The 143,390-nt window shown below is 34.9% G+C and overlaps 9 protein-coding genes and 1 long non-coding RNA gene across 16 annotated transcripts; 4 read left to right on the top strand and 6 right to left on the bottom strand.

Moving 5' to 3' along the window:
- Positions 1-16,164: 16,164 nt before the first annotated feature.
- On the top strand, positions 16,165-19,343 carry LOC149926512 (kelch-like protein 10). Of its 2 annotated transcripts, none has more exons than XM_090158540.1 (6): positions 16,165-16,495; positions 16,647-17,058; positions 17,596-17,955; positions 18,017-18,186; positions 18,247-18,691; positions 18,761-19,343. In XM_090158540.1, the coding sequence occupies exons 1-6, from the start codon at positions 16,299-16,301 to the stop codon at positions 19,055-19,057; spliced, it is 1,881 nt and encodes a 626-aa protein (XP_090014666.1). In that variant the 5' UTR covers positions 16,165-16,298; the 3' UTR covers positions 19,058-19,343. The 2 variants fall into 2 exon arrangements, with proteins under 2 accessions (XP_090014666.1, XP_090014667.1); XM_090158541.1 differs by having other exon boundaries at positions 18,754-18,843.
- Positions 19,344-29,992: 10,649 nt separating this feature from the next.
- Smu1 (Smu1 spliceosomal factor) lies at positions 29,993-32,562 on the top strand. The gene is made up of 11 exons (XM_090158798.1): positions 29,993-30,120; positions 30,183-30,249; positions 30,313-30,456; positions 30,526-30,678; positions 30,737-30,887; positions 30,950-31,179; positions 31,251-31,346; positions 31,402-31,529; positions 31,592-31,916; positions 31,974-32,126; positions 32,412-32,562. Exons 1-11 carry the CDS (start codon positions 30,095-30,097, stop codon positions 32,508-32,510), a joined length of 1,572 nt encoding a protein of 523 aa, XP_090014924.1. The 5' UTR covers positions 29,993-30,094; the 3' UTR covers positions 32,511-32,562.
- A 68-nt stretch (positions 32,563-32,630) lies between these two features.
- Positions 32,631-38,958, bottom strand: LOC149926510 (disintegrin and metalloproteinase domain-containing protein 10-like). The gene is made up of 12 exons (XM_090158111.1): positions 38,758-38,958; positions 37,900-38,035; positions 37,699-37,823; positions 37,345-37,628; positions 36,969-37,283; positions 36,521-36,901; positions 36,277-36,454; positions 35,940-36,213; positions 35,675-35,865; positions 35,036-35,250; positions 34,805-34,969; positions 32,631-34,743 (listed from the first exon to the last, which is right to left on the bottom strand). Exons 1-12 carry the CDS (start codon positions 38,816-38,818, stop codon positions 34,258-34,260), a joined length of 2,811 nt encoding a protein of 936 aa, XP_090014237.1. The 5' UTR covers positions 38,819-38,958; the 3' UTR covers positions 32,631-34,257.
- Positions 38,959-39,174: 216 nt separating this feature from the next.
- Positions 39,175-41,641, bottom strand: mts (protein phosphatase 2 catalytic subunit mts). Its single transcript, XM_090158436.1, has 6 exons — positions 41,390-41,641; positions 40,853-41,062; positions 40,616-40,789; positions 40,302-40,553; positions 40,122-40,240; positions 39,175-40,056 (listed from the first exon to the last, which is right to left on the bottom strand). The coding sequence occupies exons 1-6, from the start codon at positions 41,489-41,491 to the stop codon at positions 39,984-39,986; spliced, it is 930 nt and encodes a 309-aa protein (XP_090014562.1). The 5' UTR covers positions 41,492-41,641; the 3' UTR covers positions 39,175-39,983.
- A 459-nt stretch (positions 41,642-42,100) lies between these two features.
- Positions 42,101-43,861, bottom strand: Rack1 (Receptor of activated protein kinase C 1). The gene is made up of 7 exons (XM_090158037.1): positions 43,640-43,861; positions 43,385-43,556; positions 43,164-43,311; positions 43,005-43,100; positions 42,731-42,841; positions 42,527-42,667; positions 42,101-42,360 (listed from the first exon to the last, which is right to left on the bottom strand). The coding sequence occupies exons 1-7, from the start codon at positions 43,746-43,748 to the stop codon at positions 42,184-42,186; spliced, it is 954 nt and encodes a 317-aa protein (XP_090014163.1). The 5' UTR covers positions 43,749-43,861; the 3' UTR covers positions 42,101-42,183.
- Positions 43,862-44,797: 936 nt separating this feature from the next.
- On the bottom strand, positions 44,798-51,095 carry Ge-1 (Enhancer of mRNA-decapping protein 4 homolog Ge-1). 4 transcript variants are annotated; one of them, XM_090158554.1, is made up of 25 exons: positions 50,957-51,095; positions 50,575-50,709; positions 50,409-50,508; positions 50,238-50,343; positions 49,987-50,173; positions 49,749-49,914; positions 49,586-49,690; positions 49,405-49,523; positions 49,251-49,334; positions 48,301-48,490; positions 48,062-48,233; positions 47,910-48,000; positions 47,756-47,850; positions 47,531-47,692; positions 47,127-47,468; positions 46,896-47,079; positions 46,721-46,816; positions 46,440-46,657; positions 46,213-46,368; positions 46,030-46,145; positions 45,803-45,968; positions 45,588-45,741; positions 45,299-45,524; positions 45,074-45,237; positions 44,798-45,005 (listed from the first exon to the last, which is right to left on the bottom strand). In XM_090158554.1, the coding sequence occupies exons 1-25, from the start codon at positions 50,974-50,976 to the stop codon at positions 44,819-44,821; spliced, it is 3,741 nt and encodes a 1,246-aa protein (XP_090014680.1). In that variant the 5' UTR covers positions 50,977-51,095; the 3' UTR covers positions 44,798-44,818. The 4 variants fall into 4 exon arrangements, with proteins under 4 accessions (XP_090014680.1, XP_090014681.1, XP_090014678.1 ...); XM_090158555.1 differs by having other exon boundaries at positions 50,575-50,737; positions 50,957-51,092; XM_090158552.1 differs by lacking the exon at positions 50,957-51,095 and having other exon boundaries at positions 50,575-50,808.
- Positions 51,096-51,287: 192 nt separating this feature from the next.
- LOC149926506 (pseudouridylate synthase RPUSD2-like) lies at positions 51,288-53,470 on the bottom strand. The gene is made up of 10 exons (XM_090158200.1): positions 53,174-53,470; positions 53,014-53,104; positions 52,835-52,956; positions 52,675-52,775; positions 52,447-52,613; positions 52,236-52,377; positions 52,031-52,167; positions 51,827-51,972; positions 51,494-51,766; positions 51,288-51,404 (listed from the first exon to the last, which is right to left on the bottom strand). Exons 1-10 carry the CDS (start codon positions 53,453-53,455, stop codon positions 51,339-51,341), a joined length of 1,527 nt encoding a protein of 508 aa, XP_090014326.1. The 5' UTR covers positions 53,456-53,470; the 3' UTR covers positions 51,288-51,338.
- A 173-nt stretch (positions 53,471-53,643) lies between these two features.
- Positions 53,644-89,425, bottom strand: sowah (ankyrin repeat domain family member sosondowah). Of its 3 annotated transcripts, none has more exons than XM_090158036.1 (12): positions 89,299-89,425; positions 89,066-89,127; positions 88,526-88,999; positions 87,369-87,587; positions 87,274-87,303; positions 87,101-87,202; positions 69,793-69,882; positions 61,196-61,268; positions 58,898-59,005; positions 54,930-55,120; positions 54,773-54,867; positions 53,644-54,162 (listed from the first exon to the last, which is right to left on the bottom strand). In XM_090158036.1, the coding sequence occupies exons 1-12, from the start codon at positions 89,423-89,425 to the stop codon at positions 54,096-54,098; spliced, it is 1,638 nt and encodes a 545-aa protein (XP_090014162.1). In that variant the 3' UTR covers positions 53,644-54,095. The 3 variants fall into 3 exon arrangements, 2 of the variants coding, with proteins under 2 accessions (XP_090014162.1, XP_090014161.1); XM_090158035.1 differs by having other exon boundaries at positions 69,793-69,907; positions 87,108-87,202; XR_016473701.1 differs by lacking the exons at positions 53,644-54,162; positions 54,773-54,867 and having other exon boundaries at positions 55,040-55,120; positions 57,387-59,005; positions 69,793-69,907; positions 87,108-87,202.
- On the top strand, positions 87,922-90,253 carry LOC149926504 (uncharacterized). The gene is made up of 3 exons (XR_016473703.1): positions 87,922-88,081; positions 88,184-88,209; positions 88,615-90,253. It is a non-coding gene; the product is annotated as an uncharacterized LOC149926504 (long non-coding RNA).
- Positions 90,254-95,524: 5,271 nt separating this feature from the next.
- On the top strand, positions 95,525-112,324 carry LOC149926503 (uncharacterized). The gene is made up of 8 exons (XM_090159076.1): positions 95,525-96,706; positions 97,092-97,476; positions 97,570-98,040; positions 98,111-98,232; positions 102,810-103,074; positions 103,139-103,448; positions 103,534-104,520; positions 111,429-112,324. The coding sequence occupies exons 2-8, from the start codon at positions 97,423-97,425 to the stop codon at positions 111,692-111,694; spliced, it is 2,475 nt and encodes an 824-aa protein (XP_090015202.1). The 5' UTR covers positions 95,525-96,706; positions 97,092-97,422; the 3' UTR covers positions 111,695-112,324.
- Positions 112,325-143,390: the final 31,066 nt, after the last annotated feature.

Genomic DNA, 143,390 nt, shown 5'->3' with positions numbered 1-143,390 from the left:
GGTAAGATCACTCTGACGGCTTTGGCCCCGCCTACGAGAAAAAATCCCTTTTGCACGCTCTCCCTTCTCACGAAGTTGTTTGTTAAGTTAACATAGTGACGTCAAAAAAAACCGTCAGCCACATCGAGACGATATATGCCGCGATAAGCATTCCAAGTATAGGTATGGATTCCTGCCGGAAGTTAATAGGCCTGAGCTATCCCCGACGAGTTGCCATTCCTCTCCTATATTTTCTACGTAGTATACTTTATAAATTTTTAGTTACTAACAATATTTTGAGTCGTGATTGTTTGTCTGCTTCCACGCTGAGGCCCGAAATCTTCAAAGGGCCCCGAGCTCGAGATTCCTATTTAAAAAGTGCCACAACAAAAAAGAAACGAAAGATGCAATATTATTCACGTATTCTACGTTGTAAACGCTAAACCAAAATGATCTCGAAACCAAGGTCTCCAATCGGATTAATCCGCCTCTGCTTCCACGTAGCGGCCAACGTGAGAAGTTTATATGCTGCTTTATTTTCGTCTGCTAAAAGAACTATCTAATTAAAATTGTGCCGTTTAAATCATTTAGTTTGGAAAACAGTTAATTAAGAATAAGCTTCTCGATATAAAAGCTGAACGTTTCAGTTAAAGAACATTCGTATTCAAAAGTCGTCCGCTATTTCTTCACACATTTAGTTGACATTTATTAAAGTAGATGGCGCTATCTTTTCTAAGCTCGAAGCCTATAGGGGTTGTGAACAATACAATAATAACAAAACGACACGCTTTAAATCAATTACAATAAATAACTCGTTCCTTCAACCCAATTAAAGCACTCGTTTGGGAAATGAATTTCAAAGCTCACGTGATCTCCTTCGCAAGACGAAAGGCACTTTTGAATCTGGACTCCATGAAACGTGATCTTCTTCAAAACCTTCCTTCGAAAATCCACTTCTTTCTCGAAAGATTTGTCTCGGTGCCAGCTAGGAGCAACAAACACAAGGAGAACGCAGCTAGCCTTTAAACGCGCTAACTCAGTGTTGTGTACAAATTTTAGTGGACGAGCCTTATAAGCTGAACGTTTTCGGAAAGGGGGAAGACAATTACCGAATTTTCCCCTTCCGGCGGCAGCAGGCCCTGAAGTGGCTAACCAATGAAAAATGTACGCAATAAAATGCCCGACTTTTGACGGGTTGAGTCCTCCTTGTGAGGGGTGTTGTGTTTGTGGCTCCTAGGTGCCAGTGGGTTTCTCTGGACAATATCTTCAAACCTTCCCTGACCAAACGGAAGTGTTATGGAGTCGTCTTTGAAACATAGCGTCAAATATGCCAGCCAGATATCGCCGACGCTTTCTCGGTCTTGACCGTCTCTGAGACGACATGACAACCAGGTAATCTCTTCGGCCATAACTGCAATCCAACACTGAATTCGAGAGAGACATCCTTCTGTCTTCGAGACCGTTCACTTTACTTAAATTGCGAAGGATAGTTATATTTCTTTCTGGGATATAACATTTTTAACATCTTTGATTTACGAGGATGAGATATTCAATTCAATATGACTAAAAAAAAGTCAAATTTATTGCTTAAGAAAATATGGAAATTTTATTATTCTATATGTCAAATTTTTTAATACCATACACAATATACCATATTATAATTAAACAAAAACCAGTTCTGCGAACTGAAAAAACCGAGTTTATTCTTGTTAGTGTTACGGCTAAGAAGGGTCAGATATTACAATAGACTTAGAATTCGTGTCTTTACGAAACACCATGAAATCGTTGGCAAAAAAACTCAAAGCGTGAAGCGATTGTGTGAAAACTGAAAAGGGAAACGTGATTTTCGACCCGGAAACTCACCTTGTCTACGTCACTCTTAGGCTCTAACAATGTCAGTGGGAATGTTTTCTTACGACTTCCTTTCATCACCAATGACAAATCAGTAAAACGATTAGCAACGCTGTGACCCGGAAGTTCAACCCTCTTTGTGATTTGAATTTTTCTATTGGTCATCCAAAAGGAGTTCAAACTCGGCCAATCATAATGTATTCCAAAAAAATTTCGTCTGTTGCGTAACCATAGTGCGGCTATATACGCATTGAGCCTAAAAATGGTGGTATACAAAAATCGCGCCAAATTCCCGGAATATAACGTTAAAGGCCTACTACATAAATATTCGGTTTACTCTGTCTTTCACTGGAAGTCGGCTGACTGCAATACACGTGTGCCATGCAGTAAGCCGACTTCCAGTGAAAGACAGAGTAAACCGAAGATTTATGTAGTCGGCCTTTAACGGAGGTTGGGTTAGATAAGTTCATAGCGCCACTACCGAAGGGCGCTATTTAGAAAAATGTTTGGCGTCAGTGTTGGATAAAATACTTCGTTATCAGTATTCACAATAAAATACTAGATAGTTGCTAGAATCATAGACTAAGAAACCTTTCTTAGTCTATGCTAGAATTAGTATTTAAAATAAAATACTAGATAGTTGCTAGAATTAGTATTTAAAATAAAACACTAGATACTTGCTAGAATTAATATATAAATAAAATACTAGATATTTGCTAGAATTAGTATTTAAAATAAAATACTAGATACTTGCTAGAATTAGTATATAAAATAAAATACTAGATAGTTGCTAGAATTAGTATTTAAAATAAAATACTAGATAGTTGCTAGAATTAGTATTTAAAATAAAATACTAGATAGTTGCTAGAATTAGTATTTAAAATAAATTATTAGATAGTTGCTAGAATTAGTATTTAAAATAAATTACTAGATAGTTGCTAGAATTAGTATTTAAAATAAAATGCTAGATAGTTGCTAGACTTAGTATTTATATAAAATACAAGATAGTTGCTAGACTTAGTATTTATATAAAATACAAGATAATTGCTAGAATAAATATTTAAAATATAAAACTATATACTTGCTAGAATAAGATCCGGCTAACGGAGGAATCATAAAACCTCACTTCTAAATTTTGTGCATTTGAATGAAGAAAAATATCCTTTTGTTTAAAAAAACAATAACCATTTAAACCATTTATTACATTTACGTACAAAACTCTAAAAGTTATTGCCTCCTATGACGAGCTTGTTTATTTCATCACCTCGAATCTCCGTGAAAAATTGGTATTTTTCAATAAAACCAACTTTATTGTACATTTTCGATAATTATCTACAACTTTCTCATTGAAGGTATTCTTCTAGCATTTTCCCGCCAAAAAATAAATTTTTGAAAAACGTTAAAATATTTTCCGATTTTTCCGAAACTTTTAATGTAAAGCGTTCCCATAATAATAATAAGACCCTAAGCATTTCGCAACACTAACTCTTGTAGATTTCGAGAAAAATGCCGAGTCAGAGCCATTCCGGACACCCTTTATAGAGCTATTTTTGTTATGTTACAGCATAATGAATAATACCAAAAGTAAATATAGAGAGAAAGTCTATCACTGCATTCAGATTTTACCTTCCACCATGCTTGACACCCTTTTTGAAGAGCTAGTGATCACGTGATATTTCTAACCAATAAGGATAGCACATTACGCGCGAAGTAGTGCATTTGTGGTATTCCGGTCCGCGCTCAAGATGAAAATTTTGAATTTTATTCCCTGGCAACCATGTCACCGCCTCGTGATTTCAAATAGTCTCTCTGTCAAATGCTGATCATTATTTCCGTCGATAACGGTTGATTTTAATTAATAATTAGTATATCAATTGTAAAATAACAAAAAAAGCTCCTAGCTATAGCTATTATTTCAGTTAAACTTGCAAATTGTTAGGCCTTAACATCGTAGATTTACCAATTAGTCCCGATCTTTGCCCTTAGATGGCGCCACGCTCTCCACGATTTAAGTGACCGTTATTCTAGTTACGGTTTATTACTTTTCAAAAGTCGTATTATTATTTTTAAAATGTCGCGTTTTAGTTTCTATCATATATCTACTTTATTTAGGGACGAAATTAACCAAATTATCGAAAGCAAAAGTTTAATATTCACGTATTTTATAGAGAACTATTTTTCATCGTGGCGGAGTACAACCGATACCTTTGTGTCCCTGTAAAGAGGCGAGGGGTAAGTCATTTCCGAAGCCCAAAAATTTTACCCCTCAAATAAGACACAAGTGCGAGACTTTCTCCCCTTATTTACTTTTGATAATACTTTTTGAAATTATTCGAGTATAAAGGTTTTTGAACGAAATTACACGCGTAAGAACATGGTGGAGCAAGTACGTTGCAACTAGGGAATATATTTTACAAAAACTAAAAGTTTTATATTTTTTGAAAATATACTATTTAATCACTGTCCTCAAATTTAATATAACAGGCCATAAATTAGATTATGCTAGAAAATGTTTTGCCATTTGATCCTACCTCCTCCACACCGTAGAAATTTTCTTATACCTATATAAAATACTGAAATTCAAAATAACTTTTGATTTTTGTTAAAGGGAGTAAAACCTTTTCAGGAATTTGGGGCAATACATAATTCCCTCCCCTCATTTTTCTGTAAAATAACAAGGTTTTTGAGGAATTATCTCACTAAAAGTATCCCCGCTAAGGTAGTGCTTAAATTTCTTATATCTACTAGAACGCGTTTCGTGAATCTAAAACCACGTACCTCATTATTAAGAACTTATATTTGAATAAATATTCAAACTATAATAAAAATAGTTAATTTATAGCTCGGATATTATTGTTTATATGTTAATGAAGGGTTCATTTAAAAAATAAACACTGAATATGAAACAATAAAGATTTCAAGTGAGAAAACCACTTCAGGGCGGGCACGCTTCCTCTAATAGAAGAATTGGGTGTTTCTACTATTGTGGGACAATTCTGTTCGCTTGTACAACTGATTAATCACGGGTGAGATCTGTGTCAAGGCCACGCCAACGGGGGGATACTTAGGGCGGAAATAGAACAACTAAAAGTTGGGGAATTGAAAATAATGTATTGTTACTTATATAGTCTTTACCACAAGTAACATAATTACAATAAGTACGACAATTAACGAGATTTACAACCAAACTGATTTTCATAGTTATTGCGTAATCAAGATGTTTTCTCAGCACAGAACCCTCTAGTGTCTAAAATATGCGAGACTTCCGCTAAGCCTAAATATCTGGTTTCCGATAGATAGGCGGAATATTAGTCTAAATTGATAAAAATTAAAAAAGTTTTTCTCGGCGCCACGAGCTCATGTTTTTTTATCAAGCGTGATTCGCACGCGGGCTTCTCACCAAAGCCAAAGCCCCTCGCGACTCCAGAACGTGCTCCCCGATATTTGGCTTAAATTTTTATCAAAACGTAGTCATCCAAAACGGTATGTCGCGAGTCCAAGTCACAGCTTGAAGAGAGTATCAGTGCCGAAAAAAGGTTCGGTTAGAAAATTAGCATTAAAGCAATAGGAAGTTTCATACTTATTGTTATTATGTTACTTATGTCTTAACGAATTAAAATTTGCTGAATAAACGTTAATAGACTTTCGAAAGTGTCTTGAACGCATTCTTTAGACTGAAGCATTTTCTGCACTCAGTTTATATATACCCTGCTTATTATATAAATATAATCCTTTACATTGCAGTGCATAGGTGGCTCCTTTTAACTTAACATTACGTATATTCGATGTTTTGTTAGAATTGGTGGAGATTATTTCACAGAAGTCAAATAAGTGTTTTTATAAATTAACGTGGCTTTCTTGTTTGAATGTAGCTACTACGTCACAACTTTAACTTTGGTAATATTACGAGCGCGCGCTTACGGCGTGAGAAACCTCGGATTTTCTCGAGGGGCAGGTCACTTCCATTTTGGGTGCGTCTTAATCATAGTAAAATGATTAAATCAGGGTAATCGTGATTAAATCAAGGTAATCAAGATTAAAAAAATCTAATCACGATTTAAACGAGATTTAATCATTCTGATCATGATTTAATCTTTTTAATCAGGATTTAATCATTTAAACGAAATTTAATCATTCTAATCACGATCTAATCTTTTTAATTAGATTTAATCATTTTAACTAGATTTAATCATTTTAATTAGATTTAATCATTTTAATTAGATTTAATCATTTTAAATAGATTTAATCATTTTAATTAGATTTAATCATTTTAATTAGATTTAATCATTTTAATTAGATTTAATCATTTTAATTAGATTTAATCATTTTAATTAGATTTAATCATTTTAATTAGATTTAATCATTTTAATTAGATTTAATCATTTTAATTAGATTTAATCATTTTAATTAGATTTAATCATTTAATTAGATTTAATCATTTTAAGTAGATTTAATCATTTTAATTAGATTTAATCATTTTAATTAGATTTAATCATTTTAAAGGGGAACGGCCAAGCTTTTCCAAATATGGCCCTATTTCCGTATCAAAAGATTAACAAGACGTTCAATATACTAACACGTACCTTTTTGGTCTTGAAAAAATAGCTTTTGGCCCAGAAAGTTGAAACGAAAAATAACGCTAGGTGTTTGGGTTCGAATTTTCGCCGCCATCTTAGGGGCTGCCGCCAGCGCCCCTAACCCCGTATGAGCGATTTGCGAACTAGCGTAACTTTTAAAATCGCGCAATTTAGGCTTAGGTCTCTTATAACTGGAAAGCGCCGCGCGTGCAAATTAAAAAAAAAACTAAAATCTTTCGCATCTACAGCAGCGCGAGCTTTTTTTTTAATCAATTTTAATCGAGCCGGGAGTGTCTCACCGGTTTCTCACCAGGTGTCGCGGCGCACGCGCGCTTTTTAATTTCCCGAAATTTCTTTATTTTGTTAAAATTAACCACTCAATATTTTTTGATGCGGTTTTCACCATAAATTTTAGTTTTTAATGGGCTATAGGGCTATCTAACTGGTTAAAGCTTGACCGTTCCCCTTTAATTAGATTTAACCATTTTAATTAGATTTAATCATTTTAATTAAATTTAATCATTTTAATTAGATTTAATCATTTTAATTATATTTAATCATTTTAATTAGATTTAATCATTTTAATTAGATTTAATCATTTTAAGTAGATTTAATCATTTTAATTAGATTTAATCATTTCAATCACGATTTAATCAATATAATCGGCCGAATCGAGAATTTATCATTAAAATCAAACCTAAAGTACGATTTAATCATACTAATCACGATATATTTTTTAATCAGGAATTAATCATTTTAAACAGATTAAATCATTTTAATCAGATTAAATCATTTTAATCAGATTAAATCATTTTAATCAGATTAAATCATTTTAATCAGATTAAATCATTTTAATCAGATTAAATCATTTTAATCAGATTAAATCATTTTAATCAGATTTAATCATTTAATCATGATTAAATCAGATTTAAACATTATAATCATGATTAAACGTGATTTAATCAACTTAATCGTGATTAAATTGAATTTTATCAAAATAATCACGATTAAATCGTATTTAATTATTTGAGGGGTGCGTCGTTAATCAAGGAAGTGACCTGCCCCTCGGATTTTCTAGTGGGCGTGCAAACCGCGCGTGTCGAAACTATTCTAATAAAGCTATGACATCGTGACGTAAGAGCAACATAAAAACAAGTTCGGCAAGCGTAGCTGAAAATAGGCCCGTACATGGGGGGGGGGCGCCAGGGGATGCTCAGCGCCCCCAAATGAGTACTTGAGCATCCCCAATTTACTAATTTCATAGGAGGGGAGATAAAAATGATTCAAGGCATTGGCACCCCCAAAAAGAATTTGAGCGCCCCCGAGTTTTGGCGGCTGTGCAGGGCCGTCTTAAGACCTTTTGGGGCCATGGGCTAAATTATTTTATCAGACCTTTGCGATCCCCAACGGTCAGCCTTTGTATGTCCGTTGTCTAAATTCAACTACACAATAATCAAACCAAAGCTTTTAATTTCAAAAGTATAACATAGTCCTACTGAAAATAAGATTTTTACTGACAGTGACTGGCTGTTTGGTTTTAGAAATTGTTGGTACCGTATGATGCGCGATGTGGCGATGAGTCAAATTACTTTAGACGTAACTAAAAGATACATAATATTAAATGAGTATAAATAATATTTAATTAACTAATCCCTTATCCCTAGAGTAGAGGTGGTATGGTTGGCCTTTCCAGGGCCCCCAAACTGGCTGGAGGCCCTGGGCTGTAGCCCACTTAGCCCATGCCTTAAGACGGCCCTGCGGCTGTGTACGGGCCTGATCTGAATTTATAAAAAGAACTATTGTGTAGCTTCCAACCTCCAAAATTACTAACATAGGGCCAACTTCTAAATTTGCGCTACGATTTGGTAATCTGTCCGTTTTCAATATGTACGAAATTCCATTCGAACTGTTTGAGATTTTCACGTAGACTTTACATTGTGACCTCAAATTACTCGGATCACCGGCCGGTTAAGGATTAAAACTCGAGCTTTATTTTTGGATCAGTTTTCCTGCAGTTTCGTATACCCGAGGGGTCGGACATTTGCCTGTTTTGTGTACGGGATTTTGGATTTTTAAAAAATCCAGGATTTTTTATTGTGGATTTGTCATACAAAGTCTATGGGAGCAAAATTCTTGGATTTTGGATTTGTGGATTTTTTTCCAAATTTTGTACGGGATTTGGCCAAATGACCGACCCCTCGCGTATACCAGTTGGGTGTTTGAAATTGATCGATACAAGCGTTTTTCGACAAAACTATGTATTGTAGTAGTACGAAATTTTCAGGGGGTATTCAATGACTAGTAATCCTTTTAAATTACTAGGACGTCTCAAAACCCGGAGCCGGCATTCTCGACAAAGACTTGAGCGGAGCGTGGGTGCTACGATAATCGTGAATTATTATTTTATAATTTATAATTAGTCCACTCTTTATTAATAGTGAAAAAATAGAAAAATAATACGGTAAAGAATACGGGCGAAAAGCAAAACTCGCTAACTTTCAATACGCGAAAGAATACGGAAAAATAATACGGTAAAAAATATTTGTTGGCCCGAGACTAATTAGCGGCTGCGGGAGGGCGAAAACGAAGAGGGACAACCGGAACGGGTTCAAGAGAGAGCGAGAGACCGAGAGCGAGGGGGGGGGAGAAAACTGGGGGGCGGTCGTCTACCGCGAATTTCCCTCTCTCGTACAGAGTCCCTTTCTTTTCTCCCCCAAGTGCGACAGACACTCATACCCACACACACACAGCCAACTTTCCCATTGAAGTCACGACAGTGAGAGCTCCACTCACTCGCTTCGCTCGTTCGCTCCGCTCAAAAATCGGGGCATGTTTCATGGTTTTGAAAATTATTTTTCACCGGTAGGTTGCCGCTCGTTGGTTGCAGACAAAAAGTTTCAATGAGGAAGTGAAAGAGCAGACTGTAAAAGGTTATAATAAACTTGCTTTGGTTAAAATTCGCCTGTTTTTCTCTGAAATATAAGGTCGTGAAAAAAAAGTTGGTCGTAGGAGGCAATAGCTTTTTATTCCATTTATTTTAATCGAAAATTGGCCAAAATGTTTCTGTTGGAATTAAACCCTTAGAATTTCCAACAGGCTTCGTGCGTAGTTTAAATTTTGGTCATAAGTATCGCCGCCTACCGGCCGAGTTTTAAATTGAATATATGAAAGCTGTCTGCTCGTTCAAAATTATCTCTGCGCAACAGCTAAAAGTTCAACCGAAAAACCTAGAAATTCAAAGGTCGTCTGCTATTTCTTCACATATTTAGTTTACGGTTTTTAAATACAGATGGCGCTATATGTACTTAGCTCGAAGCCTATAAAAATAACATGTGAAATTTTTAAATGAAATGAAGAAGCTGTTTTTTTACTTATATTTAGTCTTAATAAAGTGGCCCACAAGGGGTCGGAGTGTTTAATAACTGGCGGCTTTACCGGGGAGTCGGGGTCCGGCTCTTGTACCCCATCACGGGCGGTGGCGCACTGGGAGATGTTAGCTCCGTCCAAATGGTCCTATCTCCACTTCCGACTTCGGTCCGGTGTGGGCTGGTAACTGGGCTTCGGCCCGGGTTAACGGAGAGGGTCCAGGCAAACCGGCCGCCTCGGCGGATTGGGTAGCCTGCTGTGGGGCTGCGGGCCTCCGTATGAGGGCACGGCGGTCCTGTTTCCCGGCCTTTTGGAATCACACCGGGATCTCCGGTGCCAGCTGTGCCGGGTTACTTGGACTGCTGTGTGCTCGTCGTTCCCCTTTAGGAGCTCTCTCCAAAGGGCTTGGCTCCTTACCTATGTAGGTAGGGTGTCAGCTGGAGTTGCTATAGCATCCATTCTAAATCCCACTGCTGTGTGCGAAGTGGTGATTGGGCCACCCATTGCTGCACCTTCTGCTGGGTTGAGTGGCTTGCGTCAAAGGTGAGACCATCAGTAGTAGGGTTCTGCTACCCATGCTGGATTTGTCACCTGTCCGGGCTAGGTGGACGCTGGCGTAGGGCACTATGATGATAGGCCTCCGGTGGTATGGTCTTTGTTACTAGGTACACCGGGCTATAAATTCTGACACACTGTTCCCATCATTGAATCTTGGGTTTTGCTTGGCACGACCATCCTTACGGATTTCTGGAATGCGTACGGAGCTCTAGATCCGGAGAGTTTTAACCATTTAAAGGTGGACATTCCTGACATTTTAAGGAGCCATACCAATAAGATGGAACGTGGCTGGTCCCACGTCAAAGCCGCCATGCCACGAGGTGGACGTAAAAAAACGTGGTATTCGGGATACTCGGCAATATATATGTTCCGGGCCTGGGTGAAAAGGTAGGGCAAGAACGTCCTCCTCCCTTTTTTGGATGGCCCCACAAAACACGACGTTCCGGAAAACGAGGGAGATGAGGCTCAAGCTGAAACATAAAAATCGTTATTTTTCACTCCCACTCCTGAAATTTGTAAATATACCGAAATTGGCTTAATTTTAGGGTTGTAAGTCGGAAAATTTTCCGGAAAATGACCGAGGCCTTTTTTCCGGAAAATTTCCGTATTTTTCCGCAACAAATAAAAAAAGGTTTCATTCCATGATTAGTCTAATATATTGTTTGCAAATTTAAATAAAGCGGCATTTTCGCCACATTTTTTCGAATCTTAAAGTAAAATTAAACCCCTAGATTAGTTTAAACTGATTAACAATGTAACGCTATTAATGTTTTGTAGTATGTTTACTGATATTAGACATTTTATATCGATAAAAAGTTAAAAACATTAAAAACCCTTAAAAAGTAATTTATGTTTAAATTTTTCTTTTCCGATTTGCGGAAAATTTTCCGCATTTTATTTTTCCGGAAAATTCACAAAACTACTTTATTTTGTTAGTTTTTAAATTATCAACTTCGACTTCTTGGAAAACAGAATATTTTACTTTAATATAGTAGGATACACGTCGATGAAATAGTAAACATGAACGGCTATCCTATCCTGGTGTAACCCAAAAATACCCATGCAATGTTATATCCGTCGAAACACTTTTGACTGGCTAAGTCGGTATTTCTTCAATTGAAATATTTTAACTTTTGGTGCAGTGAAACGCGCAAATACAATTTTTTTCAAAACCTTAGTAAAAACGTTTTAAATATTTACGGAAATTCAATAGGTTTTTCAATAAAGTAACATTGGCTTTCTTGTTTTGATGTTGCTGCTGACGATTTACTACGAAAAGCCCTGGACATGAGAATAAATTCGACGAGGCACCCTATTGTTAAGCATAAACCGAACTGAACTTCTACGTATTTCGTGACGAATGAGCTACACAAAAAGAAGTTTATAGAAAGGCATATTGTGACGTAGCTCTCTTTTATTAATAATATAGAAATATTTTAGATAATATCTTTTGGTAGTTGAGCAATCAATTTTTTTGGGGGGGGGGGGTCGGTCGGGTTGGGCATGCTCAAGTATTCATTTGGGGGCGATGAGCATCACCTGGCAACCCCCCCCCCCCCTTTACGAGCCGGTCCTGAAGAGTATAGGTAGATTTGATTGTCGACACCACACTTAAGGTGACTAAACACGTTGTAGCATCCACAATTACCTTGGTACCTTGAAGTGCACAAAGCTCAATCTGCGTCTCAATATTGTTTCCGTTGTGTCCAGACTTGGAATTAGCGGGAGTCTTGGGGCCAATGGCTCTTAATAAAAATCAGTGGGCTCTTAAAATAAATTATTCGAACGGGGGTTGCGGGCCACCGGGGCTCTCAATTTAATTAAAAAATATTTATTAAACATTTTACGGAAATTTCTGGAACATGATTTGTACGCCGTTTTTGAAACTCCTACCCTATACGAGAGCGGGATCTAGCGTTACAAATGATTACGTGTGATATTATAATATACTTGCTTGTTTTAAAGTTAATTAATGTTATGTAAGTAACGTAACCAATTTTTATTTTCCTATTTTCCCTACCTAATTTTAAATTTTCCCCCCAATTCCCCCCCGCTTGGGCCAGTGGCTCTCAATAAAAATAAACTTAAGGGGGGTCAGGAGCCCTGCGGGCCCCCGTAAAAAATATCACTATTTCCAAGTCTGGTTGTGTCAATTCCTGTTTCGCCTAGATTTCAGAAAGGTGTTCCGCACAGCACGTCACCAATTTATCATGGCTTAGCTACGGTGTCCTACTCTGTTGCGGATAGCTTCCTATCGCGATTTCGCGTGCTCTTGTCAGGTGCGGAGTCCGATTAGCGTACCCCAGCTAGGATTCTATCCTCGGTCGGCTCCAATGTACCCGTTACATCAATTGGTTCTGGGGTAGATTCTAGGGTCTCCGTTTAAGCAGATGATGTTGCTCTTTCCCGGCGCATTTGCTGCTTAATAGATCATGTCACTTTTCAGTCAGTAGTGTCCTGGAGTAACAGCTGGAAACGCAAACTGTAGAAATGCAAGTTCCTCAGCTTACATCGTCCGGAGTTCAAACCCAATATATATGGGCAGCAAGTTTTTGGGATAGCCCTTCTGTAGAAAAAATAAGTGATTCTGCAATATAATATTGACAAATTCTTGTATAAAATAGTTAATTATTTGGGGAAGTGCTCTTGATATATAAGTCGATTGTGGCTCGAGCGATTTCGCTCGCGTTGGAAATGAAAAAGGAGCAAACGCTCAAATAATTTCACCATACGACAGAAAGTACCCAAATCATGTGACCACCTATCTTTTTAAGAATCAACATAAGCCTATCATAAGGTCCCCATAAGCAAACCAAATTTTTGACGATCACATACCAGTTATTAAGATATAGGTATTCAAAATCTGCACCTCTCTGATTCCTAGATTCGGAATCTCGTACATGATTCCTCGAAGTGACGGACCCCTCGCGTCCGTCCCAATACTGAAGAGTGATTGTTGCTTATGATTTGAAGTTCATTAGGTATGACGCAAAATGATCAGAGCTGGAGTAAGATCTTTAGAGGCCTTAAGCACGTAAAAATGTGGTACCTCCATATATATCTGAGCATAATCTGAGCCTGATTTAGCGGAACCCAATAGTACCCACCCATGAATATAGTTCTTATCATGAAGACTTTTTTCACCAAAATCTTTTGGAGGCTCTTATTCTTCGGGGTACGTGCTTATTTTGCGTAATTGTTAATCCAGCTCTGAAAATACTAATGAAAGTTTCGCGTTTTAATTTTATTCTCGAAGGCCTATAAATTGGTTCGAGTTTCGCGTTTTAATTTTATTCTCGAAGGCCTATAAATTGGTTCGAGTTTCGCGTTTTAATTTTATTCTCGTAGACCTATAAATTGGTTCGAGTTTCGCGTTTTAATTTTATTCTCGTAGACCTATAAATTGGTTCGAGTTTCGCGTTTTAATTTTATTCTCGTAGACCTATAAATTGGTTCGAGTTTCGCGTTTTAATTTTATTCTCGTAGACCTATAAATTGGTTCGAGTATTTCGTTAGTTTTATCATTACTTTAAATTTATTAGTGTTTAGCTTTTTTTGCCGCCTTTTCATTATGGACTTTTCTTCCATTTCACGTAATTTAACTGCATTATAGTCCATAGATGGTTTTTACACACAGGATTTGTGTGTATTAGTCTCACGTACAGTGTAGCCGATGCCGATGCCGCCGTGTCGCGCATAACTCTTCAACGGTTAGGGCTAGAAGAGTCAATGATATCTCGTTCGAATGTACATACATCTCCATTGATAGCCTTTCATAAAGTTTTTAAATCGGAGCCCTAGAAGTTGGGCATTTGCTTAATTTACTATTTTCGGTGGTTTCGCTTTATGTGGTATTTAAAATTAAGTCCGATAACGTTAAAAAAATATTATTGGATAGGTTAGGATTCAGCAGACCTACAAATTCGGTTATATCAGTAAATTTTAAATTTAAGTATAGTTTTCAGGGTAATTTACGGGACCCCAATTTTCGTGGTTTTATATTTTGGCCTAAAAATGATAAAATGTTATATTTTTGAATAGCTGTACTTTACATATAACCTAGAGTTGCAAATACGTTCTTTAGTTTTAATTCTAAGTAAGGTTTTTTGTTCAGCCTATACGGACCCCCGCAATTTCCAATATTGTAAATCCGCGTGTTTATAGAGGTCTACGCGCCCGTTTCCCTCTTAGCGTTTTTACCTCTCCGAGGGTAGTTTGTACCCTGGAGGGGTTATACAATCACCGTGTGTGGGTGTGTGTGTCCTGCGAACGCGTACGCATTTTCGGGGCAAAGTGTAATCACTGCGTACGCTTTGTGTTGAAATCACCGCGTTCGCAGTTGCTAGGGCTCTTTGCGTTCGCAGTTGCTAGGAATTAGGGAGCGAAGTCTAACGGATGGCAAAACCACCATTTGACGGTGAGCGTTAACGGATTACAATGGTTTTACGCTCACCGTCGCGACAGTGTGGATGTAGTTTGATTGGATATTACGTTATTTTAATGTTTATGTGTACCAATTGTTCACGGTATTCGTCTTAGTGTCTATTTGCGATTTATTAGCGCCGGCCGGGAATCGAACCCGGGTCTGCTGCGTGGAGAGATTTACTCTAATACCTCAGCCACCAACGCTTGTTAATCTTAGGTGTTTTTCAAAAACAGCTAAGCGATAGTCCTTTACGCTGTTATAAAGTTATTGACGCCATTTTTTTTCAACAACATTTTACGCTTTTGTGAATTATATTGCATTTAAAATTAATCAATTATTTATAATTTGCTTCGTATTATATTTAACCGATAAACTTGTTCTGTAAATAGGGTTAAATTCAATTGTGCATTGTTTTAGTACGTCTAACTCGCTGTTGTAACTACTTAATTTATATTATTCTGAATAAATTAAACTCGGTTGTTTCGTCTCAATAATTAAAATTAAAATTAAAATTTTATACCGGGCGGGATTGAACCGGGATTACGCTTTTAGTAAATAACTCTGAATTGCGGAGATATATCTTTAAGGGTTATCTCGAGAGATTAATACCATTAGGACAATTCTTCCGAGGAGAGGTATATTTGGGCTTGCCAACTTGTTCAAGGCGTACAGAGTGCGCCGGGCTTTCAACGTATGACTAGAAGTAACAATTAAGTATGACACTGATCAACCTAGTTTTCGGCGTATGACCAGAAGTAATAAGTGTGACACTCAAAGTAACAAATAAGTGTGATCAGAAGTAACAAATAAGGATGAAACTTATTGAACTAGTCTTTGTCGTATAACCAGAAGAAATTAGTGTGACACTCAACGGCTGACTAGAAGTAACAAATAAGTGTAAATACAATTATGTGTGGCCGTGGATATATATGGGTTGTGATACCGGAGTTGTAGGTTGCTGTGAATAGCTCAAACCTAGGAGCAACAAACACAGCACCCCACACAAGGAGAACGCAACCCGTCAAAAGTCGTGGATTTTCTTGCGTACATTTTTCATTGGCTAGACGCTTTAGCGCCTGCTGCCGTCGGAAGGGGAAAATTCGGAAATTGTCTTCCCCCCGCCCGTAAAACGTTCAGCGTAAAGGCTCGTGACGCTCGTCCAATGAAATTCGTACACAACCCTTCGTTAGCGTGTTTAAAGGCTAGCTGCGTTCACCTTGTGTTTGTTGCTCCTAGCTCAAATAAACTTAACACATTAAAAGGATTGTGTGTATTCTGACCGTCGCGTCGTACGCCTTGTTATTATCTTGAAATCTCGTGTCTCGATTTAAACATCCGAATGACGAAGAAAAATGCACGCTCTAGCGTCGCGAGTCACGCGTTTTGAATATAAAACCTTTTACCATTTATTTGAAAAGCAGGACGATATCAAAATTGATAAAACTGATAATTAGGCTCTCGAATTTTTCGGAAACTAACTACACATCAACGAGAGATTTCTCAAAGTCTACGAAGTGTTCGGGTTACTCAAGATCACTAAAATGAATAATTCGTTAAAGAAAGTCCTGAATTACCTGCGAACAGACGGCGTACAAAGCGACACAGTTTTGAAATGCATCCCAGCGGACACCAACTTGGACTGTTCTGAGCAGGGAAAAGAGATGATCAGCCCGGACCTACACGAGTCAACAGATAAAGCCTCCAAAATAATACTGTATTCATGCAGTCCATTCTTCAAGTACGTGTGACTAGACGTACATGTAGCAACGGTTTCTTAACCTAAAATAATCTAACCTAATTCGCAGACAATTAAATCGGACACGCTAGTTAATCTAAGCCTAAGTTGATGTAGTGCTGTCGATATGATCTAACGCGACTAAACTACTTAGGTCCTTTCTTACCAACTGGCAAAACGGTCTGCAAGATCGTGACGAAATAGGCATCGGAGGTATACCCATCGAAGTCTTAGAATCAGTCGTGGAGTACGCCTACACCCGAGAATCTAAGATCGATGACGACAACGTCGAAAGGATCTTAAAGGGAGCTAATCAACTCTTGATTGACGGATTGGTTCGAGACTGCGAGCATTACATGATCAACGTCATTGGCTGTGAAAATTGCATCGGCTTTCTCAAATTCGGTTCGGCTCACTTCGCTCGCAAACTGGCCGACGAGGCCCAGTCGTTTCTTTTGTACAATTTCGAAGAAGTATCGACGGCTAGCGAAGAACTACTCGAATTGTCCCTGCAAGAAGCGCTGCAATTGTTTCAAAACGATCATCTGAACGTTCGGGACGAGAAGGTTGGACATTTGTAGAACCGTTTTAATGATCTTCACAGGTCAATGGTTGTTCGTAGAGATCGGCGTTTGAATAAGAAATTATCCATTTATTTATTTTTATTCCTAACCGCAAATTATCCAAAAAATATACCAAAAAACCGATTATTTTTTAATGTTAAATCGTTGTTTATTCGTATAAAATGTTCATAAAAACAGTTAACCAAACTTTTTATTGTTAATCGAAATTTTGCCGGTTAATTTATTCGTTCCGCCGACCTCTAGTTGTTACCGGGATTAGGTGCGTACTCCTGTAATCCCAAGCGTCTGGGAGGCAGAGTTTGTGTATGGCCGTGTGAGGACGATCACCAATCCACCAACGGGTGGTCGGGATACTTCCGCCGCGAGTGTCCCCACCCCTGTCCCCACGTATTCCTCCGTTGGCGTGGCCGTTACACATATCTCACCCTGATTAATCAGTTTTTGTGTGCTGGTGTCTAAGGCCTTGGGTCGACACCGATGTGTGGATGTCAAAAAAAAACCTCTAGTTGTTCGTTGTAGGTCGTCTGGAGAGCCGCGCTTCGCTGGTTAGAGTACGACCGACCACGTAGAGTTTCTCAAATGGCGTTGCTGCTAAGGACAGTGCGATTGGGACTTCTTGACGCGGAATACATCGAGCGCGAAATCATGAAGCACAGTTACGTTTCGTCAAACAAGCTCTGCGCGCCAGTCATTTCGGAAGCATTCTGTTTTTTCCACGAAATGGATCATTTGGAGAATCTGGGTCACGTAGCCATTACGCCGGAGTGCGCCATTCCCAGAATTCCTCAAGACCTTCTCTTCGTGATTGGGGGCTGGAGTGGCGGCGAGGCTACAAACACCATCGAAGTGTACGACACTAGAGCCGACCGCTTCACACAAGTAGGTGTTAATTATAGAAATGCCACCGTTGTAATTGTGTTTACGTAATTCGTGACCAAAGGTGCTGGACATTGACCCTTTCGGACCAAGGGCCTACCATGGTGGCGTCGTCATGGGGCTCGAAATTTACGTCATCGGTGGCTTCAACGGGTCTCGATATTTTCGAAGTTGCCGCTGCTACAACGTCGTCACTAGAACGTGGCGCGAAATCGCTCCCATGAACTGCAAACGGTGCTTAGTGTTTCGGAATAACTATTTGTACATTAATATAATTAACGGGCTCCTTTGTAGATGTTACGTCAGCGTGGCGCTAGTAGACGGATTCATCTACGCCATGGGCGGATATGACGGGCACCATCGTCAAAACTCGGTGGAAAAGTACGAGATTCGCTTCAATCAGTGGTCACTCGTCAGTCCGATGCACTTTCAACGGAGTGACGCCTGCGCGACCACTCTCAACGAGCTCATTTTCATCACTGGTGGTTTCAACGGGCAAACGGTTTTGGACAGCGTGGAGTACTACAGCCCGAGTCAAGACGAGTGGACGCTGATCCCGCCAAGAATGAATTCGCCAAGAAGCGGGTTGTCCTGCGTGACGTACGATGGGTGCCTCTACGTCATCGGTGGGTTTAACGGCGTCCACAGACTGAGCAGCGGGGAAAGGTTGTCGCCAGGATCGGAAGCGTGGGTGTCCATCCCCGATATGCGAACCCCGAGGAGTAATTTTGCAATGGAAGTAGGGAAGACTAGTTTTATTTTTAAACCAAATAAATTCGAATTTGGAGTGAAAATGAATAGTTTTAAGGTGATTGACGACACGATTTTTGTCGTGGGAGGCTTCAACGGACTCACCACCACCGAGGAGGTCGAGTATTTCGATATCAAGACTGGGCAGTGGTTCGACGCCACGGACATGAGTCTGCAGCGATCCGCCCTGGACGTGTGCTTGGTCCGCCAGGTTCCCAACGCCGGCTCTTACGCCTACTGCCACCGAGACCAACTGGCCGAAGAAAAGCGACAACGCTTGATAAGACGAATTAATCCCTCGACACCTCTAAATACCATAATTGAAGGCGATGCCGAAGATGATGACGATTTTTAAGATGCGCGGGTTAACTAGACCGAGGAAGCTTGTTTGGGACACCTTGAAATAACTAATTATGACGCAAAATTTTACCATTATTGAAAATGTATAAAGCCAACCCTTGAACACGTGTAGAGGAAACTTGTAGCTGAGTGTAGAAGTATCTTTATCGCGTACACTCTAATCTCAGCTACAAGTTTTCCCGTTCACGTTTTCAAGAGGGTGGCTTAACCACGGTCAATTATTTAAAATACACAAAAGTCGGAAGAATAAACATTTTAAGTGACGATACACCTGTTTGTCACTTATCACAAATCTATAGTGAGCGCTTAGTGAATGGTAAAACGAAATAACAGTTAATAGAAAACGTCGTGTAGGGGAACGTGTACGTTAAACAGTCTGCGCGCAGTAAAACTACGTCTACACTACAACACGTGACACCTAAGCGTTTCCTAACGCTACCTGATTCTCTCTATGAACCTTAAATAATGTAAAAAGTCAATACGATAAACGAATGCAACGGAAAACGATCTCATTTACATATCTTAATTATAAAACATTATAAAAATATATACAGGCAAAGTTAAAACCAGTTGGCAAGCTTGCCAAAATATTCCTCTCCTCGGAAGAATTGTCCTATAGTGGTATTAATTTCTCGAGATGACCCTTAAAGATATATCTCCGCAATTCAGAGTTATTTACTAAAAACCTAATCCCGGTTCTATCCCGCCCGGTATAAAATGTTAATCATAATTGAAATAAATGAGACGAAACAACCGATTTTAATTTATTCAAAATATTATAAATTAAGTAGTTAAAACAGTGAGTTAGACGTACTAAAACAATGCACAATTGAATTTAACCCTTTTTACAGTACAAAGTTCATCAGTTGAATATAATACGAAGCAAATTTTAATGAAATAAATATCTACAGAGGGTATTTGTATTTTTCTCGCTTACGACATACTTGCCGCATTTTTAACGCTCATTTTATTTCAACACTCGCCCTTGAAAAAGATACCGTAGAATAGCTATATTCGACATCTGGTAGTGGACGACTCGTAGACTTCCAGTTGACGTTGTGACACATACCGCATGAAAAATATTAATACCGTCCAATTTCCAATATCATATAATGACTCGCACACCCAGGAAATCAATGACTGCATTAGGAATCGTAGATATCCAAATATCCACACCAAATGTATTAACAAGAAGCAAAAACCTTACCATCAACAAAGCACAGAGAGCCACTTGACTAGACGACTGCTCGTATATCAATAAACGTTAAATAAACGCCTTTGCATTATTACAACTACATGTATATTTAAGACGATAATAAAACCCGTAAATAAATAACAAAAAACTAACAAAGTGGACCACCCACACGTTCTACCCTTTAACCCTCTTATCTCTGTTGACTGCGCTAAAACAAGATTTGACCTTTAAAATTTCATACGTAAAAAATGTAGACTTTAAAAACCATTAATATACTCTTCCGATAGGCTGAATTTATAATTTTCAAGGAAGAATAACAAATAATAACATGATTATAATTGGTGTTTTTTTTTACTGTAAATTATCTACATCATCAGCTTCATGCATTGGATCTAGTACCGAGTCTAGAACTTTACACGAAGGTTTATCTTCAATTAAATCTAATTTGGTAGATTGAAATTTTGCTGACTACAAATTTAAAATAACATTAATCCCAACATATTATAGTCTAAATAACCAAAAAAATGTATATTAATTATTATAGTTATTAATTAACTAGTTACCTACGTGTGTTCATCATCTGTTACTTCCAATCCAAGACAATAGAAGTGGCCATCTTGTAAGGCAGATGTTGATGGAAGCTGTAATATGTCTGGCATGGCTTCTGAAGTGTGCATCTTATTATATTTTCTATGGGTCCGCTTTCAAAACCGTTTATTTTATATACATCGATTTGTTTGAACCTGAAAATACAAAAATTTAAAAAACAAATTACAGATATTGCGGATTTTATCAAGTTGATTAATATTTCGAGGGCGATTTTGTACAATGTCGAGGATGAAAAGTGGTAGTACCAAAATTCATTTGTTTTCCAATGACTGCGAGATTGCCTTTAAGACCACTTTTGCCCTCATCGTGGAAAACCTTCTCACATTAAACCAGTCACGTTGAAATTGAACACTCCAACAGCATCTACTTTCGAGCTCAGTCAAAAACCAATTTTTTCTGAGTGAGTAAACATGTGTCTGTTTCTTTCTAACATAATGTCTCTCAACACTTTGTTCTTACATAGACCAAGATCAAGCGGCTTTAAAATTTAATTTAGTACACCGTATTTCACCAAATAAATCCAATTACAAATATTGTAATATTTATTTAAATATATAATTACCATTAATAATCAGCTAGGCTAATACCCAAGGCACCACCTTAGGCCTAAGTCATCATGCGACTTTTGAAGCCCTTAATTCAGGTGGCCGTGTTACAATGCGTAGGAGGGTGGTGGCAAGCCCTGCATGCCACGAGATCGAGCCAACAGCTCCCTACACTAACTATTACCGTTAACCTACACAAGTTTTTTATGGAAGGGGAAACCGAAGAACTCGGGGGAAAACCCCTTAAACCAGTGGGGAGAGAACTTGCAAACTCAACGCATTGTTTGTCCCTTTTTTACTTTTTGACCAAACAGTGTAATTGTGTTCTTGGAAAATTAAATTGAAATATAAAAACACGTGGCGTGCTCACAACTAGCAGATGAAAGTATTTTAAATTTAACTTCGGGAAGGGATAAACTGAAAAAACCTTATGTTCGTGAAAAAAGAGCGAGTGTTATCTACGGAATCTCGTCCTAATGTTTTAGCGTTAATTAGTTCCGTCAAGATAATTCACTAATAAAAAATATTTCTAGTTAACTTTGAGTAAGGTGTCTACGTTTTGAAGTGAAACAGAACAAAACGTGGTTTTGCTCTTTGATATCAGTTTAAGGCGGTCAACGAAAAGGTTCTTGCTGTGATAAAATCAAAGTGAAGGCGGTCACTATCAGACAGAGTGAATTTATTAAAGTGACGCTGTTCATTCATGATATTTTAGAGTTACCTAGATTAAGTTTTACAGTGATATGAATTCGTGAGAGTATAGCTGAAATTTCTCAAGTTAAGCAGTTAGTCTGAACTCTGATGAGTGGCCAATTCAATTTTTTATCATTTGAATTATGTCCAACACATGATCAATTGAAATTTTCTAAGAGTTAAATATAAAAGTATTAGTTTATTATGTCCATGTACATTCATAGTAAGATGAAATGCATAAAAATTACAATTGTACATTATATACTTGTCAATTCCAGAAATAATAAAGAATTTAACCCTTTTAAACGAAACAATATCTTTTGATTTCCGTTAATTTCAATTTAGTAGGTCAATTCCACGGCGATGGAAAGCAAAATCCCGCTAAGCCCGAGGGGCAGGTCACTTCCATTTTGGGTGCGTCTTAATCATAGTAAAATGATTAAATCAGGGTAATCGTGATTAAATCAGGGTAATCAAGATTAACAAATCTAATCAAGATTAGAAAATCTAATCACGATTTAAACGAGATTTAATCATTCTAATCATGATCTAATCTTTTTAATTAGATTTAATCATTTTAATTAGATTTAATCATTTTAATTAGATTTAATCATTTTAATTAGATTTAATCATTTTAATTAGATTTAATCATTTTAATTAGATTTAATCATTTTAATTAGATTTAATCATTTTAATTAGATTTAATCATTTTAATTAGATTTAATCATTTTAATTAGATTTAATCGTTTTAATTAGATTTAATCATTTTAATTAGATTTAATCATTTTAATTAGATTTAATCATTTTAATAAGATTAAATCATTTTAATTAGATTTAATCATTTTAATTAGATTTAATCATTTTAATTAGATTTAATCATTTTAATTAGATTTAATCATTTTAATTAGATTTAATCATTTTAATTAGATTTAATCATTTTAATTAGATTTAATCATTTTAATTAGATTTAATCATTTTAATTAGATTTAATCATTTTAATTAGATTTAATCATTTTAATTAGATTTAATCATTTTAATTAGATTTAATCATTTTAATTAGATTTAATCGTTTTAATTAGATTTAATCATTTTAATTAGATTTAATCGTTTTAATTAGATTTAATCATTTTAATTAGATTTAATCGTTTTAATTAGATTTAATCATTTTAATTAGATTTAATCATTTTAATTAGATTTAATCATTTTAATAAGATTTAATCATTTTAATTAGATTTAATCATTTTAATTAGATTTAATCATTTTAATTAGATTTAATCATTTTAATTAGATTTAATCATTTTAATTAGATTTAATCATTTTAATTAGATTTAATCATTTTAATTAGATTTAATCGTTTTAATTAGATTTAATCATTTTAATTAGATTTAATCGTTTTAATTAGATTTAATCATTTTAATAAGATTTAATCATTTTAATTAGATTTAATCATTTTAATTATATTTAATCATTTTAATTAGATTTAATCATTTTAATTAGATTTAATCATTTTAATTAGATTTAATCATTTTAATTAGATTTAATCATTTTAATTAGATTTAATCATTTTAATTAGATTTAATCATTTTAATTAGATTTAATCATTTTAATTAGATTTAATCATTTTAATTAGATTTAATCATTTTAATTAGATTTAATCATTTTAATTAGATTTAATCATTTTAATTAGATTTAATCATTTTAATTAGATTTAATCGTTTTAATTAGATTTAATCGTTTTAATTAGATTTAATCATTTTAATTAGATTTAATCGTTTTAATTAGATTTAATCGTTTTAATTAGATTTAATCGTTTTAATTAGATTTAATCGTTTTAATTAGATTTAATCGTTTTAATTAGATTTAATCGTTTTAATTAGATTTAATCGTTTTAATTAGATTTAATCATTTTAATTAGATTTAATCATTTTAATTAGATTTAATCATTTTAATTAGATTTAATCATTTTAATAAGATTTAATCATGTTAATTAGATTTAATCATTTTAATTAGATTTATTCATTTTAATTAGATTTAATCATTTTAATTAGATTTAATCATTTTAATTAGATTTAATCATTTTAATTAGATTTAATCATTTTAATTAGATTTAATCATTTTAATTAGATTTAATCATTTTAATTAGATTTAATCATTTTAATTAGATTTAATCATTTTAATTAGATTTAATCGTTTTAATTAGATTTAATCATTTTAATTAGATTTAATCGTTTTAATTAGATTTAATCGTTTTAATTAGATTTAATCGTTTTAATTAGATTTAATCATTTTAATTAGATTTAATCATTTTAATTAGATTTAATCATTTTAATAAGATTTAATCATTTTAATTAGATTTAATCATTTTAATTAGATTTAATCATTTTAATTAGATTTAATCATTTTAATTAGATTTAATCATTTTAATTAGATTTAATCATTTTAATTAGATTTAATCATTTAATTAGATTTAATCGTTTTAATTAGATTTAATCGTTTTAATTAGATTTAATCGTTTTAATTAGATTTAATCGTTTTAATTAGATTTAATCGTTTTAATTAGATTTAATCGTTTTAATTAGATTTAATCGTTTTAATTAGATTTAATCGTTTTAATTAGATTTAATCGTTTTAATTAGATTTAATCATTTTAATTAGATTTAATCATTTTAATTAGATTTAATCATTTTAATTAGATTTAATCATTTTAATAAGATTTAATCATGTTAATTAGATTTAATCATTTTAATTAGATTTAATCATTTTAATTAGATTTAATCATTTTAATTAGATTTAATCATTTTAATTAGATTTAATCATTTTAATTAGATTTAATCATTTTAATTAGATTTAATCGTTTTAATTAGATTTAATCATTTTAATTAGATTTAATCGTTTTAATTAGATTTAATCATTTTAATTAGATTTAATCATTTTAATTAGATTTAATCATTTTAATAAGATTTAATCATTTTAATTAGATTTAATCATTTTAATAAGATTTAATCATTTTAATTAGATTTAATCATTTTAATTAGATTTAATCATTTTAATTAGATTTAATCATTTTAATTAGATTTAATCATTTTAATTAGATTTAATCATTTTAATTAGATTTAATCATTTTAATTAGATTTAATCATTTTAATTAGATTTAATCATTTTAATTAGATTTAATCATTTTAATTAGATTTAATCATTTTAATTAGATTTAATCATTTTAATTAGATTTAATCATTTTAATTAGATTTAATCGTTTTAATTAGATTTAATCGTTTTAATTAGATTTAATCGTTTTAATTAGATTTAATCGTTTTAATTAGATTTAATCGTTTTAATTAGATTTAATCGTTTTAATTAGATTTAATCGTTTTAATTAGATTTAATCGTTTTAATTAGATTTAATCATTTTAATTAGATTTAATCATTTTAATTAGATTTAATCATTTTAATTAGATTTAATCATTTTAATTAGATTTAATCATTTTAATTAGATTTAATCATTTTAATAAGATTTAATCATGTTAATTAGATTTAATCATTTTAATAAGATTTAATCATTTTAATTAGATTTAATCATTTTAATTAGATTTAATCATTTTAATTAGATTTAATCATTTTAATTAGATTTAATCATTTTAATTAGATTTAATCATTTTAATTAGATTTAATCATTTTAATTAGATTTAATCATTTAAATTAGATTTAATCATTTTAATTAGATTTAATCATTTTAATTAGATTTAATCATTTCAATTAGATTTAATAATTTTAATTAGATTTAATCATTTCAATTAGATTTAATAATTTTAATTAGATTTAATCATTTTAATTAGATTTAATCATTTTAATCACGATTTAATCAATATAATCGGGAATTTATCATTAAAATCAAAACTAAAGTACGATTTAATCATACTAATCACGATATAATTTTTTTAATCAGGATTTAATCATTTTAAACAGATTTCATCATTTTAATCAGATTTAATCATTTAATCATGATTAAATCAGATTTAAACATTCTAATCTTGATTAAACGTGATTTAATCAACTTAATCGTGATTAAATTGAATTTAATCAAAATAATCACGAGTAAATCGGATTTAATCTTTTGAGGGGTGCGTCGTTAATCAAGGAAGTGACCTGCCCCTCGGCTAAGCCACACAAAATGGGCGCAAGAAAGAGGACCGTCGTCTTTTTAGGTGGAATTCTAGAGTGGTGTCTGTTGTTGTATAATGCCTATAGATGGCGCTCAAAATGTAATCAATCATTAAATCAAATTTGGCGCGATTTATTTCCTATAAATACGATCTGACTTTATACATAAAGGGCATATTATTCTGATCTTCATTTATCTAATAAATAAAGTTTATTACGCTTTTACTATATGATCTTTGTCATGCTTCTCGAACTTTACAACATCTGTGTATCAGGTTAGCGAAATTAAACTCATTCGTTATAACGTATATCCATCTCCATCGTGTCTCCATATACCACAATATTCTGAAACAGCAGTCATTACCAAAAACTACAAACCGATTACAAATCGTTAGTGCGATATTAAAAATATTCGTAGTCATCAAATATTTTGATAAAAACTCCGGTTTGAAACTTTGAATATATTTGATTTGTCGTATCGAATAGAGCTTGGTAATTATCGCCAATATTCGTATTACCTGTTCGAATAATCAGTTTTATATCAGCAGAAGTAGAAACAATTTGGAATTTTCAAATATTTATTCAGCTGGTCGAATAACCGAAACCTTTTTCGGAAGCAAGATCTTATTTAACGTACGTACGATACAAAGAACACAATTTTTGCACGCGGATGCAGTTGCTTCTTGGTTTTACCTTCAGCCTTTGTCTAAAGTGGACTGTGGATGAATATAGAAAGGCAGAGATTCTAACCTAAACGGTTAGGCTAAACCATTGAGTTGGGAATATTAATCTAGAGATCCAATCAAATCTGCTCCCCGCGAAACAAGTTTTTGAAAATTACGAATGTGTCGTCTCCTCTAAAATGACGAAAAAACGTTATCATATGATCCATTATTTTTGAAAAACAAAATCTTTTTGCCGGAAAACGCGTCTTATTTGAACGAACCATCGAGAGATAGACGGCGCCACGGGTAGAATGATAACGTTTTCTCGTCATTTGGAAGCAGACGACGGTATTCTTATTTTTAAGAACTTGTTTCGCGAAATACTGAAATCCGACGTTTCGATTGGACCTCTAGATTAATATTCCCAACTCAATGGGCTAAACCCGCATATTTTGTAACAAAAGCTCATCTGGTTTTCGATTTTTCATGACACTGTTACACGACGATCGCTGACTGTATAATCGTTTTGACGTTACAAAACAGAAGAAATTAAGCTTCAAAGTACTCGATAATAGAACGCGATGAAGTGCTCGCATTTGCTATGCCTGATTGCAGTCTTGTTAACTGATTAATTCCTTTAGTACTTTCCAAAGTACATCTTTTGTAGGTGCCGTTCATTGTCCACCAAGGTCCCCAGATCTTACGCCAAGTCACCGGTAGCCGCGTTTAAGTACCGCCTGGACCATAGAAATCTCATAGGTAACTAGAATGCTGCCGTGTAACTGGCAAATGGGCCAAACGCCGTGGCAGACGATAGCCAGATCTCAGCCAATCAGAACTCAAAGAGTGGTTCTGCCAAGAATTTAATGTCACCAGAGAGAATGACGTCACCTATCTCCCGCTATAGTAGCGGATCCAAGGAGGATTATTATCACTCTACGGCCTCTCATTGGCTGAAGGTTCAAGGCGAACTGGCGTCAAGCTCGGCTGTAGGCGGCAGCATTCTAGTTACCTATGAAATTTCTATGGCCTGGACAGATATCGTGGATGGCGTTAATTCCTGTTAAATTTCCTCTCTCATGCAGTAGCGGCGCTAAGGGTTGGCTGAAGTGGGCTTTAGCCCCCCTACATTTCTGAGAGGGGCCACATATATATTAAAAGGGCCACATATTTATAATTAAGAGGCCACATATTTTAATTTATGAATTTTCTTTATCTCTAGAAATTTGTTTTATTGCCAAGAAACGTTTTTCTGGTAAAAAATCTTTCAAAATCAATTCGTTTACTCAAAAGGGTAGTAGACCATACAGATTCGGGAGGAAGGTAGCGGAAATTGAGAGAAAATTGAAAAGAAAGGGGCTTATGGGAATTTAGGGAAATATCCCAGGCATGCACTTGTCCCCTCCAGGTCAGATACAATGTCAGTAGGGGGTCCAGTAAACGGGACGAGAGCCGGAACAATAAAACGACCTTGCTCCTCTCGCTTCCTGGAAAAATTCCGGGTATTTTAGATTTCACCACTTTATGGTCAATCCAAGGTTCCCGCTAAGGGCCACAAAATAATTAGCCCACCTATGAAAATACCTTAGCGCCGCTACTGCTCTCTTGTATTGAATTTCCCACCTCTTTTGTGTTTATTTATTACCTTAAAGTTTTGTGTTTTATATATTGTGCTGTCTTTTATCTTTTCATTATATTTGTATAGTATACCCTGCATAATATTTATTTATCTCACGTTGTAAATGCAGGGCACAATAAGTGTACAACCATCCATGGTACACTTTCTCATCCTGTTCAATAAACTATTAGTTAATAAGAACCACCTATGGACTGCATAATAAACTATTATTACTGTACTAGCCATAGATATAAGAAATGTATATAAAGGTCTAGATAAATTTCGGGGCGTCTAACACTTGTAAGTCTAACATAAAATACGGAATTGACACCTAGCAGACACCATTGAGTTGGGAATATTAATCTAGAGATCCAATCAAATCTGCTCCCCGCGAAACAAGTTTTTAAAAAATATGAATGTGTCGTCTGAGCTCGTCTCCTCTAAAATGACGAAAAAACGTTATCATATGACCCGTGGCGCCATCCATTATTTTTGAAAAAAAAAACACTTTTCGCCGGAAAACGGAACTTATTTGAACGAACCATTGAGAGATAGACGGCGCCACGGGTAGAATGATAAAGTTTTCTCGTCATTTGGAAGCAGACGGCAATAGAGCTCTACCACTTCTATACAATTAGTCACAGAAATAAGTCGGTGGCGTAGGCATAGAAATCTCATAGGTAACTAGAATGCTGCCGCCTACGGCCGAGCTTGACGCCAGTTCGCCTTGAACCTTCAGCCAATGAGAGGCCGTAAATAAAGTTAACTATTTTGAATTCGTGCAAAGTTAATGTTACCAACATAATCTAACTTCTAAACATGTAGTATATGTTTTTAAGGCATATAAATGACATTGGCACATTTTATATAAGACCAGTTTAATAATTCATAAGCTAGGGGGTCACTGGTCATAAGGACCAGTTTAATAATTCATATGCTAGGGGGTCACTGGTCATAAGGACCAGTTTAAAAAAAACCTTATTTCCAAGGCTGATGGTGACGTCGCAGGGTTTCAGACGACAACACTCTATAGCAAACTTGAATGGGAAAGCAGACGAATTTAAGCTACAAAGGCTGCGAGGATGGGAATCAGAATCCTGTAGTCCAATATTCTTAGTAACCTACGCCCATAGAAATCTCATAGGTATCTAGAATGCTGCCGTGTAACTGGCAAATGGGCCAAACGCCGTGGCAGACGATAGCCAGATCTCAGCCAATCAGAGCTCAAAGAGTGGTTCTGCCAAGAATTTAATGTCACCAGAGAGAATGACGTCACTTTTCTCCCGCTATAGTAGCGGATCCAAGGAGGATGATTATCCTCCTTGGCGGAACCACTCTACGGCCTCTCATTGGCTGAAGGTTCAAGGCGAATTGGCGTCAAGCTCGGCCGTAGGCGGCAGCATTCTAGTTACCTATGAGATTTCTATGCCTACGCCACCGACTTATTTCTGTGACTAATTGTAATTTGATTTTAAAAACCTGGCAACCCTACAGAAGAGATTCCCAAAAAGAGAGTCGTAAACTCGTAAAACTACAAAAAAAAGGGAAAATGTCAATTGAAATAGAATCCGCAGAGTAAGATATTTATTTTAACTAATTTAAACAAATTTTACTAATTTTTTCAATTCCAAATTAAGTGTTATCAGGCTAATTCAGCAGTATTTAAAAGAAAACAATTTATTAAGAACCTTACAAGTGTTACAGGTTTGTTTAACCATTGACCGCCAGCTCGAAATATCTAAATAACTTTATGTGAACACTTTACAGGAAGAAACATCAATTTCACTGAATACGGTCGACAGTGTTGATAGTTTTATACTTGACATAAATAATGGACATTGGGATACTGTTCTAAAAGTAGTCCAGTCTCTAAAATTGCCTGACAAAAAGCTTATAGATTTATACGAACAAGTAATTTTATACCATATTCAATTTTGAACTTCCAAGAAATTATTAAGCACAAATACTTATTTATTATAGGTTGTTCTAGAACTGATTGAATTAAGAGAACTAGGAGCAGCTCGTTCACTGTTAAGGCAAACTGAACCTATGATCAAATTGAAACAAGAAGAGCCCGAGCGATACATACATTTGGAATATCTGCTAGCGAGATCCTTCTTTGATCCTCGAGAGGTTTGTCCACCACAATAAATTTGTAAGGAGTTAGTAATAAACCATAAATTAATATTAGGCTTACCAAGATGGAAGTGGTAAAGAAAGAAGAAGAGCAGCTATTGCGCAAGCTTTAGCTGGAGAAGTTAGTGTAGTACCACCATCGCGTCTCTTGGCACTTCTAGGACAGGCATTGAAATGGCAGCAACATCAAGGACTTTTGCCACCTGGTAAAGCAATATTTAAGTTTTGTTAACTTTATCTAATTGTAATAACATATGGTTACCGTAAGGAACGACAATCGATTTATTCAGAGGAAAAGCTGCAATCAAAGATTTAGAAGAAGAAAAATTTCCTACCCAGTTATCAAAACAAATAAAATTTGGACTAAAAGCCCATGTAGAATGTGCCCGTTTTTCACCAGATGGTCAATATTTAGTTACTGGTTCAGTAGATGGTTTTATAGAAGTATGGAACTTCACAACAGGAAAAATAAGGAAAGACTTGAAATTTCAAGCTCAGGTTCAGAAATTGTCAAAATGTATATATTTTTCACTTTAAAATCAAGTATTATTCTTTTTTTTAAATCTTAGGACAATTTTATGATGATGGATGATGCGGTACTGTGCTTATGTTTTAGTCGTGATTCGGAAATGCTCGCTTCAGGTTCTCAAGATGGTAAAATTAAGGTAATAAACTTAAACAAAATTATAATTAAAAATTACTAAGAAATCCGATTTACAGATTTGGAAAATACAAACTGGACAGTGTTTAAGACGGTTTGAAAGAGCACATTCCAAAGGAGTTACTTGCCTACAGTTTTCTAAAGATAGTAGTCAAATGCTCAGTGCATCTTTCGATCAAACAATAAGGTGACATAACTAAAATCTAAAGATAACTTTTATCAAATGTCTACAAATATTCGCATTAACAGAGTTCACGGTTTAAAATCTGGGAAGTTACTGAAAGAATTCAGAGGGCACTCATCTTTCGTTAACGAAGCTATTTTCACTCCCGACGGACATTACATTCTCAGTGCCAGTTCAGATGGCAGTGTTAAATCATGGAGTATTAAATCTACCGAATGTATAAATACTTTCAAATCCCTAGTCAGTTCTACAGTGGGTGGGAGTGTAACACGGGCTAATATCACCGGAGATATCACCGTGAATAGTATTCACCCCTTACCCAAAAATTCTGAACATTTTGTGGTTTGTAATCGTTCAAATACAGTGTCCATCATGAATATGCAGGGCCAGGTAATCATTCGTTAAACCCCTTAAATGAGCATTTCTAACACACCAAGTTATTTACAGATTGTTCGTAGCTTCTCCAGTGGTAAACGTGAAGGAGGTGATTTTGTTTGTTGCACCGTTTCTCCCAGAGGCGAATGGATCTATTGCGTTGGAGAAGATTTTGTGTTGTATTGCTTTTCAACTTCAACTGGAAAACTAGAAAGGACATTGGAGGTATTTTTCAAATACATTAATTTGAAAATATATTAAGCCTAGAATAAAAATAGAATAAAAAAAGGGAAGAAAAAGCCACTATATGTACAAAAATTATAGTTTATTTAAACTAGACGAACGGGTAGCGAAACTAGTCGTCTAGTTTAAATAAACTATAATTTTTGTACATATAGTGGCTTTTTTCTTCCCTTTTTTATTCTATTTTGATGTACAAGTGCCGTTAATTTAAATTTTTAGAATTTAAATCTTATTATATTAAGCCTATTTACACCCAAATTTTCACAGGTGCACGAGAAAGATGTAATCGGTATTTCCCACCATCCTCATCAGAATTTGATATCCACTTATAGCGAAGATGGTTTATTGAGAATGTGGAAACCTTGAATGCATCTGTATATTTTTCATACCATTTTAATAAAAGAGTTTTTCTTTGAAATCTTGACTGATTAAACGCTAACAAAATACAGCAATTTAAAACTTTATTTATATAAGGTGGTGTATTTAAGCAACCATTTTCCTTCAATTTTTAAAATTCAATAAACACACAAATTTGAAATTAAAGTTAATTTATAAGGGGGAAGGGATATATTATATATATTGACCTATAAACAAATCACGAGAAACCACTTAGCACTTTTTACTGCAATAAATGAACTTTCTTTCTAGAAATATTTTTCATTAACATTTTACAAAAACCGAACGAGGTGACTGGAAAAACGAAAGCCATTAATTAGGGAGTCACAATTTTCAAATTGTTTCTAAGTATCAATTCGCCAATTATTTTCACCTAGATCGTTTCGTATTTTGAGTAGGCGATATAATAAAACATTTTTCCAATTTCCGCACATAGCCGGATTAATGCGCAACACTCAGTGAACAAAAAATTTCTTTGAAATTTTCTTTAAAGAGTTGTATAGTCGTAGGCTAAAGGACACTTGAGGTGTTTTGTGGTAAGACAATGAAGACAATATATTTATGTAGTGCCCAACCTGTCATATTTTAAATGTATCACAGTTTAATATTTTACGAAGCCAAAAATTAAACACATTGGAATGTAATTTTTCCAGAGTTTAACAAACATTTCTAATGTTAATTATTCCAATCCAAAACAGCGGCGGCTGTAAATAATTTCAAAGAGATGCGAAGAGTTTTCACAAATTGAAAATATCTAAATTATAATGATAGAGAGCTCATTTTAGATGAGATAATTCTAGAAAGTTAAGATTATGGCACCACCCTTAAAATGATGTAAAACCTTGGCAATTGGTTGAAGACGTTTGAGGATTGCAAAAACTCAAAAGGAAAAGACCCCATGAAAACTAAACCCCTCTTTACTCATAATTAAATCTATTAAAAAAAATTAGAAAAACATGAAACATAAATCAAAAATAGTTTTTTTAAACTTAGCAAAACCAACCTAATATCACTACAATTATTCTTCAAATAACATTAGAAACGTTTGAGAAACTAAACCAGTTATGAGGGAAATAATACGCATGCAAGGTAAAACTAAAGGAACTTTTTGGTGAACATTATGTAAAAAAAGTACAAAGTAAAAAACAAATAATTAAAATTAAGCATATAAGTAAAGAAAGGTACCGATCTAAATTTAAGGTAATGTATTTTTTGAGCTAAAATATGATATTAAATTAAAATTTACATTCCACATATAATATATTTAAAAAAAACTAATAAAATGCTTGTCTAATTTCACAAAGGTGATTGCAATTAACACTAAAGAAAAACACTTGAGGGCCTTTACTTTGGTTACGCTTGTTTTTATTGGGAATATTAAAGTTTATGTAAAAAATAAAATGACTTCCAAGAGATTTGATTTAACACGCTGGCATAAATAATAACACATATTAAACCTATTTAAAAAAATTCTTGGTCTTATTTACGAAGTTAATCAAGAATCACGAAAAACTACCTCCCGACTGAAATTTTACACTTATTTACATATTTGCAGTTTTTTTTGTTCACCTTACATTACGTCTTAAGAGTTCAAGTTTATCACCGGATAAACCTTTCTCGTTTCAATAAAATTAAGAAAAGAAAGATAAACTTACGTGACTGACGCGCGCACCAGAAATATTTGGTTTAAATTTAGGAGCTTAGCCATTGATCAGGGTCAGGCTTTGGATTTTGGTCGCATTTCAAGGGCATTCGCTCGTGGGGCAAACACACCGGCGTATGTAGCTTCGTCACCACTAGCCCTCCCTTTCTGTTTACTAGGAGTATTAATTTGAGCGGCTCGTTCTCTACGATTATATAAGCCCCGTCCTTCGCCATAACCGTGTGACGGTCCGGCTAAATTTACCGCACTAGCCGGAGGGGCTGTCGGTGGTCGCGCAGGTGGAATAGCAATTGGATTTACTGGATTGGCACGGCCCGGATAAGGTGGGGGTGGTCCACTGGGGACGGACTGTCTACTTTGCAGGGGTGGTGCTGATACTATTTGTGATGGTGGTGGTAGTTGTTGAATTTGAGGTTGTGGTTGTGGTTGTGGTTGTTGAGAAGGTTGGTGATGAGTATTAGGCGGTGGCTGGTGTAGCTGTTGTTGTTGTTGCTGTCGCTCTTGTTGTCTTTGCTGTTGCCTTTGTTGCTGATGATGCCGCTAACAAGTAAAATAGGGGTTAGACACTAATAAGTAAAATAAAATCGGCCACAAAACTTACTTTTCTTCTAAGAGTATCCGCTGGTCGTCTCAGGGTGTCTTGAATTCTCAAAGCTGGAGCTTTCCGGGGATTGCTACTGGGAGTGTGGACGGCGCAGCATTTAATAAAAATTCCCATGAAGATAATTAAACCCAAAAGCATCAAAAGAACTCCCCACCAATGCGTCTACGAAAATAAAAGAGATTAACCAAAATTAGAATTAAAAAAGAATTATGTATTTATATCTATTACCGTGACCCATTGTCTAATCGACATGAGAGTTTTTTGGTTAAAGAGAAGATTCTTAAGCCTAGCCAATGGACCTTCAGCATCCACGTCCCTACACTTTTGGAAGACATCGCAGTACCCCTTGAAATCATTGCAAGGGGACCCCGGACGCAGCTTAATCCCTCTGATCTGTTTCATACTCTCAATATTCAAAGTAGTCCTACAAGTCTCAGTTAGATCTGTAATATAAAGAAAAATAAATTAAAAAAAAAACTAATTCAAATAATAGGGCTGTGCGACAACTCGTCTCAAGTACTCTGACTCGCAACGTCTTAATATATTACTCATACGAGTCCTTTGCGAGGGCTTTAAAATTACTCGAAGTAGACTCAAGTGAATAAATATTCCACCGAGTCCCATATTTTTTGACAAGACTTACGAGTCCAAGGAGTTTGTTTTTTTCCCTCATAATTGCGCTAGAAGTATGGTTAAGACTTGAACTAGGCTCACCAGAAAATATCGACGCTAACTAATTCTTAAGGACTCGAGTAATCGGGAATTGGACTCAAGACTCGCGAGTACAATTCTCCAGGACTTGAGACTAGACTCGAAACCATAAAAAAAGGGCTCTCACACCCTTATCAAATAATGGATAAAACTTACTAGGCAACTGGCAAGCAACTTGACACATTTCTTCTGGCTTAGCATTATCTTCGGTCAAAAAGCACTCCTCATATTCATATTTCTCACAAATGGAACCAGTGCATTCACCACTCCAACAAACTTGGGTCCCTTCGTTACAAATAGTTCTGTTCATTTTAGGTGTTGGAGTCGGACAGGAAGCATCTCGACCGGTGAAGAAAGTTGTTAAAGAAATCATATTCGAGAAAACGACAGCGTAAAAATTCAAAAACTACGAAAAGGATATTTGCAATAAGATTCTTGGTTACAGTCCGAATCCTTCTTGCAAAGAGTTCTGGAATCAACAAATTGGCATTGAGGACTGCAACACGGACCTTGACTGGGGCTACAGACGCATTTAGGCCTTAAACGACAAGCTTTGGCATTTCTATCAAAAACCAAATAAGGCCCAACTTCATGAGGATAGCAACACTCTTCGTTGCATTCATCCTTGTCATAGCCACAGTCACATTCTTCACCATCTTCCACAATCTTGTTTCCGCAAAATGGTCCAGCATCAACTGAAGAATATTACAATTAAATTGAACAAAATTCAATCCTCATACGGAATAATGAACAAATACCTTTAAAACAATTTGCTTTTCCTTCATTTCTAAACACAGCCGATAAAACATCACTGATGTTTTTTCGGCTACAAGATGAAAATTTATTGTTGTTCGCCCTATCTCCAGATGTCGCACTTGCGTACATTATAAAATTGCCATCTTTGCCACCTGGTCGGCAATCTAATGGAAAATCATGCTGAAGAGACCAAAATAAATAAGACTATAGCTTCCAATATTGTAATTTCACTGATTTTGAACTTACGGGAGAACCAAAATTGTGTCCAATTTCATGGGCCAAAGTTAATTCGGACACTTTGGGTGGTACTCGAGTATTATAATTGACAAAAGTTATGACTCCAGTATTTAAACTGCGTTTGATGTTAATTTCTCTACCACCATTCTTGTCGATATAAGACTTATATTTTTCACAAATTCCACCGGAAGAACCAGATACGGAAGCGACCCAAGCGAGACCCAAAGTTCCACCAGAAAAGTCTCGGTACGTAAAAATATAGGCCAAGCAAAAACCGTCGTGATTGCTTTGCGAGTTCAAGTTCAGAAAATTTGAAACGTCAATGTTTGGTAAACAAAATGGGTTGGAGCTTCTTTTCTCCGTCGTATTACAAGCACTCGTATCATTTATCTAGAAATGAAAAGAAAAAACTCAACTTTGATGATAAATTTATTAAAAGACCGTCAACAAAACTCACTCTAATTCTTTGCACAGTGAAACGAACACCTCGATAATTGCCGAAACTTGTGCTTTGATAAATGGTGTTGACTGCTTTGACATGTTGCCAAATAATAGAAGTAATTTCTTCGCGAACATTAGTTTCTTTCTGTTCATAGCCGTAAACATGATCCCAGAGATAGGTATCAGTTTGTATGAATAATGTGCAAGTTCGTCTTTCCCTGGGACTCTGAACGTCTGGATAATAGCTCACATGCCTTTGAGCTTGTTCGGTATATTTGTAATGAGGGTTATCGGGTGAAGCCTCTCTTTTAGATCTAACTTCTTTTGGCAACTATGGAAAAAATTAAATTTAATAAAACTAGTTTATCAATGATGTATAATTTTTTTATTACTTCGGTAGTTGAGCTTGGAGCTTCTTCAGGCACGGCTGAATTGCTAATATCTTGCATCCACTGTAAAATGTCCTCAGTCACACCACAACTCCCCAAGCCGTTCTTTTCCTGCTTTTTTGGAACTTTAACATCATCTTCTTTGTAAATTACTGAATGAAATGGCTGAGATAATCCATTAAAAACTTTCTTGGATCTTTCAACGAAGTAGGTGGTTTTAGGTGTATGAATTTTCCCTTCAAACACTCCATTTCGAACAGACCCGTATACTTTTGTGTGTTCTTCCCCTAAAGATGTAAAATGAAAGATAAAGAAAAAAGTTGGCACTTTTCCAAATTTTAAATTTAAAAGGCGTACCCCACAAATCTCCAGAATAAACGTGGGACAGGTCGAGATCATTGTATTGTTCACCATGTGGCCCTTCAATTATAAGATCTTCTGCCAAAACTTCAGTATCTCTCTTCAACCGCAGATTGAAATGTCTGCGAGCATAAGAAAACCATGATATAGGCTTCATAATAAAACTCAAAGCTTAATTCATTTAAAATATCTTCTTACCTTCCATGAGAATGAAAATTGATATGAAGGAATGGGTCGGATATTGATCTTTTGGCACGCAAATGTCGTTCATGGACTTCACTTTCATCATAAGTTAATGGTTCAAAATGTCGTATATAGTCATTTAGTCTTTGAGCTATGGATTGTGTATTTACAAAAATATTAGGTTATGGTTCAAGAATATGTTTGGAAAAATTACAAAAAACCTTATCTTTTGGGATTCCATATACAAAGAAAAATTCATAGATAATATATTAACGATAGCTATAGATATTTTCCCTGATAATATTATCTATACCCATATCCATGAATTATTAACCTTTAAGTTTTATCCAAATACGTGCTTTAAGGTAAATTCTAGCTCAACCCAACACTGAAAATTACACACTAGGCATATATAATAAATATATAACTGTATTTATTGGCTTACTAAATCATTTTTCTACTGTTTATTGCACTACGGTAAATAATGAACTATAAAATCTTAGAAAAGATACAAAAATTATCTCGTATCATTCGTCTAGATTAAAACTAAACGATTTAATTTGCTTGAATTAGGGCCTGGCAGGAAGAAACAAGGTGCCCATGGTAACAAATTGACAGGTCTTCATAGATCACCCAAAACAATACGTATAGTAACTTTGGTATCTTTTATATAGCTATTTAAGTAATTAACGATCTTATTACGATCAGGTTCAGACCTCTTATCATGGATATAAAAACCATAAAATTTATAATCAATTAAATCTTATTACCGAAATAGCAAGTGTAAGAAAAAAGGGCATAGGCTTAAAGTTTAGGGTTAATGCCTTCTAGCTTGAAAAGAGAGTAAGAGACAAGACGGAAACAATGACTCACCTGATAGAACAAATTTCACTTCTGTAATGCAATAAAGCAAAATCAAAAAACGAAGTCGCATCGTTAATTAAAAACTAAATCTCGTTAATCGAAGAAGAAAAATATAATATTTCTCGAATGGTCTAGATTTTAATTTTTCCATAAAAAAAGCTAGCTTGGCCGATACGATTTCGACATGACTACCTCCATTATGCTTCTGAAAAAGACGGACGTCAATGACGTAAAATAGGTGGCGCAATAAATTTTTAAGCGAAATGACGTTTACGAAAGTGGGCGGTACTTACTTTTCATAAACGAGTTTAAAATTTACGCATGACTTGAGTCACCTGACACCATCGTCAAGGCCAATGAATAGCTTATGTTTATAAAAATAGGTTTACTTAAAAACCTACACAAGACAAATAAAATATGAAACCATTTGTTGGTCACAACTTAAAATTGATAATGTGTTTAATTTTACCTAAAATGTAACAATACAATGTTTTCAGAAGTTATTACTTTACACTATTCAGTTGTTAAAGAAAATTTCCTAATACCATGTTTTAAAATTAAACGGGGAACCTTAAAATCCCCCAGAAAAGTCTATTTCCAAAAATCAATTTAATTTTTCAAAATAGGGCTTTTTTAAAATTTTTGAAATTATTAACTATTTATGGTATTCACTCATTCCCAATTACACTTACACTGCTACACTTAAAAAAAGGGGGCTTCTTATCCCGCACAAGAAATTGGTTGAACTACATCTTAAGTTTAAACCAAAAAGGAAGCAGTTGTCCATGCCCGTCTCTCTTAAAAGACGGATAAAGCTTCGTAACTATGACCAGATTGTGTCCTGAAAAATGAATTGTAACTAGCTGCTGAAAATTATTTTTTTCCTTTAATTCATAATCAAGCAAAGTGTTTCATAATTTCACGCCAGGAATGGGAATTTAAGTTAGCAGTAGCAACTCTCAGAGTCCAATGGTTTATTTTTATTCTTTAAAATTGTAATAGGGGATTCCTTTTTTGGTGATTTTAAGCTTGAATTAGGACATTAGTGAACAATCTAATGGAATATATTGTTAATACAAATGATAATAATTTTTTTTTTAAGATAGTCTTTTTCTCTAAACAAATAATTGGATGTATAAAAGTTAGGCGTACCTAACCAACAAAACAATATGGCTGGCAGCAACAGCGGAAGGAATTTCTATTAACCATAAATACGAAAAAGGCATTGAAGTTTTTTAAAGGAAATAGTCGGGTGTTCTACGAGTTACATGCGGTTCTCCTCTTCTGGGAGCGGGATCAAATTGTAGGCTGGAAATAAGAGTTCTTTCTTAGAAAAAAATACTTAAGGTTTAGTTTGTAAATTTGAAACTTACAATGAATACTTCAGAGCATCATCCAGCTCCATAATCGCAGCTTGGTTTCCACAACGGTAGCAATAATTTGGAGCGCTAAATATTGTTACTACGTTACGATCGTGACACCAATTATAACCCTAGAGAGTAAACAAATTTAAATTAGTTTTAAGTAAGGTAATTCAGAATTGCTATGTTTACCTCCATGACAAGCTGATGTGCTCTAGCAACCAAAGTAAGACCGTTACTATGATTGAAGGTTTCGGAAATATCTTGGCCAAAAGTGTATCCAGCACCCCTAGGCGATATTCCCCATCCACCACGATCATCAGGATCTGACCATAACAGGTCACACATTGGGCCTTCATGAGGCACTTCCTGAAGTCTATCCAAAGCTCTGATGTGGTCCAAAGTGTCAATTGAAGGAGATAAACCTCCATGCAAACAAAATATCTGGAGAAAAAAAGTTTGAAAATAAAAAAAACCATAAAAATTTATAGAAAATAAAATCTAACCTGTCCATCAACAAGTGCTGTTAATGGTAAATAATCGAATAATTCTGTGAAATATTTCCAAACATTGGCATTTCCATACTTCCGAAGACATTCATCGTAAAAACCATAAACTTGTGTGATTTGACGACTCTCGTGATTTCCTCTAAGTATAGTTATCCTCTCACGATAACGAACCTTAAAACAAATATTGTTCTTATAGAAGTTAAGGGTTGTATATTATAGAGAAAATTATCGTACTTTTAATGCAACCAGTAACGTTACTGTTTCTACTGAATAGTAACCACGATCGACATAGTCACCCATAAAAAGGTAGTTAGTGTCCGGGGATTTTCCACCAATTCGGAAGAGTTCCATTAAATCGTGAAATTGCCCATGAACATCCCCACATACTGTTACAGGACATTTGACTTCTTGTACATTAGACTCTTTTGCTAAGATTTCCTTTGCCTGAATGATACATTTCAATGTGTCAATTACAAATCTCAAAGAAACAGGGTTTCCTAAAAACCCACTAATGCTCGATTTTTAGGTGTAGGCTTTTCAACCCCCCTTCCCCTCCCTCCGTAACTCCGTTATGAAGTATAACAACTTAAGCCTTGGTAAAAAAACATTTTAAAATATTTTAAAACGTAAGTTAATTATAACCCTATTTAATTAAGAATATGCATATAACCAAGTTGCACTAACTCATAAGAACGCTTGTAACGTGATTAAAGGAATTTCTGTTACTAATTTAGGCCTAATATTAGAGTTAGGCTTAAGGCCGAAGCTTACTTTTTCGCAAAGAGTTTTGACTTGGGATTCGGTTAATTGTTTGCATTCATTCAATTGCTCAATCCATGCATTTAATTCTTTGATTGCGCTTATGTCGTCCATTTCAAATATTTACGAAGTTAAACGTTATAACTCGAATTAAACACGAAATTAAAACACATCAAAAATATCGAGTGATTCAGAGACCGCTCAAGTGCGTCTAGGCTTACTGCAAAATGGAGAGAAAAATGACCGCGACCGCCGGGGTACGCGCGGAGTTGCCAGATATCTTTCTAAAATATAGCCCAAAGTATTCCTCTAAGTAACCCAAAACAATAACCTTGAACACTAAGGTTTGTAAAAATACTTCGTAATATAGGCCTCGAACACACTTTATTTACTTAACGTTCGGGGAAAAAATATTTTTTAATTTCATAAAAAATCTCCAAGGTTCTTGTTCTCAGAAACAAAACAAAGGCCATAGGTCAAAATCACTTCTCTATTAATATGACCCGACCAATTGAAAACATATGGGAAATCACATAACTGGCAGCACTGCATATCATTCTTTATCACAAATCTTAGCTCTTATTGGTCGAAAAAGATGACGTAATAGCTAACCCCATGGGTCAGTTCATGGACTTCAGAAAATTTACATAAAATGCCTTTTTCGCGTAAAATTAGATTTCACAAGAAACTTAAATATATGTATTTACAAAAATTAGCCAAAAATTATCGCAACCTTTTAATTTTCATATCCATCCTTACAAATAGGTTACTTATTTTTTTTCCATATTTTTTATACCAGTTTATCATCAACGCGTTGTTCCAGAAACTTGCCATACGCGAATACTATTATCAGTGTATCCGGCAAACAGTGTTTGGCCATCCGAAGACCATGCCATTGAAATACACTGAGGTGGTTCAGCTTTAGCATTAGAAGAAATCACTTCAGGACGTAGTTCATCAACCATATGTTTACCTTCCAAATCCTTAAAAATAAAAAATGTAGGTTGTATGATTAATAAGAAATTAGAATAAAGAAATTTCATTCAGGGGAATATGCAAAATGCATTAAAATTAATTAGCTCAGAGGCAAATTTCTAATCATAAGATAAGAATAATCTTTATAATTAGATAAGTAAAACGCAATTTTACCCAAATCTTGATGCTGGGCCCAGTGGCTACGCAAAGCCAATACCTATTTGGACTGAAGCAAAGAGCATTAATCATGTCGGTGTGATCCAAAGTGTACAAATGTTTTCCATCATTCAAGTCCCAAAGCATTGCTTTACAGTCCTACAATTAAAATAATAAATATATTTAATAAAAATATAAAATATTAAGACACCCATAACATACCTTTCCACCTGAGGCGCATAGAGAACCATCAGGGGAAACTGTCACAGTGTTTAAATATCCAGTGTGTCCTATATGGTTGGTCTTCAACTTACAATTAGTCAGATTCCAGACCTAAATGAAAATTTTTTAATGGATGCAATTGCTCAAACTCTAGTTAAGGAGTGTTTAGGTCTCATAATTGCAGGTATTTCTTCAAATACTATCAGTAAATGGTGTAAAATTGTAATCATTGTTAATAGTAGGCTTCATGAACATTTAAAACAAAAGCATTTACCTTAACATACTTGTCCCATCCACATGATACAATAATGGGGTTGCTGTTATTGGGTGAAAACCTAACGCAAGAAACCCAGTCACTATGACCCTCTTCCTAAATAGATAAATAAGGAATTTTTTAGATTAAAAAATAATGCGCATATAAGAAGGTACAAACCTTAATCGTGTATTTGCATTGAGCTAAAGTGTTCCACAACTTGATAGCTTTATCCCTAGATCCAGAAACAATCTGACGATTATCAGCTGAGAACGCTACACTCAAAACATCTTTCTCATGTTCTTCAAATCTACGGGTAAATCTTCCTCTGCAAAATAGCCAGAAGTTAGAGACTTGAAAAACAGTACTATAAGCAAGTATAATAAGTAAAAAATACATACACATTGAGATCCCACAATCTAAGGGTTTTATCCCAAGAGCAAGATAGGGCATATTGCCCATCCGAAGACATAACAACATCTGTTACAAAATGACCATGCCCCTTCAACCTTCTTTGAGGAATTCCGTAGTTCGTTTCATCTTTAGTCAACTTCCATACGACTAATGTTTTGTCTTAATGAACAAATATGCCGAATATTTCCATTAGTCCACGTTGAACACTTAAGTTAAGCCTCGGATTGCGTGAAAGCACTCACCTCTGGATGAAGACAAAATCATATCGGGAAACTTCGGATTTGTAGCAATTTGGGTAACCCAGCCATTATGGCCTTTTAAAGTTCCTCGGAGTTGCAGTTGTTCCGTCATATTTAATTAAAATACAACGGATTAAATTGGATTTAATACGAGGTATCGAAACCCGCTAAATCTCCCACCGTAAAAGAAAAAGAACTACCCAACTTAAGGGACCAAAAACATTAGCCAGCTTCCTTAGTCTGTGGTTCTCGAACTTCTCTTCCGGAAAAACCGAGCTGCCAGAAATTGTGAAATCAGATAGTAGTAACCATGGTAACCGATGACGAGTCAATACGTCAGTTTCTTTTTAAGGAAAATCATTCAAAAATTTTATAAAAAAAAACGAATTTTTATTATAACAAGGTTTTTTATTTAAGGAAGACAACGCTACATATCAATTTTAAGAACTAAACAGAAATGGACAATATTAAAATCTTTCACTATCACAGATGATTTCTCTAAAACAATGATAGTGATGAAATGAACTTTTTTCACAAAAGAAGTAAAAAATGGAAAAATGACGAGCGTTTAGCAATGAGTTGAGAATATAGTACTCTAAGAGCCACAAGTTGTATTTGATGGCTGGGGGCCCTTTCTTGAAATCATGTATGAACCAAAAGTCATCATTTAGTCGGTGGCGTCATCTAGCGCAAGTTAGGGGTGAGAATAATTTGAGCCAGTGGCGCTTACTAGCGTGGAACGAATATAAGCCGACATTTAATTTTTTTTTTTTCAAAATAAGAAAGATATTTATTTGGTGCCTATGACAGTCTTTGAATGATAGGTGACGCCACCGACTAATGATAACTGTTTCGGTTCCTACATGATTTCAAGAAAGTGTACTTCAAGACCCCAGCCACAGCCGTACTGATATAAATTGTGGCTCTAGAAGTACTATATTCCCTACACAATGGCGTTAAGTTGACTTTCTTGCAAGAATTACCTTCTGGCCCATCTTTAAAATGAAGTTCTTGCAAGAATTCTTAACAACTTGCAATGAAATTTACTTAATCTTCATGAGACATCGTTTTAAAACCTTTAAATTGTGTCATACAATGCCTATGATCCATTTAAAAGGACTTTAATTAAATGACAATTTTATGGTCAAAATAAAAAGTTCATTTTTAAAGCAAATTGTAAAGCTAACTATTGTTAACTAGTGAGTTGGTTGCCATAATGATCATCTTAATTTTGCTCAAATGGCTAGTAGTTGGGTTTAACTGCACAAAAGTACTTAAACTGTTACGTAACTTCCCAATGACAGTGGGTAAATGGTTGTGCGTCAAAGGATCAGTTGGCTCTAAAGTCATCAAGGCTTCTTCGAGATAGCTACAAACATTTTAAATTAAAAACATTGATAATAAATTGAATTTGCATTAATTTTTAGAATATATTACCTAATTTTTAAGTCAATCTTGTCATGTAGATTAGTACCTAGTTGATGTACTAAAGAAAGAATAACTGGTTGTTTCAGCGGACATGGAGCTTGCCCGAATACTTTGGTGGGGGACACATTTTCGCACACAAACATTACTAGGTCTAGATCAACAGCGTTAAGAGCCTATTTTCAATTTGAAAAAAGATTAGCTGGTGGTAAATTAGAATAAATATTGAAGAATTACCTCTTGAAAAGCGGAATTGTAATGTCCACTTCTTAAATACTGTAGGATAAGTTGCTGTTTCTTCTGATGATCGAGGGCATTAGGAATGGGAGTCATAGTTCTGGAGAGAAATCCTCCATTGTCAGCTGATATAGATTGAGGAATACATGGGAAATGTTCTTTCAGAGCCAATCTAACTTCTTCCGCAATTGCTGGTCGAATCCTCAGAAGCAACGATTCCATCATTCTGATCCAAATTTTACCATTCGTAAGTTGCTAATATAAGATGTATACACGAATAAAAACTTACGATGAAGTAGAACTTGCAATTTCATGATGAACAGTTTGAATAGTCAAATCTTTAGTTTTATTCAACTGCGTTGAATGTCCTTGAAGTTGATGGTTAAGCGAATTGAATGCTTGCTCGTTATACCTTTCAATATACCGTTCAGTTTGTTGCAAATCTATGATAATTATATTTAATTTATTTTAAGGATAACAATAAAGAATAAATTAAAACTATACAGTCTTTGGTTCCTTGTTTGAATGTCTCGTTTAGTTCCATAAAAAGGTTCTGACCAATTTTCTCAAAAGCTGGCATCAAATGACTATGCAAGACCTCTCTAAAAAGGGTTGGAATTTGAGATTGTACGGTAATTTGAACATTTTGCGTTATACTGTCGATAAACGCCTGTAAAAGGAAATCTCAATTAAAATAAGCAATGAAATAAAAATTTGCTAAATAACTTTACCTTATTTTTGAACAATTTACTCATATTCTCTTTGATGGAATTTTCAGAAACACTAAGTCTTTGAATAAGGTCTTGATGTAGCAATTCTTTAAATCCATCCATTGATTTTGATATAACTAAAATTAAAGTCCATCTTGAGTAAATAAATATGATAAATTGGAAATCTCATAATAAATTAATTACCCGGTAAAACTGCAGTCTTGATTTCATTCTTGACAGCTTTGTCAAGTTTATTCGCAACAGCTGAGTTTGCATTGTTTGAAGCTTGAATGAAATGTTTTTCCATCCATTGCCTATCCAAATCCTCTCTGCGTGACATTAAATTTTCCACATTATTGTCTAACATTATCATGTAAGGAATTAACGTATTTGTAGAGCCATAGCTATTAGAGATTTAATTAGAAGGATACAATCGCTTCTTGACTGATCGGAAAGAGCTTTCTGTATATGATTTGATAAGGCCCCTTCAAGATTGTCAAGTCTGTGATTCAAATTTTGAAAGTAGCGAGTCTGGTCTTGGGATTTGTTGAGCTGCTGTTGTAGCGACTGAATTTCCAGAGCTTGTTGTTGTCTGATATTGGTAAGCCCATTCATTTCTTTAATTAGGGTCTGTAAAGCCTGTTCAATCCTGAAATAGTATATATTAGTTAATCAACACTAAAGTATCGTAATTCCGCACTTTTCAACATACTTTGTGAGTTTTGGTTCAATATCTTGGTAGGGTCTGTTATCATTAAGTATACTATTATCAGCTCCTAACAAAGTTTGATTTGTGAAAGATGGTTTCCTGTAAAAACATCCAAATACAAAAGACAGCTTTATTTTAACAAAATTAATTTTAACTAAAGATTTTAAAATGAACTTACTCCGTAGTTTGACTAATAAGTTTGTACTCTTTGCTAAGATCAGGAGCTTGTGGCCAAGAAACGAAATCTTTTATAAGATCATTTTCATTTGGCATTTTAATAACCAAACTTGGTTTCGAATTCTCTATTGTAGCCAAAACCCCATTGGTTTGAGACTGAATGTTTACCAAATCTGAAACAACTGCTAAAAATTTATAATTTACGTTAGAATTGTGTTAAACCTTTACTTACTATTTGGTTTGACAGGCCCCATAATATCAGCCACTTCTTGACTTGGTGAGCTGCCCGAGCTGCGTTGAGATAATTTCCGGCCAATCAAAGGTTCTGAGGTGGCAATAGGCTCTTCTTCCTCATCTTCAGCCAACAAATCTTCAGATTTGAGACACAAACCTTCTTTCCCAAAACTTTGAGAGAGTCTCTTATTCAAATTTGAACTACTATTGTTCAACGAAGACACGCTGGAGTTGAGATTATGTTCTTCAGTCGGGGAAATTGGTGGTAAGGGCACTGATGATGGTGTAAGAGAAGAATTTGGATTTGAAAACTTCGACAAACCCGGAGAATGACCTAAACCTGGAAAACATGTGGTTAAAATTAAAATCCTTTTAAAATCTATCAAACCTAATAAGTTTTACCATGAGAAGGTGAAACAAAATCATTGGGAGTTAAAAGTAAATCTTCGCGATCAGACAAACTGGGAACTCTGTTTTGCAGTTTAAGGATCGTATCATTTTCTGGTCTGACCAAAGGCTCATCTTGTAAGTCCACATTCAACTCGGACAGGGGATCGCAATAAGCTAAACCAAAACGTTGATTGTAAATTAACTAACAGAACGTAAGAGTGTAGAATCATAACATACCAACTGAGTCTTGAGATAGCAGACTTAAAGTATCCTCCGATTGATAAGGCAAAATAACAGGAGGCTGGTAAGTAATTCGACTTTCTTGAAGAGATCTGGGGAGAGAGAAAAATTTAGCTTCCTGATTCGAGAATTAATTTTACAGTAACATTACTTTGTACTAATCCAAAAACATCGTATAGCGATGCCTTTTACTGATAATTCTTTGGCGGAATCATCCTCGTCGTCTTCTTCGCCATTTTGATCTATAAAATTTCAACATTTATTTAACCAATGTAAAGTATGAATGGTATACGTTGAAATTACCATTATCATTCTTTTTACTGGGTTCAATCTCGTCAGTGATTTTAATGCGACATTTAATAGCTTCCACAGGAGCTATACTTAAAATGGAATGAGTCATGGGAAACTCCGCAATGGAACAGACATTGACCACACAATCAGCGTTATTTTGGTATATTTGAAGTACATAAATTGACTATTTTGCGGAAAATGAAAACACAGTGTAAAAACAGAAGTGAGAAAAATTAAAAAAGAATGCAAACCTTATTAAATAGATCTGAAAGTAAAAGATATCCTCCAGTAGCATCAAGCTCAGCCTTCAACTGAAAAAGTCTCATTTCAATTGGCCCTGTAAAACGAATTGTTTGAAGACAATCCCAAGTTTCGCAACTCCACAGCTTAATTTCTTGATTATAATCAGCCCCAGTTAAGGCAAACTTCCAAAACTGTTCCCTGGAAAAATATATTAAGTTATGATTATAGATGTGAGAGTACTCAAAAATCGCGAATACTCGTTTTTCTAGGACTCTATTGGGTACCTGGGTCCTTTTCCAAGGCTTAAAAAACACTAAGTGGACTCCAGTTTTTAAATAAAATGAAAAAACCCAGCGAGTCTATTATTTCCCGGCGGATCTATTATTTTCCAAATATTCCGCAAATAATTTATATTCAGTAGCGATAAATCCCTGATGAAAGTGATAATAAAATTTAGTTTTCGAGAATGTTTGTAATTTTTCAATACCAATTAGAAATTTTCAAATTAGTCATATAAATTTAATAATTAGTTAAATACATAATTAATAATTAGTTAAATATTTTTTTCTGATTTTAAATGATTCGGATAAAATCAAGGGGTTCGAATAGGACTCAATGTCTTTACGCTTGCTCAACTTGTTGAAATGTTGCCCTGGAATAGTTCAGCCAATGCCTAAGAATGAGTTCATAAACTCCTTAGTGGGAGAGAAAACGGATCCACAGCTGAAGCGGGGAGGCAACATTTCAACAAGATGGCCAAGGTTATTTTATAAAAAGAACTATTGGCTTCGAAAGAGTTAAAATCCATTTCTTATGGACTGGAATGAGCATTGCAAAATTGGACTTGAAGACTCGCGAGTCCAGTTTTCCAAGAAACCTAAAAAACAGGACTCGCACACCCCTAGTTATGATATTACAAATTTATTATAAATATTTTAATTTTAGTAAACTTGCATACTCTGGTTGATGGTACTTGTGATTATCTAAAAAGAACAGAGCAGATATTGGTTTTCCATCATGAGGCTTCCATTCGTGGATACAACTGTGGAAGAAAGTCGTAACGCTATTATCAAGGGGAGAAGAGTTAATTAATCCAATGAAAAAAAACCAACCTAGGCACTTCATCCTTTTCAAAAGCTGCCTCTTTCATTTCGTAGAAATTAACATCTCCTTCCAAGCTACTAGTAGCTAATGCAGTTCCATCAGGAGAAAATGTGGCAACCGTAACTTCCTAAGGAAATAATAAAAATACATAATAGCAAACAACATAACAGTTCAAAAAGATCATTTTACTTTTGGATTTCTAATCAAAATTTTTTGGTTGTACGGAAGTTGTTTGGTTGAAATCGGGTTAGGGCCATATTTGTTTGACAAATTCCTGACATTTATAACTTCAACCTACAATAAAATTATGATGTAAAATTACATGAAAACACATACTTATTGCATTACATACTTCATTGTTATGAGTTACGGCTAACAAAGTGGAATTGGGTTCATCATTTTTGTATACAACAATGTCATTGGGGTCATCTGGTATGAAAGGGCACCAAAACAACAAATGAAAACTGGAGGGGGATAATAAGTCATTGTCGTAGTCTAATCTTAGCAGGATAATATTCCTAAAGTTTCAAAATATATTAAAATATAAACTGAAATATTAATTGAAAAATGGGAGAAATGTAAATAAAAACCTCAGTTGTTTTCCATCATCTTCTATTTCGTGAACTTCAAGGTTACCATATTCATCAATGCACGCCAAAATAACCTCTTGGGTGTATGCAAAGGCTAAATCTCTCAAGTGACCTTTAAAATCTTTTATCAATATTCTTTGTTCTGTCTTGTATTTCATGACACGAACAACTCCACCGACTCTTTGAGCTAAATCATGCGATATTATTACATATGACATCTTACATTTATTAAACTGAATACGTTAACCTACCAAGTAATGAATAGGCAAAGTAATTCCCTTTAATAGTTGATGCTACGAGATGACCAAATTGATATTTAGGTTCCCAAGTATAATCAACAATATTATTGATTTTAACCTTAAATATTATATTTTATATTAACTTAACTCAATTAAACGCTATAAATTTTTTTTTAATATTACTCTATTGCTTGACGAACACCGATTATATGGTGGGGTGATAATGGTAACATTTTTAGAGCTAACTAAATGAGCGTTATTTTCGTCATCACCTGTTAGTTTTCTGAAAAAAATATATTACTCTTATTCTTCATAAAACGAGTTCCAAAGCACTTTTGCTTAAACTTACATTTCTTGGTAACCTTCTATTTGCGGTGAAGAGTAGTCACCTTTGTCAGAAGCACATCCAATACCTATATTGCTATCAGATGCCATTGTATCCTTAATAGGTAAAGCAAACTCAGTTGGCTTTTGAAATATTTGGCTTGAGTGAAATAATGGTCTTAAGTATTCTGCAATTGTCCTTAATTGATTAAGGAACCTTCCAGCATAATCCATACAACTATCAACTACAATGGTATTCGAAACAATAGGAACTAAAAACTAAATAACAAAAAACAAAAACAACCAATCCCAGTCCTCCCTGCGTTTATACAGGAACTAAACTTAAGCCTCGGCTAACGCGTAATTCTCTGCCTCGAAATTTAAAATCGAATTTAAACGGTTCTTACCAAATTATGATATTATGCATTCATTTGCTTGCTTAAAACATACAAACTATTCAACTTCGGCACAAATAAATGTACGTAAAATGAAATTTCCTATTCAAAAACTAAATAAATTTGAGTTGCAAGTTTCAGATTCTCACTAGAAAACGGCCATTTTCGATCGCCAATGACGTCATTACACAAAATTTCGATTAGTTTTGGTTTCAGCACGGCCAACTTTGATCACGCGCTGTAGCGCGAGAAATCAAAGTTGGCCGTGGTTTCAGTTAAACAACGAAAGTGACATCTATCGTTAATATTTTAGCGCAACAACTTAAAAATGCAGGCTGTGATATATTAATATAACAAAATTTTATTTAAAATTTGTTACATAATTTTTACATATTTATGAAAAGGTCCAATCTTCTTTTGCCCAAACCGGAATGGAGCTTTCAAAATTAAATCCTTCACCCTGATAATACATAAAATTAATAGATTGTTTTAATACTTTTTTCCTTTAAATTCTGTGGAAAATAATTTAACATTACAGAAATTTTGTACCTTGTATTTCCAAGCGTGTAAAAACATAACAAGATCACTGGCTCTAGGATCTCTATATTTCAATTTACAATCTGTGCAATTTTTAACCTCGACTAGCTTTTCCTTCTTTAAGGCATATTTTTCCAATAAAACTTTGAAATCCTCTCCATCTGTATAATGTTTCAATGATTTCAACGCAACCTGATAATCATCATTTTCAAAGGAATCCGAAATCACTTCATTTGATCCCAGCCAACTTTCAGCAGTGTGAGCTGCCATTAACTCCTCAACAAGCTACAATTAAAATTATTAATCACTCATATAATCAGGGTTTAAATAGAAATAAGAAATAACCTTCTCTTTGGTTTTTCCAAAATCACCCCCTTTTCCTTTGAGAGGTCCAAATGCTGGGTGATTATAAATTGGGTCATTTACGATAGGATAACCGAGATATTGCAAATGAACTCGGATTTGGTGCATTCTACCCGTTTCTGGTCTACCTAATACACCCTGTTAGTAACGTTAAATGAATCAAATTGCTACCTAAAATATTCTTACATAGCACAACACTGCTTTTTCCATTATAACTCTGCTTTTCAAATTGAGTTTTACAAGGTTTCCCAGCTGGATCAACCATGCAAACTCCAATTTTAAACGATATACTGTTCATGGGTTCTTGACATTCAACAAGTTCACTTAAGTTGCAATAGAAATTAAAGTTAATAACATTTTTAATAAATAAAGTTTGAAGTTAAATATTTACTCGGGAAATTTTCCTTCAACTCTGCACAAATATTCTTTGGAAACTTCGCGATCTCTAATTTGTTCTTCAATTTTGCGAGTTCTTTCTTTATCTAATCCAAACATTAATACACCTGATGTAAGTCGGTCTAACCTATGCAAAACTTCAGGGAAAAAATATCAGGAAATATAATGCTTTATATTATATTTACTTTAAGGGGATAAAATATTACCATGTAAATCCTTCAAACCACATTCTTTACCCAAAATAAACACTATTGTGTTATTTCGATATCTACCACAAGGATGGACGGGGATCGATGGTGGTTTATCAATTACTAAAAGCTCTTTCGATTGGTGTAATATCTTTATTGAGGCCGCCAAAACTGGTATTTCATGCCTAATAATTAAAGCTCAAAGGTATAATTATACCGTTCAAAAATATTTTTATAAGCAAATACCTGTGAACGCTATTTGCAATTAAATCACAATCTTTTAAAACGTAGTCCAGTTGAACTGATTTGTTATTCACTGTCAACTGACCAGATTGGACACAAGCTTCCTGAAGTTGTAAAAGAGTTATAAAAATTTAACTCAGTCATTGCACATTTTAAAACTTACATACTCCTCTTTAGCGTGAGCCCTGAATTCTTCAGAAAAAACTTTGATCAGAGGTTTCCCTACCCATCGTCCTTTACAAAAAGTTGTATATGTATACATATAAGGATATACTTTTCTCAGACCTTAAATAAACACCAAAATTAAAATTTTATCTGCTTTAAAGAACACAATTATATTACCATTTTCAAAGTAATAATCAGTTTCGTCAAATTTGTCTTCTCCGAAGCCCGGTCTGAATGGTTTTGATCTTTTATTTCTTGAAAACTTAGCCTGATAATAATACATGTAATAAAATTGACTAACTTATGGGAATTAAGTTTAATATTAAGGCAAACGGACTAAGTTTAAATCGGGTTCTTCAAGTTTCCTTTTAGATGTATGAGGGATTGTTGAATGCGAGGCTAAATGCAGACCTCCATCCGCTTTTGATGATCCGTCGTCTTCTAAGCCTTGGACATCGCAAGTTGATATCTTTTCGGATTTTAATTCATCTACATTTTCTTCGTCCGTTTCTTTCATTTTGGAAATAATTTTAACTTTCACCGAACGGGTAAAAAAATTTACACTAAAATAGTTTCTATATCTGAAAAAAATTAAAATATTCAACTTGTCGGAAAACATAGAACTCGGAGCACGACTCCGTGTTTCTTTTTTAAATAGTTAGCAGACGACAAAGTACACGAGCAGTCGATTTCTCTTTTGGCGCGATAATTCATATTTTTCTAAATAGGCGATTTTCAAAATGAAAAGTAATAAGAACTTTATACGGATAAAATCATTTTTATTTTGTATAAATGTACATAAAATACATTGAAACTTAATTAAAAGTTTCGTTTCAATAATTAAGTTTAGTAAATATTCGATGTATTTAGAATAAAACCCTGCTAAAACATTTTAAAAACCATAAAAGGTCCCAATACCATCCAAGTTCCCAGTACCACCCAGGAATGATATGTTGGAAAAGGGATTAAAAGAAACCAAAGTGCTAATTAAATATAAATAACATAGAACAGATCTACTTGATATTTCACCCGTTTAAGTAAATAAGCTTTCTTAGCAAGCTGCCATCCAAATCCTTCAAAATATCACACTGTAACAATCACCGGGTATAATTAAAGATACCAACTGTCCCATATATTGGAATGCAAAGAAAATAAGATGAGAAAATTACCCTCCATTGAAATATAAAACTAAAAATTTTATAACAAAAAGCTCTAAAATAATAATTCATCGAATGTTTACGAAATTTATATAAAAACTTTCAATAAAAGGATGAAGGCCCACTGTCAGAATCCGAATTTTCCGATCTGGTTTTGAAGACATTGTCACTGTTGCAAACACGGTGGAACCAAACAAGGAAAGATGAGAAAATATACTATAATATAATTCGTCTTAGTTCTAGGAGGGTTTTAAATGGCGAGGTCAGGGCACTCTCAATTTTCTTAGCATATCGTTAAATCAGTTTCAACAAAGATAATATAAACCTCGTTACCTCGTAGTCGTACCCTAGATTCGAATTCACTGCCACGCTCGTAGTCAATAGCGTTTACCCACTTCCTGTCGGAACTCAGAAGAAAATTAGCTCCATAGTTACCATGGTAACCAACTATAGATAAGACCATGGCCAACTTTGATAACACTGTTTGCACAACAGAAGATGTTTTATTGAAGTTTCAATAATGTAAAGGTACCACAAGTACAGCCAACTTCAATAGTTTTGACACGCGCTATTATTTTATCACAATTGGCCAGGATGGACTAATTTTAAAAAGGAGCTGCCTTTTATTCAGTGCTAAACTTTTGAAACCGATAGATGGCGGTAATGTTATTGAAACTGGTAGATTGCCTAGTCCGCGCCTATTCATTATACGGTAGAGATAGGCGCGTACGCAGAGGCTGACCTCTCCCTGACCTCTCCATAAAAAGATCCTGGTTTACCTGCAAGTGCTGGATATGCTAGTGATGCTATCCGCGGAACTTTTCTTCATTTTCTTTTTCTTTGGCAAGAATCTCGGCGGTGGCATGGTCACAGGCTGCGTATACGAATAACATTGTAGGGTCGCTCTACTGATAAGCGTCTTAAGAAAGCAGATACCTGAAACTCTGACGTGAGGCTCTCGGCGGACCCCCAACTTTTGATACTGCTCAGACTTTTTTTTGAGGAGGAGGAACCACTGGCTCCATTGCTCGTTCCTAAGACTGACGCCGCTGTTTTGCGAACCTTCGAGTTCAAGGAGCCGATACGTACGAACGGACTTGGTTGGGAATACCAACTTTGTTTGGCAGCTATATCGAAAAACACACGCGAAGCAACGTAATCAGCATTAAATCGAAGACCAATTTAGGAAGATCTTTGCTCGTGACGTCATAATTTATTTATTTATTTATTTATTAAGAGTGTAATAGTTTTTTTTATTATAATGTAACGTAGCCTTATTGTTTAAATGTGGCTCTTACGTCACAGTCTCTTACTTTGACAAGTCTACGAGCGCGTGCTACAGTCACCAGAGGAATATACAGGGTTGCCACGGTTTTTTCAAAATCAAATTCCCTGACTTTTCCAGGTTTACCCTGACCATCTCCGGAGATTTTCCCTGACTTATTTTGTGCCAAGATTTTATATATTATAACCTATATTTCAGTAACATTTCCTTATTTGCAACCAAAATTAAATTCCCTGACATTTCCCCTATTTTTAGACTATTTTTAAAATTCATTGACTTTTTCAGGAATTCCAGGTACCGTGGTAACCCGATTATAGCTTTTTTCTAGCGCGCGTGCAAATCGCCCGTGCGAATAATATACTAATAAAGCTGCATCTTGTGACGTAAGAGCAACATTTTAACAAGTTGGGCAAGAACACTTTATAAAATCAACTAATATTTATACTTAGGGGGGATAATTACTATGTTGAGACGATGCGTGGGCGTTATGGTCTAATATTAACCCGGAAACACGTCACTGGCGTCGGTTTGAACGCGTCAGAAGATGTGTTGTTTAAGGAACCAATGAGATACCGAGGCTGTTTGATTGGCGGTTACGGGGAGGAGCTTAGCGTTAAAAATCGTCTCAACGTAGTCATTCTAAGTCACTATAAACAATAAATTATTTATTTCTACAAAGAGATGATTACTATAGTCATAAGTAACATAATATAAATAAGTATGTCAATTAGGAAATATTATCACCGAACTGATTTTCAGAGCTGTTGCACAATCTAGTTTTAGTTCTCAACACAGAGCCTTCTAGGGTCTAAATATGCCTACAACCTAGGAGTAACAAACACAAGGAGAACGCAGCTAGCCTTTAAGCACGCTAACCCAGTGTTGTGTACAAATTTAATTGGACGAGCCTTTACGCTGAGCGTTTTACGGAAAGGGGGAAGGCAATTTCCGAATTTTCCTCTTCCGACGGCAGCAGGCGCTAAAGCGGCTAACCAATGAAAATTGTACACAAGAAAATGCACGACTTTTGACGGGTTGAGTTCTAATTGTCTGGGTTGCTAGCTAAATCGAAATGTACTCACAAGTCAGTTTTTTTTATATACAAAATAGGATTATATAGAGCAGCGGTTCCCAATTTTTTTTTTTTGCTATGGAACCCTAAATTATCCACCAAATTCTGGCGGAACCCCAACTCTTTTTTTTACATATCTTAAAAGACTCTTGACACAAACAAAGATGGCCGCGCTGCGAATTCTCGGAACCCCTGTGACCCTTCCGCAGTGACGTATGTTGGCGTCACCCATGCTTTTTCCTATAGATAAAAAAAACTGCCCTCAAAATGAGGGCCATAGCCCAAATCTACTACTCTATTTCTAAAAATATTGGACTTTATAGACTATTTTTTTTTAATTATAGGATTTTATAAGACTTTTTTTTTTTAAATTATAGGATTTTATAGGACTATACATGCTATTTCATGTACTAACATTATGCATTTAAAAACAAAATTATATTTAGTGAAATAAACCTTTGATTTTCACTTAAATAGAAACTATTTATCATTAAAACAAAAATATACTAGTAGCTAACCATGTTAACAATAACAAAAGTATAGACTAGAATTACTTGGTATAGGAACTTTTCATATAGCTAAATTTTGCAATTTCACGGAGTGTCGGGTATTTGAAATTGGCAAAGTATCAAAATTATAGGATTTTTGGGGATTTTGCTAAAAATATAGGATGTTATAGGACATTTTGGAAAATATAGTATTTTATAGGTCCTCTGAGATTGAAATTAGCATTGAAACAATAAGTGTCATACTTATTGTTATTACGTTACTTATGCTAAGCAAAAATAAATAGATTCTTGTTATAAATAAATTATTTCCGTAACGAGTAAAGAGCAAAGAACACACGAAACAATCATAAAAGCCCAACGAAAAAGGAACAAAAAATGAAAGACCTTTAGAAACAACGATTTTTATGGCCAAGAAATTGTAAGAATAACCAAGCGCAAAAGGTGCGTTACAAAAAACGGCGTGACATTAAATAAAAGACAGCCATATACAACACTTGTTTTAGACTGCGTACTATATTATTTCTTACCTAAGATCGTATCGAACGGATGTTACGGATCCAACGGAAGTGCTCCTAAGTGACGCGAAATACCAAAGCTAACAGTTGGACTGTCTCATGGAAAAACCTAGTAAACGCCAATTTTGCCACCAATTTGTACACCTATTGTAAACATTTCACTAGACTTACGTGACATTACAAGCAATGTAAATCAAAACGAATAGTTGATTTTATAAAATGTCTTTACGCTTGCCTAACTTGTTGAAATGTTGCCCTGGAATAGTTCAGCCAATACCTGAGAATGAGTTCATAAACTCTTTAGTGGGAGAGAAAACGGATCCACAGCTGAAACGGGGAGGCAACATTTCAACAAGATGGCCAAGGTTATTTTATAAAAAGACCTATTAACTCGAATTGAAATAAAAAATAGCGTTTACTAGGTTTCGTTCGCATTAAGAACAAACGTAAAACTAAGCTTACTGAAAAATTATAACTTTTATTTTTATACCAAAAATAGCTCCATTTAACATAATTTATGTCTAATACTGATTTTCGCGTATATATATATTTTTTTTTTAAAATATTATTATTTCGGCCTGACAAGTTAAAGCCCAGACCTAAAGCTAATTGTCGTAATGAAATTATTTAAATTTAGTATATTTAGAGTAAATAAGTACACATGATTTTAGGGTGGAAATATTTGGGAAAAAAACCAATGCCCTAAAGGTCTATCACTTTTGCTTTACGGGCAAATTAACCAGAAACAAAACAACATCATGCATTCCTACACAATGCAAAAATACCCTGTAATAAAGAAAGTCATAATAAAGAAAATAATAGGAAAGTCAACCCAAGGACAGAATAGCCTACAATGCCCAAATTATGGATTCAAAAATGTATTTTGTAGTACATTAAATCCAATTTTTATCATTAATATGACCTGGTTTTAGTGACGTAGCCAGGATTTTCCTACCGGGGGGGGGGGGGGGGACACATAATTTGGGGAAAAATAAAATAAAAAATTGTACAAAATAACATTTATTTTGGAGGGGGGGGGGGTAGCGCGTATCCCTGGTTACGCCACTGCCTTGTTTATAGCCAGGCTTGTAAAATATGTTTTAAGAGTATTCCCCGGTTTAGCTAAAATTTGGGCCGACCAGCGACTATCACCGCAATCTAACTTCCGTACAGACTAGATCCAAAAGCAATGCCTATAATAAATCCCGTGAAAGCGAAATTTCAAGGTGCGCCAGATTTGTATTTCAATTTGCGTCGAACGCTCGGACGCGTGGCCCGCAGAAAGGAGCGATGCAACGAATTCCGGATGAAATTGTTGCGTTTCATCGGTTGCGGTTCAGCGGGGATCGATTGGGCCGACGCCGCCGAATCTAAGGACAGGGGCCCGTCAGGGTGAGAGGCCTCTCCTCCGAGACGCGGGCCGCCGTGCCGAGAAGCGGCGTTCGAGGGGCCGTGATGGGGCGACGCGGCGCCGCCGTTGGAATGACGGAGAGCGGCCGGCGCGTTGACCGGCCCGTGCTTACGTTCTTCGGCTCCCGTCGACAGCTTGGCGAAGTTCCGCGAATACGGCGTCGTCGGCAGGTATTGGTCGGGACGTTTGCCGCTGTAGTCTCGGATGCTCGGGTCGGCGCCTAAGAAAGACGGGATACGTTAATACTAATATCCTTCTCGAAATGAAGGCTATAGCTTATTTCAAGGGGTACGCTAGAGGAGCCGGGTTCGATCCTAACTTGTGGCACTAGGTGCCGGGTGACCACGTAATATTTTAAAATCCTTTAAAAGAATTATAGGAAACTTATCAGTTAAATATAAGAAAATATAGGGAGCTAACAGTTCTACGTCTCACGACGTCACCCATGCTTTTTCCTATTGAAAAAAAAATTCTACCCAACATGGCGGCCAAAGCCAAAGCTACGGAGTGTTAGCTACCTATAGGATAAAAAAAAGGAAAAATAGGATAAAATTATATATACAATAACAGAAAAGGTTGTCAAAATTGTTTAAAGGGGTATAACATAAAAAAAAAATAATAACTGAAAGAAATAGTCGAAAACAGTCGCCGATTAGTGTTGGAAATAAGCATCTTTAAAAACTAGTACGTTTTAAAGACTTCTAACGGTAAAATACACACATATATATATATAGATATATATATAAATAGATCAATTCTTGATAGTCTATTATAGGGAATTTAATGTAATTATAGGAGAAAAAAGGAAGGACGTTACATTATAGGAAAAAATAAGAAATATAGGAACTGTGGTCACCATGTAAGTGGTTTCTTTTCGCTTGTTCCGGGTCTTCGGAATAGGGTAAGAAGAGTAACGCTGTTACGTCATCTTACTACGATTCTGTGGTGGCGAATAGTTTGAGTCGGAGTAAAAACGTTTTTCCAAAATGGCTGTTTGTGGCGTTTTTAGCAGATAATTCTGGCTAGCTGACGACCAAATCCTATTTACTCTCTTTAACCTCCTTTTCAGAAGGAGTTAAAAGAGTAGTCCTGATATTCCGGAACAAGGGAATAGTTTATGGGACGAAGAAATTATAATCCCCAAGACAGGCGAATAAAAGTTTTAGGGTAAGAGTACACTTTTAGTCCGAGGACAGGCGAATAGAAACCACCTATTGGGTGAAAACTTTAACTCCTTCCGCATTGAGTTTGCAATTTTTCCTCCCCACTGGTTTAAAGGGTTTTTCACCCAATTCTTCAGTTTCCCCTTACCATAAAAACTTATTAAGGTTAACGGTAATAGTGAGTGTAGGCATGAAGGACTTTCCACCACCCTCCTACGCGTTGTAACCCGGACATAAATGTATTTAATTGCTAGCGTCAAAGGTGGTGCCTTGGGTATTAGCCTAGCCAGTTATGATTTTAGAAACCTTGAAATAAACTGAAAATCCCAAAATCGGGGCGAAAAATAGTTAAAAAATCTCCAAATTAGCCTAAAAAACCAATTAACACGAAAATAATTTCGAGATTCTAAATTCCGGGTTATTAAGGTCCTGGTTTTAAGATCAGGTTCATCTATTATATTCCTAGCAATCTAATCTCAAATGGTATCAAATTCATGATCCTAAGTAACCGATTTGAACTGATCCGTTCAAATTTTTTTCGAGTTAAAACCATTTGTTTTTGTATTTTGACCCTTATCAACTGATCTGATAATATCTGAATTATCAGAAGTATTTTATCAGTTTAGGTAAGGAAACTGTTATCTGAGAATCGGTTGGAAGGCCACCCAAAAATTAAAATACCTTTTTAGGAAAAATAGGATAATATTTTTCAATTTAAAGGACACAACATTTTATTATATTGGACTAAAATTCCCAAATACCGGATATTGTAAGGCAAATTTCAGCATTAAAAATCGAAATATTTAGAAGTGCAAATGGTTTATGACGATTACTTGATAGTTTTCGGTCAATAATTATATTTAATTTAAAAGAAAAAGTTAATAAATAGCAAATTAATTTATATTCATGAAATTTAAAAGATTATTAATAAATAACAAATTATATTAACAAGAAGGGTTCATAAAAAGCAAATTAAATTTACAATTAAAGGTTCATAAAAAGCAAATTAAATTGACAAGAAAAGGTTCATAAATAGCAAATTAAATTTACAAGAAAAGGTTCATAAATAGCAAATTAAATTTACAAGAAAAGGTTCATAAATAGCAAATTAAATTTACAAGAAAGGGTTCATAAATAGCCAATTAAATTTACAAAAGGTTAACTATATAATTTATAGTTAACGCAGGACTGAGATGCTACATGTAGCAAATTACGAATCAAAATATTTTACGAAAAGTTCAACGTACCATAAGTGTTAACCAGTAACTCCATGATATGTTCCTGTTTGAACATGGCGGCTAAATGTAACGGCGTATAACCCTTCGAACAAGAACAAAAAAAACAAAATTTGTCATTTACTTCTGACATTATTAAAATCTATATAAACGTGAATCATATTTTTTATGACTAGGGGGGGGCATATAACGGCCCCCTACAAAATCGTAGAAATACAACTACAACCGTGTCCATCCCGTACAGCCCAAAAAATGGGGAATAAAAAACAGTCCTACTTTGGGAGTATAGGAAAATGTCAAAAAATAATGGATCAGTTTCACTAACGTCCATTGGGTGAGAAGAACCCCGAAAAAAATATCATTTTAAACAGGACAGAAAAATATATATATATTGTAACGTATTTGGAGAATATTGAAAAATCGCTCTCCCCCAACAGTACATTATATATATAAAACATTGAGAGGTAAATCTTGTAACACAGCGTGTGCTACTTATGGATGCTTAATAGTCGCCACCTATCAGCGGGGAAAAAAGGACGGGGAAATATTGAAAGATGAATTTATGTCGCTGCGCGTGCTGTAATATAAAAAAATTGCATTTTTTTAAAACTCTTGTGAGGGGGGGGGGGGGGATATAAAATAGGCCAAACGGGTGTTCAGGGAGAAGTTACCCACCAGGGGAAAAACGTTATTTTTATTAAAAATTAAGGATAATTTGTGGAATATACAAAAAATATAACTTACACCCTTGATATTCCATACGAACGAGGATATCGAGCAAAAAAAAAGGGGAAAAAAGTAATATAAATGATTGTAATATGTTAAATAAAGACTGTATTAAGGTTAATAGAGAATATGTTGGTCGCGTCAGTTTTAGAGAAACTTGCTTATTTAATTTCAGGGTTGTTGCTGAGTCACACAGAAAAATTTAGTGATTTAAATGACTAACAATTTTTTTAAAAATTACTGAAAGTGACAAAAAACGAAGTAAAACCAAGATTTTAAAAGTAAGAAAAAACCAAGTAAAACCAAGGTTTTAAAAGTAAGAAAAAACCAAGTAAAACCAAGGTTTTAAAAGTGGCAAAAAAACAAAGTAAAAATAATGTTTTAAAAGTGGCAAAAAAAAAACAAGTAAACATAATGTTTTAAAAGTGCCAAAAAAAACCAAAGTAAAACCAAGGTTTTAAAAGTGGCAAAAAACAAAGTAAAAATAATGTTTTAAAAGTGCCAAAAAAAACCAAAGTAAAACCAAGTTTTAAAAGTGGCAAAAAAAACAAAATAAAACCAAGGTTTTAAAAGTGGCAAAAAACAAAGTAAAACTAAGGTTTTAAAAGTGCCAAAAAAAACGAAGTAAAACCAAGGTTTTAAAAGTTACAAAAAACGAAGTAAAACCAAGGTTTTAAAAGTTACAAAAAACGAAGTAAAACCAAGGTTTTAAAAGTTACAAAAAACGAAGTAAAACCAAGGTTTTAAAAGTTACAAAAAACGAAGTAAAACCAAGGTTTTAAAATTTAAAAAATGCTTTGACGCTCGAAAATAAACAAGCAGACGAATTCAAATGCTCAGGCTCCTTGCAAGCTCAATTGCAGTGCCAAAATGAACAAATATGTTTTTAACGTTAAATCACACGGATTTCTTTTCAGATTGGTTTTTAAAGATGAATAATATAAAAACCCAAAAATCCTAAAAAAGTGATAAATAGTTTTTGAACAGTGTTCCTAACAAGCCATATTCTTTGGAGGAAAGTCCAAACCAGTGGCAAATAGTGGAAAATAAAGAAAAATTGCATTTCAAAGCTTAAATAAGTAATTGGAATTAAATTGTTCAGAAGTTTAATGTAAAAATGTCTTAGTTTACACCGAACTTACAATGTTAGAATTAATTATTCCAAAAACATTGACTATTCTAATGTTAATAAGAATCTGACCATTCCTATGCCTTAAGTAGCCCAAATCTGAAATTTCTGTGTTAAAATATGTTTTATTATTATTTTACAATTTTTTGTCGTAAAAATTTTTAATGGCCACTAAATTCACTTTTGTCCAGGCCGGAATTTTCAACTATTTTTCACACTAATTGTCCACCTCGGAATACTGTTTTTGAAAAAGTGACTAGCTAGGAGCAACAAACACAGCAACAAACACAGCACCCCACACAAAGAGAACGCAACCCTTCAAAAGTCATGCATTTTCTTGTGTACATTTTATTTACAATGAAATTTGTACACATCACTGCGTTAGCGTGTTTAAAGTCTGGCTGCGTTCTCCTTGCGTGGGGCTGCTGTGTTTGTTGCTCCTAGAATTTAGTGACATAATTAAAAAAAGTGATTTCAAGTGAGGAAAGTGACTGAGCAACAGGCCTGTAATTTTGTTTAGGGGAAAGAATTTTACTGCTAGAGTAAGATCTCCGAAATTCGTCTCACCTGTCCGATTAATTTGCTTAGGGGGAGGGTAGCTTACACTTCGAACACGAAGGGGATTGGTACCAACGTTAAAAATCGTCTCTAACGAGGAGACTACCCGAGGTGATTATCACCGATTTTGTTGAAACTAGGTGGGTACGTAGACCTTATGGTAACAAGAAATTTCACCAAGGGAAAAGTTGCAATGGACATTAGTTTTGCCATGGCAACCGAAAATGTTTTTGACAACACAGTCTGTATATTGTCCCATTGAAAATAACAATTGATCAATTTTTACGATTTTGATCAAATTGACCAAAATTCATCAAAATATCATAAAATTCATTTCATTTGTCAATTTTGATTTATTTTTTTTTGGTTTTTAAATTTGAAATTTTTTTTAAATTTTTCACAGGGGGGTACCCTTGGAAGCGCTCAGATTCCCATGCAGGGTTGAGAGTTTTTTCGCAATCAAATTCCCTGACTTTTCCCGGTTTTCCCTGACCATCTCTGGAGATTTTCCCTGACTTATTTTGTGCCAAGATTTTGTATTTTTTAACTTATATTTTGGTAAAAGTTTCCTATTTTTCAACCGAAATCAAATTCCCTGACATTTCCCTGATTTTTAGACTAATATTTTAAATTCCCTGATATTTATACCCATATTCAAATTCCCAGACTTTTCCAGGAATTCCAGGTTTTCCAGGTACCGTGGCAACCCTGCCATGTTATTTTCAATGAGAAAATATACATACCGTGTTGTCAAAAACATTTTCGGTTGCCATGGCAAAACTAATGCCCATTGCAACTTTTCCCTTGGTGAAATTTCACGTTACCATAAGGTCTACATACCCACCTAGTTTCAACCAAATCGGTGATTATCACCTCGGGTAGTCTCTTCGTAAGTATCAATAAATACATTCTCGCGGTGACATATTCTCGGCGAACCCGAATGCATTCTTGGTGAAAGAAGGGTTTGTCAAAAAATACTCACGTGCTGCGAAAGGGGACAATTCAGTCGGCGTAAATATACACACGGAGAATGGGGTGCAGGACGGAAAATAATCAGGCAAACCGCACAATGAAGAGGAGAGGGTTTCCACCGCAGAGTCAGCGTCGAGGTCAAAAGGCGCCCAGCAGTCGAGGCCGGCCATCCGAGGAGAGGACGGGGTGGAATGGTAAAGAGAGATTCCTGATTAAACTGTGTTCGCGGGTTTTGATCAAATGATAAGGCGAGGAAACGGGCTAACAAAAGAATGACCCCCTCCAGCTCAGTAGGAGGGGTCAGCGGTTGCAGATGTTGCCTGTTATTTATTACTAAACTCGCTATTACGCGTACAATTGGGAATTAAATAGCAATAATTGCGCGTCACTATTTTTATGGTTTGGTTAACAAAGAACGTAGTAAATCGTATTTTGGGGTTTATTAACATTAAACTTCAGTAAGTGGCAAATTTATGATTGAATACTGTGAAATAAATACGGTTTTATTCAAATTTAAGTGATTCCCCCTAATGCCATTATAAATTCAGCAATCAAGCAATAGATAGCGTCGATAAAATTTATAAAATGCTAACCAATATTTCAAAAGAAGCCCTTAGAGTAAGTACCGGATTTACTGAAGGCAGATTTTGGTGGGGGCCTATGTAAGTATTTAAGCATAAAAACGCAAAACTCGCGTGTCCCGAAGCTGAGTTTATGTCACGAGTATAATGATTTCTTGTATTTTGGTGGGGGCCTATAGGCCTGTGCCTAGTAGGCCTTAGAGGTTCTATTTCAATGCCTTTTATTTCTACCAGATGGCGATAATTTACACTTTTTGGTATGGACTAATCTACTTATTGGCTAATTTTTTCATCCTTTACACTTTTTGTTACCGATTTATTACGAAACTCAACTTCCAACACTATATATAGTTTTGGTATAAAACTACAAACAAAAGTTCAACTTGGGGAAAAATTCGGCACAAGAAAACCGCAAAAACCAAATTATTCGTAGTTTTTAGATAATTTAATATTTTTACGTTTCAGATTATTAGCGCCACCTGTTAAGACTTAACGTAAAAAAAAATAACCTCTAATGGAGATAACCAATGGATCTTCACCCTTGACAAATGTGTATAGGTCTATCACAGATCTCTGGTCTAAGTGGTCTAGCTTTAATATGAAAGTTATCATAGATACTGGAGATTTAACATATCATAAGTTTGTCAACTATCTATTTATCACTAAATATTTCGACTATGTATGGAAGTGACGTAAAATATGCTCTTATTCTACGAGCGGAAGATCGAAATCTGACATACTTATGTGAACACATAATTATAAACTTATGGTACTACTCCTACAGGTTTGTTGACAAAAACGTCAAAGAGTAGTACTAGAAGAAGTCAAAAGATTTTTTACCATTTGTTACAGTCGCCTTAAAGGCCAACTACATAAATCTTCGGTTTACTCTGTCTTTCACTGGAAGTAGGCTTACTGCAATACACGTGTGCCATGCAGTCAGCCTACTTCCAGTGAAAGACAGAGTAAACCGAAGATTTATGTAGTCGGCCTTTAAGAAGCTTAAGTAAGTTATCTTTTTACAAAATGAATAGCTACCGAAAAAGCGTCAAACCTGACGGAGAGCCAGCAAATCAACAACGCGTGTAAACGGCGGCAGGGGTTTAAAAATATGCGGAATCAGCCACGAATAATAAGCGCTTTATGACGCGTGACATTTGATTTCATATAAGCCCATCATCCCTCTACAATACCGCCTCCTCTGCCGGATGACTGCCGTATTAAAGTATTCAAACTTCACGCTCTTCAACAGAGGGAATTGTTGAGTTAGGAAAATCTGGTTAAACTCCCTTCTTTCCCCTCGCTACGAATCGGGGTTTACAAAATTCAATATAGAAGAGGGGGGGAGACAGGGGGAGTTGGTCGGGGAGGCTAGACCCCCGAAAAAGAGCATTTTCACAATATCAAAATGACTCCCCTTTCCAATCCGAATTAGGTTTGGGGAGAGGGACTGCTAGGTATCCTGGTAATAAGTAGCCTACTCGACGGCTGTGACACGTCCTAAGAGGGTGGATACGGTGGGGGGGGGGGGGGGGGCACGGAAGGCGATCAAAAGGGGTCTGCCAAAATTTAGCAGACAGAGGCGGGTTGCAACCCCGCATCCCAGGGCGGAGGGGGGGAGGGACCCTTCCGCGTTATGATTGACGGCTGACATTCCAAGGTGCTAATCCGTTCCTTGATATCCTACGACATCACCTCGATACGATACCGTTTTAAACCCCCCCTCGAATTGAGATCATAATCGATTGTTAAAGGGAGTATAACATTTTCAGGAATTTGGGGCAATACATAATTCCCTCCCCTCATTTTTTTAACCACGTGTTATACGTAGTGTGAAGTACAGTGGTTTTTGAGGAATTATCCCTGCTTTGATAGTGCCTTAAAGGAAAACGGCCAAGCTTTTTTAAATATCGCCTTATTTGCATATCAAAAGATCAACAAGACGTTCAATAAACTTACACGTATCTTATTTTGTCTTGAAAAAATAGTTTTTGGCCTAAACAGTTGAAACGCAAAGTAACGTAAGTAAGTATTTGGGTTTGAATCTTAAGGTATATCGCCAGCGCCAGCAGCACCTTAGTGAGCGATTTGCGAACTATCCTAACTTTTAAAATCGCGCAATTTAGGCTTAGGTCTCGTATAACTGGAACGCCCCGCACGTGCAAAGCCAATCTTTCGCGTCTTCTGCAGCGCGCGCTTTTACGTTGTTTTTCTGTCTCACCGACTTCTCACCAGGTGTGGCAGCGGACGCGCGCTTTTCAATTTTTCGAAATTTCTTAATTTTATTAAAATTTAACCACTCAATATATTTTTATGCGGATTATAGGGCTATCTAACAGGTTAAAGCTTGACCGTTCCCCTTTAACTTCTCATAGCTATTAGAACACATTTTGTGAATCTAAAACCACGTACATCATCATTAAGAAATTATATTTGAATAAATATCCAAACTATAATGAAAATAATTAATTTATAGCTCGGATATTGTTGTTTATATGTTAATTAAGGGTGTATTTAAAAAATAAACACTAAATATGAAACAATAAAGATTTCAAGTGAGAAAACCTCTTCAGGGCGGGCACGCTTCCTCTAATAGAAGAATAGACCTTTCTATAAATTCCTAGCTAAACAGGCCAAATACTTCCACAAAGACCGCATAGAGCTACTTCAGAAGGACTTGCAAACGCAGACGAATTTAAACCGAAAACACGAAACTACGCAAGACAGGAAATTCGTTTTCATATAAATTCAAATATTGCTGCGAGGGTCGAAGGCCTATTTTCTGAAGCGTCCCCCATAAAGTCGATTTTCAAAATATAGCTAACGTAGCCTACGTGAAGATAGTATATTTCAAAATATAGTAAGTCCATAACTGAACAATTAATAATGGTTTGTATAAAACTATAACCGATAAATGAGTATAATTTTGATCAAAAATCCACTATTTATCCAGACAACTAAGTTGGCAGGTTTGCCAGAGAAACCATTTATGAGCCGCCCTGGTTCATGAAAAATTGGGCTAAGCCTTCTACCTCTCTATACACAACCAAATCGTCTATTGCAGCGGTTCCCAATTTGTTTTTGGTTATGGAACCCTAAATTATCCACCTAATTCTGGCGGAACCCCAACTCATTTTTTTTACTCATCTTAAACTCTTGACACAAACAAAGATGGCCGCGCTGCGAATTCTCGGAACCCCTGTGACCCTTTTACGGAACCCCAGGGTTCCGCGGAACACCTTTTGGGAACCGCTGTACTTTATTGGGTGTTTCTAGACTAGCGCCATGAGCGAGAAAAGAGAGAAGCTATGGCGCACTCTCCCGAACAAAGAGGGTTCTACCGAGGGGTCGGACATTTACCAAAATCCCGTACACTTTGTCTAAAATCGCAAAATCTTTAAATCTATATGGTAAATTAACATTGAAATCCCTAAATCATTTCAAAAAGTAATGATAAAATCGCCAAAATCTCTACGAAATCCCGAAATCCCGTACAAAATAATTGCAAGTGTCCGACCCCTCGGGTTCTACTTAGGGCTGTGCGAGTACTCGGTCTCGAGTCCGAGTCGAGTACTCGGACTCGGACTCGAATATTTTAATTTTTATTACTCGAATGGACTTGCGAGCCGTTCACCGAGTCCTAAAAATTACTCGCAAGTCCAATTTTTTTAAGACGAGTCCGTTATTTTCCACCGAGTCCGTCATTTTTATTTGTTTATTTTTTTTTTGTAAAAGTCCCGTATTGGCGCTGCGGTAGCGTTAACGCAGTTTGTTTAGTCAGAGGTCACATGACTCACATGGTGAATAGTTCTTGTAGTAAGTTTTAGTAACCAAAAAAATCCAGATTCCAGATATTAAAACATTTTAATTACTTAAATTAGTAAATTAGTAAAATTACTTCTTATTATAAAAATTGTAGATAAGTAAATTAAGTATTTTAAATATTAATTACTGATTTAATTTTTAGGATGATTCTGACTTTTTAGCAATATAAGGCTTAGATAGGGCTCAACTGCAAATTGGGGACTCTGAATTAATTTATGACTCGAATTGGACTCGCGAATAAATTTAAGACTCGAATTGGATTCGGAATAAATTTAATGCTCATACTGGACTCGTTCGGAAATTTAAGACTCGAATATTGCTCGTGGCTAATTCTTAGGGACTCGAAGACTCGAATGAGTACTCGAAAGTGGGACTCGCAAATTGGTGAGTCCAATTTTTTGGGACTCGGACTCGACTCGAAATCCAAAAAAGAGGACTCGCACAGCCCTAGTTCTACTCCCTTCAAAGTTTACAAAATATCCACGAAATCGCGGTGAAAACGGGGTTTTTGGGGGAATTACGTATTCCACCCTGTTCCGTAACGTACAACGTCGAATTTCGATTCGGCGTCAAAGACAGCCAGTTATTTTACAAGCCGTCGTGATAGGACGGAGGGAGGTGAGAGCCATTCGTCACGACCTTCAAGAGCAGAGGCCCATTAGATGTCAAACGCGCGTCGACACTGACTATATCCGAATCTAATACTGTTTAGCGATTAGCTTCAGTCGCGTCCTTCGACGCCGAAACATTCGCTATTACAAAACCCCGAGAAATTGTTCAACGCGTGTGTAAAATTGAATATATATCTGATAACTCACGGAGCGCACGTTCGGATTAATCTTGTAAGTCCCGGCGATGAGTTTGATTATTTCGTCTTTGCCGTGTTTGGCAGCCCAGTGCAACGCTGTCTGCAAATAAGAGAAATTTACATAAGTTTTGTTATTTTTTTTTTAGAATTGGGAATTTGGAACAATACTGTTGTATAAAAATAAATACTTGTTAGAATTAAATAATCGTTAGAATTAAATAAACTTGTATTTACAAAATAATATATTTTTAATACATTTTAAAAATGTAATATATTATTTTTTAATAAATGAAAAAATATATTTTTAATAAAACAATATATAAATTTTAATAAAACAATACATAAATTTTAATAAAACAATACATAAATTTTAATAAAACAATACATAAATTTTAATAAAATATATAAATTTTAATAAAATATATAAATTTTAATAAAATATATAAATTTTAATAAAATATATAAATTTTAATAAAATATATAAATTTTAATAAAATATATAATTTTTAATATAATATAATAAATTTTAAATAAAACAATACATAAATTTTAATATATATATAATTTTTAATATAATATATAATTTTTAATATAATATATAATTTTTAATATATATAATTTTTAATATAATATATAATTTTTAATATAATATATAATTTTTAATATAATATATAATTTTTAATATAATATATAATTTTTAATATAATATATAATTTTTAATATAATATATAATTTTTAATATAATATATAATTTTTAATATAATATATAATTTTTAATATAATATATAATTTTTAATATATAATTTTTAATATATAATTTTAAATGTATATAATTTTTCATAAATATATAATTTTAAATGTATATAATTTTTCATAAATATATAATTTTAGAGAAAATATATAATTTTTGATAGAAAAAATAATTTTTAATAAAATAATATATAATATCAAAAATGTATTTATTTATACTCGAACTGAGTAGTGTTATCGTCCTTGGTAGTAGTATATTTGGACTTGGTAATATTTAGACACTAGGAGGCTCTGTGCCGAGATCTAAACTTAGGATTGCACAATAATTGTGAATATCAGTTCGGTGATAATTATTCCTAATTGACAATTATTGTAATAACATTATTTATCGTCTGTATGTATTTCCGCCACATTTTATATAATAAACACGAATTTGTTAAAATCAGCGGAAGTCTAAGAATAATATTAGTAGTGTACCAAGATGATGCTCGAAAAATTAGCTGCTTCCCCTAAAAATTATATCAGCCTAGTACCTCTAGTCCTCATTGGTTTCCTAGGGTACGTTCAGTAACGTAAATATGGGAAAAATCGGTTTTTACTTGATGAGCTCTCGTCGTCATAGTGACGTAGGAAGTTACTGAACGCTGTTATTTCTAGTCAGAGCGGATTTTAAAGATGGCGGCGAAAATCAGAGGAAGCGAAAAATATTATTTTCAATAATTAAATGAGTTGGTAAATAAAGAAATTGTTGACGACAATATTCTTTATTGTTGCAACGATCAGTCTTTTATTAAAAAGGCGAAAATGGCCATTGCAGTAGGTGGGGTATTCCAATAAAATGATAGAACAAAGCGGTAGAATTGTTGATTAAAGTTACAGGGGTATAATTTCAACTCCTCTGCCAGCTAAACTGCAAACACCGACGCGTTTGACGTCAAGACATCAAAATAAATCTTCTCCCGATATGGTTTTAGTGATGAGCATCGAATGCCCATCGTGACGTCAAATCGGAAACGCGAAAAATCGTACAGTAACAAAATGTTGGCATCGATTAATCATCGATGTTTTTAATAGGGACTTCGCAGCAAGCTAAGATGTCACTAGCTTTCCACTAACGCGAAAATGACGTCACGATAATACATAATAGATACAATAGGGACTTGGCAGCATGACGTCACGCCGTACCTTTGGCTATGGCCGCCATGTTGGTATTCTTTTTATTTTCCAATTCGAAAAAGTATGGGTGACGTATTACATACTACACGCTGCCAAGTCCCCTAACAAGGAGAGTACCCGAGGTGTTTATTGCCGATTTTGTTCAAAGTCGGGCGTAATGTAGACCTATATGAAATATGAAATTTCCCAAAAGGAGACGTTGCTATGGCAACCGAAAATGTTTTTGATCACTTAAAACAATAAAATCTCCATTTAAAAAAGCATGGGATTTACTGGGTTTCACGAAAATTTGGAAAAATTTTGAAAATCACGAAATGTGTAATTTGGGCCACATTTAGGTAAATTTCATCAAGTTTGGGTAAATTGAAACATTTTTAGGGTAAATTTGTAACAAATTTTGGGAAAATAAGGAAAAAATATTATTTTGGTTGTAAGTGGTCAAAAACCTTTTCGGTTGCCATGGCAAATCTAATGGGTAGTGCAACGTCTCCTTTTGGGAAATTTCGTATCTCATATAGGTCTACATTACGGCCGACTTTGAACTAAATCGGCAATAAACACCTCGGGTACTCTTCTTGTAAGTATCAATAAAAACATTATTGATGTTAATTCGGTCAAAGCCACCTAATGACGTCACCGAAACGTTTCCCACTTATAACGTCACAAGCTGCAAATCTCGTCCCCGTACGTACGAGAAAAACGAGCCCCTTTTTAAAACGAAGGAAACAATCCTTTGAACCCCCGCGACGAAATGGACCGGTTACAAGAAATAACAAAAAACATCGAAACAAAAGTTCGCCGAGTCACGAGGGAGGAAGAAAATGAGATTGGTGAGCACGACAGTAAAATGCCGGAGAGAAACTTTGCAGGGGCTGGAGCCACTCCAATAGAAACATCGTTTGGAAACATATATATACGGAAACCAGAGGAGGCAGAGTCGGGGGGAGCCGCGGGAACGAGTGTTCGGCATCTGGCGCCACCTACGGTCCAATATCGGCACGAAACACGGTTACGTCAGGGGATTAGCAACTTGTTCAATTTTCAAACTTGCCAAAAAGGAGTATAAGTATTATCGAGGCGCTACGGAAAAGGTGGCACTGAGGACGTCCATTACCAGCTCTCTCTGGAGAGGGGGGATAGCATCCCGGAACAGTTAAAAAGGGCGCGAAACAACCTCTCACCGGAATACACGAAAGAAGTTTTGTAGAAGTTTAATCCACAAAGAGCGGATACTAATTAAAGGATAAAAAGATCGCGCGCTGTCATGGCGGATAGCACGTGGCGCCATATCTAGCAAGGTTGCCATAGTTTTTTAATTCAAATTGCCCGACTTTTAAAGATTTCTATGACCATTTCATGTGATTTTCCCTAACTTTTTTAAGTCAATATTTAGCAAAAATTTTAATCTATGTTTTAGTAAACGTTTTCCATTTGCAACCAAAAGTGAATTCCATGAATTTTTTACTATTCCTTAAAATTCCCCGACTTTTGTACTATTTCTTAAAATTCGCCGACTTTTGTACTACTTAAAATTACCTGACTTTTGTACTACTTAAAATTACCTGACTTTTGTACTACTTAAAATTACCTGACTTTTGTACTACTTAAAATTACCTGACTTTTGTACTACAAAATTTCCTGACTTTTGTACTACAAAATTTCCTGACTTTTGTACTACAAAATTTCCTGACTTTTGTACTACAAAATTTCCTGACTTTTGTACTACAAAATTTCCTGACTTTTGTACTACAAAATTTCCTGACTTTTGTACTACACAATTTCCTGACTTTTGTACTATTTCTTAAAATTTCCTGACTTTTGTACTATTTCTTAAAATTTCCTGACTTTTGTACTATTTCTTAAAATTTCCTGACTTTTGTACTATTTCTTAAAATTTCCTGACTTTTGTACTATTTCTTAAAATTTCCTGACTTTTGTACTATTTCTTAAAATTCGCCGACTTTTGTACTATTTCTAAAAATTTACTAGACTTTTGTACTATTTCTTAATTTCCTGACTTTTGTACTATTTCTTAAAATTTCCCGACTTTTGTACTATTTCTTATAATTTCCTGACTTTTGTACTATTTCTTAAAATTTCCTGACTTTTGTACCATTTCTTAAAATTTCCTGACTTTTGTACCATTTCTTAAAATTTCCTGACTTTTGTACCATTTCTTAAAATTTCCTGACTTTTGTACTATTTCTTAAAATTTCCTGACTTTTGTACTATTTCTTAAAATTCGCCGACTTTTGTACTATTTCTTAAAATTTACCCGACTTTTGTACTATTTCTTAAAATTTACCCGACTTTTGTACTATTCCTTAAAATTTCCTGACTTTTGTACTATTCCTTAAAATTTCCTGACTTTTGTACTATTTCTTAAAATTTCCTGACTTTTGTACTATTTCTTAAAATTTCCTGACTTTTGTACCATTTCTTAAAATTTCCTGACTTTTGTACTATTTCTTAAAATTTCCTGACTTTTGTACTATTTCAAAAATTTCCCTACTTTTGTACTATTTCTTAAAATTTCCTGACTTTTGTACTATTTCTTAAAATTCGCCGACTTCTGTACTATTTCTTAAAATTTCCCGACTTTTGTACTATTTCTTAAACTTTCCCGACTTTTGTACTATTTCAAAAATTTCCCTACTTTTGTACTATTTCTTAAAATTTCCCTACTTTTGTACTATTTCTTAAAATCGCCGACTTCTGTACTATTTCTTAAAATTTCCCTACTTTTGTACTATTTCTTAAAATCGCCGACTTCTGTACTATTTCTTAAAATTTCCTGACGTTTGTACTATTTCTTAAAATTTCCTGATATTTGTACTATTTCAAAAAATTTCCCGACTTTTGTACTATTTCTTAAAATTCGCCGACTTTGTACTATTTCTTAAAATTTCCTGACTTTTTTACTATTTCTTAAAATTCGCCGACTTTTGTACTATTTCTTAAAATTCGCCGACTTTTCCAGGTTAAATCTCTAACGTCTTTTTACCAACCCACAATGGGATCGGATTATTTGAGTAGAGAATAATTATAAGACTGTCTCATCTAGATGGCAGCACTTTGTTATAGGAGTCGAATATATAAAGCAAGTGGCGGCTTTAGTATAGTAACTGAATGGTTCGCTAGATGTCATTTTCGACAGCGGATCCGATTGGTTGAGATTTCCAAAGCTTATAAACGGGGACTTAAAAATTGCCAGATATTTGCAAGCTTTTCAAGAACTAGTCTCTCGAATTGAACACGTTCACCGGCTTACGACCGAGGCTAAGTGTCCAATTTTAATCGTAAATTTATAATAAACATCTTTACCCGGGTCAGAAAAAAACCCGGTTTTTTTAATAAAAACCCAAAATCTGGTTTTGTTTTGGGTTTATAACAGGTTTTTGAAACACTGCATTATTTTATTTTTGTTTAACCGTGCATACATATGATATTACCAATCAACTAAAAATGAATATGAGTATTATTAGCTGTCTTACGTGACCAGAACAAAGTTTTAGTTTCATTTTTGATTTTGTATAAATACAGGGTGGCCAGGAAAATGCCTCGAAAATTTTATAGAAGAAATAGGAAATTTTCAAGCGAATTAAAGGAAAATATAGAAAAACAGTAGATAAAATAAAGTGAAATATAGGATGACGAAGGGTACAAAACGACGGAATTTTTTGGGTTATATACAACATGTGAAAATCTAAGGAATTTATAGGAAGCAGGAATCCATACCTCTACTTGGAATTCTTATCGCAACAGATTTTCGTCTCGATGTGGCTGACGGTTTTTTGACGTCACTTTGTTAACTTAACAAGCAACAACGTGAGAGGGGAGCGCGAGCAGTAGAGATATTTTCTCTCGTAGGCGGGGCCAAAGCCGTCAGAGTTATCTTACCATACACGATACGACAGGATAAGCATTCCAAGTAGAGGTATAGATTCCTGTAGGAAGGTATTGAAAATATAGGAAATGCGGTCGCCTTGTAAATGTTTTAGAAATGTAATCATTTTTGTAAGAAAATGTACAGACATTTTGGAATCATTTTTAGTTTAAGGCCTAAAATTTCTTCTGCCTGTCCCCCTTTAAATTAGGCCAACATGTTCAGCGGTTGGCCTACCACCAGGGTATTTGTGCTCCACTAAGTTAATTTAAAGGGGGACAGGCAGAAAAAACCTAGGCCTTTAAGTAAAAAAACATTGGTTTTTAAAAAACAATCACTTGGTTTAAACCATGAATTAAACCATGGTTTATAACAACCAGCCCTGATCTTTAAGATATGTAAAGGTATTATTTATTTAAAAGTTATTATCTTCGCCAGTTAAATTGAAAAATTTTACGGAGTTTCTCGTTGGGCGATAAAATTAAAATAATTCGCGATAGGTGGCGATACTCAACAGTTTTCTTTTTGGAGTAATACGAAAAAGCATCCAAGGATTTTTCTTAGGCAGCACAAGCGTTCGAAATTCCCATAATGACACAATACGTCAGAGAAGAAATTTAAAACGAGAAAATAGCAATCGCAGTTCGAAAATTAGTTTTTTTTTGGAGGGAAAATTACCACCATAAATAATAGCGCATTATCAATCGGAGTTAAACGTATATCTAAGGAACGAGGGAGGGTTTTACAAAGACGGATTCGGGAGGGGAGAAAAACGAAATGGAGACGGGTGTCAAACCCACTTACCAAGAAAAACTGGACAAGCGAAAAAACGGACATTGACAAATGGGCCATATAAGGCGCACCCCGCCAGTCTGTCGTTCAAAAATACTTTTCATTTCACGGAGCGAGAGAGAGAAAGCTCAAGAGAGAGTGCAGTTGGACCACTGGCTTATCGAAGGGAACTGAATGGAAATAGCTTTACGCTCTCTACCCCGGGAAAGTAAGAGGTCCCGATAGAAGCGAGTGCGGAACACAATCCTAATTGGAATTTATGCCGGAACGGACAATGATGAGGACAGACGTAGATACCACGGATCGTAAGACGGGGTATAGTAGTAAAATGGACTATTTTTTTGTCGGTTGGCGATGGCAGTGTGGATGTTGGCATAGGGGCGCCAATGGCTAATTGGACCCAGCCCCATAGGCGCCTCTCTTGGCGCAAGAATATAACACCCACGATGCTTCGCTAACTGCAAAATGGACTATAATATTGAATTGAGCGTTTCTTTTATTTAAAAAAAGGATCCCCCCAAAAAAAAACAAAAAACGAATTAGACAAATTTAAAGAATGGAGCAGGGGACTTGCTGGTAACTTTTTTACTGATTACTTTTTTCATTTATCAAGCTGCGTTGTAAAGGGCCAAATAAATTAACTTTTCAACTTCTTTAGAAAGCCATATAATTTCATTTGGTGTTTAAGTTCGAAGTTGTTTATTTATGGTAATTACTCTATTTCGTAAGTCAGGAGGTCACTTGCTCTCAGTAACGCTTTTTAAAAATTAGTCACTATTAAATATTGTATACACCTGTTTACCGAATTACCAAAAATATTCCGTTTTACAGTGATTTTTCACAATGTTTCAATGAGTTTCCGTGATTTGCCACAATGTTTCAATGAGTTTCAGTTATTTTTCAAAATGTTTCAATGAGTTTCAGTTATTTTTCAAAATGTTTCAATGAGTTTCAGTGATTTTTCAAAATGTTTCAATGGGTTGTCACAATGTTTTAGTGATTTGTCACAATGTTTCAATGAGTTTCAGTTATTTTTCAAAATGTTTCAATGAGTTTCAGTGATTTTTCAAAATGTTTCAATGGGTTGTCACAATGTTTTAGTGATTTGTCACAATGTTTCAATGAGTTTCAGTTATTTTTCAAAATGTTTCAATGAGTTTCAGTGATTTTTCAAAATGTTTCAATGGGTTGTCACAATGTTTTAGTGATTTGTCACAATGTTTCAATGAGTTTCAGTGATTTTTCAAAATGTTTCAATGAGTTTCAGTGATTTTTCAAAATGTTTCAATGAGTTTCAGTGATTTTTCAAAATGTTTCAATGAGTTTCAGTGATTTTTCAAAATGTTTCAATGAGTTTCAGTGATTTTTCAAAATGTTTCAATGGGTTGTCACAATGTTTTAGTGATTTGTCACAATGTTTCAGTGATTTTTGTTACTTAACAATATTCCGATAAGTTTCAGTGATTTTTGTTACTTAACAATATTCCGATAAGTTTCAGTGATTTTTGTTACTTAACAATATTCCGATAAGTTTCAGTGATTTTTGTTACTTAACAATATTCCGATAAGTTTCAGTGATTTTTGTTACTTAACAATATTCCGATAAGTTTCAGTGATTTTTGTTACTTAACAATATTCCGATAAGTTTCAGTGATTTTTGTTACTTAACAATATTCCGATAAGTTTCAGTGATTTTTGTTACTTAACAATATTCCGATAAGTTTCAGTGATTTTTGTTACTTAACAATATTCCGATAAGTTTCAGTGATTTTTGTTACTTAACAATATTCCGATAAGTTTCAGTGATTTTTGTTACTTAACAATATTCCGATAAGTTTCAGTGATTTTTGTTACTTAACAATATTCCGATAAGTTTCAGTGATTTTTCACAACGTTCCAGCTAGGAGCAACAAACACAAGGAGAACGCAGCTAGCCTTTAAACACGCTAACGAAGGGTTGTGTACGAATTTCATTGGACGAGCGTCACGAGCCTTTACGCTGAACGTTTTACAGGCGGGGGAAGGCAATTTCCGAATTTTCCCCTTCCGACGGCAGCAGGCGCTAAAGCGTCGAGCCAATGAAAAATGTACACAAGAAAATCTACGACTTTTGACGGGTAGCGTTCTCCTTGTGTGGGGCATGGGCCAAATAATGATAAATCCAGGACATGAATCTGGTACCTTCACACGTACTAAATTGGTCGTCCACCAAAAGTAACAGGCGGCCATTTTTGTAGCGGGGAAAAAGGAGCAAACAAAAAAAATTGGGAGCAAAATCAAGCAGAAATTTCCGGTTTCCGGAACGCCATCTTGTGTTGACTAAATCGGAATTCGAAAATAAGTGGCGGTTGTTATTCAAAAATCCTGCCATATTGGCCTCTCAGTTTTAGATTAATTTTAACTATTCTAGGAAAGTATTATATAATTATATATATTATACTAATTATGAACTTAGTACGTTTAAAAATAAGTACTTACTTTAATAACCACACTAGATATGATAACTGTGAATAAATATTCCAGGATATTTACTACGCCGACCACGTGTATTATTTCTGAAAACTGCCCCTAAAAAATATGCCCCGAAAATGACGTAGGTCCGCGATCGCGCGTTTTTCCCAATAGGGGGCAATAGTGGTCGGGTGTTAGCGCTATTGGACGGGTTTTTCGCGTAGAGTCATGTCCTGGATTTATCATTATTTGGCCCATGTGTGGGGTGTGGTGTTTGTTGCTTCTAGGTTCCAGTAATTTTCAAGGATTTCTCACAATGTTTCAACAACGATTTCGACTCATTCGTCACTATGTTTCAACGATTTGTGATTTCTACCCATTTTTGAGGGGCTGACCACTATCCGTAATCGGTGTACAAGCCCATAGCTTTGACTGTACTAAAATAACTACGTAATCGATTACAGACTTAGCACTACCAAAGGCTGTACTCGCTGTAGTCGGTGTTACCGAGTTTAAGGAAGTGGTTAGCTCCTGGCTCATTTTTTACGATTTCTGTGATTTCGACCCATTTGTCACAATGTTTCAGTGATTTTCACTTCTCAGTTTGTCAGAATTTTTTGTGATTTAAAAGGATCTTACGCAATTTCCGTTGTTTTCCCTTATTGGTCAAAAAATTCTGTTATTTCCACTGGAGATATGAAATTTCCAAAAAGGAGACTTTGCACTACCCATTCGATTTGCCATGGCAACCGAAAATGGTTTTGACCACTTAAAACCAAAATAAGATTTTTTCCTTATTTTACCCAAAAATTGTTACAATTTTACCCCTAAAATGTTCTAATATGCCCAAACTTGATGACATTTATCTAACTGTGGTCCAAATTACCGTTTCGTGATTTCAATTCTTTTTAAATTTTCGTAGCTAGGACCCTGTGAAACCGAGAAAATGCCATGCTTTTTTTAAATGGAGACTTTTTTTAAAATCGTCAAAAACATTTTCGGTTGCCATGGCAAATCTAATGGGTAGTGCAACGTCTCCTTTTGGGAAATTTCATATCTCATATAGGTCTACATGACGCCCGACTTTGAACAAAATCAAGTGTATAAAACGAAGTAGTAATGGGAAATAATTTTAGAAAATCACAGAAACATTGTCACAGAATTTTTTGACCAATAAGGGAAAATTAAGGAAATTGCGTAAGATCCTTTTAAATCACGAAAAATTCTGACAAACTGACAAGTGAAACATTGTCACATATGATTTCGACCCGTTTCTGTGATTTTCTAAAATTATTAGTAACTACTACCCCATTGATATTTTAGCCTGCGCCGATATTATACAGGAGAGCCAAGGGGGTTTAAATTTGAGTGAAATTTACTAGGGTGTATCAATTTGGGGAAATATTAAATTAAAATTAATTTAATTAATATCATACTGGAAAATCGATAATTTCGTAAATTAAGTTATTCCGTAAATTCGGTAACACAGGAACGTATATGGCCAAGGCTTACTAAAAAAACCGAAGGGAATGTAAAAATAATTGGCATGTCCAAAGTGGGTTTGAACGATTGCGGATAATTGTTTGACAAGCTAACAAGAATGTAATGAAGTCAATCGGAACTTGCCAAAAGCTCGTTTTTCAAGAGCCCCCTTTCCAGCCCTCCCCTCCCCCGGGGTCTTCTACCCCTCACGGACTATACCTCATTCACGAAAAGGAAATTTGAAATGCAGTCCCTCCAACCTTAGTCAATGAATCAGTGGAGAGAAAGTCGAAAAGTAAAAGCGAAATTTTCTCCGTCGAAAGGTCGTAGCAAAAACAAACAGCGCCCCGTAGCGTCACTCGCTTAAAACGAAATCCAGTAACCATTTCTTACCCACCGTGGTGCGAGTACACTTTTTTGTTTTTAAAAAATTAGTTTTGGCCAAGAATAATGGTTTCTATCACCAAGGAGGAAGTTTCCAAATTTTGTACCTCAAGTTGGACTACAGAGGGTTAAACGCTTCTGTAGGCCAAATTTCAAGCCAAGTTTCCCAAAAGTACCAGCTTATGATAGGTTTTACCTACTGCTACGAGGTAAGGTAAGAGAGGAACTATTTGAAATTTAGGACTAATATTTTCAAATGATCATGTGGCCCTTTAAACATAGTTCAAATAAACAGGGTTGGAACTTCTGATTTTTTTTATGAATCAAATTCATTTTATTTAAATTGGTTTAATTTCTGAATTTATTGGTTTTTAAATAATAGCTTTTGCTATAGTTTAAATTTTATAAAATGAAGTATTTTCCAATTTTTAAATGTAATCTAATCCGGGTCCTAATTCGCGATTTAAACAATTATTTTTATCGGTTGTTTTTTTAATATTAATGTTCTGAAATATTTAATTTTACTTGATTTTTACAATGTTTTATGAGTTTTACAGATTCGAAGTTAATGTATAACTCATAAAACCTAGTAAAAATCAAATAGAAAATAATTCAGAATATTAATATTAAAAAAAGCAACCGATAAAAATAATTGTTTAGGACCTGGAGTAGATAACATTAAAAATTGGAAAAAGTTTTAATTTTAAAAAAATAAAATTTATTATATCGATAAAAAATTGTAACAGGATCTGTAAATATATGCAATTCAATTTGTAAACGGGTTAGACCCCTGATATATTTTTTTAATCTTTTAAACAAAATTTCTTGTGCACTTTTTAAATATCATTGTCATTTTTCCAACCTAGTAAATTTGTGAAAGTTGCTAACTCTTAAACAAAATAAGTATTTACTATTTAGTTTGAGTCTACTTTTGAAAATTAAAATAAAATATATTGTAATTTAAATTAAAATTAAAAACACTTGATTTCAATTAACCAACCATTTCAAATAGGCTAAAATTAAATAAAATTTTAAAACCAAATGATACTTACATACTAAAAGAGAGTCCATGTTCCCAGTTGAATAAAAATATGTCAATTAGTTTTTCAATGAATAGATAGCTGATATTTTAACTCACCCCCTATTTAAAAATAAAAATAATTGTCAAAAAATTTGCAACTATTTTTGGAAAATAATGAAAAGACTTACAGAAATAAAGTCCTTATATTTTCAAGAGAGCATGGAAAATAAAAAAAATAAATATTACAAAAAAATTATATATTTTTAATTATTATTAAAAATTAATGGAGTAGACGTTATAATTTTGGGGTTAAGTTGTACCATAAGTAACATATAATCCCATGGTACATTACTTTATGATATAAGTTAATGATAATCGGCATAATTCCATACCTCTACTTGGAATGCTTATCACGGCAGATTTTCGTCTCCATGTGGCGGACGGTTTTTTGGACGTCCCTATGTTAACTTAACAAACCACTACGTGAGAGGGGAGCGCGCGCAAAGGGGTCAGAGTGATTTTATCATACGCGATACGGCAGGATAAGCATTCCAAGTAGAGGTATGGATTCCTGTAACCTTTAGGAATATATTAGTTAGTGTAGGAAGCTGTTTGGTCTCGTTGCATATAGGTCTGGCCACCACCCTCCTACGCATTGTAACCCGGCCACCAGAATTAATGGCAATAAAAGTCACTTAATGACTTAGGCCTAAGGTGGTGCTTTGGGTATTAACTTGGCTGATTAATTGATTATTATTAAATATTTAAGCAATTAAACTATTTTTTTATTATCTACCGTACAATATACAAGCCGAAAAAGCCTCGTGTCTCTACGTTGATTTATTCCAGATATACGAGGTGTTAAAATAAGGGTCAAGGTCAAACTTTGTAAACCTCAAGAGTCAATACCTCATATACCGTATCTCCACAATAAATCACCAAATTAGACAAAATCAATTATGAAAATACTTTTTGGTATCTTTAGAAATCCCTGTTTGTAAACTTTCTACCGTCGTTTCAATACTTGAATTTCATTTTGTGACTTAGCGTTACCGTCATACATAATTTCGAATATACACAGAAATGTTAATTTAACTTGAAAGAAAATCGTTTGACAAATCACTGTGAGACTTCACATGGAATGCTAAACCCCTAAGTTAAAAAGACTTAAAAATTCGTGGAACGTTGCCAGTCCTTAATCACAATCATTGGCTAAACACTCATTAAAAAGCATAGTGTGAAATGGCATGTGCCATATTTTCATGTATTGCGTTACTTATAACATTACTAAAAAAATCCATAATTTATCCAAGCTAAGGTAACAATTCAAAATAACGCCAATTACGTTAGTTTCCCTTTAAACAAACCCCACAACATGGACAATTTCCATAATTAAACATAAGGAAACACAGTTTCAAAATAACACCAATTGTGTTAGTTTCCCTTTAAACTAAACCCATAACGTGCACAATTTTCATAATTAAACCCAAACCAAACCCAATTTCATAATAACACCAATTGTGTTAGTTTCTCTTTAAACAAACCCCATACCATCCCTAATTAAACCTAAGCGAACCCAATTTCAAAATAACACCATATGTGTTAGTTTCCCTTTAAACTAAACCCATAACGTGCACAATTTTCATAATTAAACGCAAACCAAACCCAATTTCATAATAACACCAATTGTGTTAGTTTCTCTTTAAACAAACCCCATAGCATCCCTAATTAAACCTAAGCGAACCCAATTTCAAAATAACACCAATTGTGTTAGTTTCCCTTTAAACTAAACCCATAACGTGCACAATTTTCATAATTAAACCCAAACCAAACCCAATTTCATAATAACACCAATTGTGTTAGTTTCTCTTTAAACAAACCCCATACCATCCCTAATTAAACCTAAGCGAACCCAATTTCAAAATAACACCATATGTGTTAGATTCCCTTTAAACTAACCCCATAACATCCATAAGTAAACCCAAGGGAGCACAATTTCAAAATAACACCAATTGGATTAGTTTCAATTTAAACTAACCCCATAATTACACCTAAGCGAACCCAATTTCAATATAAAACCAATTGTGTTAGAACAGTTAGATTCCCTTAAACAAACCCAACAACATTAATAATTAAACCTAAGCGAACCCAATTTCAATATAAAACCAATTGTGTTAGTTTCCCTTTAAACTAACCCCATAACATCCATAATTACAACTAAGCGAACCGAATTTCAAAATAACACCAATTGTGTTAGTTTCCCTTTAAACTAACCCCATACTAGAGAAAGGAGAGAGGGGGGAGAGGAAATACAAGTTAAACAAAACCCAGGGAGACAAAATCAAAACGGTATCGTCAAATAAAATCCCGCCAATGTATCCCCTCCTTATAAGCCAACAAAGGGGACCTATTCAGGGGTGGTAAACCGAGGGGAAAACTGAAAGGGGAACGAGCAAGGTTAAACAAACCAGTAGAATTTATATTAAAAACTCAATGTGGGTAGTGGGACGATCGCATTAGCATAACAGTAGACAGCGCCTCCCAACGGCGGCGAGCCCAAGTAGCCCCAATACTGAATATATTAAACAGGGACCGAGAGTCGCTAAAAATGACCAATTCCGCGCGTGCATGTGTGTGTTTATCTACGCTGGCTGCAGCGGACCAGAGCGAGGAGAAAGTGGACCCGCAAAAAAGACAGAGAATCGATGGGTCCCCGACAATCCGGGTATAATAGATACCGAAGGGGTGGATACCTAATCTTGGCCCGGTAAAATGTCTTCGGCTTCCAGCGTACGTACGTAGCGCGCGCCACCCGTGGCAGAAAAGAAATTCGAATCGGAGAAGGGGGGCGTCGACAGGGGGGGGGGGAAGTGGCGAAACCAATTTGTCTCGGTCGCTCCTCCATATTGATGAGGAGACGGTGCTGCGGAGGGAACTCAGCCGATGGATGGATGAAGAGAAAAATTTCCCCAACAGACAACACTGTCTCATCGGACACACCCACTACTTTTTTTTCTTTGCTCTTTGGATAACGTTGGTTTCCCCTTCCCTGTATCTGGGTTCCTCTATTTCAAAAATTAGCATTTTTATATAAATAGAAAGTTTATGGGACTATCTACCGTTTTTCTTACAAGGTCTTTTTTTGGTACGATTTATGGTTGAACTAATGTATCTAGGAAGCTAATGTTTTGGGGATGGAACCGTGTAGAGTATGGAGTAAACGAGTTTGTATCGGGGTAAATCCCGTACTGTTTGTATTCTTGGTATTATTACCGGAGTGCGGACAAGGGATAGTATCGGCTCGTCATCAAATCTCATAAACTCTAAAATCATTAGTTTCAGTTACAGTGCCATGGTTGGGTATAGGCGATACTATAAAGTCAATTTGGTCTTAACCAACTTGTTAAAATGGGAAAACAAAATCACGTGACTACCTTTTCACAGCCGACTACGATTCGGTAACTCTTGTTCATAGTTGGCCGTGCGACGTTAAAGAAAAACATTATTCCTTCCAGATATTACAAACAGCTAATTAACTTACACTTTTCTATTACAAAATGTTTTAAATAATAATAATAAAAAGATAATTTAGACGAATCGATCAAAATTTAAACCACCATTAGAAAAATAAAATAAATAATAGTTCGTATTTCTTAGGATAGATGGCGTTGCAATTATCCGCAAAGTCACGTGACTACTATCTTTTCAGCCCCCCTGGACTTTATAGTTTCGTAGCTTCGTGGGCACACGGACTTTAAATTTTAGTCCATGGTGGGCATAAGTCTATAATATTGTTCCATCAGTTTGTCACTTTGGGGAATATTTTACTGAAAGCTAGTAACGGGGTGACGTCATCACAAGAAGAAAATCTCCCCCTAGCGAGGCGCTGTCAAAGGCTACGTGTGACGCGTTAGCAAGCGGACGTAAAACGGCGACAAAGCCTGTAATGTAGTCTGTCTTGTGAATAGCTCTCAGTAAAACTTTTGCATGTGAAGAATAGATAGTGTCACACTTATGTAAGAATATAATACACTTATGGTCTTAGCTAAGCCTCGCCTTAAAACGGCCGCCAAGACATTTTCACGAGGCAAAACACAACATGATCCTGCGAATGTATCACGTGACCGTCATGGGCGTCTTAAGGTCATGGCCGACCTAAACGCGTTTCCATGGCAACGAACACAGGCATCACCCATGAGCAGGCTAAGTTGTCACTAGCTTTCCACAAACGCGAAGATGACGTCACGATAGTACGTAATATATACAATAGAGACTTGGCAGCATGACGTCATGCCGTAGCTTTGGCTATGGCCGCCATTCTGGTATACTTTTTTACAAATTGGAAAAAGTATGGATGACGTATTATCTCCGTCACGCTGCCAAGTCCCTATATATTGAAGTTGGTCTTGATGGTTTAAAACTAGATCAAATTTGGATATCGATGAACTTTTTTAAATTCTACTACTATGAGGAATTTTAAGCCCGAATTCTCCAAATTGCAATTCTTTCAGTTCAAATTAACTGAGTTCTTTTATTAAGTGTGAAAAGCTTAAAACTACTGATATTGTAAAACTAAAACGATCTATACTTTGAGATAAAAATTCTTTAAAATTTTCAGGGTGAAAATAGCCTTTTAGTACGTCCTAGGGGTGGAGGGAAGGGGGCGGAGAGGAGTCGTAGAACTTCCGCAGTAAAAAGTAAAAAGGTCATAAAAAAAGAACTTTTTTTAAATCTCAGCGGGGAGTAGTTAACTTTTCCTCTGCTAGGTCGCTTCCCCATCGAGATTCCGAGGCCGTCAAGAGGGAGAAGTCAAATGGCAGGCATGAGAAGTTTGACCAGAGAAAGCACTCCACCGAAGCCGGTCTCCCAGGAATTCCCAACCATTTAGCCTGCCCCCTCAGCCCCAACTCCCTCTAGCCCCATTCCTTTCTCTCTCCCGCTCCCTCTGGTGTCCCCCTCGTTTTGAGTAGAAAGGTACCCTACCTCTGCTAAAAATATTTGCACCACCAGAAATGTTTTAATATGATCAAATAAGATAAACATCACCAACCACTCCTATTAACCTCCACAATCTAATTCCTGGAGAACATCGATTTAATTTTATCCCTTGGAAAAAATAACCACCAATTTAATTGAAAACCAATTTGTACCAGATTAGTCATTCTAACGACTTTTTCTGGAATGGAATGTCAATATAATTGCGAGAAAAAGGGGGGATGAGAGTCATTAGGATACATTTAAAGGATTGGATTGATTTCATTTAAGCGGAATTATTCTTCTTATGGTCATGTTATGGGTTAAAAGGTATCGCCGAAAATGAAATTTTATGTTTATCAAACGAAGCGAGGCACTATGTATAAAAAAATTTATATTCACCTTAAAGCCAGCTAGTTTTGGTTCCTCTTGTAACAATTTAACCAGTGCTATGTAATCCCCCTTGGCCGTTTGTAAAACCCACTGTTTACTGTTCGGATCCAACTAATATTAAGAATTTTTTTAATTAAAAGTTTCAAAAATAATAAGACAAATTTCACTAAATAAAAACCTACCGTTGTAACAGATGTGGCATCTTCATCATCCTAATTTCATGTAAAAACCGATTAATACATAATAAAATGATTTTGAAGTGGTAAAATGTACTTACTTTGTGTGCTCTTCTAAGTCCTGATAAGCTATTTAGTTGACTGGAAGAAGAAAAAATGCTTGAAGAAGAACGTGAGAGATTTGAGGAAAGACTATTTGATGCGGGTGATTTCATCGAGACATCAACTTCGGATGCCATTTTATTGATTTTCTTTGCTCTCTCTTTCACAATGCCGGGGCTCAATGACATGACCAATATTTCTTCATCTCGCGCTGCCTTCTAAGAATCAATAAAATAAAGGGTTTAAGAGCTAAAATAAAAAACCTTGGAGCTCGAGTTTCCCAACTAATCGTAAAAGTTCAAATATATTCCGCTTTCTATTCATGGGCAAAGCAGGGATTGAATAACAATAACAGGTGCCATAAATGAATTTGTCTATTCGCGCTGAACATAAACATTAAATAGTATGATAATAATGCAAAATGGGGTCGGACGAGTATAAACGTACGGGGGTAGGTGTTTTTGCACCTGCTCCAATCAAACTCATTCTAACCGTTATCAGGGAGTATACGTATACTTAAGCAAAATGTTACTTAAAAAACAGAAGTACGTGGCTTTAAAAAAAATTCCAGTTAAAAGGAAGACACGGGTCAAGGATGTTTATTACTAAACTTCTATTACGGGATTACCAATATAAGGAAAAAAAGCTGTTTAATAAAGTGAAAAGGAATGTTGAGTTTCAGTATTTACAAATTTGGAAATATACTCTTAAAGTAAGAACATTTTACATATGTGTAAATGTTTATAATTACTACAAGAAACAAATTACTTATATCAATTAATAAACTTCCCTAATGATTTGAAAATAATTTCAGATGGCAGATCTAATCAATCATGACCGGTATGTATAAATTTTAATTAGATAATAAATAGAAACATTGAATAAAATGAGCAAAGTTCAAATCAGAAAACTAATCTATCATGATAGGTGTGTATAAGTATTAATTAAATAATACCTAGAAATATATTGAGCAACCTATACAAAGTTCATATCATAAAAAGGAACTTGGGATGAAAATGATAATGATTTAACAAGTTAACTACAAACGATTAATTATAATGGAAAGCACCAAAACTATTTAGTATTTACTATAAGAGTAATAAAAAAAAGACAGCAGTGCCATGCATAATGATATAAAAGGTAAGAATAAACTTACCGGTGGACTTGCTGTAATTCCATCTCTTTCCTCATTTAATTGGCGCAATTTTTCTTCAATTTTAGTTCCTCTATTTTCTTTGCTTCTAGTTGATGCTTTTCTTCTGGGTGGTGGTTGCGGTGGATAGAGCCCATTATTTTCTTTCAAATCACAATCTTCTGATGGAATAACAAGATTGGGGCTCGACTGACAATGACTAAGAGGAGGATCAAGTCGCGGAGTGTTCATTTGGTCCCATGCCATTTTCTCACTATACTGGGGTTTAAACTCAATCTGAGATCTCCTAATATCGACATCATCCCGCTGCGGAGTTTCTTCATAATGATCAGACACAATATTGGGCACAGATATCGCGTTTGAAAGTGTGGGTACAGGATTTTGAGTTAAATCTGATGAGGATTTAGAGTATTTCACTGAATAAGATGGCTCGATATCTGGCATGTATTTTGGCTTAAGTAGTAAGAATTTTTCACTCTGCAAATATTTTGTATTAATTTAGGTACTAATTTAGGTAAAACAACTTAAAAAAATGATATTCACCCCTTCTTTTTTAATGGTGGCAATTTCATTAACTATGTCTTTAAAAATCAATCGGGAAATTTCTAAAATAAATAATGAAATAAAAATTGGCTTCTAAGGCAGCCAAAAATCAAACAGGTTTAAAAAGGGGCGTAACAGCCAAAGGCAATAGGACAAATCATTGTATTATAATTATAGAAGGCAAAGAAAACCTGAAAAGTGCTTATGTTTTACCCAAGGCTTAAAAAATATACCTTTGTTTTCACCGTTATTTAAGTAACCTTTGAAGTGTCTAACTAATTCATGATTCGCAACTTTCCCTCCTTGACTTATCATATAGAGTTGTACTATTTCCAAACTTAAAGCTTCGGGTTGATACATTTTAAAATTAATAACTTAACCCGCATAAAAATGAACCATAAAACGGCAAAGTTTGCTCTATATTCTTTGTCGGCTGCTATTTGCTGGCGAAATCTCCGCAGCGTTGCCAGATTTACCAAAAGAGTTTGAGAATAGTTCAAATCGGTTCATTATAGTTTTTACTTAGACTAGTTCAAGCCAAATACTGATTTTTGTAGAGGAAAGTTTTTCGTACTGATTTTTGACGATTACAGATTATATAATTACCATATTTCATTAAAACTTAACTAGCATTGATAATATAACACATTTCACCGCCATGTCATCAATGCGACTTTAAATGATTATTAAAACTACAGAAAAAATATAATTATTTCTGGTGTTCTTTGTGGTTATATTGTTTTGTGTGATTGTGTCTACTTACATTTTTAATTTAGTTAACAGCCTCTAAAAATATATACAAAAATGTAATCATTCTAAGCTTCTCAACCAGGGTCTAGGCCCACTTTGAAGTTTTAAAGGGGCCCCTAAATCCTACGAAGGGGGTCAAACTCTTTGAGAGTTAACGTTTAAATTCTTTAAAATTCTACTGAATTTTATTATTGGAATCATATAAACTGAAATTTATGTATCACCATATTTTGCTAGTTTTAGAAAATAAAAGTGTCCCCAAAATCCTTCTTAGGGGTACCTCAAAAAATGGGCTCCCTTACTTAGAAGCGCCACCAATGCTCTCTGGTGCATTTCTATTGTGCTCTGATATAGCCGTTTATTTTTTGTGTCATTCAAGTCTTTGTATTATTGAAACATTTTTAATAATTAAACAAATAAATGTTTTTTACTTTTTAATTACGTGTTATGATAAAAAATTATAATTCTTTTTAAACTAAAAAATAATATGTATGATTCTCATTCCCTGTTATGGTCACCCGGATTAACTACCATAAGGCCCCTAAGTTTGAGCTTTATTAGGGCTCCTCTGACCTTACTCTAGCGCAGTCTAGCGTCGTTTCGCCCCCTCCGTACCTTTTGAAAAATTCCGGGCCCCTGGGCTTAAGATACAGTGTCCATGGCTTAAGCCTAATCAGTCTATTGATTAATTCGCAAGAATCGCAACTAGTCCCGACGAGAGATGCTGGAAACCTGTACAAATTCCCAGGCCCCGTGAAGTCTTGGGACCCGAGTTTGGACCGTTCTTCCAAGCTATCTCTACTCTCTAGGAATTATTGTTTTACAAGTTAAATTTAGGTTTTGTAATATTTAAATTAAATCATTAAAGTAAGTTTAGTTTTGTAATATTTAAATTAAATCATTAAAGTAAGTTTAGTTTTGTAATATTTAAATTAAATCATTAAAGTAAGTTTAGTTTTGTAATATTTAAATTAAATCATTAAAGTAAGTTTAGTTTTGTAATATTTAAATTAAATCATTAAAGTAAGTTTAGTTTTGTAATATTTAAATTAAATCATTAAAGTAAGTTTAGTTTTGTAATATTTAAATTAAATCATTACAGTAAATTTAGTTTTGTAATATTTAAATTAAATCATTACAGTAAGTTTAGTTTTGTAATATTTAAATTAAATCATTAAAGTAAGTTTAGTTTTGTAATATTTAAATTAAATCATTACAGTAAGTTTAGTTTTGTAATATTTAAATTAAATCATTAAAGTAAGTTTAGTTTTGTAATATTTAAATTAAATCATTACAGTAAGTTTAGTTTTGTAATATTTAAATTAAATCATTACAGTAAGTTTAGTTTGGTAATATTTAAATTAAATCATTAAAGTAAGTTTAGTTTTGTAATATTTAAATTAAATCATTACAGTAAGTTTAGTTTTGTAATATTTAAATTAAATCATTAAAGTAAGTTTAGTTTTGTAATATTTAAATTAAATCATTACAGTAAATTTAGTTTTGTAATATTTAAATTAAATCATTACAGTAAGTTTAGTTTTGTAATATTTAAATTAAATCATTAAAGTAAGTTTAGTTTTGTAATATTTAAATTAAATCATTACAGTAAGTTTAGTTTTGTAATATTTAAATTAAATCATTAAAGTAAGTTTAGTTTTGTAATATTTAAATTAAATCATTACAGTAAGTTTAGTTTTGTAATATTTACATTAAATCATTAAAGTAAGTTTAGTTTTGTAATATTTAAATTAAATCATTACAGTAAATTTAGTTTTGTAATATTTAAATTAAATCATTACAGTAAATTTATGTTAGTAATATTTAAATTAAATCATTACAGTAAATTTATGTTAGTAATATTTAAATTAAATCATTTAAGTAAATTTAGGTATGTAATATTTAAATTAAATTTAGGTTTGTAATATTTAAAGTAAGTTTATGTTAGTAATATTTAAAGTAAATATAGGTTTGTAATATTTAACGTAAATTTAGGTTTGTAATATTTAAAGTAAATTTAGGTTTGTAATATTTAAAGTAAATTTAGGTTTGTAATATTTAAAGTAAATTTAGGTTCGTAATATTTAAAGTAAGTTTATGTTCGTAATATTTAAAGTAAATTTAGGTTTGTAATATTTAAATTAAATCATTGAAGTAAAAATAAGTTTTGTAATATTTCAATTCAATCGTTAAAGTAAATTTAAGTTTTGTAAAATTTAAATTATGGATTTAATCTAAAAATTACAAAACTTAATATTACTTTAATCATTTAATCTAAATACTACAAAACTAAATTTTACTTCGATAATTTAATTTAAATTTTACAAAACTTAAATTTACTTTAACGATTTAATTGAAATATTACAAAATTTAAATTTACTCTAAATATTTTATCTAAAAGTTACAAATCTTAATTTTACTATGAGGATTTTATCTAAATACTACAAAACTTAATTTTACTTCAATAATTTAATTTAAAGTAAATTAAAATTTTGTAATATTTAAATTAAATCATTAAAGTAAATTAAAATTTTGTAATATTTAAATTAAATAATTACAGTAAATTAAAGTTTTGCAATATTTAAATTTAAACATTTAAGTTTTTTGCTACAATCAACAATTAACAGCATAGTCATATTTTTAGATTTTTTGTTTCACTATCAGTAAATATTTAAATTACTTACTTATAGATCGAAGCTATACACTAATGTTCATAAAGATAATAACGAAGTAGAACATATAAGGAGTATTATCGTGACGTCATTATCGCTATAGTTAAAAGCTAATGTCTTCGTCCTTTACCTCAATACGTTCTGCCTTAGATATATGACCGTCATCTTCTCTAAATTGTTTGTGAATACCTTAAGCTTTTGAAATTTTTGTCGCTGTTTATAGTGGCAGATCCAGCAGTTTTCCAGGCCCTTGTCCAAATATTCTAACCGGACCCCACTGTAACCTTTTCATTTTCCCCTAAAATAACTGTAAATAAAAATAGCTTTAGTATTCTAACCGGGCCCCAATGTAAAATTTTATTTTTCCCTAAAACAACGGTAAAGAAAAATAGCTTTAGTATTCTAACCGGGCCCTAATGTACCACTTTATTTTTCCCTAAAACAACTGTAAAGAATAATAGCTTTAGAATCCGGGCCCTTCAAAAGTACGGGCCCTAGGTAATTGCCTATATTGCCTAGTCAGTAACGCAACCTTGGCTTCAGGATTTTATGGGCAGTGCCGTATTAACCCATGGTAGGGCCCATAGGCTTCGAGTTTCTTTGGGCCTTTCAACCCATCAACATCCCCCTCCCCGTTGTGATGCATGGGCCCCTGCTTAGCTCCTGCTCTTGGTTGGCCCCTAGCCTTACAGATAATGCGGCACTGTTTGTCGGGTGTAGGGAAAATCCCATAGAAGTAACTAAGAACTATGTAACTATTAAATTCTGGCACCATGAAGTTATACTTCTCAAACTCAGGGAATTGAGTGCTGCCCTCTGGAGCCGACATTTTCATATAGTCATGGAAAATGGAGTCTATAAATTATTATTTATTATTATTATATTATTTATTGTTATTATTCGTATTTTTATAATTATAAATTATAATACTTCAGTCAGCGAATTCAAATTAAAAAATTATCTTCCCATTTTTTCGAAATGAGCGGCTTAAAATATCGCTCTTTTGCATTTTCCAGATGACACTACAGACATATTTTTAGGGCGTTTCCATTCTAAGAAGTATTACATCATGACAGTAGGGGACAATGCTATCGTAATTAGTTCTTAGTAACCTCTATGCATTCTTGTTGTAGGCTAATAATTTTAAAACCACTTTAAAAATTTAGAAATTTGAAAGAAGCTAAATGATTTTGCTCGGGGCCCCACAAATTAACTTAGAGAGCCTACCCCTAGCTCACCACTGCCTGCTTAATAGTTTGTTAAGAAACAACTCCCTCCACGTTAATTTTTCCAGTCCTCTCTCCACTGGTTAAAGAGGTTTTCCCCCTAGGTCTTCGGTTTTCCTTTACCATAAAAACTTGTAGAGGGCAACTGTAGTAGTTAGTGGACTGTAGGGCTCGCGTGGCATGAAGGGCTTGCAACCACCCTCATACGCATTGTAAGTTTGTAACCCGGCCACATGTTTAAAGGCATTAAAAATAATTCCTTGGGTATTAGCTATAGCTGACTATTAGTATTATTCGAGGGGTCGGACATTTTCTTGTTTTGTGTACGGGATTTTGGATTTTTAAAAAATCCAGGATTTTTTATTGTGGATTTGTCATACAAAGTCTATGGGAGCAAAATTCTTGGATTTTGGATTTGTGGATTTTTTCACAAATTTCGTACGGGATTTGGCCAAATGACCGACCCCTCGGTATTATTATTATTATTCCCTTTAAGAAAGGAAATTATGATAATTTTATTATCGGTTTTATGTCTCGTTATTGATTGTCTGTGACCCTAATAGTAACGTTTATAAAAACAAATGAAATTATTAAAAATTTTGGAAGCTAGCAAGCAAAGAAAAAAAAACCATAAACAAGTCATAATTATTTATAGTAGCATTGGCAGCCAATATAATCAGATTTGAAGGCGCCAAACGAAAAACGAGATCTCGAACAGAGGTCAGGAAATACAGACAAGATCATTTCCAACGCTTTCCAAAGCTAATTTATTTCACTTATTACAAGACGTAAAATTACAGATAAAACCTAGTTATCACGTTTGTAGGGTGTTAAATTTCTAACTTTATCAAACTAGTCGTCATGTTAAGACAGACTTATATCTCTAGTTGCGATTTCCACAATTACACTCAAAATCAAATATAAATAAACTATGTAATATTCTACATCAAAAAGATATTATTTAATACAAGAAATAACTCATTTTCCGCGAGCTAATTGCGTTAAAAAAATTCCCCAACGCTTTGCGTTTGTTGGGTTAGGCTTCGCCGCCATACACGCGGGAATACGGTCAGTGGCGTAGCTGATGGTCCGCAGGGCCCGCGGTGCGGGGGGGCCTCGGGCTTCAGGGGGGCCTCAAGCTTCGGGGGGGGGGGGGTAACCATAAAAAAAATTAAAATGGGGGGCCTCATAGAGATTTTTGCGGGGGGGCCTCTGAGTTCTCAGCTACGCCACTGAATACGGTTAGAGCTCTTTTACAGGCGAGGGCACAAAATGTATCTAATTTTTCTACCCGATTCTTACGTTATAAATGTCAGAAATATTTCATTACAAATTTGGCGTACAATCAATCAGTTTTTTTTGGTTATAAGAGGGCAAAATTCTGAGGTAAGACGTTGATCTCTAAAAAATATATATAAAAAAAAGATAAAAAGTCTCTAGAAAAAGAAAGGGTAAAAAAAAAGAGATCCAGAAAAATCCGGAATCAATGCTGGAAAAATTGTTTTTAATGGATTCTAATTCTCTTGTTCGAAGGGGGGGGGGGTACGAAAAGGGGGTAATCGAAAGAACAATAACAAAATGACTTCTGTCCTCCTCCCGCGAGCTTAAACTCCCCGCTCTTTTTAAATCGTCTAGTATGTATGCCTATACGCCTATACAATTCGGAAAATGACTTCTAGAAGAAGGTTTATTTGAAAAACGACCCATAATCGTAGGCGAGGGGGGGAGGGTGAAGTGGTGATGGGGGAAGAGGAGGAGGGGTAGGGGCAGCTCGCTCGCGACGGGAGGGGGGCGAAGCGGAAAGCTGGAAAAGGGGGTAAAAATTAATCGAGCAATAGTCTGAAACGCGTGTTCGAGAATTGATGCCGAATTACCGCCGCTCTACATAGAAAATAGAAATGTAGAGAGACAGAGAGAATGGTACGGGGAAGAGGGGAGGGTAGGGGGGCAGGGAAAGACAAGGCAACCAATCGGATTACAAGATGTGCCGGGACGCAAAAACAACAAGGTAGGGAATAAGGGGGAGCTCACGTGGTCGGCGACGTGCTCCGTCACGGCGACGCGAAGTTCGACTCCTCCGCCGATCCGCCGCGCCATTGGTCCTTCGCCTCTGCCCCTTCGACTCCCACTTTCCCTTCCCCCTCCGCCAGGCGCGACTGACGAGTGCGCCTCCGTAGCGGCCTAGGATCGGAATTTGCCAACCACCCCGTCATCGCTGGCCCCCCTGACGAAAGCGCGCCCTAGACGCCGGCCGCGGATCGACGAGGCGCGAGTTTACGATGTCGGACGGCTTCACTAGGCCGATGTCGCTGCTTGGATACGGCCAACTATAGCCCGACGGCCAATTTTGAAATCCGGTGGTCCCCGAGTCACCCTCTTTTCAAAACGTTGGCATCTTGAGCCCCATATATAACCCTTCTCCACCCTCCCCCGATCTTCGTCTTCTCTAGCAGTTTACCCTGTCAAAGTAAGCCCCCCTCCTCGGGTTGAAAAAGGGATCGTAGCCCACCCCGAAGGCCCTCCCTTCCCCCCATTTAGACTAGGCGCCAGGGATCTGGAAGCGAAGCCGAAGGGGGTCCAACTGGATTTTTACGAAGGATAACCCCCCCCCCTTTGGTTCAAATCTCCCCCTCCTCCCTCAGGTTGGGATTCACCAAAATCCGCCACCCCCTCTTCCGTGGCACTCTCCTCGCTGGAGTGTCTTCGGACTGGCCCTTTCCGTATTCCGAAACTGTCACCCATCTTCGGAAAAAGACCTCCTCTTTGCGAGGGACACTCGCTATAATTCGAGAGAAGAGATCCACCGTGGTTTCGGGCTTGTTAACTCGTTACGATCAAGGCTTAGCGCTATTTAGAAAAAAGTGACGCGGCTTTCTTTTGTTAGTGTACGCGTATCTCGGGCGTTGTTCGAGCACCGTACAAGAATACTTCCCGTTGGAATCGGCAACAGCCTCGTTGTCGACAACGACAGACACCCATCGGACACGACGCAGGTAACGTACTCGTTATTTGACTGCCCGCTTTGCTCGCTAATTTGCATAATCCTCTAATACCAACGATCGTCTTGGATAAACGGAGCTTTAAACGCGTCTCCAATTCGCTGTAATAGAAATAAACGACCATTTGTATTTCGCGGACGGAAATTTTATCGTCGTATTGACATTTTAATTGGAAACGACTGGCTAATTAGATTTTAGTTTCGCGCGTTCATTACATTGTGTCGAGGGTCATAGAGACGTCATGGGGACAAATTAATAATTCGCTTTATGGCCAAGTTATAGAGAAATATTCTCGAAAGGGAACGGGTGGGCTTCGCGTCTCTCCCTCTTGTCAAAATTTCTCATTTCTGTCGCGCGCGCGATGTCTGCCTTTTCCCAGGAAGATTCGATTCCGCCGCTGGAGAGTGAGAGAGTGCTAGATGCTGATGGCGACGGCCAACTATGACAGCCGATGACGGATGAAGGGCTGCCGTCCCAGCAGACTAATCATCATTACCACCGCCACCAACCCGTAATTGGCCGGACGGAATTCCATCGACTAGATTGATTGTCGCGACGCAACAAACGACCGTTTCTGCGAACTGAAAAATGATGGAAAGTCGTCGCAATTAGTACACGGCCAAACCAAATTATAACAAACTTTTAAAGCCGACACTACGAGAACGTTTCCACTTTTCTGAAGACGCAAAAACTAAATTATATCATCAACTATGGCGTATTCTCAATTCGCCTACTCTTCGTACCCAACTACGCCTTCTCATCAGGTAAGAACTTCTTGTCGTTGTAAATGCGGATTTAAATTTCAAATATAAACGAACAGGTATATAAAAAGTAAGGTATATTTTGATTTTTCGAAGATGCTTAGCGTGTCAACCGGAGGTCCTCTATGCGGTTCCTCCGTGTCCAGTAGTTGCGGAAGCCCTCAGGGCCTGACGTCTTCGTCGCCGCCACCGCAATCCCCACCTTGCACGGACTCCTCGATCATTTCGCCACCCGCTGGCTCCAACTTGGTCCGAGCGTCTTCGGCGAGCCCCAGTCCCCCCGTCTCGGCGGGCTCTTCCTCGACGGGCCCTTCGGCGGTGGTCCAACAAGCGGCCGCTTACGAATCGAGGCTATTGTCCACTACCTATCACCACCATCCTTCCATCCATCCGGTGCATCATTCGCACCAGGTTCATCCCCGCCTGACCGCCGCCGGATTCTACGGGACGACGAGTGGTTCTTCCTTGCACACTTCCGCTTCCTACTCCGCCGCCGACAACGGAGTTCCTACGAACGGATACGCTAGTCTGACCAGCGTCGATTCCTCCGCTTTCTACCCGACACTGGTAGGTTTAAAACACCGTTCGAATTTGATTTAACACTTTCTTAATATCTTTTTGCACTGTCTCATTATAGGGAAGCGGTTTCGGGATGAAAGACGATCCTTGGAGAGGCAGTCTTGCCACGCCATCTCACGCTTCTAACCCCCATCAAACAACGGCACCTTATTACTACGATCCAACGCTAGCCGCTTACGGGTAAGTTATTTCTTTTTAACCTAGCAATTAGCGTAGGTAATACTTAGCCCCCTGTAAATTAACTTCACCCTGGGCTTCGGTGAGAAACGGTTAGAACATTTCTACAGGCGCTGTTTCGAAATTGATCTAAATTTGCTCTACTCCGGTGGATATTAAATTACTTAAATTAAATTAAATTGATAATTGTTTTAACGCGTGTCGCAATTATTGTTTATATTTAATTAATAGAGTTTATGTAGAATCAATGAAAACGAGACGTAAACGTTTTAGGGCGTTTTATCAATTGGAATTAAAGCTTTAGTTTTTTTCTACGTTATCAAATATCGCGCGACGCCTTTCGTATATTTTACAACTGTTGAAAAAAAATCCAAAAACGCACCACCCGGCGGCGCTGTAGACTCGTCGTCTGCTGAAATGACAAGCGAGAGTAGTAATAGATCGGTTTGGCCAGAGTATTGTGTATCTCAGTACGGAGTTTGAAGGTTGATTTCGGAGATCGCGGGGCTAGCGGAGAGTCGCGACTGAAACGTGTCATCTGTCATAACAGCGAGATCGCGACAGTTCCTATCAGACACGTTCGACAGCTCCGGGGCGGCTTCGAGGGCACTTCTTTCTCTCTGGGACGCTCGGCAAAGGGACAGATTTCACCGAATTTGGGTGTACTCTCTCGATACCGCGTGGACTACTTAAATGTTGAACTCAAACCAGCGACATTGGGCTCTCCGATCACGTAGTCCTAAAGCTTGTAGTATGTCCCTTCCAAGAAGAAAAAACTGTTTTTGAAGAGCCAATCTATGCAAGCACGTTTCGGGCTTATCCGTATCACCCCCCCGACCACCCTTCCTTCGTGGTAAGCCCATTTGGGACTTGTTCGCATTGGAACCCCGATAAACTGATTTTTCTCTTCAATAAAACTCCGATTGCAGGCCTGATACTGAGTCGCTTTTCTCACTTAAAATCACTGTTTTTTTAATCTGTCACTTTTCCCAAAATTAGTTACTATTTATCACTTTTTTCGAATTTTAAGATTTCCTTAGCATTGAAGGTTAGAAATAATACAACAAAATCAAACTCCATTCGATTTTAATTTCCTTTTAATTTTTGAAAAGCCCGCCATTTACTTTAACAATTTGCTCATTTTGGCGCTGCGGTATACTCGAGAAGCTCCGGTAGAGGGGGGTGTAATAAAAACTACGCATGCTCATGTGATTTCTCTGGTATTCCGTATAGCTAAAGAAAATAGATAAATAGATTTAGTCTAATTTCGTCTTTTCTAAAAACAAAAAGTGATAATACTTCCTTTGGTTATATAGGTACTATTTTGGTTGTGTAACTAGCCAAAAAACGCAATAAAACAGTTTTTTTTCCTTTTTGGTATATTTTCAGTCATTATTTAGTCACATTTCGGTAACTTTTTTTAATTTTTTAGTCACTAAACTCCCTAAATTCTACTGTGTAAATGAGTATCAGGCCGGCGATTGCATTATTAACAGTGGCGTACCGAAGGTATATGGCGCCCGGTTAAAAAGTAACGAAATGGCGCCCACCTATATAGAATTATTAAAATTCTATTGAACGAAGAATCAGAATTATCACTGGTTGAAGGAACAATTACACATTAGAGATAGGAGTGTTTTGGAGCCCAGTTAAATATTAACCCCCTTAACCCCGGTCGGTACGCCCCTGATTATTAATAAGGTTGGCCGTACTTGTTTGATTTACGGGGTACCCCATTGGACTTTCCAATAATAGTAAATGAAAGAGAAAAATGGGAATTGTTGTAAAGTATCGCTTAGAGATAATATTTTTCTTGGTATATTCTAATGAAAATCTGATTTTCCATTACATTTGGAAAATATAGGTTATAAATTTATAATTATCCTACGTAGTGTAATTTTAAAGTTTTATACGTGTAGGCGAATTTATACGCGGGGTAAATTATTGAGTTGTGATGTGGATCTATTGAAAAGTGTAATTATACCGTTAAGGTAGATGTTTAATTTTATCGTTTTACATGGATACTTCCCTCGTGAGAGATATACTATAGACTTATGGTGATAGTTTAAATATTTTTAAACCACATAAAATATCAATATATAAACAATATAAAAAACTAAATATAGGTTGACATCACCAATGAAATTTCTACATAAAATAGCTAATAATTAGCCTTTTCAATTTACATAGAGCCACGTAGCGGTCAACGCGAGAACTTCATAAACGGCTGGATTTATTGCCTGCTAAGCTGATGCTTTCTGATTTATCGCCTGCTTAGCAGACGAAAATCCCGCAGTTTATGAGTTTATCGCGTTGGCCGCTACTTGTATCTATGTAAACCAAATTACCGTGTTCTTAACAATGGTACACAGATTTAAAGCTACAGCTGTGACGTCGCGCGATTTGATAAACGTCAAGATTGAATAGAGCGTTCTATAAAATCGGTCCAAAACCGGCCAAACTTTTCATACAGACTATAGTGCTAGTTCAGCAGGACTAACAACTATTGTTATTCTTTGATTTAAGAGAATTCGGCTTATGTCCGGTCTTTACATGAATATTTTAGAGACGTACCTTTTAGGAGTTGTAGGAGGGACCCTAGGTGTTGAAGTATGTTTGGGGTGAAGAATATTTTCATGATCTAAGTTTCTTTTTAAACCCGTGGATTTGGGACTACTATTTTGCTTATTTGCCATCATACATTTATTACAAAAATCATTTAAAATAAGAAAAACGGCGCGGAAAGCCGGAAATTAGTGAAGCCTAGGCTAGCAACTACGCTACTCCTAAAAATCGACTGTTTTCAATTTCTTACGGGTTTGCCAGATATATATTTTTCTCTCACACAAAAAACCGGCCAAACCTTCACCTCCTCCGAACTCAAAAGGGGGAAAGCACACCACAGCGATTTTATAGAACGCTCTATACTAAGCAGTCTCCAGAACGCCAAATAAATTTACGCGCTAAAACTATTATCGTGAAAGCGGAGTTCCGGTGCGAACAAGATCCTCGGTCCCATATATCGTTCAACTTTATTCCCAATGAAAATTTATCAAAAATTCACGCAACGTAAAATGTTTGGCTTGATAAGAACCGTACGAGGCAGAGAAGAGGGGTGTTATACAATATTTTATCTCTACCCCTCCCCCCTTCCCGCCTTCAATTATCTCCTCAAACATTAATAAAGTTCGTAACGGCAGACTGAAATTTTCCCAATAATCGCTTTTAGCTTCTGTCGCTTGTTAAGTTGGGGAACAGTGAACAGGGTCTCACTCCCTCCTCCGCGTTCGACACTGCCGCCGCCTAGGCACCTCTCCTTCTCTCGATAATGCATCCGAAATTAATTGGACGAGATAGGAGTTTCCATAAATTACTCTGGCCAAGTTCTACGCGCTCCAAAGTGCAGTCTAAAACGAGGTAGCCCCGCTCTGTCGTTTCGAGCATCGGAGACAAACTATTTGACTTTAAAGAGCGATAATATACAGACCTCTTCTGGAGATTAATAAAAGAGAAACACAACGTCGATGAAGCTTCGACAACGTTTAAAGGGGTTGGACATTCGCCAGAATACCAAATATTTAGTATAAAATATATTTTTGTAATTTAGAAATTAAATTGAAAATTCGGAAATCTCTAAAATTAAGGTTTAATAACAGTAAAATATACAATACAGATTTTGACACGTTTAAAGGGGTTGAACAATTGGCGAAAACAAAATTTACGTAGTTAAATATATATTTCAGAAATTTTGAAAGAACTTGAAAATTCGGAAATCTCTAAAATTAGGGTTTATTTGCGGACACATATCCAATACAGATTTTGACAACGTTTAAAGGGGTTGAACATATGGCGAAATCAAATATACTTAGTTAAAAATATCTTTAAGAAATTTAGAAATTAGATTGAAAATTCGGTAATCTCAAAAATTTCGGTTTAACAGCGGAAAAATATACAATACAGATTTTGACAACGTTTAAAGGGGTTGAACATTTAGCGAAATCAAATACACTTAGTAAAAATACATTTAAGAAATTTAGAAATGAAATTCAAAGTTCGGATATCTGATATCTCTAAAATTAGGGTTGAGCAACGACAGCATGTTCAATACAGATTTTAAAATCAAAAATATATAAAAATATTAAAATCGGGTTTAAAATTTTTAATGAAAAAAATTGTTTGGTATTTAAAGAAAAGTGCAATATTTGACTCACGTTAACGAAGCTGCGATTTTCATACAACACCATTATAAATATTTTGAATACCATTCTTAACAGCATAAGTATGTAATGCACCTCTTACGGAGAAAATTTATTGAAACAAAATACATCGTAAAACAATTTTCTACTGGTTTTACATCTCCAAAATATGGTTTAGAAACGCCGAGCTATGTGCTTCAGCCTTTCACGTTTAGCGGAAAATTAACGCCTTTTGAAAACTGTTTATAACCTGCGAAGGCACACGTTTCGTTTTAATGATTTTTATAAATACTTCTCTCTTAAAATATATATTCAATATTTCTGGTTTTATAAACTGTTACTGATGATAATCTTATTGGTAATCTCATGGTACAATTCGCTTAGTTATGGCGGTTTGGATTTCAACGGTGCCAGACGTAAAAATGTCACTCGAGATTCGACAACGACTTTGAAAGCGTGGCTGGGAGAACACAGGAAGAACCCGTACCCGACCAAAGGGGAGAAGATCATGTTGGCCATCATCACCAAGATGACCTTGACGCAAGTGTCCACCTGGTTCGCCAACGCCAGGAGGAGGTTAAAGAAGGAGAACAAGATGACTTGGGAACCCAGAAACAAAGTCGAAACGGACGACCACCAAGCTGATGATGTAAAAAAAGACGTTGGGAATTCTTTAGCGTAGGAAGTGTTAACACCTTTGTACTTGGATTTAGAGCCAGAATGATTCCGGTAGGCGATCCGAAGATGAGGATCGTAAACCCAACAAAGAGACGACGTTGAACCCTGTGAGCACGAAAAGAGAAAGGCTGGAAAAGGATGAGATCAAGCCGAGTTGCGTTGAAGTCCCGCCAGTCAATATAGGTCAACACGATATTGGGATCGTCGTCAAGAGGAACGATGAATTTGAAGACCGGAGTAGGTCTTTGGCTTCTTGCCTAAGTAGAACGCATTCGCTGGATTCGAACGACCCTGGTCTGTGTCGAAATCGAGCTCCCGCTATGATGCCGAACGATTCCCAAAATGGTAAGTGTTCGTTACCATTAACCCATCAGTCTTCTCTCATTTCGTAATGATACGAATAACATCGTTGTTACTAATCAATCTCCAGGATCTCGACTGTCTTCCTTGGCTCTGCATGGCGCGTATCCTGGACCCGTGATCAACGAATTTCCAGGCTCGTGCTTGCAAATACCTTTCTCTTCGGTTCCGAACGCGTCCCCCAGCTTCCGCCACCACTCGCCGATATTGGCCTCTGACGCCTTGATTTCGCCATCCGTTCCGACCTACTCCAATCGCTACCAAGGCTCTCCCGAGCATCCGAATGCCCTTTCGCTGTCCACAGCCTCGGCATTCACACCATCAACAACGTCCTCGTCCGAAGGCGATTCCCAAGACTTATTATCGTGCAACGCTCTGGACGCGTTCATCAAGGACGCTTCGATGTCGTCATCGTCTTCTAGCGAAGCAAACTCGACGCAAAATTCGCCCCACGGCGCTGTAGGAGACGTTTCGGACAGTCCTTTTTCCCCCGTTATACCCAAGCCGAAGATCTGGTCACTCGCAGCGACGGCCACCAGCAAGAGTCCTCCGCCGAATGTGCAAATGGTGGCGGCTTCGGCGGCGCTTCAGGGACAGTCGCACCTCGGTTCGTGCGCGAAATTCTCAAACTCGGACATGATACAGAATCAGTCCTACCAGAAACATTGCCAACTGAATAACCATCACCGAGATCCTTTCTGTCCCAACGGTGGCCTATCTTACCAATCGGACAATTGGTACGCTTACCCGAACGTGGGAAGGCACCAACAACAAAGCCACCCGCAGTTCCAGCAGACCCCCGGACACTCGGGGTTTAACTCTCGGTCTTGTTTTAGCCCTTCCCCGCCGCAAACGGACACTCCACCCCAAACGCCACCCAGTTTGAAACTCGTCGGACACCAACTGAACAGTTACGTTTCCCACGGCGAACACCTCGTCTACGGTAATTACAATCAACACCAAATGCACGGTCTCAAAAGTCCGGTTGATGGTTCCAAGTCGGTGGAAGCTTCTATGTTGGCCTGTACGGGACAACTGCACGACGCCAGAGACCATTGTAAGTTCCAAAACCTTTTTTTTTTTACTCTTTCCATCAATCGTTTTAATTCAGTTCCATATAATTACTATGGCGCAATTTTGGGGCGTTCCCTATATAATCGCGTTAAAATTTCGTAAAAGAGTTTAATTTTATTTCATTTAATACCATAAGTAACCTATATTATTTATATAAGTGTGACACTGAACGATTTCTGTAAACTGAAACGCGTCATTCCCTACTCTCTTTGTTGGAAATATTACTGCAGGTTAGTTTGAGGACGATAAATAGTTTAGGTTCCAATTTCCAAAATAACCACATTCAGAAACCTAGCGAGTGTTCATAATAGCTAAATTTATGGTACGATTCAATATTTAATCATTAGCGTTATTTCTACTTTTGAAAACATTTCCCTTTAAACATTGGAGAGTCTCATACTTAAGGATGAAATGTTGCTTATGTTAATACGAATAGCACGGATCATTATTTGTATTGGCCACGGACAAAAACTAGCTTGACAACCGAAAAAAGGGTTTTTTGGCGCGATAACAGAGACGGTAATCCGAAATGATTTACGACAAAGAGCGTGTGGTCCTTTCGCTCGAAAGTGACGGGCGGATGCAAAATGAATTCGGGACATCGGGGGTCTCCCTTCTAAATGTTCCCCTACAAGAGATGAAATGTGTGATTTGAAACTTTTCAAAAAATTCTCTATTTTCAATTTTGCCATTTCAAGAAAACCAAAGTTAATGTGGATTTAACGAATTTCCTTAGCACATTAAACCTTTTAATTGATTAGTTTTTTTGAACAAAAATTCATTTTAAAATACTTTATCTTCACCTTTTTCATTGAACCGTGAGGGACTATTTAAACAAAATAAAATATTAAATGTTTCTTGTAAAGGTATTGTTTGAAATTATCAAATTTCTTATGACCCAATTTTTTTTTAAGCTTCGTTTTTTTGACAAGCTTAGGCAGTGGCGTAGACAAGGGGGGGGGGGTTCAGGGTCCAGACCCCCTCCCTTGGGCCTACCTTCGACTGTACTAAATTTCCACCCCCTTCTCGACCCCCTCTTAACATTCACATATTTCGCCCCCCTTGAGGAATTCCTGGCTACGCCACTGAGCATAGGTACATAGTCAGTCAGTTCCGAGTAATAATGCAATAATATAACCATTTAGAATAAATTAACAAAGTCCTATATATTGAGCTAAGCGCTCTTAGAAAAAAACTTCTTAAATTACTTAAAAAATTTAAAATGTTTAGTTAGACACCGATTCACGTGAAACAAACATTAAGATGAAATCACTTAATTTCGATTTTAAATTTTTTATTTATACTAGATGACGCAAAAAGGAAATAAACAATTTGTGATTTATTTGGACAAAAAACAATTAATACTAAAATGAATAAATCTCAGGAAAAATTCAGCATCAACAGAAACACGTGAAAATTAATATATTTCTCAATTTTTAGATAATTTGAAATATCTACTTTTCGGACTTTTGGCGCCATCTGGTATTTAAAAATCCGCCTTTTCGTGTAGCTTGGAGTGTATGGTGTGAAGACCTTTTTGTCACATGCACAAATATTAAATATATTTTATTTGAAAAACAATCTGACTCTAATGGCGTAACTCTTGTGAAAGAATGCTCTCATTTGACAAAATATATTTCGTTCTATACCTCCCTCATGTAAAATATAGTGTAAAACATTTTTACAACAGACATTGAGCGAAAGTACCATTTAGAATAAGTTGAGTCTCCAGGGCTCGCCATCTCTCGGTTTGTTTTCGCATTAAACAACGAGAAAATTCCCTCTGAACTTTAGCCTTTAAAAACTCCCCATTTAATAATAAAATGATATCTTTCCAAAGTCGGTTTTTAAACCACATAACGCGAGCCTCAAAATAGAGGTCGGTAACGGTTAATCATTATCCATGATTAAATTGATTTTTTTGGGAAAGAAATGTAAACAAAGAAATTTACCGGATAATATTTCGGAAAATGGTTAAAAAACATGTATTATTCGTAAAATTTGAGCTTTTTATCGAAAAAAACGTCTTTTTTCCGATTAATTTTACAAATTTATCGAAAAAATTAATCGGATAATACAGAAATATAAATTACTTGATCAAAACATTTTACGAATAATTTTGAGAGCTTTATCTATTGAATAAAAGTTAACCATCCCCGACCTCTACCTCAAAATATCTTAGGCCTGGGTTATAAATAACAAGAGAGATATGTTGTAAGTTGGTAACGTTAATTCGGGATATCCTCAATCGCTATCAGGACTTTCCATCCAAAGCGCCAAAAGGAACGACATAAATAATAAAAATGGTTTGGAAGGAGGTTTCTTGACCCGAGCCGATATTGATGCGATAACAGAACCAGAAACAAGGTCGACATTAATAATAGGTCCTAGTTGGTCGAACGCAGGTTGGTCGAGCGCTTGTAGATCCAGGGCTGACTTATCCATAAGGCAGACTAGGCAAAGTGCCTATAGGGCCTACGAAAATGTTACGAGACATTAGGGCCTACGATTCCATATAATAGGGCCTACGAAGGTCCGAAAAGTCGGTAAATGAGAGGTTTTTCCCTTCGATCCTCTGAGGCGAATCACAATCAGAACGAAAAAGGTGTTTACCGACGACAAGAAACATTTAATATTGACATATTTCGTAACCTAAAATAGTTGCTATCCACAGAAAAACGTCACCGGGAGGCGCTTCAATCGCATCAGAACACGTCAATTGCAGGGAGCCAATGAAATACCGGACTGATTTGATTTTGTTTAAGATGAGAGGCTTAGTGTTAGAGCAACGTTTCAACATAGTCATTATTTCTAATTATAAATAAATACATTATTATATATTTATTTCTAATTTTAAATAAATACATTATTATATATTTAAAGCAAGTGGCGGCTCTATTATTGCCACCTGTATTATGAAAAGACTCCTGATATTAGAGATGGCCATGAATCTATCCGATTCTTCGAAAAACGGGACTTTACTGAACAGCGTGGTGCCATCTATTTATGGAAAAGGAAGCTAAAACTAAAAATAGCCAAATGATAACGTCGTCAGAGAGCCATTGTAGAGTATTATAGTCAGACAACTTACTTATACCATAAGTCTATAATATTTTCCCATAAGTTTGTCACTTTGGGGAATATTTTTCTGAGAGCTAGTAACTGAGTTACGTCATCACAAGAAGAAAATCTTCCCCTAGCGAGGCGTTGTCAAAGGCTACTTGTGACGCGTTAGCAAACGGACCCAAAACTGTGACGAAGCCTGTAATGCAGTCTGTTTTGTGAATAGCTCTCAGTAAAACTTTTTCGTGTGAAGAATAGCTAGGAAGTGTCACACTTATGTAACAATATTATGCACTTATAATTACTTATACTCTCTTTAGTGGACTTTAACCTAAATTATATATCCCATGTAAAAATATGTTTTTATAATTGCTGTAAATTTATGTTATTGACCAATTTAAAAACGATCCAATGAATGCGAGGGGTACCTATAAGTACCGCCTTTTTTATTTCGACGCTAGCGACATCTATTGAAATAAGAGCTACTTCACGTCGCGCCGCCACTTGCTTTAATATAAGCCTGTCAGTTACTGAAGGACTTGCGCGTTATAATTTGTTTGAAGTGGCGTATTTTTCTCGCTAGAGGGACGTATTTTTGGAGTGTGGCCTCAAATTTATGTCAATCCATACTAAGCTATCAGCATATGTAACATAATTGTTTGTTTCACAGTTATTGCGTCATCCGTACATATTTGATGTCATATTTGACGTCATCGAATCTCAAATGCCGATTATGCCGTCGTCGTCATTATTTTAGTAAACAAACCGGTTTGAACAGCCAAGGCTTAGGAGATAAAATGAACTACAATATAGTGTCAAGTTCTGCTAATGTAATTAATTTGCAAATTAATGAAGTTCTCGGAGATTCACGTTCTAAAATAAATTTGCATTGCCAAATAAAAGAAGCAGGTTTATTGGAAAAAATAGTTGAAATTCAGTCAGGTTGAGCTTTTCTGGCGCATCTACAAGGTTGGAGTCTTTGCCGATTCTTTTGAGCCTAGGCCTAACTCTTCTAGGCTTGATATGGGTTTTAATAACGCTGGTGGAATATCCCACTTCGACGACTTGTTCCATTTTCGGAAAGCGATCACTATTGGTCATTTTCCCCAACCTTTTATTTTTCTAAATTACTCATAATTTAACTTCATCCGCACAAACCGAGCGAGTTTATAAATTTCAATAAAGCTACATTGGGCTGACTAAAATTCCGACGCAAAAAATTCCTTCTCAATTTAGAGGTTTTCCATTGGCTTAAATAAATATGTTACTAGCCAATAGTGTGACTCCCAAAATTACTAGGATAAATAAAAGGTTAAAATCTAACGTAGTCCACCTATTTACTGGTTCGTGGTGAAACAAACCGTTAGTGAAGATTTTTGAATGGAATAAAGGTACAGTGGCATACTTATGAGTAATTATGTTACATATGCTATCAGCGATAATTTCAACTATAACTGACACACTTATGAAATATTAATTATGGACTTATGAAGCTACGTATATTATTTCAACTTTATGGTATTAAGATTGAGCTGTTAATTGTAAGGCGATATAAAATACCCAAAAGAACATATGAAAGAACAGGAATATTTGGTTGCAATAACGCACAAAATGTCGCTAGTAATTTGCATAATTAAATATGACGTGGTCGTTTACATTATTGACAAACCTCGATATAGAATTTAACTGATAATTGTAAGTGCTCATTATGTTAAGAATGCATTAATATTTTTAATGATAATAATAATGAAGTTCTAGATTTAAGTACAGGTTTTAGATTCATTGACGGTAAATTTAGATATTGCTATATTATCTATTTCAACCACAGTCGAAATATTTAATTATCTACGAAGTTAAATAAGAAGTAACTAAATAAAATATATCTAACTAGAGAAGTATCCTGTTGATGAAATACAACAAATACTGACTTTCTATTGCTAAAATATTTTAATATTTTTACCTAGAGTTGATAATTTTCCGGATAAATAAAATGCGGAAAAAATTTCCAGAAATTTTTCCGAATTGTTGATTTTATAAAATGTCTTTACGCTTACCCAACTTGTTGAAATGTTGCCCTGGAATAGTTTAGCCAATGCCTAAGAATGAGTTCATAAACTCTTTAGTGGAAGAGAAAACGGATCCACAGTTGAAGCGGTAAGGCAAAATTTCAACAAGATGGCCAAGGTTATTTTATAAAAAGAACTATTGCGGAAAAATGTTCACAAATCGAAAAATACAAAATTGAAACATAAATTACTTTTTAAGAAATTTTAATGTTTTTTAACTTTTTATCGATATAAAATATATAATGTCTAATAACAGTAAACATACTACAAAACATTAATATTGTAACATTCTTAATCAGTTTAAACTAGTCTTGAGGTTTATAGTTTTACTTTTAGATTAAACAAAATTAGGCAAAAATGCCGCTTTATTTAAATTTGCAAACAATATATCATGGAATGAAACTTTTTTTTCGGAAAAATGCGGAAAATGTTCCAACTTACAACACTAATTTTAACCAATATATTTTTACGATATGCACATCCACTTGTTTGAAGGGAAATTTTCTCCAGACGATCATAAAATAAGCCCTAGTTCAGATTATTTTAAGGCAAGAATTAATGCAGTTTTAGTTAGTAAAACGGGCTTTAAAATTTGCTTTGGTTTACTAAATCTAGTTTTATCGGGGTTTATAGAGTAGGGTTTCATTTAAGTGGCCACCACAATGTTTAATTAAACTCTAGATAATAAAATTATTTATTCTTTACCAGTGAAAAGTATATACCTATAATATTAACACTGTCTTTTAATGTTATTGCAACATATTATATTTTTTATTTTTATAAATCTTTCTCTTCAAATTAAAATTTTGAAACGAACGCCCGTGTTAAATCTTTAATTTCTTACATTTTATATCGTGTACGTAAAAAAAATGTATCAGCTATTTTTCACCTTTAATAATAACATTTTCGATTATAAAGCAATATAATAATATTTAAGTAACACGACGGATTCTTCATGGTTTTAAAAACATAACTTTAATGTTAAAACGTTAAAGGGGAACGGCCAAGCTTTTCCAAAAATTACCTTATTTCCGTATCAAAAGATCAACAAGACGTTCAATATACTAACGCGTACCTTTCTTTGTCTTGAAAAAATAGCTTTTGGCAAAAAAATTGAAACGAAAAATAACGCCAGGTGTTTGGTTTGAATTATCGCCGCCATCTTAGGGGCTGCCGCCAGCGCCCTAACCCCGTATGAGCGATTTGCGAACTATCCTAACTTTTAAAATCGCGCAATTTAGGCTTAAGTCTCGTATAACTGGAACGCGCCGCGCGTGCGAAACATATTTTTTGCGTCTACAGCAGCGCGCGCTTTTACATTGTTTTTCTGTCTCACCGACTTCTCACCAGGTGTCGCGGCGGACGCGCGCTTTTCGATTTCCCGAAATTTCTTTATTTTATTAAAAATTAACTACTCAATATTTTTTGATGCGGTTTTCGCCACAAATTTTAGTTTTTAATGGGCTATAGGGCTATCTAACTGTTTAAAGCTTGACCGTTCCCCTTTAAAATTCTGCAAGTTTTCGGGTACGTGACCCCTTGTCAAGCGCTAAATCTAAATCGTGTTACTTAAATATGATTATCATTTTAACCATGGGCATGAAATTCAATTTATACAGCAATAAAGCAATGGATACTTCTCTCGTAAGAGTGTTTTATGTACTTCTGGTTAAATTTACTATAAGTATCGTTTAGAGCGTTTGGAAAGACATTCGCGTCAGACCCATTTGAAATTAATGAAAGCTTTGCCTAACATTGATAGCTCTGGACAAACGAGTTGGGTTGGTGGTCGAGATGGACACTGGTCTGGGACACGCGGCGAATTTGGAGGGTGGAGAGCAGACGACCGCCTACCACCATCACCATCAACTGAGCCTGTCCGAGGACGATTCTTCGTCGCCGTGCGCCGCTGCTTCGGCCAGCGGTCATCGAGAAAGCTCCGTCCACGGAGGAGCCGGAGTGCAGAGCGCGCTGACCACCTACAGAAACTGTTTCTCGACGGGCGAGGCTGAGTTCGAAATACCGTGATAAAATTAAAAAAAAATCAACGTAAAAAACTCTATACAAACGTGATTGTAAAGATTGTTCTTAAATTATTAGAAAGAGGTCGGACTTTCAGATTGTGCTAATATCGGGATGGTCAAGAAAATGTGACTCGTTTGTACATAAGAAAATATTATTGTAAATTAAAGAATTTTCGGACGATATAAAACGTCAAAATATCCACGAAATAAATACCGAATTTAAACCCTTTAATTATCGTATACATACAGATGATATAAATAACATGTATAACGCTTCAAAAATCGACTTACACTTGAACGGTTTTTTTGAAAATTGTTTCCATGGTTACTCATTGTTGCGTTTCAAGACAAACAGGAGTAAAAATTACAATTACATCTACTAAAATAAAATTACTATAGCCGCCGCCGTCGGTTTAACTTCGCAGTAACTACATCCGTTATTTGTACTCCAATGAGTTAATTTCCATCTTTACGTAACAACGTTAACTGACGGATGTCATAATTAAGAAATACGTTTGGTTGTCTACGATAGGTTAACCATTTTTAAATCAAATTCATTTTTCCATTAAAAGTTCAAACTCTGAGATTATATTTAAATGCCGCGAATTAATAATCATTTTAAACATTTTTAATTATTAATTTAACGCCGCGTTTAAAGAATGTTTGAAAATCAAAACTACAAGTTGGACTACTTAATTTGCAACGTACGAAGTAAATTAATTATTCGTAATTATACGTATAAGCATCTTCCACTATGAAAGTATTCTCAACAAATTAAAACTTTTAAAAACTCCCCACTTCAATTTTTGGCTCAAAGAAATTATAAAATGAACTGAAATGTATAATAAATGTAATAGTGAGTTTTTTCTCAACATGAAATAATAACCGCTCATTACCGTTTGCATTATTTTTCTCTCTGATTATTATCAAATTAATCTATAGAAAATGTTTAGTATTAAAGAAAAAACGAGTTGTTACGAACCGTCCAAAAAATATTTGAAGACAATTAGAGAAACATACGACTCTGTGTTAGAATCTCGTCAAATTTCAAAAAGTCAAAACATTTACGATATGGCAACGCGACTATGATGTCATTTGCCGTACAGTTACAGTTACTTTAGAATGGTGATTTCAAGGTCATTGTAGAGGTTAAATTGAGAATTTAAATTTTACTTTGCGTATTAGACGAGTCTTAATAATTTAAATAGTTCAATAAGGTTTTAAAATTTAAATTCCACTCTAATCGTCTACCGTCGTTATCTTCTAAATTGTTATTCCAACTTAAACTGAACGGTCATTTTAAAAGAAGATGAAGATTACAATTATATTATTAAAACCAGGAGATTATCAAGCTAGACGTATTCAATTTTAAACCGTATGCCAACGCGAGAAGCCATTTGTAAAATTTAAAAATATGTAAATAATAGTTCTGTTTACTTTTATTTCATGATTATCAGACGTTTAATTTCACCATTGCAGGACCGGTGTGGATTTTCATTAAACTTAAGCTTCACAGTAATTTTAACGCATTAGATCCAACAATTTACATGGCATAGCGTGGGTTCGCAGAAACGGAATTTAGATACTACTAGCTTGATGAACTGCTGTGAAAAACTACAAAACTACATAGGAGATATTTTACAATTTTTCGAAATAAATTTATTTTTTTAATTTTGTTCCATATTTTGGTTTTAGGGTGATATTAATTTGAATAGTGAAAACTATAAATAGTGTCGAGCCTGACTTTTCCGAAGATTGAATCTATACCGATATATATATAAATATATACAATTGTTTTTATATTGTGTCAAAAGTCGTGGAACACTAATTTATTGCATTCTTTGATCTAAAAGGTTCTAAATAAAAACTAAATAATTCTGAAAAAAAATGGTCTCGAATTTATTTCAAAAAAATTTAAATTTTTGTTCAATACGGGGGCTATATTCTGAAACCTAATTTGCTATGTACATTACAATGGCATAATCTGTTATACTGAATAGAGTCCCAGGTCATGTTTCCTGTTCGAAGTTTTATGTTTGTGTATTTAATATTTTTATTTTTTATTATTTATTTAAACCGGTTCGTGCAAGGTGACGTAAAGTTTTATCCTTAAAGATGAGTTAAAAACAATCCATTCAAAAATATTTTTATAAATTACCGTATTTGAATGCCTCCAAATAGAGAGTTTAAACAAAATGAAAGTTAATGGTATTTCATATTCTTATGACATATTTATTGTCGCTAACATTTAAACCGTCGATTCACGCTATTTGACGCCAAATGTTATTCTTAAAGAAGAGTTAAAAATAATCCTTTGAAAAAAAACAAATTTTTATAAATCACCATATTTGAATCCCCCCGAATAGAGTTTAAAGGCCTAGGTTTTCTTCCGCCTGTCACCCTTTAAGTTTACTTTCCTTCCAAATAAATACCCTGGTGGTAGGCCAACAGCGGAACACGTTGGCCTACCACCAGGGTATTTGTTTTATAGGAAAGTAAATTTAAAGGGTGACAGACGGAAGAAAACCTAGGCCTAACGAGAGTTTGGAACGCATACCGAAAATTACACCTCTTAACAACGGAATTACGACCGTAGACCCATAAGAGAGAGACTATTTGAAAAACAGCGCAAGGGTCTCTCGAAGTGAAGACAGCTTACGACGATATTATTTAGTACTATTAGTCAGGACTCAAATCGGCCGCGAAGAATAACAGAGGACTTTGGACTTGAAAGGAAGGAAAAAAATCACTTGACAGAAATGATTTTTTTTTCGAGCATCAATAAATTTGAAACAAAAAGAGGTGGCCCTCCGCGCGCACCCAGGGAGTTATTTTCATGTTCTCGTTGATCCTTATAAAAGCTATTTAAGTCGCGTTTTCTTCTCGTCCCCCCAGGGCAGTAACTCTTCCAGCGGCGGAGTGCATTCCTCCATGGTCCCTGCCATCCGTCTTTTGTAGGCGCCTCGGAGATTTTCTTCCAGGTCTTCTTGAGAAAATAGGGACGTCAATACAGCTGGCTAGTCGTAAATTTCCAAGGCAAATGCGGAGAGAAACAGCTCAGCGAAACTTCTGGCTCTCTATTCATCACTAGCAACACTTGATCCTGTCTACCAAGTTAAATTTTTTTTCGGGTTACAGACGAGGTTCGAATTAAATCATAACTTTCGTTTTCATTTGTAGAGTCTTACTTAAAGAATTGCTTGTTTTAGTTTGGTGTTGCACTTTTATAAAATGCTATGTTTAATATTGAAATACTACTTTATTTAAATTAGCCTATTCGTAACTTCTAATTTTATTTAAAGTCTTACCAAAATTTTATTAGATCAGTTCAATTTTTAGGTTGTTTTAGTTTGGTTTTGAATTTTTATAAAATGCTACGTTTAATAATTTAAATTAGCCTAATCATAACTTCTAATTTTATTTAAAGTCTTACTAAAATATTCTTAGATCAGTTAAATTTTTACTTTGTTTTAGTTTAGTGTTGCACTTTTATAAAATGCTACGTTTAATAACGGAATACTACACTATTTAAATTAGTCTAATCATAACTTCTAATTTTATTTAAAGTCTTACCAAAATTTTATTAGATCAGTTCAATTTTAAGGTTGTTTTAGTTTGGTGTAGAATTTAAAAAAAATATAATATTAGAATAGTGGAATAGTGAAATTGAATTATATATTTAAATAGGCCCATATTAAATTTCAATTAAAGTTAAAAAAATTACGAATTAATTAATATGAAAATTTACATTATTTAAATTAGACCATATCAAAAATATTCTACAGGAAACTTCAATATTAGAGTAAAAACGTTAATTTTTAAGTTGATTAAATTTGGAATTCGATTTTTATAAAACATTAATATCGAAAAAGTACAGCAGTACATTAATTAAATTATATCATATCAAAAATATTTTACAGGGATCTTCGATTTTAGAGTGAAAATATTAGGTGCTCTGAATAAATGTAGAGCTGTAATTCAGCATATTTATTCCAGTATATTTCAAATATTATAGCTAAAAAAACACGAACAAGAAAATGGGACGCTGTCAAGTTCGAACGCGACTTTCAGCTAAGAGATGATAATTTGGGAGGAAGCGATAGAGAAAAAGATGTTATTCTTGGATTAATGTCTGAGCATCGCGTAAAGGAGGAGAAGAGTCTTCTTAAACGACCGTTGACAGTCGGGGACACGCGCGCCCTCCTTACATCGGGAAAACTATCTTTCCCAATAATAAAACACAAGACGACACCAAAAAGTGGGAAAGAAGTGACGACCTACAACCCATTCAACGGGTATTTAAAGTCAACAAAACAGACGCGCCACGAGAGCTGAAATTATTACGCCCGCGTAGAAAACAGCTCGGGTACACTTTGACGCGTTTTGACGTCTGTCTCAGCGTCGACGATGCGGGGGAAAAAACATCTTCTCTACTAATGTGGTTTGTTAGACGCTGATGGTTGAAAAATACGGGACACAACTTACAACGAGCTGGATTTAGGGCTCGCGGTTTCGAGAATTATCTCGCACACGTGGTTCGGCCCTAAACAATCACAAATTACAGAGATAATCGTAAATTTTCACCGTTTCAACTGTACGTCCAAGGAGGATTTGAGAATTTCCCAACTATTTTAGCTCGTTTACGCTAAGGCTTGTACAATTTACATTTGTACAACGGTGCTAAGGTGGATTTGAGAATTTACGACCTATTCTTGTACTTTTACACAAAGGTTTATATTTGTACAACGGTCCTAAGGAGGATTTGAGAATTTACAACCTATTCTTGTACTTTTACACAAAGGTTTATACAATTTAAATTTGTACAACGGTTCTAAGGAGGATTTGAGAATTTACAACCTATTCTTGTACTTTTACACCAAGGCTTATACAATTTACATTTGTACAATTGTGCTAAGGTGGATTTGAGAATTTACAACCTATTCTTGTACTTTTACACAAAGGCTTATACAATTTGCATTTGTACAACTGTGCCAAGGAGGATTTGAGGAATTTACAACCTATTCTTGTACTTTTTCACAAAGGTTTATACAATTTAAATTTGTACAACGGTGCTAAGGAGGATTTGATAATTTACAACCTATTCTTGTACTTTTACATAAAGGCTTATACAATTTACATTTGTACAACTGTGCTAAGAAGGATTTGAGAATTTACAACCTATTCTTGTACGTTTACACCAAGGCTTATGCAATTTACATTTGTACAACTGAGCTAGGGAGGATTTGATACTTTTCAAGCTATTCTTGTACGTTTACACCAAGGCTTATACAATTTACATTTGTACAACTATACAAAGGAGGATTTGAGAGTTTCCAAACTATTTTCTAGCATTTACACTAAGACTTACACAAATTTACATTTTTATCAAGAATGTATTTAATTATACTTAAGCAGAATGACTATGTTAAGCCGATCCGTGGGCATTATGGTCTAATTTTACCCCGTCAGAAGAAACGACAAGGAACCAGGTCACAGGCACCGGTTTGAACGCTTCAGAAGATGTAATGATTAAGGAACCTATGAGATACCTCGTCGATTTGATTGGCGGTTAAGGGGAGGGGCATACTTGCAGACCGTGAGGTGGATTGGTAGTAATGATAAAAATCGTCTCAAAATGATAATTTATTATCTATTTTTGTTTTTGTGTGTTTCTTTTTTAGAGGGCACTACAGATGCTTTATTGGATTAGGCGTATTATTATGTACCTCTTTCTGAAATAAATAAATAAAATAGTAATTTTCCTTAAGTGTAAATAAACATATTATTGTTCCGACTAGTGTTGTTAATTTTCCGGAAAAATTTCCAGGATATGTTTCGCAAATCGGAAAAACAAAAATTGCAACACAAATTTCTTTTTAGGGGTTTTTAATGTTTTTAACTTTTTATCGATATAAAATGTCTAATATCCTTAAACATACTACAAAACATTAATAGTGTTACATTGTTAATCAGTCTAAGCTAGTCTAGGTTTACTTTTAGATTCGAAAAAATTAGGCGAAAATGCCACTTTATTTAAATTTGCAAACAATATATTAGACTAATCATGGAATGAAAACTTTTTTGTATTTATTTGGGAAAAATACGGAACATTTTCCGGACAAAAGGCTTCAGTCATTTTCCGGAAACTTTTCCGATTTACAACACAAACAAGTAAGTTCAGACTAATATTATTGCAAGTATGTGGAATTCAAGATTGGTTAACAGACACAGTAAATATTAGAATTTCGACAGGCGCTTGGAGAACACCTATTAAACATGCGAGGGCGATTGCATATTCTTGGCCAACATGGAAAACAGCGTGTCAACGTTATATTAAATTTCGGTGTTTGATTCATTTACATATTTCGCTAGATTTCGCCCTTGTAATCTCTATCTGATTTTGCATAAGAGCATGAACAGGGTTAAGCCCGGGCTGGAGAACTCGTAGAAGGTACGTGTGGCGTTACGCGTAAACAGTCTGTACGCGATAAAGCTACGACATAGCTACTAAACATTTCCCTTACGCGTTTTACATTGCGGCCTTAACCCGTCTATTATCATGGCTGCTTACGGACATTAATTATTCCGTCATATTAGGAATTAATTATGACGTCCATTCATCCTTAATAGAGGTTGTTTTACATTATTTTAAGGTCATGATGAAAAACATTTTTAGTAATGTATTTTGAATTGAATAAAACGTCGAAATTAGACATATGAATAAAGTAATACAAGAAAAATAACAGTGAAGGAGTAGGGTTGCCATTAGATTTGAGAGTTGGGTAGGAGGTGAAGCCACTTAAGTAAACAATGTACACCAAATTTATCATTTCCAAATTCCAAGGATATAATTTTTAAACATTAATTTAAATTTTATGATTTAAAAAAAATTCTTGGATTTTTTGTTTTCAAAAATAATTTTGTATTTTATGTTTTCAAAAATAATTTTGTATTTTATGTTTTCAAAAATAATTTTGTATTTATAATTTCAAAAATAATCTTGGATTTTATGTTTTCAAAAACAATCTTCGATTTTATGATTTCAAAAACAATCTTGGATTTTATGATTTCATAAATAATCTTGGATTTTATGATTTCAAAAATAATCTTGGATTTTATGATTTCAAAAATAATTTTGTATTTTATGTTTTCAAAAATAATTTTGTATTTATAATTTCAAAAATAATCTTGGATTTTATGTTTTCAAAAACAATCTTCGATTTTATGATTTCAAAAACAATCTTCGATTTTATGATTTCAAAAACAATCTTGGATTTTATGATTTCATAAATAATCTTGGATTTTATGATTTCAAAAACAATCTTGGATTTTATGATTTCATAAATAATCTTGGATTTTATGTTTTCAAAAATAATTTTGTATTTTATGTTTTCAAAAATAATTTTGTATTTTATGTTTTCAAAAATAATTTTGTATTTTATGTTTTCAAAAATAATTTTGTATTTTATGTTTTCAAAAATAATTTTGTATTTATAATTTCAAAAATAATCTTGGATTTTATGTTTTCAAAAACAATCTTCGATTTTATGATTTCAAAAACAATCTTGGATTTTATGATTTCATAAATAATCTTGGATTTTATGATTTCAAAAACAATCTTGGATTTTATGATTTCATAAATAATCTTGGATTTTATGATTTCAAAAATAATCTTGGATTTTATGATTTCAAAAATAATCTTTGATTTTATTATTTCAAAAATAATCTTGGATTGTATTATTTCAAAAATAATCTTGGATTGTATTATTTCAAAAATAATCTTGGATTGTATTATTTCAAAAATAATCTTGGATTTTATGATTTCAAAATAATCTTGGATTTTATGATTTAAAAAAAATTTTGGATTTTATGATTTCAAAAAAATTTTGGATTTTATAATTTCAAAAATAATCTTGGATTTTGAGATTTCTATTAAAGATTTCTCGATTTTTTCGTTGAATACATAATTTCCAGATTTTTTTACTGTTTACCAAGGGCTTCCTAAAATTTATTGATTTTAAAATTATTTGAAAATATTTTTCAATTTCACGGATTTCTTATGATTTAGAAATCTTTTTGACAATTTTATTGATTTTTTTTTAAATTAAGAAATTGATTTTTTCTTCTGCTTCTTAAATGGAGCACTTTTTTTAATAAAACAAGGTTCCGTTGGTAAAAATCACTCTATAGGTCGTAAAATATTTGCAGGAATTTGAGCTCCACTTTCTACTCCTCCTTAAAAGCAAAAATAATGAGTCTTAAGTCTTAGTCGTCTGCTTAAAAGTCGAGTTCGTTGGTGTGGTAGGCAAATAACTTAAATTTAGAGTAAAAGTTGTACACTTTTAATTACAGAACAGGCGACACATGTTACACAAACCAGAACTATTCGCAAGTAATTAATTGCGGTAAAAATATTCCAATGAAACATCTTCAAGGAAATTGCCAAGAAGTAATATTTCTGAGAGCCAGGACCTGGAAGTTACTGTTTATATAGTGCTTGTTGAAATAATGGAAACTTTTCACTTGTACGGTATGTAAAAAGTGTTTCCTTTTAACCAGGTAGCTTTTAGACGTATTAAGGCTTAACAAAAACACGACGGTCTATTTATTGGTGAAAAAACTATTATTTCAACAAGCAATATACAAACAGAGATTTGCATGTCCTGGCTCTTGGAAATATTACTTCTTGGCAATTTCCTTGAAGATGTTTCATTGAAGCGCCTATTCAGGAACAAAAAAAAAGCTCTCCAGGAGCTCCGTGAATATTTTTCCATCTCAAAATCTCAAAATTTGTATCGCATATTTCCTAGTTATTGTCATTAAAATATTATATATCAGTATATTTAAATAAATACTATATAATTACATAAATAAAATATTTTTTTTTAATAGAGAGGCTAATCTACCCTTGGACCTAGCTTATCTACTCGTCTACAATCTACACTTGTACAAGTTCCCTCTACACGTTTTCGAGAGGTATAGCTTAACCTGTCTATTATAATAATTATTATACACGTAATTATATAAAATATAATTTTTCTTTCTAGTGGTTGTAATGTTTTCTCCTTTATCCAAATTTTTATTTAATTCGAATGCATTTAAAAAAATTATAGACTGAATAGGCACTAGCATAAATTATTCCTGTCTTATCTTATTCAACTTGTTAAAATGTTCCACCCGCTCTTTAATATTTTAGCGTAAAAGGCTCGGGCGTTTTTTTATATTTCAGAGAGCACGCGCAAAATCGCTCGAGCCCGTTTGCGCTAAAATATCAAGACGCGCGTGGAACTTTTTAACAAGTTGAATAAGACATAAATAGAATTTATGCTAGCGTCTATTGTGATTTATGAAATTTTTGGGAGTGCAATTTTAAAGGGTACAAATACACTTGTATCTCGAATTCCGTTACCATTTACGAAACTAAGTTTTGAAAATTAACTTTTGGTTTTATAAGCCTATTGAAAGACATTTAGTTAAGAAGGATTTATTGTCGCTTTAACCGTAGTCGCGAGATACTCAATCCCAAATCGATGTCACATAACATTTAATACAGCACAAAAGGGGCGTAAACTATAATATATCAGTTCACGAACACAAATTAATCAACGAGCAGACATCGTCCCACTTTCGCTAATAATTAGATACAAGTTACGCAAGTTAAAAGCCACATATTGAAAGAAACCAAAAGAGGGCGTAATCGTCGTTTCTAAAGTAACAAATCAAAAGATATCCAAGGCTTCAAAAACAAATCCGTGTTTTTCCCCAAAAGGACAACAACGGAATGACAAAAGTAGGCGTTGTGTCGCGACATTTTTAAATATCTAATTCAATTATTGGACACTTGTAAATTTAAAACTGAACAGTTCACGGCTAATCGGCGACTTATGGCTACACTGGGATCGAAATCATTATCAAAAGTCATACAGTTATTTGACAAGTACGGGGGGGGGGGGGACGTTGGAGAGTGAGTCGAGCTAACCGAGCGAAACTGACAGCCTGCACCTGGCGGTGTGTCACTTTTTTATGCCTTGACATGTCGGGCGACATTTTATGGTCCGGTTGCTTTTTCACAATGAAATGAATGGTAAGTAGTGTTTCGTGGATTTTCTTAAGCTGTTGGGTCCAACATTGGCTGGGGGGTTTGCTACCCGTCTTGAGTGCGCTACATGGTTTCAGGGCCTTGTGTCCATTTGATTAAATTTTTTTATATTTATTTATTTCGTCAACCACAAAGGATATGTTACTTCAAATGGGTCAAACCAGACCCTTAATTAGTTATTGAACCTTGAATGGTGTATTGTTAATTACATCCTCCATCTTCCAGAGACTAATGAGATTTAAGTATCGTCGTACCATTTGACTAATGAGATTTAAGTATCGTCGTACCATTTGACTAATGAGATTTAAGTCTCGTCAGACAATTTGACTAATGACATTTAAGTCTCGTCAGACCATTTGACTATAATGAGATTTAAGTCTCGTCAGACCATTTGACTAATGAGATTTTAGTCTGGTCAAACCATTTGACTATTGAGATTTAATTATCTTTAGACCATTTGACTAATGAGATTTAAGTTTGGTCAAACCATTTGACTATTGAGATTTTAGTCTGGTCAGCAGACCATTTGACTAATGAGATTTAAGAATCGTCAGACCATTTGACTAATGAGATTTAAGAACCGTCAGACCATTTGACTAATGAGATTTAAGAATCGTCAGACCATTTGACTAATGAGATTTAAGTCTCATCAAAACGTTTGACTATTGAGATTTAAGAATCGTCAGACCATTTGACTATTGAGATTTAAGAATCGTCAGACCATTTGACTATTGAGATTTAAGTCTCGTAACTGTTTAAAAATATGTGGAGCACTCGCGTTCGTGTCAAAACTGGCGATTCTGATTTTGTCGTTTGAATAGCTCCAATTCAATAATAAAGATAAAACGAGCTCTCACTATATATAAAGGCCCTATACCCAAAAACACACATCGTAAAAAGCCTGGCTTATCGAAATAGTATTGTTATAGAGGGATGTTGAAAATGTTGTTAGTGGGGCTTAGAAAGTTCTTCAGATGGAAACGAATATGTTATTCGTAATAGAGATGCTTGACCTTCGTACTGCTAATGTACAGCAACTCCCGTCCGACCGTTGGTACTAGAGAAATCACGTTGTCACATCGAAAAACGAATTTAGCAAATTCTCAATTTTTAGGGTGCCCCAAAAAAAGCTTTCTTCTTCTTTTTATTTTTTTTTTTATTTTTTTTTTGTTTTTTTAAATCACAAAGTAGTTTAAAAAAGCTTTCTTCTTCTTTTGTTTTTTTTTGTTTCTATTTTTTTCTTCTGTTTTTTTTTTAATTTTACAAAGTAGTTAAAAAAAGCTTCCTTCTTTTTTATTTTTTTTAATTATATTCTTACTAATTTTTTTATATCACAACGTAGCTAAAAATAGTGCTCTTCTTTTGGTTTTGGTTTTTCATTTTTTTGAATCTTACAAATTAGTTAAAAAATGCTTTCTTTTTTTGTTTTTTTTTGTTTCTAATTTTTTTCTGTTTTTTTTTGTTTTTTTTTTAATATTACTAAGTAGTTAAAAAAAGCTTTATTCTTTTTTTATTTATTCTATTTTTTTGGGGTTTTTTCTTAAATATCACAAATTAGTTAAAAAAAGCTTTCTTCTTCTTTTGGTTTTTGTTTCTATTTTTTTTTTGTATTTTTAATATTACAAAGTAAAAAAAACGTTCGGGGCTGTTCACAAATTACGTAACGCAGAAAAACCACTTTTTGGACTCCCCCCCCCCCCCTCGTAACAAAGAGTAACAAATGGAAAGACCCCCCCTTAAATTACGTAACAAATATCGAACCCCCCTTAAATTATTATAGTACGTAACAACAAATATGCTGGTAATGAAGTACAATAAGATCAGGTACTAAATTTTATTGTTTGTAATTTACATTTGAAATTACAATTTATTTTTACGCAACACTTCATACCCATGGGTATGAAATTCTTTTAAACGTGAGCAAAGATAATTTAAACTCGTACCCTAGATTCGAATACTGAGAGCTTTCCCATTGACGGTTTTGTTACGAAGCGTTTACCCTTTTCCGGCACGTGACCTCAGAAAAATCGGGCTCCATCGGTTGTGGCACGGCCAACTTCGATCACGCGCTGCCGCGCTATATAGCGCGGCAGCGCGTGATCGAAGTTGGCCGTGGTTGCGGTAAGGCGCAAACCACGGAGCGAATTTTTTCAGAGTTCCGGCGGGAAGTGGGTAAACGCTATCGGCAACGCGCGAGAGAGTGATTTCGAATCTAGGGTACGAGTTTAAATTATCTTTGACGTGAGTAAACCAATGACAATGCTTATGTTTTTAATAATTGCGACTGTTTCTGAAAGTGACGAAAATTTTATTCTACGATATTAAAAATAAGATGTGTTACGTAACATTTTAGTGAACCCTCCCTCCCCCCCCCACGTAACAATTCATAACGCTTGCCAAAACCCCCCTCCCCCCTCCCCCCCTACCACGTTACGTAATTTGTGAACAGCCCCTTCTCCTTCTTTTTATTTTTTATTCTATTTTTTTGGGTTTTTTAATATCACAAAGTAGTTAAAAATGCTTTCTTCTTTTTGGATTTGTTGTTTCTATTTTTTTTTCCTGTTTTTTAATATCACAACATAGTTTTAAAAAAATTTCTTCTTTTATTTTTACTTTTTTATTCTTTTTTGTTTTGGTTATGTGTATTTTTATCACAAAGTAGCTTAAAAAGCTTTCTTCTTCTTAATTTTATTTTTGTATCAATTTTTTATTCTGTTTTTTTTTAATCACAACTTAGAAGCATCCAGTTTTACTGACGTTTCTGTTTTATAGCCCCATCCCCCCCATCACCTTAAGATGATACTATCAATTTTGGGAGAGTTCGCTAATCTTCAACACAGTAGTTTGTACTTCTTTTGAGAACACGTCAAAGTTCTCAACGAGATGATAACACAGGGGGAAAGCGAATTATCATTTGTTTACTCAGTACTTTATTGACGCGTAATTAACGAAGCTACCACTAGATGGCGAAAGATTTACGACGTAGACTTAAAGCTGAAATGGATCTTCGATTAATATAATTTTCGAATTCTGCAAATATGGGTTGATAACTGGATATTGAAAACCACTCTCTTTTCACAAAGATATGTTAAATATAAAATATATATTTGCTATGATAATTCACTATGTTATTAGTAATATTCTAACCAATCATATGGGATGCGTTGTTTTGATTTTGAGGTAGATATGATTTATTTTGTTTGATTTTAATTAATTTATGTATTTAAAAACGGAAAATTATTATATGTACACACTTGGTATGGTTAAGGGAGAATGGGCTGGATTAGAGGTCGGCGTTCGATTAACTTTCATCTATGGATAAAATAAGTTCGGCGATATTTAAATAATATTTATTTAAATAACCAATATTTGAATAATAATTGTAAAATGTTTAAATAATCGAAAGTGGATAAGCCTATTATTTAAACAAAACAAACAATTATTTAAATAAATACCATTTTAATTCAAATAAATGCTTGGTTGCGTAAAAAACATAATTAAATGAGTTAAAATTATATTCTTTTTACAAACTTTTGTTAAATAAATCGGAAATTTTGTGGATAATGATTAAACAATTCCGAACACTAGGCTGGATGCGATTATCTCCAGAGATATGGGCGTGGTTCACTAACGATTTTTTCGCTTGAGTCATAGTTTACTAAACGCGAAGCGGATTAGACATTAAGAATACCTAAGATGCTCTTTTTAACCAAATAAATAGTTGAATTTTTTCTGGTAAGTTTATTTTCGGGTGAGCGTCTTCCATTTTCGGCGGTAGCGTTTTCTAGCGAGGGCAGAAAGGGAATGAATTTGGAAATCCATGTTACGTCTTACAGTCGAAGTAGTTTATACCACGCCCATTGCTCAGTATTTTCAGCATTGTGGCAATAGGGTCGGACATTCACCGAAAATGTGTACGGGATTTTCATGCTGGATTTCAAGATTTCGCGTCGGATTTCTGGATTTCTTGACGGATTTCAAGATTTTGAAAACAATCTCCGGATTTTGAAGAAATCTTGGCTGGATTTCGCATTTCTTGGAAAGTGTACGGGATTTCTTTGATTGTCCGACCCCTCGATTGTTGCTACAGGGACTTAGATATTTCGAGTGTATCCTGTTGTAAGCAATTTCTACTTTCGCAAGAGGTAAAAGCGCATTTCGGTGGGCATCTTGTGTACAATTCTATGAAGTGCGTTTGATATACGTCTTCTTTTTCTTCTCAATTGCTTATCAAGGCCTATTTTAGTGATTAGTTCTGCTATAATTTGGAAATCAGGGCCTTTTTTAGTGATTAGTTCTACAGTAATTTGGAAATCAGGGCCTTTTTTAGTGATTAGTTCTATTGTAATTTGTAAATCAGGGCCTTTTTTAGTGATTAGTTCTACTGTAATTTGGAAATTAGGGCCTATTTTAGTGATTAGTTTTACTGTAATTTGGAAATCAGGGCCTATTTTAGTGATTAGTTCTATTTTAATTTGGAAATCAGTGCCTATTTTAGTGATTAGTTCTATTGTAATTTGGAAATCAGGGCCTATTTTAGTGATTAGTTGTGCTCTAATTTGGAAATCAGGGCCTATTTTAGTGATTAGTTTTGCTGTAATTTGGAAATCAGGGCCTATTTTAGTGATAAGTTCTGCTGTAATTTGGAAATCAGGGCCTATTTTAGTGATAAGTTCTACTGTAATTTGGAAATCAGGGCCTATTTTAGTGATTAGTTCTATTGTAATTTGGAAATCAGGGCCTATTTTAGTGATTAGTTGTGCTCTAATTTGGAAATCAGGGCCTATTTTAGTGATTAGTTTTGCTGTAATTTGGAAATCAGGGCCTATTTTAGTGATAAGTTCTGCTGTAATTTGGAAATCAGGGCCTATTTTAGTGATAAGTTCTGCTGTAATTTGGAAATCAGGGCCTATTTTAGTGATAAGTTCTACTGTAATTTGGAAATCAGGGCCTATTTTAGTGATTAGTTCTATTGTAATTTGGAAATCAGGGCCTATTTTAGTGATTAGTTGTGCTCTAATTTGGAAATCAGGGCCTATTTTAGTGATTAGTTTTGCTGTAATTTGGAAATCAGGGCCTATTTTAGTGATTAGTTCTGCTGTAATTTGGAAATCAGGGCCTATTTTAGTGATTAGTTCTGCTGTAATTTGGAAATCAGGGCCTATTTTAGTGATAAGTTCTACTGTAATTTGGAAATCAGGGCCTATTTTAGTGATAAGTTCTACTGTAATTTGGAAATCAGGGCCTATTTTAGTGATTAGTTCTATTGTAATTTGGAAATCAGGGCCTATTTTAGTGATTAGTTGTGCTCTAATTTGGAAATCAGGGCCTATTTTAGTGATTAGTTTTGCTGTAATTTGGAAATCAGGGCCTATTTTAGTGATAAGTTCTGCTGTAATTTGGAAATCAGGGCCTATTTTAGTGATAAGTTCTACTGTAATTTGGAAATCAGGGCCTATTTTAGTGATTAGTTCTGCTGTAATTTGGAAATCAGGGCCTATTTTAGTGATTAGTTTTGCTGTAATTTGGAAATCAGGGCCTATTTTAGTGATTAGTTCTGCTGTAATTTGGAAATCAGGGCCTATTGTAGTGATTAGTTCTGGTGTAAACTGGAAATCAGGGCCTATTTTAGTGATTAGTTCTGCTGTAATTTGGAAATCATGGTCTATTTTAGTGATTAGTTCTGCTGTAATTTGGAAATTAGGGCCTATTTTGGTGATTAGTTCTGCTGTAATTTGGAAATCAGGGCCTATTTTAGTAATTAGTTCTGCTGTAATTTGGAAATCATGGTCTATTTTAGTAATTAGTTCTACTGTAATTTGGAAATCAAGATCTATTTTAGTGATTAGTTCTGCTGTAACTTGGAAATCAGGGCCCATTTTAGTGATTAGTTCTGCTGTAATTTAAAAATCAGGGCCTATTTTTGTGATTAGTTCTGCTGTAATTTGGAAATCAGGGCCTATTTTAGTGATTAGTTGTGCTCTAATTTGGAAATCAGGGCCTATTTTAGTGATTAGTTTTGCTGTAATTTGGAAATCAGGGCCTATTTTAGTGATTAGTTCTGCTGTAATTTGGAAATCAGGGCCTATTTTAGTGATTAGTTCTGCTGTAATTTGGAAATCAGGGCTATTTTAGTGATTAGTTCTGCTGTAATTTGGAAATCAGGGCCTATTTTAGTGATTAGTTCTGCTGTAATTTGGAAATCAGGGCCTATTTTAGTGATTAGTTCTGTTTTAATTTGGAAATCATGGTCTATTTTAGTAATTAGCTCTGCTGTAATTTGGCATACGTGGTTTGGTGGGAAAAGTTCACGATTAATGGAATACGCGTCGAGCCTGCGAGGGTACGTGTTTCTTTTTTATAGCCAAGATGGATACTTCTCCCGTATAGAAATATTATCAACTTTTGGTAATACCAAATTGGATTTTCATTAGGGCAGTTGTAAAAAGCTCTTCAGAATGTTCTTATAACGAATAACAGAAATACTTATTTACCTTAAGTGTAACAATTATTTTTCATACATTAAATTTTCTCTTAGCATCTTATTATCTGATAATGTTTATTTATAAAATGTATATAGCTATGTTATCAATAAAATTTTAGGTCTTGAACCAATTGTTTCGATTGAAGAATATTCCGTTCACTGTTTTTCACGCTGTCGACTAATTGCAGTGTTTTTTCAGTACAGACGACGTTGTTGACATCAATAGGCGAAAACTATTCGCTAGTTTTGGAGCAATTTTTTACGAAATAGCGAGCAACTTCAATATTCAGTTTGGGTGTTATAGTATGGAAGAAGGTGGTAGTTTGGGGTAAAAGGTGTTCTCTTTTCGTTCCAAAGCGAGCGAATAGTTTTGGCCTAATAACGACGTAGAGAAAGCTTATAAATATGGCTGCGTTCAACAACTAAAATCGTAAAATAATCCGATACTTTTGATTGCGTGAACGTTCGGTCCGATTGATTATCATGACGTAAGTGGTTGTTGAACGCCAAAACGCTCAAAACCGGCTTAAAATAAATCAATCAAAATCTTTTAGGTGCGCCTTCAACAACCGTACGTTTTATTAAAAATTATTTACACAAAAATGACAAGATACTTCATGAAGTATCTTGTCATTTTTATGTAAAAGTCATGAAGTATCTTGTCATTTTCATGTAAAAGTCATGAAGTATCTTGTCATTTTATGTAAAAGTCATGAAGTATCTTGTCATTTTTATGTAAACGTCATGAAGTATCTTGTCAATTTTATGTAAAAGTCATGAAGTATCTTGTCATTTTTATGTAAAAGTCACGAAGTATCTGGTCATTTTTATGTAAATAATTTTAAATATAGTTACAAAACCATGACTCGAAAAACAATTGTAATTGATGATTAACCATACGTTTATTAAACATATCAGAAAAAACGCCTAGTGGAATAGTCAGTGCCGGATTAAGGACTAGGCCTACTAGGTACAGGCCTATGGGCCCCAACCAATGGCATTTTTTTTCTGTACATGAATAAAAAACAGAATCATAAATATCTTACTATCAGACCTGTTTTATTTGTAGCAGACGTCTAAGCAGACATATCTTAGTTTTTGAAAACAGTTTTAGTTTTAGATACATAATCGGTTGTTGAGGCCGCTGCCATGTAATCATTGACTATTAAATATAACTTTACGTTTTATAATTATTCGTAATTAATCAATCTACGAATATCACCTTGGCGACAGAGATGTCTGCATTTTGCTGAGGTGTAAATATACAGTGTGATATAAACGAGTTATTTTTTACCAGGCAAAATCAATGGTCATGGTTTTATTCCATTAAATGATTAAATATTATTTCGTCAAATAAACGAGGGAAAAAACACATTTCACTGATTGAAATAGCTCAAATTATGTAACTGCAAATCAGTTACTATAGTCACTGAAAAAATCAGTAAAAATCCATAAACCAAAATCTGCCTACTTAGTGCCTTCCGATACCTATCATGACGTCACAACCGGAAGAAGCAAATACCTTTCAACAACTGTTATGGTTTTGGTGATACATCATTGGGAATGAATCAGATGGTTGTTGAACGCAGTATTTAATGATAATTGATAACCCTCCCCTATAATGTTTCAACAAGGTCTATTTAGAAGTAAGGAAATATTGTATTATGTGGTTATGAATTTTTAGGTTAACTGATTTGAAAATAGATTAAAACAATAAATATAATTTAAAAAAAAAATGTTATTTTAGAAAAATTAATATATTTTGCCAACCCCTATAACAAAGCAATTGATCATAGTCAACTTTGAGTTCCGATTTCATAATTTATTATTATTAATAATATTAATAACAGGGCCCCCACTCAAATCTTCAAATTTTTTACAGGAAAAATAGGATTATTTTTCTAAAAATATAGGACTTAATTATAGGACTATTTTTACAAAATTATAGGATTTTATGGGACTATATATGCTATTTAATTTACTAACTTTATGCATTTAAAAAAAATCTATATTTAGAGAAATAAATCTTTGATTTTCATTTAAAAAAACAGAAACTTTTTAACCATTTTATCACAAAAATATACTAGTAGCTAACCATGTTAACAATAACAAAAGTATAGACTAGAATGACTTGGTATAGGAATTTATCCTATAGCTAAATCTAGCAATTTCCCTTACAATTGTTAGTGGCGCGATTTGAAATGTGTAAAATATCAAAATTATATGATTTTATAGGACTTTTGGGGGATTTTGCTAAAAATATAGGATGTTATAGGACATTTTTGAAAATATAGGATTTTATAGGAACTATAGGACCTCTGGGGGCCCTGTAATAATAATCAGCTAGGCTAATACCCAAGGCACCACCTTAGGTCTAAGTCATCAAGCGACTTTTAAGGCTTGGGTTGCAATGCGTCAAAGTAAGCATGATGGTTTTTACTATGAAAAGCGTTTCATTTCATAATAGGAATTGGCCTCCAAATACAATAAGCTGGCGAAGGTTACCTGGGAGTTAAACCAAAGAAAATAAATTGTGGAAAAAAATATCTGGGGATATGACTTCCGGTAATATAATGACGAATTAAACAACTATTAACCGGGAACCCATCTTTGCAAAGTAATGGCCTGAAACGTCTAAATAATATAAACACATTCTGGAAGTCACAGTTTCACTTCCTTTTCTATATTTTCTATGGTTACACGCAGCGCTAAGTTTGTTTGTAGCGTATGTTAGAACTTCATAATTAATATGCCCCTCTGAAGAAATTAATCAAGCCGTGAAAGTCACAATTGGATTCTAAAAATGTTATAAACTCAGCGCTAAGTTTCAAAATTTAATGGAAATTATTATTTTAAATGTAAAATTATTAACAAAGTGAGGGTGGACCAGAACTTTCTTGAGGGTTTTTAAGAATAATTCTAGGTATTATTATATGGAATTTCTAAACTGTCTCATAAGAAAGTTGGTACTTTTTCCTAAAGAAATTATTAAGGCTTACGGTAAAGTGGTTAAGTCCAATATGCTAAATGATTATTTGATGATAAATAATAAAGAAATTCTTAAGAATTTACTAATAAAATTAATTTAAATTTTCCTTAGATATTCTTAAGACAGTCTTTGGTGTTTGTTTATAAATGCCCTAGGTTTCCCTTTCACATTTCCTCAACATACCCAAGCTTGCGGATTAAACGTATTTACGAAAATATATAACTTAAATGTGAATATGCAAGTTATCCAAATACAAATAGGTGGTTAAACTATTTTTCAGGGTGCTTACCTAAGACAAAACAGTTTCTAATTTAAATTTGGGTAAACGTAGTTTGCAATTTCTCTCCGCGCTGGTTAAAGGAATTTTCTCTCGAATTGTTCGCTTTCCCTTTTCTAATCTTGTTGGGGTTCAAGGTAATAGTGAGTGTAGGGAGCTGTTGACTCGCGTGGCATGAACGACTTTCCACCACCCTCCTACGCAGTTTATCCCGGCAACTTGAATTAAAGGTATTTAAAAGTCTCTAACTGACTTGGGACTAAGGTAATTATTATTATTATTATTATCATCATATGTAACATAATCACTCATAAGTATGCCATAAAAGCATTTTCGATAATGAAACCTTGTTCACGGGATATGACGTAAATTACGTCACTTACATCTCCGTGACGAAATACGCGTCATCAACTTTACTGATTGGAAACGGAAGTTAGTGAGAATTCCTCGCGCGTTTCTGGCTTTACCCATGTCAAGTTTAGCTCGTGCCTCGCGATCACATGATTTCATTTCCACGGTAATCTTTTCAATAGCGCAATGATTATAAGCATTTTTGCATTTTTGGGTCCGCTCAATGTATGTTCCGCGTGATTCCCGTGAAACAAGGTCTCATTGAATTTTTTTCAATGGAAATATTAGTTCTTGTGTTACATATGTTATTATTAATAGATAAAAATGTACATATGTATATTTATAAATGTATACAAAGAGTTACTTAATTTAACTACGCAATTCCTCTGTACCACCTCCTAGAAAGTGAGGAAACCGCGCATTACCCAATTTGCCCTAGTGCTTATGGTTAAGCTATAAATACTAATTTATCCTAATGAACGAGGATTCTAGAAGATAAAATCTGAAGGAATTCCAAACCTCGTTAATTTTGTCGAACCCAAATCGCTAGAAGCCAACAATAACAGATAACGTAAGAGCACATCCCAAAAGCTTGTGCCATTTGAAAAATAGTAAAATACAGATATAATAATTCTTGAGTAAATTTATGACCATTCTTGGATTTTTCACAATTGGCGAAGCCAATGAATGTGAGCCTACGCTAGCCAAGACAATAAATAATGGAACTAGTTTTTTGTGGAAGAAAAAACTAGTGTTGACACGTGTTCTTCTGTTCGGAAACGTGATAGGAATGTTCAAAAGTAACGCGGGTCAAGTCGCGAGTTCCGCCCTGAATTTTAAACGTACCTTTATCAGGCCCCCGTTCAGACAAAATAACGGATGTGTGTAAATAATGTTGAAATTTTGGCCGTTCGCCGTTGAAATATCGACAGTTTTCGTCCCAAAAATCTCCCATGTTAATTTTCTTTTATGCTCTAAAGTACAACTTTCGGGGTTAAGAAGCGCGAGGGGGGACCACATGCCGGGTCCCGTCTCGAAAGATATTTTCAACGGGGTAAATTATTGTTATTGCTTAATAACTTAAAAGATTTCCCACCAGTTCTCCGTATATTATTGCCTCCGTCCGTCCAATAACCAGTCTTATTTATTGTTGATACCAGTACGTGTACCAGAAAACAAATCAAAAGAGTAAGCTCTTACATCTTAACCTTCACTCAATCCGATTCGGAAAACAGGAATTTTGTTTTTGAATTTTAATTCGTAACTATACACGAGTAAAATAGAGAATTTATTATAATATAATTTATGTTTAGACGCGTGTATTCCTAACCTTCATTGAGATAATTATAATTCGCGAACAAATTCTGATAGGTCTAATAAAAATGTCTTGATAATTCGTTAAATTTTATTTTGAACAATGCGAGTAACTACATCATCTTTAAACTTCAACCATGATTTGACACGGAAAGTACCTCGGGAGGGTCAAACGTCCGTCTTTTCATCTGGTATACATAAAGGGTGTTTCAAAGAGATATGCAATTTGAAGGAGTTGTAGGGGGTGAGTTGAGAAGTATGCCTGTTTTTTCCCCATTTTCCTACGATGAGTTAAAAGAGCGACAGAGAGCTTCAAAGTGTGGTGTACTAGCCACTGGAAGTAGGCTGCAAAAAGCGCAAAACCAAGCAGCAGGGACTTTAAATCGGTTTAAGTTTACTTTTTTACGCTGGTTACCTCGATTTGTTTACAAAGTCCATTTTTACCTATCACACGAACCCAAACCTTAATGTTCGCATTTCCCTGCTGCTTGGTTTTGTAATCATTTGTAACATTAAACATTGAAAATATTTTACCCGGAACATACAATTAGTGGAACATATGTATGGAAAATTCTTATATTCCTTATAGAGTTTTGAAATGGTTACCATGGAAATCTAGTTATACCGCGACACTCGCGACTCTCACGAGGCACAACCCTCAAAAACATACATTCTGCGCACTCTCAAAATCTGCTTTACTAAACTTTCGTATCCCATCTTTAAAGTTGATGACGCATATCCTGTGAGTACGGTTTTATTAAAGAAAATACCTGTATGAGTGATTATATTAAATATGCTGTAACGAAAGGTAGTTCTAGGAAATAACATTAGCAGTACAGGGATAAAGATCCTTCTCTCTAAGAGATGTTTAATGTACTTCTGGTCTTATTGAATTTAGTAAGTCTATTTTACAGCGAAAGCATGACATAAAAAAAAACGTTAAAAGAATGATGAAAAAAACATTATCAACGCATCAAAATAAACTCATTGACAGAGGCATTCCTAACCGTAATACGTATCATCCGGTGATGGCTATTATATTATCAAACTACACGACGGGTAATTACCACCGTTAATATAATAAAACAAAATTGCAGTCATAGAGGACAAAAAAACTAGGACACCCATATAGTACGAAACGCAATACGTCACGTCAAATTAAGAAAAAAATTGAGCCATCATAGTATTCTTTTATTTTTATTCCAGTTCCTCCGATAGTCCAGCATTGAGCTCGTTAAGAATGAGTTCATCAAGAACAATTGAGATTCGACGTCCTTTTTTAGAGCCCCGTGCAGTCGTGTTTCAATTTCTTATCCAATAATAAAACAAGCAAACGATTATTTTCCCTTCCATCGGGCCCAGCGCCCAGTTAAAAAGTAGCTTAGTAGCCCTCCTCGCGATCCGGCTAATTTGGGAGTCTCTCCCTCCGCCAAATGACTGCGCCATTAAAACTAAGGAGAGTGCTTTCCCTCCACCGCCCACAAAACCATGTCGGCCATTATGCTTAATAGGCTTCTGACGCGATCTTCAGGCCCATTTGTCCACGGTCGCTACAAGCGAATTAAAGGGGAATTAGAACAACGGATAGTGGACGGCCTGTTAGCGTCCAATCGAAAGTCGCGGCTGACGTTACCGTTTTAGAAATTCACCCTCATCAACTTTTATACGTAGGGTTCCCTCTCCGGCGGGCACACTCCCGTTATTAGGTCAATATACCCTCCAATAACCCTCTACATCTCTCCACCTAAAGTACTAGCTTTTATACGGCCCTCTTTCTATGTCTGCCTCAATGAGGCTAACTGCGTCCATTCTTCGTATAGACTATAGACGTTTCAATAAAACCTATTCAGCGATTCGCTAAGAAATAATTATACGTAGAGCCTGGACGTACAAGATACTATTTGTATGGTTTTTGTAAGGGCTGGTTTTCAAAATGATGTAGACGAGAAAAACGTGCGTTAGGCCTAACGTAGATTTTTTGCGTCGAGTTGAAAAAATATGTTAGGCCTAACGGAGATTTTATTGCGTCAAGTTGAAAAAACTATGTTTGGCCTAACTGAGATTGATTTTTTGCGTCAATGAAAAAAATTAAACCAGCAATAAGCAAAAAAACAAAAAAAAAACTAGTGAGCCCCCAGATTTCGATTAATTTTAGTAGTCTGAGCATTTATTTTAGTAATCAAATACCCTATGTCCAACCCTGGTTGGTCCTATGATCTAGCGTCTGCTACAGACAAATTTAAAAGTCATAAAACCTTTTTATTAAATAAACTTATCAAAATATAAGCAAACGATGCAAAAATTATATTAAAATGCAAATATCATAATTTATAAAGTCAATTTTAAGAATAACGATGAGGAAACACTAATAGCGTCTGATTTAGTCGCTACCTATAGCGATAGTTTTCGGTCGCGAATAAAGGAAAGGTCTTAGTTGAGTGTTGCGAAAGCGTATTACAAATAAAGCGCTTTCCTTTAAAATCTATTTAAACTTAAATATAAATTAAAACTTCTTGTAATTTTCATTTTGTACCTTAAATAATGTATAGCTTAACCAAGAATGTATTTATTTATACTCAGGGAGAATAAATATGTCGATACTATCGACGGACACGTTGAGGCCCTAACCCCGTCACGCTAAAGGGGGGGGGGGGGTGGATGAAAAAAGGAGGCGGTCTTATTTTTTGCGTCCTCGCAGCAGCGTTAATCGGGTCGAAAAACGTAATTTTTAAGAACCAATGAGATTGCAGTATTATTTGATTTTATTAAAGCGGAGGAGATTACCGGGGACCCCAACGGGTGGAATTGGAGAAACGCTAAAAATAATCTCGACCAGTGGCGTAGCTGAGAACTCAAAGGCCCCCCCGCCAGAATCTCTATGAGGCCCCCCTTTTTAATTATTTTATGGTTAGCGGGGCCCCCTCCGAAGCTCGAGGCCCTCCCCGAAGCTCGAGGCCCCCCCGCACCGCGGGCCCTGCGGACCATCAGCTACGCCACTGATCTCGACATATTCATTCTCCCTGAGTATAAATAAATACATTCTTGGCTTAACTCTAAAAAATATAACTACCTGTTTTCGCGCCAAAAATAACCAGTGTACTTTCTACTTCATTGTATTATATTATTGTATTCCCAGCTTTTAAAGGTATTTTCTCCCAACTTTCCTCCTGAAATAAACTGTCAACCTTTGGGAACCTTTACCGATGATCCATTGCCAATAAAGTGTAGGGCAGGGGGAACGGTCTAATTTCCAAGAAACTCGCCAATTTGCGAAAAGGGGTAGTTTCTCTGATTGTCCGCCGTCCCTTCGCCGGCATCGAGAGTCATAAAAATCACTTCTCAAGCAATTTGACTTCTTTGGGATGCCGCGTGCCAAGAGATGGCTGTAAGTGGGATCTACCCGGGGGCGTAAAAAGGGGGAGAACAAAGCTTTCGACGGTTCCCAGGGTCCTACACTGGGTAGATCTCTTGAGCCCGCTAACCAGATAAGGTCTCCTTCCAAAATTTAAACTTTTATTTTTTCGTGTAAATAAATGCAGTTTTTATATTTTCTAATTCCAACGCATTATTTAACCTACTAACACGTTACCAATCACCAATTACCATCACCTAACTTCAAGACCGTTTCCTTCACTTCAAGACCGCAGCAACTACCTATATATACCCACTGTTTCAGTCCGGTGGAGATATATTTACATTTTCTCAAAGACAATTAGCTCTCCCAAACCGCAACATTGAGTTTGACTTGAGTATAGATTGTAGTTGGCTTCTTTCAGTAGCCATGCAAATCTGGTACCGGAAATATTTAATTTAGGAAAGGGTCTTTTATTGAAGCGTCTATTTCAAGTTGACGCTGTCGACGGTTATTAATTTTTAATCTTAATTAGTTTTTTTCCTTCATCGTCAATAGAAGCTGACGCTGATGCTAGCTTAAGTTTTGGCTATTGCAAACTAAGCGTTCGCTACTACCGGAAGCAGGAACAACGTAGGATGCGCGCGCATTCGTTTGTTTTGATTGCCGTGACTTAAATTGCGTTTCCTATTACTCAAAATTTAATATATTAAATGATTATTGGGATACTTGGATACACCAAATATACTTTTTCAAAATGAAAAATATAATAGATAAAAATACTTAAATTAATAATTTTATATTTAATTTATATTTAATTACCGTTGATTTCTGGTTGATAAAATATAACAAAATAAATCAATTTCCACGTGCTTCCTCGCATGGTACATTATTTGCTATTTGAAAAATGATTAATATCCCACCGTAATCTAATTGGTTAGAAAGAGATGCAATGTCGTGACATCAGAGCCCGAAGCCAAGAGTAGCGTCCAAAAGTTCAACGAAGTTGAAGTCGGTACGTAACAGCAGGTCGCCAGCACCAGCGCCATTTCTCGTGACTGCAATGAGCGATATATTGTCGTCGGTACCAACAACGTTGGCGGTACCAGCAACAGTTGCTGAGACGAAAAACCGTTCAGTGTGCGACGGGCTTTAGTGACCTGGTATCGGAACCCTTTTTTCCGAATATTTTCCAACTTCCACCCACGCATCTGCTCGACCAAAATTACGGGGCTAGAATTTATTTAACAGCTTCAACTTTGACCCGAAGACCTAAGCGCGGGTACTCTGGAATTTTTACCTAGACAGCGTATAAAGTTCAGTGTATAAGAAATTGAGGAACAGTTCGAAACGCTTGCAAGCACGTATATCAGCGGGACATACCAAACATTATCAGTATGTCTGACGCGTTTCAGATTGAGTCTTTAGCATAGATCCGTAAGCCATTAGGAAACCGTGGTTCGAATAAGTTCTTGATTTAACGAAAGTATAACAATCTTTTTTTATTTGGTGAAGAAACGGAATTTAACTCTTTTGCAGGGGAGAAATAAAGAGGTGAACGGGATCAACCGCGCAACGGGGCTAAGACAGTTCAATAACTAGTGCGTCATAGCCGCTCTCTAACCGACCCAAATGCGAGCAATGTTCTTCCAAAATTGAGCAATTAACAAAACCTATCCATCAATTCCTGTAGAAATTACATCGCGTAACCCGTCAAACGTATTCAAACATTCAATATTTAAAATATCTCAATCGAGGAAAATACACATGCAAAAAACGTGGATGTTATCCATATTTGGAAATAATAATAGTTTTAAATATAAGAAGTAGAGCCACTAGCACGTGAAACGATTTCACCCACGATTTTCCTATTTATGAAGAAAGATTTCCAAAACCACAAGGAGAACGCAGCTAGCCTTTAAACGTACAAATTTCATTGGACGAGACTTTAAGCTGAACGTTTTACGGGCGGGGGGAAGACAATTTCCGAATTTTCCCCTTCCGACGGCAGCAGGCGCTAAAGCGTCTAACCAATGAAAATTGTACACAAGAAAATGCACGATTTTTGACGGGTTGCGTTCTCCTTGTGTGGGGTGTTGTGTTTGTTGCTCCAAAAATGGCATAAAGCGGCTAATTGATACTTCTTACGAGAGAAATATTCATGTGATTTGCCGATAAAATTGCGTGCATTGAAAAGTACCTCGAGCCATTGGACTGTACTTGTTCTGTTTAAATGCACCAGATAGGTAATTTTCTCAAACGGATATATTATAAACTACTTTTATTACCATAAGTGTAAAAACGTGTCGAGGTTGACGGTTATAGTGAGTGTAGGGAGCTGTTGGCTAGCGTTGCATGAAGGGCTTGCCAACACCACCCTCCAACGCATTGTAACCCGGCTACCTGTTTAAAGGCATTACATGTCGCTAGATGACTTAGGCCTAAGGTTGTGCCTTGGGTATTAGCCTAGCTGATTATTATTGTTATTATTAACTACGTCTCCCTATCAGTTCCCTATGTTACTGTTTCGTACACTCGCTAAATTCTTGCTGAGAGAGATTTCATAGTATGGTCACGCATTTGTTGTGAACTTCAATCTTAGTCATTAGGTCTAGTGTGTGGTCCTTGTGTCGTAGTCTCAGCCTCTCAGGGTGCCTACGAATTCCCTGTCTTCGGCTAAAATTTGGCTCAACAGGAAGTGGCTACATTCTAGATTGCGTCCGAATTGTTTTTGTCGACTTAAAAGCTGACTAAATTTTGACAGCATCGATGCAGTCTATTTCTTAGCTATTTATCACGGCGTCCACATCATAGCCAAGCTCGCCTTCGTCAGATTCTACTGGAATTATGATTAAATACTAAATTTTTAAATGTAAGACATAAACAGTTTAATAATTAAAATTAGGAATAATATTTACTTAATTTTTTTATTAATTAAAAATTAATTAAAAATTTCCGTATTTTTCCGAAAAAAAAATAAAGAAAGTTTTCATTCCACGATTAGTCTAATATATTGTTTGCAAATTTAAATAAAGGGGCCATTTCGCCTAATTTTTTCGAATCTGAAAGTAAAACTAAACTTCTAGACTAGTTTAAACTGATTAACCAAGGTTCGTAAAAATGCTTGCCGCTGATTAACAATGTAACACTATTAATGTTTTGTAGTTTACTGTTATTAGACATTTTATATCGATAAAAAGTTAAAAACCTTAAAAACCCTTAAAAAGTAATTTATGTTTAAATTTTTTATTTTTCCGCAATTCGTAAAATTTTCCGGAATATTTTCCGCATTTAATTTTTCCGGAAAATTAACAACACTAATTAATTGATTGTATATTTCAAGTAGTATTATCTACACATTTTAGTATTTGCTGTGTGCGTTAAGCCTAGGCTTAAGCAGACATTTTTACCGAGTGATCACCGGATGGTGTATCAACAAAATAGTCGACACAAACTATCTGAATATTTAGACAGTCTGGGAAAATAACAGTTTTCCAAGTCTACTAAAAAGGTCGGATAAGAATTCGAACGGACCCATAGTTCTAGGCCCTGAGCCATGTCAAGACGGATATGACGTCAATGCGGAAGATTTTTAATCCGACCATGGTGAAGATAGCGCTACACAACATTAGAATAGCGATGCACTATGTATGCTGGGTGGCATATTAAAAGGAATACGATTATTCATCGCTTGCCGTTACTAAATAGAATTGACGACTTTTCATAGAAGCCAGACGCGTGCAAGGCATTATGGACAGGCGTTTTTCATGAGTGGCTGGTAGCCCTGTTAGAGCAGGGTTTTATTTTTATGGTCGGACTGTTGGCTGCTGCAGTAGCTGCATCGCAAAGAAGTGAAATTATTAACACTTGGATTAATAATAGGCAGTGGTGTAGTCCAAAAAAAAAGAACTGGGGCGTTACCTGGGTACGGCCAACTTCGATTTCGCGCGTAATCGAAGTTGGCTGTACCTAGGTAACTAATTGTTATGGTATTTTCCTGCGGGTAAAATTTATAATAAATTCACACGACCTTTATTCGAGAAAAATGATTTACGAAATAGAAGCAAGGCGCGCCCTGGCAAGTTGAAAAAAAGAGGCAGGGCGCGCCCTCGCAAAATGAAAAAAAAACAAAGCGGGGCGGCGCACTGCCTTTGAAAAAAGCACCGGGGCGACGCCCTGGCCCGACTACACCACTGATAATAGGTAGAACTATTATTAATCCAAGATGGATCCTATGTCTGAAATAAGGTAAATATTTTTCACATCTTATATATTTTTAAACTTATCTTGCTTGATTGTTGTGGTTTAATATTAAAATATCTGAAATAAGGTATATATTTTATTTATCTAATATATTAAATTAAGATTTATCTTGCTTGTGTTGTGACCAGGGTGCTCTGACTACTAAAATTAATCGAAATCTGGGGGCTCACTAGTCAATTTGACTTGTGAAAAATTTACCTAAATATTCATAAATATGGCGTATTATAAATTCCGCATTCATCAATGATATTTAAAAAACAATAACATCATGTAACTCAAGTGATAATTAACTCCTATTTTAATTCTGACGGGTAAAACAAAATTTTGGCTGTCCTCCTTGTTTTTATACCCCCATTTTTACAACCACTAGTCAGTAACTACTAAAATAAATTAAGATAGCAGGCTCACTAGTCAGGCTGACTACAGAAATAAATATCCTTATGTCCAGCCCTGGTTGTGACTTGAAATTGAAACCTATAAGCCTAATATTTTCATAGGTCACAGTTGGCCGCTACTGCCGCGAGTTGGCCGTCTAAAGCGAATAACCATAATGCCTTGCGCGTGCCTGGCAGTGCTGCAGGCTTCGTTGCAAAACGCTTATTGAGAAAGCACCCTAGCGCCATCTTCATCATAATTCTCGAATAGCTACAAGAGAAAAATTAAAATACCGTAACAAAAATAACCGCGAAAACACGAACATCGTCTTAAAAACGCGAGAACCTGGAGCATGCTAAATTAGTCACTTATCAACTTGAATAAAAATATCGTGTAAATAAGCTTGTTAAAACAAAAGGGAAAGAAGGGAAAACGGGGGTTTGCCGGTCCACCCTCCGCAATCCGGGAAGCGAGTGTCACGAGTTAGAAGGATGACCCCAATGACCGCGTCGCCGAAAACCGCTCATTCGTGGTTTTGCAACCCTTCCACGGGGCGGCGCTTTCGTGATGCAAAGCCTCCTTCAAGCCGCTACAATAATATTTCGCGTAATAGGGCTCCGCCAAAGACTAACTCGGGAAAGATAAAACATACAAAGGAATTAAGAGTGGCGCTCGCCAGGGGGAGCGGATGGGAGGGCTCTAGACAACACTGAAAGTGGCTAAGAGTGCAAATCCTTGTTCATTGATTAAAAGGGAAAGGAGAGAGAGACATCACCTCTACTCTGCCAACGTCGAGGCCTGCAGACGAGAAATAATGGGGCTAAAAAGGGCTAAAATGTATGGCGTAACTTAAATTATACCGAGTGTTATATATATATATTCCGGGTACTAGTTTGTAAGGGGGATATTCAAAGGGTACATGAGCCGTTAGCGAGTCATTTAGTGACGCCTGAAAGGGGTTCAAAAACTCGTTGTAGAAGAATAGCAACTATTTATTGGACTACTTGACGCGATGGTATACATGTGTTTGCGTAAAGTTCGCGATGGTGATTGTTGAAGGTTTATTTTTAAAAGAATCATGTAGAAAATGGTTAAATTCGAAAAACCAATTACAACGGTTTTCTGATTTCCAATTATTTTTAATATTATCATTGTATTTCCGTTATCGGATTTACGATATTTATTAATGTTTTAGATATTTCACAATATTTCTTAATATTTTAGATATTTCGCAATATTTCTTAATATTTTAGATATTTCACAATATTTCTTAATATTTTAGATATTTCACAATATTTCTTAATATTTTAGATATTTCACAATATTTCTTAATATTTTAGATATTTCACAATATTTCTTAATATTTTAGATATTTCACAATATTTCTTAATATTTTAGATATTTCACAATATTTCTTAATATTTTAGATATTTCACAATATTTCTTAATATTTTAGATATTTCACAATATTTCTTAATTAATATTTTGCATATTAATATTTAGAATATTTCCCATAATAATATTTAGGATATTTCTCATATTTCTTAATTCAAAATAAACGACTAAGCTAATCATTTAGATAAATAAAGCAATTTGCTTTGAAAGTAAAACATAGGTAATCCTCATATTTCATATATTTAATATATTTCCTGTATTTGAGATATTTCTTATATTTTCCATATCTCAGATATTTCTTATATTTCCCATATTTAAGATATTTCTTATATTTCCCATATTTAAGATATTTCTTATATTTCCCATATTTAAGATATTTCTTATATTTCCCATATTTAAGATATTTCTTATATTTCCCATATTTAAGATATTTCTTATATTTCCCATATTTCAGATATTTCTTATATTTCCCATATTTCAGATATTTCTTATATTTCCCATATTTCAGATATTTCTTATATTTCCCATATTTCAGATATTTCTTATATTTCCCCTAATTCAGATATTTCTTATATTTCCCATAATTCAGATATTGAATATTCCCAATTTGCTCAGTATTTCAGATTTTTCCTGAAATATTCCTGTATTGCTCAGTATTTCAGATTTTTCCTGAAATATTCCTGTATTGCTCAGTATTTCAGATTTTTCTGAAATATTCCCATATTGCTCAGTATTTCAGATTTTTCCTGAAATATTCCTGTATTGCTCAGTATTTCAGATTTTTCTGAAATATTCCCATAT

This window comes from Leiobunum rupestre, chromosome 9 (assembly GCF_980474605.1).
Source record: "Leiobunum rupestre chromosome 9, qqLeiRupe1.1.hap1, whole genome shotgun sequence".
NCBI classification, from domain to species: domain Eukaryota; kingdom Metazoa; phylum Arthropoda; class Arachnida; order Opiliones; family Sclerosomatidae; genus Leiobunum; species Leiobunum rupestre.
This window is presented reverse-complemented; position numbering and strand designations above follow the sequence as displayed.

What these genes read in the sequence shown, in the direction of transcription:
- LOC149926512 (XM_090158540.1), top strand. Translation starts at nt 16,299, where the DNA reads ATGAATAATTCGTTAAAGAAAGTCCTGAATTACCTGCGAACAGACGGC. An exon ending in TCATGCAGTCCATTCTTCAA is followed by an intron (nt 16,496 to 16,646) that starts GTACGTGTGACT and finishes TAAACTACTTAG; the next exon opens with GTCCTTTCTTACCAACTGGC. An exon ending in GGAGTAATTTTGCAATGGAA is followed by an intron (nt 18,692 to 18,760) that starts GTAGGGAAGACT and finishes AATAGTTTTAAG; the next exon opens with GTGATTGACGACACGATTTT.
- Smu1 (XM_090158798.1), top strand. Translation starts at nt 30,095, where the DNA reads ATGTCAATTGAAATAGAATCCGCAGA. An exon ending in ATTGAAATAGAATCCGCAGA is followed by an intron (nt 30,121 to 30,182) that starts GTAAGATATTTA and finishes TTCCAAATTAAG; the next exon opens with TGTTATCAGGCTAATTCAGC. An exon ending in TCTTTCGATCAAACAATAAG is followed by an intron (nt 31,530 to 31,591) that starts GTGACATAACTA and finishes TCGCATTAACAG; the next exon opens with AGTTCACGGTTTAAAATCTG.
- mts (XM_090158436.1), bottom strand. Translation starts at nt 41,491, where the DNA reads ATGGACGACATAAGCGCAATCAAAGAATTAAATGCATGGATTGAGCAA. An exon ending in CAGCACTTGTTGATGGACAG is followed by an intron (nt 40,554 to 40,615) that starts GTTAGATTTTAT and finishes TTTTTTCTCCAG; the next exon opens with ATATTTTGTTTGCATGGAGG. An exon ending in GATGCTCTGAAGTATTCATT is followed by an intron (nt 40,057 to 40,121) that starts GTAAGTTTCAAA and finishes TCTTATTTCCAG; the next exon opens with CCTACAATTTGATCCCGCTC.
- LOC149926503 (XM_090159076.1), top strand. Translation starts at nt 97,423, where the DNA reads ATGGCGTATTCTCAATTCGCCTACTCTTCGTACCCAACTACGCCTTCT. An exon ending in ACGACCACCAAGCTGATGAT is followed by an intron (nt 103,075 to 103,138) that starts GTAAAAAAAGAC and finishes ACTTGGATTTAG; the next exon opens with AGCCAGAATGATTCCGGTAG. An exon ending in GCCGAACGATTCCCAAAATG is followed by an intron (nt 103,449 to 103,533) that starts GTAAGTGTTCGT and finishes ATCAATCTCCAG; the next exon opens with GATCTCGACTGTCTTCCTTG.
- LOC149926506 (XM_090158200.1), bottom strand. Translation starts at nt 53,455, where the DNA reads ATGTTTTCCGACAAGTTGAATATTTTAATTTTTTTCAGATATAGAAAC. An exon ending in AAAAAGCAGTGTTGTGCTAT is followed by an intron (nt 51,973 to 52,030) that starts GTAAGAATATTT and finishes AGGGTGTATTAG; the next exon opens with GTAGACCAGAAACGGGTAGA. An exon ending in TACACGCTTGGAAATACAAG is followed by an intron (nt 51,405 to 51,493) that starts GTACAAAATTTC and finishes ATGTATTATCAG; the next exon opens with GGTGAAGGATTTAATTTTGA.
- Rack1 (XM_090158037.1), bottom strand. Translation starts at nt 43,748, where the DNA reads ATGACGGAACAACTGCAACTCCGAGGAACTTTAAAAGGCCATAATGGC. An exon ending in GATGGGACAAGTATGTTAAG is followed by an intron (nt 42,842 to 43,004) that starts GTAAATGCTTTT and finishes ATTTTCATTTAG; the next exon opens with GTCTGGAATCTGACTAATTG. An exon ending in TATGCGCCTCAGGTGGAAAG is followed by an intron (nt 42,668 to 42,730) that starts GTATGTTATGGG and finishes TTTTAATTGTAG; the next exon opens with GACTGTAAAGCAATGCTTTG.
- LOC149926510 (XM_090158111.1), bottom strand. Translation starts at nt 38,818, where the DNA reads ATGCGACTTCGTTTTTTGATTTTGCTTTATTGCATTACAGAAGTGAAA. An exon ending in CTCCAAGCTCAACTACCGAA is followed by an intron (nt 37,284 to 37,344) that starts GTAATAAAAAAA and finishes TTTTTTCCATAG; the next exon opens with TTGCCAAAAGAAGTTAGATC. An exon ending in CGGATACTCTTAGAAGAAAA is followed by an intron (nt 34,744 to 34,804) that starts GTAAGTTTTGTG and finishes TTTACTTGTTAG; the next exon opens with CGGCATCATCAGCAACAAAG.
- Ge-1 (XM_090158552.1), bottom strand. Translation starts at nt 50,783, where the DNA reads ATGGATTATGCTGGAAGGTTCCTTAATCAATTAAGGACAATTGCAGAA. An exon ending in CTTTGCCTATTCATTACTTG is followed by an intron (nt 50,174 to 50,237) that starts GTAGGTTAACGT and finishes CGCATGATTTAG; the next exon opens with CTCAAAGAGTCGGTGGAGTT. An exon ending in GTAAATTGTTCAAAAATAAG is followed by an intron (nt 45,969 to 46,029) that starts GTAAAGTTATTT and finishes TTCCTTTTACAG; the next exon opens with GCGTTTATCGACAGTATAAC.
- sowah (XM_090158035.1), bottom strand. Translation starts at nt 89,425, where the DNA reads ATGTATCAACCCGAAGCTTTAAGTTTGGAAATAGTACAACTCTATATG. An exon ending in GAATTACAGCAAGTCCACCG is followed by an intron (nt 87,588 to 88,525) that starts GTAAGTTTATTC and finishes ATTGATTCTTAG; the next exon opens with AAGGCAGCGCGAGATGAAGA. An exon ending in TTAATCCGAACGTGCGCTCC is followed by an intron (nt 61,269 to 69,792) that starts GTGAGTTATCAG and finishes TCTTGTTCGAAG; the next exon opens with GGTTATACGCCGTTACATTT.